The sequence below is a fragment of the Leptodactylus fuscus genome, chromosome 8 (genome assembly GCF_031893055.1).
Source record: "Leptodactylus fuscus isolate aLepFus1 chromosome 8, aLepFus1.hap2, whole genome shotgun sequence".
NCBI classification, from domain to species: Eukaryota; Metazoa; Chordata; class Amphibia; order Anura; family Leptodactylidae; genus Leptodactylus; species Leptodactylus fuscus.
The window spans coordinates 3,684,303-3,828,481 of record NC_134272.1 but is presented as its reverse complement, the minus strand read 5'-3'; the positions used below and the strand labels follow the sequence as shown (position 1 = coordinate 3,828,481).

Here is a 144,179-nt window from a genome sequence, read left to right as displayed (position 1 = left end):
TTCCAGACGGGAGGCAAGCGCTAATGTGAATTTACTCGTCCTATGGAACCGGCATTGATTGGCCGAATGCGATACAGTGTACAGCATTCGGCCAATCAACGCTGGTTCTGCAGCAGGCTCTACTTTGAGAGAGCTGACTTTTTCTCATAGGAATGCATTGACCAGCGTTGATTGGCCTAATCAACGCTGGTTCTGCCGGAGGTTTGTCTGTGAGGAGGCGGAGTCTAAGATTGGTCCCCAGCAGTCTCCATTGTGGTCCGATATTAGACTCCACCTCCTCACAGACAAGCCTCTGGCAGAACCAGCGTTGATTGGCCGAATGCTGTACACTGTATAGCATTCGGCCAATCAATGCTGATCAATGCATTCCTATGAGAAAAAGTCAGCTCCTGCATAACCGAAAGCTGCCAGCTCTCCCGACTAGCAAGGACGAGCCTGCTTCAGAACCAGCGCTGATTTGCCGAATGCTATACACTGTATACTACCTACACTGTATAGCATTCGGCCAATCAATGCTGGTTCTGAATCGAATCTTTACTGCGAATAGGAGTAGTATTCGAACAAGTACAAGTATATCGAATTCGTACTCGATGGAATACTACTCGCTCATCTCTAATTGTTACCTTTGCTTTATATTCTACATAATTTCCTGTAAATCCCTCCCTTAGATCCTCGACAGCAGTAAAGTGATAAAACCTTCCGCCATTTGTCAGCCCTTTAGAAAGTTGTGTGAGATAAAGTTCTCCCGTCTTTTCAGGTTTCAGCTTCCATTACATTCTTAGTATCAGCAAGTTCTCTCCTTCTGATTGTAACATCCTCCAATTCATCTTGTTTGCTGAAATAAAAATATTTCATTCGAGGAACAAAGAATTTCTATTTCAAAGCGGCTAAACATGGTTTATTTTACGGCTGCGGACGTGAGAACACAAAGATTTCTTACCGTTATACGGCCAAAAATGAGAAGGATCCCCCAAGGGGCAGAAAAATGCTAAAAACACAAGTTGATAGTTTGCCACATGCGTCTAAACAAAAGGAGACGACGGTCGTGGAGAAACGAGAGATTAAACGGATCTTGTCCTTTTATTTTTGTTGAAAGACTTCCAGAATTTTAATAACTTTCAAGTCTTCTTCAGGGAATTCAAGTAATTCAAAGCATTTGCTTTCTTATGGATCTGTGAGAGATAAATCTAAAATTCTTGAAGATTTTCAATGTCAGTGCAGAGGAAGGAAAACAGGAAAGTATCTGAGAGAGGGAAACTGTTTGCAGTTATAATGATCGTTATTGTTAACGAAAACGGTGATACAAAATTATAATAACAATCTAGATAAGGTTTGGAGGACGAACTAGGATTTTATATATATATATATATATATATATATATATATATATATATATATATATACAGTCCTATGAAAAATTTTGGGCACCCCTATTAATCTTAATCATTTTTAGTTCTAAATATTTTGGTGTTTGCAACAGCCATTTCAGTTTGATATATCTAATAACTGATGGACACAGTAATATTTCAGGATTGAAATGAGGTTTATTGTACTAACAGAAAATGCGCAATATGCATTAAACCAAAATTTGACCGGTGCAAAAATATGGGCACCTCAACAGAAAAGTGACATTAATATTTAGTACATCCTCCTTTTGCAAAGATAACAGCCTCTAGTCGCTTCCTGTAGCTTTTAATCAGTTCCTGGATCCTGGATAAAGGTATTTTGGACCATTTCTTTCTACAAAACAATTCAAGTTCAGTTAAGTTTGATGGTCGCCGAACATGGACAGCCCGCTCTCAAATGATCTGAAAACAAAGATTGTTCAACATAGTTGTTCAGGGGAAGGATACAAAACGTTGTCTCAGAGATTTAACCTGTCAGTTTCCACTGTGAGGAACATAGTAAGGAAATGGAAGACCACAGGGACAGTTCTTGTTAAGCCCAGAAGTGGCAGGCCAAGAAAAATATCAGAAAGGCAGAGAAGAAGAATGGTGAGAACAGTCAAGGACAATCCACAGACACCTCCAAAGAGCTGCAGCATCATCTTGCTGCAGATGGTGTCACTGTGCATCGGTAACAATACAGCGCACTTTGCACAAATAGAAGCTGTATGGGAGAGTGATGAGAAAGAAGCCGTTTCTGCACGTACGCCACAAATAGAGTTGCCTGAGGTATGAAAAAGCACATTTGGACAAGGCAGCTTCATTTTGGAAACAAAGATTGAGTTGTTTGGTTATAAAAAAAGGCGTTATGCATGGCGTCCAAAAAGAAACAGCATTCCAAGAAAAACACATGCTACCCACTGTAAAATTTGGTGGAGGTTCCATCATGCTTTGGGGCTGTGTGGCCAATGCCGGCATCGGGAATCTTGTTAAAGTTGAGGGTCGCATGGATTCCACTCAGTATCAGCAGATTCTTGAGAATAATGTTCAAGAATCAGTGACGAAGTTGAAGTTACGCCGGGGATGGATATTTCAGCAAGACAATGATCCAAAACACCAAAGCTCCAAATCCTCAGGCATTCATGCAGAGGAACAATTACAATGTTCTGGAATGGCCATCCCAGTCCCCAGACCTGAATATCATTGACCATCTGTGGGATGATTTGAAGCGGGCTGTCCATGCTCGGCGACCATCTAACTTAACTGAACTTGAATTGTTTGTCCAAAATACCTTTATCCAGGATCCAGGAACTGATTAAAAGCTACAGGAAGCGACTGGAGGCTGTTATCTTTGCAAAAGGAGGATGTACTAAATATTAATGTCACTTTTCTGTTGAGGTGCCCATACTTTTGCACCGGTCAAATTTTGGTTTAATGCATATTGCACATTTTCTGTTAGTACAATAAACCTCATTTCAATCCTGAAATATTACTGTGTCCATCAGTTATTAGATATATCAAACTGAAATGGCTGTTATAAACACCAAAATATTTAGAACTAAAAATGATTAAGATTAATAGGGGTGCCCAAACTTTTTCATAGGACTGTATATATATATATATATATATATATATATATATATATATATATATAGTACTGTGTAAAAGTTTTAGGCAGATGTGGAGAAATGTTGCAAAATAAGAATAAATCCCATCAATATTTGCCCTTTGCCTTCTTCTCAGTACTTGCAGACAGTTTTGGGCAGGGAGGTTGTTCCCGCCACCATCGTGGAGAACTAAGCCCAGATCTTCTTGCTCCAATCCGTCTCTCTCTTCATGTCCTCCCAGACAGACTGGATGTTGATGAGATCAGGGCTCTACAGGGGCCGGATCATCCCTTCCAGGACTCCTCCCCCAAAGAGCAAAGGTCACACCAAATAGTGATGGGATTTACATTTTTCTTTGTTACATTCACTTCATTGTGTTACTTGACGAAAATATACTGTTAACCCTTCTATTTCCAAAATCGTTCTTGCTGCAGCACTTTTCCATGACTGCCTAAAACTTTTTGTACAATCCTGTATAGAAATCGCTCTTTAAAATCTTATTTTTAGAAGGGTTTTATTTTGTGCCTGTTACATTGTACAAGTAATTGTAAACATAATACTTGGTACAATTTAATATTAATAAATTATATTCTATTACTTTTATCCTTACATTATATTATAACGCACACTTTCCTGGGAATCAGCCATTAATAAAGCAAAGACTTGGACCATGAGAATATCCAACCGCAGTCGCATGAGTGGGATGTTATCACAAAATAAAGGTACAAAATTTCAGGATATTAGAAACATTTCCACAATTTGTATCCAATTTAACCAGTTCACTTGAATGGGGCTGAGCTGCGGCATGGTCATGTGACCAATGAACGGGGCTGAGCTGCGGCATGGTTATGTGACCAATGAATGGGGCTGAGCAGCGGCATGGTCATGTCACCAATGAACGTGATGTCACTTCCTGAGAAGAAGAACGCAGCCTTGTTTTGTAACTGTATCAGTCCATAAGCAGTCGGCTCTTCCATTGTGATACAAGCCAATTACAAATGTTGATGTGACTATAAGCCGATGTTCGGAGCGGCCGATCACTTCTCGCTCTGTTTTTGGATGAGAACAAGTACAATAAAATAAGTAAACTTTAGTTCCGTCTTCCTCCGGGGTCGGGTCTTAATCTTCCCTTATTATCCTGTGATTTCTGGAATTGCCCTTTAATGTGACTTTGTCCCTTCCGTAACCCTCGGCCGAGTCTGAACAGAGTTTTACATTCTTGTGGCAATTGAAACTTTATTCTTGGCAAATTGATCCTCCCGAATTCTCCTTTTATTAGGCTACATGGTGTCATCCGAGCCTTGGACAAAGCTGCGCATACTTTCCATGAATCGGAGAGTCGTTCCCGAACAGATGGAGTCTTCTGCTTTGTCTGGAGTTTGATTGTGATCTCATTTTACATTTTTTTGCCAAAGTCCATCTGTCGAGGTATCCGGGGACGGCACTGAATGTCGTGTCATTTCAACTTTCTTTATAGAAAAGCAGATGTGTTTCATTTTAAAGCAGACTCCTCTTTAAAGGGGCGCTCCGGAAGTTTAAAGGGAAAGAGGCCGACCTTTTCTCAGATGAACCTGAAATGAAAAATGGAGAAATTCAGCAAATATTCTTAATGAAATATGTCCTGTACCGTTCCATACATGATTTCTAGGCTATGTGTTTCAATGGTAACAGACTACAAAGAAACCTTATGTAGTCTGCAAAGTGGTGGAGTCAGAGTTGGAGTCAGAGATGGAGTCAGAGTTGGAGACAGAGTTAGAGTCAGAGTTGGAGTCAGAGTTAGAGTCAGAGTTGGAGTCAGAGTTAGAGTCAGAGTTGGAGTCAGAGTTGGAGTCAGAGTTAGAGTTAGAGTCAGAGTTGGAGTCAGAGTTAGAGTCAGAGTTGGAGTCAGAGTTACAGTCAGAGTCAGAGTTGGAGTCAGAGTTAGAGTCAGAGTTGGAGTCAGAGTTAGAGTCAGAGTTAGAGTCAGAGTTGGAGTCAGAGTTAGAGTCAGAGTTAGAGTCAGAGTTGGAGTCAGAGTTGGAGTCAGAGTTAGAGTCAGAGTTGGAGTCAGAGTTAGAGTTAGAGTCAGAGTTGGAGTCAGAGTTAGAGTCAGAGTTGGAGTCAGAGTTACAGTCAGAGTCAGAGTTGGAGTCAGAGTTAGAGTCAGAGTTGGAGTCAGAGTTAGAGTCAGAGTTAGAGTCAGAGTTGGAGTCAAAGTTGGAGTCAGAGTTAGAGTTGGAGACAGAGTTAGAGTCAGAGTTGGAGTCAGAGTTGGAGTCAAAGTTGGAGTCAGAGTTAGAGTCAGAGTTGGAGTCAGAGTTAGAGTCAGAGTTGGAGTCAGAGTTAGAGATGGAGTCAGAGTTGGAGTCAGAGTTAGAGATGGAGTCAGAGTTGGAGTCAGAGTTGGAGTTGGAATCCATTTTGAGTCAGCTATAAATGATCAACTCTCACTCCAGCTTCAAAATAAAACAATGAACTGTTACAAAATTGTTAATATTTTATAATTCCTATAATTAATATAATATGGATTCAGTCTCTAGATTTTTAATAAATTAGAAAATATTTACTGTTTCTGTCGGACAGTTTTCATTGAAATCAGGTTGACCTGCCATGTAATGACCCACCATGTAATGAGCAGACATGTAATGAGCAGACATGTAATGAGCAGACATGTAATGAGCAGACATGTAATGACCCACCATGTAATGAGCAGACATGTAATGAGCAGACATGTAATGAGCAGACATGTAATGACCCACCATGTAATGAGCAGACATGTAATGAGCAGACATGTAATGAGCAGACATGTAATGACCCACCATGTAATGAGCAGACATGTAATGAGCAGACATGTAATGAGCAGACATGTAATGACCCACCATGTAATGAGCAGACATGTAATGAGCAGACATGTAATGAGCAGACATGTAATGAGCAGACATGTAATGACCCACCATGTAATGAGCAGACATGTAATGAGCAGACATGTAATGAGCAGACATGTAATGAGCAGACATGTAATGAGCAGACATGTAATGACCCACCATGTAATGAGCAGACATGTAATGAGCAGACATGTAATGAGCAGACATGTAATGAGCAGACATGTAATGACCCACCATGTAATGAGCAGACATGTAATGAGCAGACATGTAATGAGCAGACATGTAATGAGCAGACATGTAATGAGCAGACATGTAATGACCCACCATGTAATGAGCAGACATGTAATGAGCAGACATGTAATGAGCAGACATGTAATGAGCAGACATGTTGACTGTTTCCAAGCAGGAGATATTGTCTGTAGCATCTTTTCATCCTGGTTCTGCATGGGCGGTGCACCTATATTATACTGGGATTCCTGCAGTTTGTTTCCATGCACCGATCCCTTAGTCCTTGCTAATCTCCATTCATTGGAAGGAGTATGACAGCAGCATCAGACTACACTGGGTTACTTTGTAGTCTGTAACCATGGAGACAAATAGATTTGCATAGGACTTGTAGACCGGCACAAAGACTACTTGCAAAATTTCCTAGATTTTTCATATTAAAGCCTTTGGAATGCCACAAAATACGTTGCGATTCTATTTCGGTTCTAGGACTTTATTTACTTTCTCCGTCGTCATATTTACACCAATAAATTCTAATTGCGTTTGTCACATATTGCTTTATTATTCATTCATTTTAGGATTCTCGCTAATGTAACGGCAACAATTTCATTATAATATCAACTCAGTGCAGGGAAATAAAATGATATTAATTGAAATTCAGACGTGTGAGAAAAGCATTGGTTTTACTAAAAGCCGTCATCTTGTATTTTTAGAGCTCTAAACCCTCCTGTAACCGAACGTGTGAAGTTCTTCTTAATAATAACACATTTTCTTTTTGCTAAATTCTGCATTTTCCAGATACCTACAGAGCGCCGAATGTATTAAATCAGATTAGTCATTACAAACAGCGTGGGAGAAAAACACGCAACGGATTTTCTCGTTCTAATTGAAGCAGAAACTTGATGACAAATCAGCGCGAGCCAAAGTTTTTATCACAAACACAAAACAAATAAATTCTACAAATTCTTGGTTTAGATCACTTTATGGAGATCACACCCCAAATACTGTAATAATATGAATATATTTTGTGATCAGTTTATGTCCAGGGACCCTTCTAGCAAGTATCTGCTGTACAAGGCGGGAACCCCATTTGAATCTTGGGGACAAATTCTGAAATCTCGCTGTAACGGATCTGAGCTTGACGTAGACTCCTATAATGAATCGTTACGGTTAATCGCCACAAATATTACAATATTTAATTTTTCTTTATAGTCCATATCCAGGGAGAATAATCCGCTTAATGACGGTGAATGGCGAAGGAGTAAAATAGTGCGACATTCAGGTAAGCCAAAGACGAAGGTAAATGGAATAAACTATTAAGAGATTAGCTACTTGGGGTTTAGACTAATCCGTCTTTGTCAAATTGTCCCAATGTATCATTGCCTAATATTTCTTTCGTTCCCTATGTTTCCATGTGTCTCTTCGTAGTTCTGAAAATTCTACGAGGGATTTGAAGCCGTATGTAAAGAACATCTAAGATCTGGCAACGTTACAACGCCGGATTATTGTATTTTCTTGCCTTAACAACGGTCATTTCATCGACAACATGACTTCCATCCCTCAAAAATAAATGGTGAGAGTTCTCAGAATTGCCAGCACTTGTCAGACATGTAGATTACTCTCTAGAGACCACATAGGTGCCTCTCACAATGTATGGGGGTCTGGTATAGATTACTACAAATATAAATGATACATTCCCTAAAGTTATGTTTCTATCTTTCCAAAGTTGGTGAGAGCCGAAACATTTCATATGAACTTACTTGAAGGGATTGTCCATGGAGTTTAGTCTAATTTATGTGATGGAATCCGGGGTTCTTGTCGGGATCTAACTCCCAGGTCATGTGATTGGAAACAACATAGTCCAGTCCCCATAAAACAGGTCGGAGGGAGGCAGCGGAACCAGAACGTCCCGATCCATAATCACAAGTCTGACAGCACCAGGAAAATAATCCAATCCTCCATGCAACCCAATGGGGCCCAATTATTTGTAAGAGCCGAGGGCCTATAGTGCCCTTAACCCCACTGATCATATCCATGGTCTGTCCTACAGATACTATAATTATTCTTAAGGTCGAGAGCCTATAGTGCCCTTAATCTGCCACTGGCTGCTCTACCCAGATCTTCAGACATCCCCCTACTATCTGTCCCCTGTATTAGGTGCGCCCCTCTGATCCGTTGTGCCCTCAGTATTAGGTGCGCCCCTCTGATCCGTTCTGCCCTCTGTATTACGTGCGCCCCTCATTGTGCCTTCTCTATTAGGTGCGCCCCTCTGATCCGTTGTGCCATCTGTATTAGGTGTGCCCCTCTGATCCGTTGTACCCTCTATATTAGGTGTGCCCCTCTGATCTGTTGTGCCCTCTGTATTAGGTGCTCCCCTCTGGTACATTGTGGCCTCTGCACTATGTGCGCCCCTCATTGTGCCCTCTGTATTAGGTGCGCCCTTCTGATCCATTGTGCCTTCTCTATTAGGTGCGCCCCTCTGATCCGTTGTACCCTCTATATTAGGTGTGCCCCTCTGATCTGTTGTGCCCTCTGTATTAGGTGCTCCCCTCTGGTACATTGTGGCCTCTGCACTATGTGCGCCCCTCATTGTGCCCTCTGTATTAGGTGCGCCCCTCTGATCTGTTGTGGCCTCTGCACTAGGTGCACCCCTCATTGTGCCCTCTGTATTAGGTGCACCCCTCTGATTTGTTGTGCCCTATATATTAAGTGCGCCCCTCATTGTGCCCTCTGTATTAGGTGCGCCCCTCATTGTGCCCTATATATTAGGTGCGCCCCTCATTGTGCCCTATATATTAAGTGCGCCCCTCTGATCTGTTGTGGCCTCTGTATTAGGTGTGCCCCTCATTGTGCCCTCTGTATTAGGTGCACCCCTCTGATCTGTTGTGCCCTATATATTAAGTGCGCCCCTCATTGTGCCCTCTGTATTAGGTGCACCCCTCATTGTGCCCTCTGTATTAGGTGTACCCCTCATTGTGCCCTATATATGAGGTGCGCCCCTCATTGTGCCCTCTGTATTAGGTGCGCCCCTCATGGTGCCCTATATATTAGGTGCACCCCTCATTGTGCCCTCTGTATTAGGTGTACCCCTCATTGTGCCCTATATATGAGGTGCGCCCCTCATTGTGCCCTCTGTATTAGGTGCGCCCCTCATTGTGCCCTATATATTAGGTGCACCCCTCATTGTGCCCTCGAGCACTGAACACCTTTGTCTGCAATAAAAGAGTTTTGAAAGGTTTTTTCCTCTTGTTCAGGAACCTCCAATCGTTGACACTTTCCATGTAATGAACCTTCACCATCCTCTTCTGTCTTCCTAGAAGGAGGAGGTTTTTTCCTTGCGCTCCGCTCGGGGTCTTCGGGGTATTCCTTTGTATTTTTCTGTTACTTAACTCATCTTGTGTTTCCTTTGAGTGACTTGCAATGTATCCCGGGCGGTGCGATGTATCATTCATGTGCACACGATGCTCGTTCAGGCGGTCTCGGGAGTGCAGGCCGCTCTCTGCGGTGTTTAATAATCATTAACATCTCTGCCGTCAGAGCCAAGACGCTCGTCCCATCTGTATAGCAACTTTTGTTGTCTTGACATATCCCTGGCTTTAATATATATGCAAAAAGCAGCAGGCAGCAAGGCGCGCAAAACGCTGCAAAACAAACAGGCAGAAGGTGGTTATTTGTCACTACAAGGCTGTATCATACCCATCATCCTGGCTGATTTGACCCATTCCACCCAATTTAACTTGGATATCTGCGGCATTAACCATGCATTGGATTCGAGCAGCTCTGTGCATTTCCCTCACCGCGCGGCGGGTTGGGGTTTGACTATTTACATATGATGATGGAGAAGCCACATTAGGTCCCAGAGCTCTTGGTCTGCTCTGCCTGGTACAGTCAGCAAACCTTGAAGTGGAAGATAATACTTGCAGATCGACTTTTCTTGGAAAGTGAGATTCCACTACATGCAGCAATTCCCCAGGCCTTGTGTATAGAAGTCTCAGCTTATCTGAAGGAAGTTCCCGAGCGCTTCACTCTCAGACTCCAAGTTCTTCTGCTCGATAAAAGTCAAAGCCACTAACAAGACATAAGTTGCGCTCGGTGTTCCCGAATTGATCTATCTGTATTTCGATTCTGTTAATGTGAAGGCTCTCACTGGAGTGAGGGTAAGGTTTCCATTAAAGATTTACTATTTTGCATAAAGGGATTTCACTTATTCAATTAAAGTCAGCAAATGCTAAAAAAGCAGGAATGGTAATTGTGATCCGGGCCGCCAAGAGCTTAATGTCTGGTGAAGATAATCAGCATCTTATGGATTGCACCTTAGCCGGGCCTCAGAAGACACTGCAAGACCGAATCTCTCCTAAATCGTGTCTAGTGCAAACGCAACCTAGAAAGGCTTCATTACTACTGACTTGTCCTTGGGGAAGGGCAATGTATTTTATATGGAATTTGTGTTAATGGAGCTTGATATGAATATTCTCAGCCGAGGCCTCATGTATATATGTGCAGTCCCTGTATATAGGCACATATAGGTCTATACTACAGAGCCATAGACACTCCCAGCACTTCTGTATATCCTTCTGTACGGCCTTGTTGGATCCAGACCAAGGAGCAGTGGGACCTCGATGTGATGCCATATGGGGTCTCCATATGGCACCATATAATGGATTGTTCACCAGGAGAGCGCTGGCGGGCTGTGAGTTGGCATTCACTATTGAGCAATGGTTTTAGGCAGGTGGGAAAAAGTACAAAGTAAGAATGTTTCCAGAAATAGAAGGGTTAATAGTTTATATTATGGAATGAAGAAAAGAGAAATGTAAATCCCATCAATATTTGGTGTGACCTTTGCTCTTTGGGGGAGGAGTCCTGGAAGGGATGATCCGGCCCCTGCAGAGCCCTGATCTCATTATAATCCAGTCTGTCTGGGATGACAGGAAGAGACATATGGACTGGACAAGCAACATCCACAGAAGATCTGGGCTTAGCTCTCCAAGATGGCGGCGGGAACAACCTCCCTGCCCTGATCTGCCAAAAACTATTCATCCAAAATTGAAAAATCCAGCATCAAATTCCTTAAGATAAAACTTAGCCTTTATTGTGAAAAATTTCTTTGGAGATGATATGCCCGATAAAATGTTAACCAATGTTCATGATGGCAGAGTTGAACAAAAAACGTCTGAATTTTGGATGAATATGTTTTGTACCTCGGGCTGAGAGGCTGGATTCTCCGTGCATCTTCCAAACTTTAAGGCTTTCCACAGAAGTTATATGCTTCAACATCTATGGACGTTTATACCAGAAGACATGTGAGTGAGCTGACACACCTTTTGTTTGTTGTGTTACTGCCAAAAACTATCTGCAAGTACCGAGAAGAAGGCAAAGGGCAAAGGTCACACCAAATATTAATGGGATGAAGAATTTGCTTTTGTTTATTCACTTCATTTAATTGAAAAAATAAACTATTTAACCCTTCTATTTCTGAAAACTTTTTACTGTGCAGTAATTTTTTTATTTCTGCCTAGAACTTGTGCACAACATTGTAGCTTGTTCATCACAAGAGAGGGACGGAGTGTTGGAGATGGAGTGAGTGACCTCTGGAGACCTCGAGACGTATATAGAATTGCTCCTTTTTGTGACATTTGGCATTGTACCATGGGTGATGCTCCATAGTGTGATCCTACCTAGCTATGGCTGTACAGTGGGGTGCAGTGGGCAGTACCCTATAAGCAGGAGTAATAGCACCCGTCTGTGGCCATTTTTGGACCAGTGATGTTCCCTCTGAGAATATAGATCACAGATACCTTGGTCCTCCACCCTGATCATTGCCAACTGGTTTACCCTTAAAGCACCTTTGCTACCATACTTTGCTAGAGGACGGACATCAGACGGACATTGTTCTGCAGATCAGCACCAAAGGGCTATGCTGAAGACTTGACCAAAGGGAAACTACTTGAAGGAGACTTGGTGAAAGGCTCTTTATGGGCTACTGGCTGTGTTACTGGTAATACTGGTATATCTTCACCTGTTGCTCAGAAGAGATGGTTGTTTGTTGCGACAACGTTCCACCGTTGAGTTATGGGATCTCTTGAATGCGCCACAGTTACTCGAGGATTTGCCTGACTAGGGGGTATAAAGTTGACCCAGAGGTGAGGTCCTTAACTACAGAAATGATTGATCCCATCCTGATAAGTAATTGTGGCCGGGAGGATTCCAGCCGTTCCAGCAATGGTAGTACAAGTTCTATACCTCGTCTATAATCCATCGTCTAGATCGGGGTGGGCAATTAATTTTCCCATGGGGCCGCATAAGAAATTGAAACTATGCTAGAGGGCCGTGTGCTCCATGGCAAATTTAGATCCACCCACTTCTACGTTGACTCCGCCCATTCCCAAATCACCTTTCCATGTGCCCCACACAGTGTAATCCTTCTACAGTCACCCATACACTGTATGTCTCCACATTATAATGTTCCCTTCCAACTGCCCCACAGTATTAAGTCCCTCTCCTGGTGCCCCAGTTTAACCTGGGGGAAACTAGAGGGGACATGAAACTGGGGGCAACTAGAAGGGGACATTAAAATCGGTCAGCTGGAAGCAGACATTAAACCGTAGGGGTAGCTGGAGGGTGACATTAAACTAGGGGCAACTAGAGGCAGACAGGTCCCCCTCCAGCTACCTCCATGGTTTAATGCCCCCTCCAGATGTCCCCAGTTTAATGTTCCCCCAGTTTAAGCGCCCCCTTCATCTACCCCCAGTTTCATGTCCCCCCCTCCATTTCTCCCTGTTTCATATCCCCCTTCATCTGCCCCATTTCATGTCCCCCCTCCATCTGCCATCTCTGCCCCAGTATAACATTCCCCTTCCATCTGCCCCTGAGACACACACAGACACACACATACAGACAGACACATACAGACACACACACACTCTCCACTCTGCATCTCACATTCCCCTCCCCTCTCAGTACCTTAGGACACACACCACATGTCTCCATCTTCTAGCACTGTCCTGCTGGAACTAAGACACGCCTCCCTAGACACGCCTCCCTAGACACGCCTCCCTAGTCAAGCTGTGTGGGTCAGACTGAACCAGTCAGAGGGCCGGATATGGCCTGCGGGTTCGTGCTGTGCGCAGGTCTGCTCTAGATAATACGTAATTGAAGTTCTGCGCATCCTTCATTGAAATTTCCATAAGCAAAGCCTATTACATTTCCAATGTTGCTTGTTTGAGGACTGAGCCTGGTGTTGGTGCATTGTCTGCCGTCCCCTGGCGGTACATCTATGTTAATAATAGCAGCGGCCTTGGGGGTGGCTTTCCATCATCTGCAGTGGTTTGGCGATAGCGGCCTCTCTGGACACTCACATACAAATCCCATGGAATTATTCACCGTTACAAATGGGAGTCGTCGCCCTGGGATGGGCAGAAGTTAAATTTTGAAAGATCATTTTTCCCATCAAACACCTTTCCAATGAAAACCCATCTTGTGAGAAATGAATTGCTGTAGGTTCAGCTCCTTTATTTCCCTCCTTTCAGGAAGGTTTGTGAGACGCGCTTAGAAGGAGAAGGTTTTGCTTGAATAGAAGTATTTTCACATTCTAAGTAACCGGCTTTTGTGGAAATGCTAAGAATCGCGCGTCATGAATTTATGTATTTACAGTTTAAAGCCACTCGAAGGGAAACCATATTTCATGTCAATGGCTCAGGACACGGCGTTCTGTGATCAGGCAGGAGGCAATGGACGAAGAAGGAGCGAAAGAACATCAAGTATCTCCCGAGGAACGCAGAGCCCAGAATAGACCGACAAGGTGCCTATCTTTTATACACACCGATGGAGAAGAGACGATGAGTTCTGTCTGAACCCGATTCAACCCCAATTCTACAAAAGTTTCTAAATCTGAAACATTTTGGGTTTGCCACCGGAAATCACTAGAATATCCCGGAGGAGGTGCGGAAACAATAAAGACTAGAGATAGGCGAACCGACTTGTACTTGGGTGTGACCCAAATATTCCAAATGGTTTCAAATGGAGATTCGTCTCCGGTGAACTAAAACAGACACCAAATTAGACTCTGGGGTATAAAAAGAGGAGGCCCGGAAGAGGTGCGGAAACAATAAACATTAGAGGTAGGCGAACCGACTCATACTGATTTGGGTTTGACCTAGAGTTGATTGGAATAGTATTCGAAACATTGTTTCAAATACCTCGCTCCCATAGGAGTGAATGGGAGCAGCCGAACAGCAAGGGGTTAAGCGCCCGGGGTCATCACTGAGGTCTTTGATTGGGCCACCAGTGGTCACATGGGCATCGGAGTGTCGTGACATCACGCCTATGTCACTGCTGAGGCCCAATCACCGTCCTGAGTAGTGACTACGGTGCATGACGTCACCACGGAGGCCGTAGGGAGGCCAAAAAGAGGTAACGGAAGGTGAGTATGAATGTTTTTTATTTTTCCCCCTCCCTTTGGGCCTCCACCTATTCTAATATTTGGCACAAACCACAAATGCTATCATTATACCCTGGAGTCTCTATATAATAAGTGGCGACCCCGGGGACAAACCTTATACATATTTGCAAAACAAATCTCGCGAGTCCGCACCAAACGGAGCCCAGTCCTGGATTTAGGACATTCATAAAGCCGTCACACAGACTAATATATTGCAATCGTTATCGTTATATTATAGCATCCTCCACATCCGTCTACTCCATATATACAGCAATGAAAGGCAAACAATACAATCTAAATGAAGCCCAAAAAACTTTGTTCCCGTTGCGGTGGCAACAGCAATTATAATAGTCAAGGAATGTATTGTTCTGCAATAAAATTTATAGGAATGTTTAACGTCTCAAATCTGTACAATTAGTTTTATGTCTCAATCCTCCAAATTAGAAAGCGACAAAGTCTAGAAGATTATTTCCTCCCTATACAAATCAGCTCCTGACAAGCGCCATAAAGACGGATCTGTCTCATTCGCATGCAATCTCCATAACCTGGCGCGGCGGAGATACGGGGGGTTTTATATTCCACAATGTGCTTTGTACCCCTGGATTCGTGAGAGTCAAGGCCGTGTAATAGAAAAGGCCAAAGCCCAGGGGCTGCACATCCAAACTAATTACAAGAGCAACGAGATGGAAGCCAAGGACTCGCCAAGTACAAGACGATAAGAGGCGAATGCACCATAACAAGCACCCAATTAGCATAAACGGACATGTCAGAGCATACATGTAGCTTAAAGGTAATATAGAGCTCAATGTCAGCCCTTTACTTATCGTCTATCTAACCTTTCAGCACATTGCATAAATCAGCGGTACGGTATTGTGTACATGAGAGGCCTCGCTATCGGCGCAATAACAGCTGAAACCTTGTACGTATGAAAGAAATCCATATCAATACAATATAACTTCTATATCTCTATTTTGCTTATTATTATATGAGTTACATTTTGTAGCAGTTTTCCCCTGTATTCTTAGTTTGCAGTTCTCTCTGAGCTGGTGGGTGGAGACAAACCGCCATACATTGTATCCACTTAGTAGAATGTGCTCCATAACTGTCACCCACAGCCCCCGAACATATACAGAGACGTACGGACCCGTACTGATGGGACTAAACTTATTTGGCTGCGATACAAAGCTCCTATTTAGCTCCAGCATCAGGACAAGTCCGTCTTTCTTCTCGTATCTTCTGTACTTCCTGCTCACTCCGCCCCCTCTCCGTAGACTTCTATAGACAAGTTTATCCTGAGTCATGTCATCTGCAGCCCCATCTCAATAAAGATATAACAGGGATTTTCAGAGTGAAAGTCATTTTAGAAACGGGAGGTGGAGTCAGAGCCCGATAAGAGCAAAAAGGAGCCTTTCCTCTGATACAAGGTATTGCAACATTTCGCCTGTACTATGCATTTTTGCAAAATTTGTTGGAAACTTAATGACCCTGTAAAGACCTGACTATTAAGAGACAACTCCTTTCAGTTTGGAATTAGAGGATCGGTCAGATGATCGCTCCATTTCCAAATCGTGACACCCCTGGTAAGTCGGGGAAGCCACAAAAATGGCCACTCTGAGTAATACAGAAACAGCTCAAGTCCACCAAAGAGCCTCTTATCTTAGGTCATGGAGGGGGATCCTGCACAGAGGACACCCCTCTATGATATCTATGTGGTCTCAAAGGGGCGATGGATGGAGAATTCATCCAGAGACAAACCCTTCAATCTCGTTTTGAAAGATCTTTCCTGTGTTCTTACAAGACATATGGTCGCGTGCTTGAGGTCTTTGCTTTCGACAGATAATGGCTGAGTTGTTGGAGCCCCAAGAAGGGCAACAATGGATTAGTCCATCATCAAGAGACACTACTAGTAGGGGTTTCCATAATGGACCAGCCCTATAAAAAATAGCACAGGCGGTTGTATCTGCCCCACTGGATAACTATGGCCAAGGTACAAGGAAAGCTGTAAGATAGCAATGGCCGAGTCCTTGTAGATGGCAAGAAGGGCCTCGATGCGCTGGGGTAACCCATGGAAATTTCCTGGTTGGTTTAGATTAGGGATAAAACCTTTGACCTTCATCCAACCATTGATGTACCATAAGAGTTGATCTTTTGTATCCGCAATGACACGTACTATGTGGCGATATTCCACCTGCTGTATCCCATACGTCAATGGGAGAGTCAAAATAATGTAAAGTTAAATTAAAAGCATAGAAAGTATCCAACCAGTTGTATGTGACAATCCATAGAGCTGCGGAGTGTTCTGGAATATCCAGATTAATATTTAATGCCATGGTAATACGACATTCTATTATCGGGGACGGTTTCTGCGGCTGGTGGCGGGCGGTGGCTCCTACAGGAAGCAGCGTGCGGCCATATTATATAAGTCGTCCTTCCATTCACTGCATGTAACTTATTATGATTCACGACGCAATTTTTCACCCTTGTCACGGGGTCGATCATCCACGACAAAATCTTTAAATGAGTTCTTTGCCTTTAGCCACAAACTAGAGGTGTAAAATGGGCTAATATTTCCTGAATGTCGCCTACTTAGTTCCGTAATAGAAGTTATCCCTCACCGATTCCTCTGCCGACCAGTCTATAACTCTCCTCTAACGCAGATCTATTCACGTCTCAGCCCCATAATTCTAGCGCCGGCCCATGTAAAATAGGAGACTCCGAAACCGCTTCATCCTCCGCTCTCCGGCAATGGCAGAATTACAGCGAGGATGACGGAGTGGAACAGGCGTGATGTCTGCTCCAGATCTTATAGGGAAGTACATCGATGTCTCGGAGGATTTCTGCTCTCAGTATATAACGATTAACCATTTACGGATACAGCTTTGTCTAGACATTGAGGTCCCGGCGAATTTTTTGTTTTCCCATCTCTACATCTCAACAAGCGTAATGTTTTTAGATTTCTGTTGACTTGCCCATTTATGAGCTTATTGTGATGTATCTTTAGATTTTTAGACCATTTTAGGATAAAATCCCTTTAAGGGTAAAAATTGACACAAATGTAATTATTATTCATAGTAAATATTGTTACATTGTATCACAACTCCGCAGGCAGCGCTTTGTATCACAACTCATGAGCAGGCAGCGCTTTGTATCACAACTCCTGAGCAGGCAGCGCTTTGTCACAACTAGAGATGAGCGAACGGCGTTCAATCGAATTGGTATTCGATGGAATATCAGGCCATTCGAGATATTTGATTCCAATCGAATACCACGCGGGAAACGCACTAAAAATTTGTATCCCCTCCCACCTTCCCTGGTGCTTTTTTTGCACCAATTACTATGCAGGGGAGGTGTTACAGGAACTGCGACAACGGCAGCATCGAAAAAAATTCGGAAAAAGTAATTGGCTGCCGAAATCAGGTGACCTCCACTTTATACGAATGGTGGATTTCAGGTTCGGTTCATATGAGACTGTGACCTATGTGACTGTGAGACAGGGACAGATGTACAGGCAGGGTTAGCTAGGGGTTACCTTTATTTAGGGGGAATGTCACTCACACAGCTCTTTGGGGCTCTATCTGGTCAGGATCCCTGTCAGCTTGCGATATGCACAAGCTGACTTTTTCTCATAGGAATGCATTGACCAGCGTTGATTGACTGAATGCCATACAGTCTACAGCATTCGGCCAATCAACGCTGGTTCTGCTGGAGGAGGCGGAGTCTAAGGTCGGTCCACAGCAGTCTCCATTGTGGTCCGATGTCAGGTATAGCAAAGTTGACACAGCTCTGCTACACCTGAGATGCAGCAGAGCTGGCCGTGCACTAAGCTCTGCTACACCTGAGCGCTCAGCACTGCTACATCTCAGGTGTAGCAGAGCTCAGCGCGCGGCCAGCTCTGTTGCATCTCAGGTGTAGCAGAGCTCAGCACGTGGCCAGCTCTGTTGCATCTCAGGTGTAGCAGAGCTCAGCGCACGGCCAGCTCTGTTGCATCTCAGGTGTAGCAGAGCTCAGTGCACGCCCAACACTGCTGCATCTAAGGTGTAGCAGAGCTCAACGCACGGCCAGCTCTGCTGCATCTCAGGTGTAGCAGAGCTGTGTCAACTCTGCTATACCTGAGATCAGACCACAATGGAGACTGTTGTGGACCGATCTTAGACTCCGCCTCCTCATAGAAGAGCCTTCGGCAGAACCAGAGTTGATTGGCCGAATGCTGTACTCTCTATGGCATTCGGCCAATCAATGCTGGTCAATGCATTCCTATGGGAAAAAGTCAGCTCCCGCTCAACTCTTATTATTGTATTATTAGTGGCGTAATACAGTGACTTGGGCTTGTTAGATCCCCCAGACATGCTTCCCCTGCTGTCCCAGTTACATTGCAGAGGTGTTGGCATCATTTCATGGGGTGTCATAGTGGACTTGGTGACCCTCCTGAGTCGAATGGTGGGATCCCCTGAAACAAAGCTTTTTTTCCCCATAGACTATAATGGGGTTTGATATTCGTTCAAATAGTCGAATATTCAGATGCTATTCGAAATGAATATTGAATATTTCACTGTTCGCTCGACCTCTAATCACAACCCCTGAGCAGGCAGCGCTTTGTATCACAATGAGTAAGCGGCCACATATAGACACATACAGTGCAAACAACTCTGGGCAGAGTACCCCAAAATCTTAGGGTTTGGTCTTCTTGTGCCGATCATCTTGGTACACATCTGTAAATTTTTGGAGATTATTCTGTACCTACAGCTTCTACCCATCATTTAGGAGCATTTAGAAGACAGCGAAGGCGATGATAACATTAGTCGTACATTTGTGGCGACATAACCATCCGGGAATTACATATTGACACATTTGACAGTTTCAATGGGGAAAAGGCTCTAAATTTAGAACCTCCAGCAAGTTTTTGGCAAGAAAATGATTTGGGCTGCTGAGAAAAATTTAAGTGCATAATCGCTCCGACTGTTCCCATCTAGTTAGGCAAATGATTTACAAAAAATGTATAAAGTTATAAAGCCGAACATTAAATCACACAAAAAGTGCCTTAATGGTGAATGGATTGTATCATAAAGCGTCGCAGAAAATATTCGAGATGTTCTTTGCAGCCTTCAAGACGAGAGACAAAGTAGGTGGAACAGAAGCCAGGGTTACGTGAAGGGTAACGAATGAAGTAAAGTGTATGACATACAAAGCGCTGATAATGGATGGCGCAGAGGGATGATGGGAAGATGTGTGCGCTATTATCCCGACCTCGTGGGTGCTGAAGACATTATTCTGCTTTCTAAGAACTTGTAGAATAAAGTCGTAAAAGATTGGAGGTTCTTATGGGGGGTTGAAGGGAATTCGGAGTCGCCCATTTAGATCTATTAGCTAAATCAGAGATTGGCTACAAAGAAGGGCTCTGGCTCTGGAGGACCCAACGCGTCCCATAGTCAATCAGTGCGGTGTAATGCAGTGTTTGTCCTGGGGGGGCACTGCAGGAAAAGTGGATATTTGCTGTTACATTAATTGTATTTAATTAATAATGTATCTAATTAATTGTATTAATATACAATAAAAAAAAATAATAACAAATTGTGGTCTTAAAGCATTAAGAATAAAAGAACTGAGACTGATCTCACCATCCCCCAAATTCTTATTCCATCATTGCACAGGTCCCATGCAGGAAATGCCTGGAAATACTCCAGTACCCCATCATGAAAAAAGCTCCAACCAAGTCCATCTTGATAGAGATCCAGCTCCCAATATCAAATGGGGAAGAAAAATTGGCACAAATAGGGGGGCAAGCAAGCCCTCTTTTGCTTTTGGGGACCCCAAAACTTCAAACTAGTTTTTCGCTCATCAGAATCAGAATCAGAGACGATCCACTAACCCCTCATCCCTGGCCCCATGTCTTCTCTACCTGGCGGCTGGTTTGGGTGCACTGACCTTGGGCAGCGGCAGAGTCCGAGCCATTTTTATAGCCATGGTTATCAGCCCCCTGAGACTGCGCGGTGCACCCCCGGGGGGGCATGTACCCCCAGATCAGAACCTCTGCCCTAGATGAGTGCAGAGCTGTACGTCACCTGCAGGGGGCAGCACCGTCAGTACTATCATGTTAGGTGTCGTTGTCAGACCATAGAAGGCGAGACTTACGTGTCAGCAGAAGCTTTAGAGTAGCGGCATCTGACATTAGAGCATTTTGGCGGATCCTGACATCCGGCTGTCACAGACAAATATCTACAGATAATAGAGGCCAAGTCATCTGTCTGACATCGGCTCCTCCAGGAACGCTACGAACAAGGTGATTTATAGGAAGGTGAATATGAAATCTTAGATTTGCAAGAACAAAATGTTCTTTCCTTTTATTCTCCCTTTAGATTATAGTTTTAGTAGAAGATACATCATTTCCAAATCTAGTCCTCCCAATATTTCTATAAGGTATACGTCATCTAGTCTGTCCCTGCTTAAAGGGGGTCACCAGAATCAGCCTATCCATGGGGTCTATCTATCTGCGGGGCTGCACTTCCATCTTAAGCCCCCCTATCCTCAGCAGTTGATGCACAGAGAATGGAGCAGGAAGCGGAGAGCGCCATTCTCAGCATAGTGGCCGGAGCAGGTACTGCAGAGCCGCTCCTATTCACTTAAATGGGAGCTAAGTTGCAGTAAGTCAGTTCAGCCACTACCCAGATGACAGCGCTGTCATTTCCTGCTCCATTCCATGTGCAGAGAGCAGCTGATCGGTGGGGGTGCCGCTGGTTAGACTCCTGTCACATAATAATGACCAATCCTTATTTTTAGTCCAGAAAATGCTCCTGTCAAGTTGATGCATGAGATCCAGAATGTGGAATACAACCCGCTCTACATATACAGAATTCATGATCACTTCCATTAGAATGTCTTTCATTGTGATAAATGATACGACGTTTGTATATTCCTAGCAGATATGTGTCACAGTCCCATTAATATCCATGTGCAGTGTAAGGGATATAATAAGATGTCCCGTATATCATTACAACCTATACTCTGCTCTATGTATAGTCACGCCAGCGCTGACATGTGACAGACAATTATATGTTTCATGTTGCTTTAAATAATAATGAATGACAAGTCTGTGAAATGAGCAAATACATTGTAATATAAGGAATCAATGAGCGGAGCTAGAGACTGCCACCTGGTGCTAGAAGGCAGCACTGCAAGAGACCGGGACAGCTCGGGCGCTGTGCACACTCACAGCTGACAACAGTATGGGAAGGGGCTTACATTAGGCTTGCAGTCACTTCTAAGATTTGCATGATGGGGAAACACCCGAAAGAAATGTCCCACCCCAAGAACCCCCAGGAATAGCAATGGCGCTAGGAGCGAGTGTGAGCCTGCGACAGAAGAAGACATCAGGATTAGGAATAGCACCTGGAGCATGGGGGCAGGGCTGACACCTCTCCCACCAAAAAATACACGTCATGGCTTCACATGGGCCTGGGTACTAAGATAGCAGACATGGCCGCCATTATCAGGCTCCTGGGATTGGGGAGTATGGATTAATAGAAAGAGCCCCTAAGCACTGTTATAGGAACTAGCTAATGCTGATATATGACATACATACACATAGATATATATATACGGCATTGGCCATGGGTACTCATGGTAGTCACATTGGTCACCAGTAATGGGGGGCGGCACAGGGGTCGGTACGGGGTCCGCTTCTTTGTAATAGTTTTACTAATGACCTAGTAGAGGATTTACAGAGCAGAATCTCAATATTTGCAGGTGATACTAAACTCTGATAAGTAGTCACCATCGAGGAGGATAGGAGAATATTCCAAAAGGATTTGGAGACGCTGAAGCTTGGTCAGGGGAATGGGAAATGAATCACAATGTGGATAAATCTAAAGTTCTGAACTTGGGACATGGAAACAATTTTTACAATGATGTATTAAATAATAAAACTCTGGGTAAGAATTAAACTGGGCAAGACCTGGGGACATTGGTGGACAGTAAGGAGGACATTGGTGGACAGTAAGGAGGACATTGGTGGACAGTAAGGAGGCCATTGGTGGACAGTAAGGAGGACATTGGTGGACAGTAAGGAGGACATTGGTGGACAGTAAGGGGGACATTGGCGGACAGTAAGGAGGACATTGGTGGACAGTAATGAGGACATTGGTGGACAGTAAGGAGGCCATTGGTGGACAGTAATGAGGACATTGGTGGACAGTAAGGAGGACATTGGTGGACAGTAAGAAGGACATTGGTGGACAGTAAGGAGGACATTGGCGAACAGTAAGAAGGACATTGGTGGACAGTAAGGAGGACATTGGTGGACAGTAAGGAGGACATTAATGGACAGTAAGGGGGACATTGGTGGACAGTAAGGGGGACATTGGCGGACAGTAAGGAGGCCATTGGTGGACAGTAAGGAGGACATTGGTGGACAGTAAGGAGGACATTGGTGGACAGTAAGGAGGACATTAATGGACAGTAAGGGGGACATTGGCGGACAGTAAGGGGGACATTGGCGGACAGTAAGGAGGCCATTGGTGGACAGTAAGGAGGACATTGGTGGACAGTAAGGAGGCCATTGGTGGACAGTAAGGAGGACATTGGTGGACAGTAAGGAGGACAGTGGTGGACAGTAAGGAGGACATTGGTGGACAGTAAGGAGGACATTGGTGAACAGTAAGGAGGACATTGGTGGACAGTAAGGAGGACATTGGTGGACAGTAAGGAGGACATTGGTGGACAGTAATGGGGACATTGGTGGACAGTAAAGAAGACATTGGCGAACAGTAAGGAGGCCATTGGTGGACAGTAAGGGGGACATTGGTGGACAGTAAGGAGGACATTGGTGGACAGTAAGGAGGACATTGGTGGACAGTAAGGAGGACAGTGGTGGACAGTAAGGAGGACATTGGTGGACAGTAAGGAGGACATTGGTGAACAGTAAGGAGGACATTGGTGGACAGTAAGGAGGACATTGGTGGACAGTAAGGAGGACATTGGTGGACAGTAAGGAGGACATTGGTGGACAGTAATGGGGACATTGGTGGACAGTAAAGAAGACATTGGCGAACAGTAAGGAGGACATTGGTGGACAGTAAGGAGGACATTGGTGGACAGTAAGGAGGACAGTGGTGGACAGTAAGGGGGACATTGGGGACAGTAACTAGAAAAAATGTAGAAGGTTCACAGCTCACCCAGAATAAACAGAGTTGGCTAAACCTAAATGTGCACGAAAGATATACCCCCGGCTAGGGCAATAATGTAACAAAAAAACAAACAGTCTTCAGCACAAGAAGGTATTACTTTAAAACATAATATTTATTTCAAAAACTTTTTTTAAAAAATAGTACCAGATGTAGAAAAAATATGCATAGCACTTACATGGTAGATTCCATAAATAAACGCATGTTTTTGAGAAAAGTCAACCAGCCTACGCGTTTCAGGACATCCGTCCCTTACTCATGGCGATGTACTCAATGCCCAAACCCTCAGGGCAATATAAAGTTTAACACACAGGTGTCAATACTACAAGTGATTACCATTTAATTAAAAACAAACTAAAACCAAAACAAAACAAACAAAAACAAATATAAACAAATGCAAAATATCAAGAAAATATGAAAGGATGATCCTGCAAGGAAATATTGACCCAAGAGATATAGCAAAAAAAATAAAAAAAGAGAAAAAGGGAGAAAAACCACACACACAAAATTCGCACTCACAATATTAAATGGTCACCTATATGACATGTGAGTAACTAAAGAAAGAAATAAGCCAAATCGGAAAAAAGAAAAAGGAAAACAAGACATAATCCATGATCCGTTAAGTAAGTGACCATGGGCATGTAAATAAAATAACCCATGAATATGTATTTATAAGGGTAAACCCCAGAAAGGTACTCACCCCCGCATGTAGAAACAGAGAGACGCCTAAGACTGCCCCTCCTGACACTATAGAGTCGAAAAACACCACAAAGACAGAGAAAGGCGCAATTCAGATTCCTTCATAGTAGAGAAACAAAGAATTACCTAGACAACGGTCACATGATATATCACATGACCGGGACCCAACCTTTGTATCAGAAGGGAGTATGCCAATGAAACCGGTCACGTGACACACCACATGATCGGAATCTGACTATTACATCCAAGACAAGCATACCGGTAAGAAATAGATAAATAGAAACTTCTTAAATTGAAAATCTCAAAAAGAATATAATAACACTAAGAGCAAATCTCAAAAATAGATATAAAATAGATAACAATGTAGACAAACCAAAGTTTCATAAACACCACAATTGAATGATATATTAATAAAAGTAAATTAAATCAGATTTAAAGTTTAACCCCTTAGGTGTCCTTGTACCAAGCTCAAAGATCCAATAAGCCTCTCGTTTAAGCACTTTTCTACGCCAGTCACCACCTCGAGCTGGGCATTCAACACGTTCGATTGCACAAAAACGAAAAGAGGAAGTATTACCCTCATGATGAGTAATAAAGTGCTTGGAAGCCCCAGAGGTGCTACTGGTAGTGGTCTTGCTACAATCTGACAGATGTTCCGAGATTCGAACTTTTAAAGGTCGAATTGTACACCCTACATAAAACAAATGGCAGATATTACACCAAACCAAATAAATAACGTGATCAGTTTTGCAATTAAGAAAGTGCTTAATACGATGCTTCTTATGAGTGTGTATGTTCTCAAAGGAGGCGGATTTCTCAGCAAAACGACACACTTGGCACCTTGGTGCACCACACTTAAAGAAGCCCTGTACATCAAGCCAGGTCTTACTACCAACCACATTTGAGTCAGTATACATGCTTGGAGATAATGTACTGCCCAAGGATCTCCCACGACGCGAAATAAACCTACACCCCCTTTCCAAAATCCTAGTGGCTATATCATCCTGCCTCAAAATGGGAAGGTGTTTTTTTACTATCTTTACAACCTCATCGTAATCCCTACTGTAGCTGGTACAAAAGAAGATACTATCCACAAATTTACCATTCTCCACGCCCCTGATGTTGTCTGATAGGAGGAGGTCCCTGGGTTTTTTATCTACATTGGGGACAGTAAGGGGGACATTGGTGGACAGTAAGGAGGCCATTGGCGGACAGTAAGGAGGATAGTGGTGGACAGTAAGGAGGCCATTGGGGACAGTAAGGAGGACATTGGTGGACAGTAAGGGGGACATTGGTGGACAGTAAGGGGGACATTGGTGGACAGTAAGGAGGACATTGGTGGACAGTAAGGGGGACATTGGTGGACAGTAAAAGGGACGTTGAGGACAGTAAGAGGGACATTGGTGGACAGTAAGGGGGACATTGGCGGACAGTAAGGGGGACATTGGTGGACAGTAAGGGGGACATTGGGGACAGTAAGGGGGACATTGGTGGACAGTAAGGGGGACATTGGTGGACAGTAAGGGGGACATTGGTGGACAGTAAGGGGGACATTGGTGGACAGTAAGGGGGACATTGGGGACAGTAAGGGAGACATTGGTGGACAGTAAGGGGGACATTGGTGGACAGTAAGGGGACATTGGTGGACAGTAAGGGGGACATTGGTGGACAGTAAGGGGGACATTGGGGACAGTAAGGGAGACATTGGTGGACAGTAAGGGGGACATTGGTGGACAGTAAGGGGGACATTGGCGGACAGTAAGGGGGACATTGGTGGACAGTAAGGGGGACATTGGGGACAGTAAGGGGGACATTGGTGGACAGTAAGGGGGACATTGGTGGACAGTAAGGGGGACATTGGTGGACAGTAAGGGGGACATTGGTGGACAGTAAGGGGGACATTGGGGACAGTAAGGGAGACATTGGTGGACAGTAAGGGGGACATTGGTGGACAGTAAGGGGACATTGGTGGACAGTAAGGGGGACATTGGTGGACAGTAAGGGGGACATTGGGGACAGTAAGGGAGACATTGGTGGACAGTAAGGGGGACATTGGTGGACAGTAAGGGGGACATTGGTGGACAGTAAGGGGAACATTGGTGGACAGTAAGGGGGACATTGGTGGACAGTAAGGGGGACATTGGTGGACAGTAAGGGGGACATTGGTGGACAGTAAGGGGGACATTGGTGGACAGTAAGGGGGACATTGGTGGACAGTAAGGGGGACATTGGTGGACAGTAAGGGGGACATTACCTTTAGTAACAAGTGTCAGGCATCTGCTGTCAAGCCAAATAACTTCATTTGCTGCATGGACAGAGGAATAGATGGACTTATCTCTTTAGACTTGTCTATGTTACTGTTAAGGGGTTAAAAAATACGGACCCTCACTATTATATCCTAAGGGTCTGTTCAGATGGTGGAAAATGAACTGAGGTGGACGTCTGCCCCGGGGCCTGTGCGGGTGAGTGGGGAGTCCAGCACCGCACCGAGATGGAACAACATGCAGATTTTTTCATTGTCCTGATTTCATCTCTGTCTCTCTTTGAAAACAATGGGAGGTAAAATCAGGGCCAGATTGCATCATGTGAATATGACCTAAGGGTGCCATTACACAGCTGCCTTTTTATTCTTACCATGGACGTTTTTTTGAGCACATTTTGCATGTTTGATCAGTGTTAGTCATTTCTCTCATGTAGAAAAAAACATCACATGTGAAATAAAATGAGCGGTGTAATAACAGCCTGAGCGCGATGTGACGGCTCCATCATGGGGGATATAATGAGTCTATAATTATCCATCTCAGCCCTTTGTCTCTCCATCATTGATAGGATACAGCCAGATACAAGTCGGCAGCAGCAGCAGCAACGTATAAGGAGAGAGGGGAAGATTCTGTATTTGGCCTCTGCTGCAGAATATTGTCCAATGTTCCCTCTGCTGAGGCTCCAATAACCGAAGCCGCCAATCTCCATCCTCAGCGCAACATGTGCAGGATCGGTGATAACGTTACTGATACCGGGTCCGCTCCTGCACATGGGGCTGCCTAGGCCGGTGCCACAGGAGAAGGAATCACAGGGACCTCATCCCAGGCAGGGATCCAGGGGTACAATGCTATAACAGGGCACTGGTGCTACATAAGGAGGACGGCTTTATTTATTTTACACTTTTCCCTGCTACCAGTGGGTTTTGGGGTTAAAGTTACATCTCTGACCAGTCTAATGAAGTTTACTAAGTAAAAGAACCGAGCCCAATAACAGACATTACACCTCCATAGGAGTCATCTGAAATTTCCCCAATGTGGGACTATTAAAGGATTATCTTATCTAAATGGAGCACCCCCATTACAGTTCATTCCATAATGACAGTAACCTATCTATCTGCAGGGCTGGGGTGATATGCTGGTACTGGTGACAGTAACCTATCTATCTGCAGGGATGGGGGGATATGCTGGTTCGGGTGACAGTAACCTATCTATCTGCAGGGCTGGGGTGATATGCTGGTTCTGGTGACAGTAACCTATCTATCTGCAGGGCTGGGGTGATATGCTGGGTCTGGTGACAGTAACCTATCTATCTGCAGGGCTGGGGTGATATGCTGGGTCTGGTGACAGTAACCTATCTATCTGCAGGGCTGGGGTGATATGCTGGTTCTGGTGACAGTAACCTATCTATCTGCAGGGCTGGGGTGATATGCTGGGTCTGGTGACAGTAACCTATCTATCTGCAGGGCTGGGGTGATATGCTGGGTCTGGTGACAGTAACCTATCTATCTGCAGGACTGGGGTGATATGCTGGGTCTGGTGACAGTAACCTATCTATCTGCATGGCTGGGGTGATATGCTGGTTCTGGTGACAGTGACCTATCTATCTGCAGGGCTGGTGTGATATGCTGGTACTGGTGACAGTAACCTATCTATCTGCAGGACTGGGGTGATATACTGGGTCTGGTGACAGTAACCTATCTATCTGCAGGACTGGGATGATATGCTGGTTCTGGTGACAGTAACCTATCTATCTGCAGGGCTGGGGTGATATGCTGGGTCTGGTGACACTAACCTATCTATCTGCAGGGCTGGGGTGATATGCTGGGTCTGGTGACAGTAACCTATCTATCTGCAGGGCTGGGGTGATATGCTGGTTTTGGTGACAGTAACCTATCTATCTGCAGGGCTGGGGTGAGATTCTGGTTCTGGTGACAGTAACCTATCTATCTGCAGGGCTGCAGTGAGATGATGGTTCTGGTGACAGTAACCTATCTATCTGCAGGGCTGGGGTGATATGCTGGTTCTGGTGACAGTAACCTATCTATCTGCAGGGCTGGGGTGAGATGCTGGTTCTGGTGACAGTAACCTATCTATCTGCAGGGCTGGGGTGATATGCTGATTCTGGTGACAGTAACCTATCTATCTGCAGGGCTGTGGTGATATGCTGGATCTGGTGACAGTAACCTATCTATCTGCAGGGCTGGGGTGATATGCTGGTTCTGGTGACAGTGACCTATCTATCTGCAGGGCTGGGGTGATATGCTGGTTCTGGTGACAGTAACCTATCTATCTGCAGGACTGGGGTGATATGCTAGTTCTGGTGACAGTAACCTATCTATCTGCAGGGCTGGGGTGATATGCTGGTTCTGGTGACAGTAACCTATCTATCTGCAGGGCTGGGGTGATATGCTGGGTCTGGTGACACTAACCTATCTATCTGCAGGGCTGGGGTGATATGCTGGGTCTGGTGACAGTAACCTATCTATCTGCAGGGCTGGGGTGAGATTCTGGTTCTGGTGACAGTAACCTATCTATCTGCAGGGCTGCAGTAAGATGCTGGTTCTGGTGACAGTAACCTATCTATCTGCAGGGCTGGGGTGATATGCTGGTTCTGGTGACAGTAACCTATCTATCTGCAGGGCTGGGGTGAGATGCTGGTTCTGGTGACAGTAACCTATCTATCTGCAGGGCTGTGGTGATATGCTGGGTCTGGTGACAGTAACCTATCTATCTGCAGGGCTGGGGTGATATGCTGATTCTGGTGACAGTAACCTATCTATCTGCAGGGCTGTGGTGATATGCTGGATCTGGTGACAGTAACCTATCTATCTGCAGGGCTGGGGTGATATACTTTATCTGGTGACAGTAACCTATCTATCTGCAGGGCTGGGGTGATATGCTGATTCTGGTGACAGTAACCTATCTATCTGCAGGGCTGTGGTGATATGCTGGATCTGGTGACAGTAACCTATCTATCTGCAGGGCTGGGGTGATATACTTTATCTGGTGACAGTAACCTATCTATCTGCAGGGCTGGGGTGATATGCTGGTTCTGGTGACAGTAACCTATCTATCTGCAGGGCTGGGGTGATATGCTGGGTCTGGTGACAGTAACCTATCTATCTGCAGAGCTGGGGTGATATGCTGGGTCTGGTGACAGTAACCTATCTATCTGCAGGGCTGGGGTGATATGCTGGGTGTGGTGACAGTAACCTATCTATCTGCAGGGCTGGGGTGATATGCTGGCTCTGGTGACAGTAACCTATCTATCTGCAGGGCTGGGGTGATATGCTGGTTCTGGTGACAGTAACCTATCTATCTGCAGGGCTGGGGTGATATGCTGGGTCTGGTGACAGTAACCTATCTATCTGCAGGGCTGGGGTGATATGCTGGTTCTGGTGACAGTAACCTATCTATCTGCAGGGCTGGGGTGATATGCTGGTTCTGGTGACAGTAACCTATCTATCTGCAGGACTGGGGTGATATGCTGGGTCTGGTGACAGTAACCTATCTATATGCAGGGCTGGGGTGATATGCTGGCTCTGGTGACGGATTTGCATGACATTTCGATGACATATAATATATGACACATCCCATATCCCGGCTCATACTCCAGCACATGATATATCAGTCAGGACTCTCTGATGACTTTCACATCCCTCCGTTATCGGAAGTTCCCTTGACCTGATCTCCATATAAGCGAGCACATTTTGGTTTGGTGCACACAGCGCCTCCGATTACTCACTGCACCCAATATAGAACAATTTCTCCAAAAACCACATTCATAAACAAATAGATTTCGACATCTTCTCCACAACTGAGGGCTCCTGTAACTAGCACTTACTGCGGCTCCTTCCTTAGTGGTGACTTGGTGGGAGAATCAAAACCACACGGGGGAGCGAGCTCGGGAGGAATCAGCAGGAATTTTCAAAAATACAAAAACAAGAGAGACCTCAGTGATCCGGCCTGTGCCCTCCATGTGATACCACCAGATACAGCACAGGACTCACTATGTACTCCGATACTTCCATCTACAGGACCGAGTGACCACGTCCACATCATTTATTGGGAACTGGACGGAGGGCGCTGGGTCCGACCTTCTCGTCTACCAGTGAATTAAAACATAGAGTTTAAAAATCCAAAATTAACCTTAGAAGAAAAAAGCAAAAATAATAATAATAATAATAATAAAAATTGCAACAAAGTTTACTCTTAAAGGGGCAACGTGTAGAATACATTAGTATACATCCTGTGTTAAAGGAGCTGCGGAGACCCCGACATAATGGCGACTGATCTCCACAGACTAGGACCCATACCACGAAATAGCTGATCGGTGCAGGGGCCGGGTGTCGTCTCCCACCAATCTAGCACTGATGACATATCTCATGGATTATACTTGGGTCTCTGACAACCCCTTTCAGGGATTTTTTAGGACTGTTATATAGATGACCTATCCTTAGTGAAAGTCAACAATATCAGACATTGGGGGTCGGACACCTGACACCACACACTGCTCAAAGCAGCTGAGCTCAGGTTCATGGGCCTGTGACATCACCTTTATCAGTCACAGCTCAGTCCTAACTCACTGATGATTGGGACTGAGCTGCAATACCAAGCACAGCCATAACACAATGTATGGCGCTGTTCTTGTTAAGCAGTGAATAGACCCAGCCCTCCTACGAAACAAACAGCAGAACAGACGGGGGGGGGTTGATATTGAGAAGGTTCCCAGTCCCTTTGTCTATTAGTCAGGGTGGGGGATGGTTACTACGGGAGAGACCCTATTGCTTTTCACTAGAATATGCCATTATTTTGGAATCTTTGGGGGTCTGGGCTATGGGACCTCCTCCAAGTCTGCAATTGCAAGGAACGCAGTGCTAATTCTGCATTTAAGAACCTGCAGAGAGTCCCAGAGGAGTCACCTGAAGCTCCTGCTAAATGTATAAATGGGCCCCCCTATAGTTGCACCCCTATACTTAACTAGGGCCCCGCAGCAGTACCCTGCACCGCATGACCAATGCTTAGAAGGGGATGCAGTGCTATATACCGGCGGTGCGGGCCCTTCACCCTCAGGACCAGTAGTGATTGCAGGGGTCGGACCCCCATTATATAACATATACCCGGGTGGGGGTCTCTTTAAACTGTAGTTCCTCCATTTTTTAGATGCAGATACCTGGCCCTCTGTTCTCTTCCCATAGTGTCAACCCCCCAGACTTATTACAGTGACCTGCACGAGCATCCAGTGTTCCCCGGGCCGCTCCTCCTAATAGCGTTGTGTTGTTGGTAAATTGAAAACTCATTTCCATTGTCATTTATTCCGCGCACGCTTTAATCTCTTATTTGAAAAATAAAACTACTGAACGGTGACCAAATGTGGCATTTAATGTGTGTTTAGGGAGCGACTCCGCACACAAACAGACTTATGCAAGCTTTCTTTTCCCAATGACATTTTTCATTAGATTTTTTTGTTATCCAATACAGCAGCAAATGAATTTACCAGCGGCTCGGCAGACACCGATCGGCGCCACTAAAATCTGCAGAGTTTGGGCAATTCTTACGCCCAACTTATATTTATAGCTCTGAAAATGTCCAGACGGTTGTCAGTGAAGGAGCGGATCCCATATGGGGTAGGCTATTATCAGCGGATCACCAGCCATCTTTCTGGCTGAGCTGCAATACCACACACAGCCTATGGACAAAAGGGGCACTGTTTCCTGGACGACCATATTAATGTAGGAGAGGGCTCAGCTCAGTGACTGCTGACCAAGGAAATCAAGGGACAGTGATACATGGCACCAAAGGACCAGGGACATACATGCTCAGTGGATAAGTTAAGGTTAGGGCAGGCAGAGTTTGTTAGCCATGGTATACAGGCAAGAGATCGGAACAGGTGGCTTAGGCTCAATATGATTTTCAGGCAGAGGTCAGGGCAGGTTCAGAGTCAGGTAAACAGGCAGAGGTCAAGGAGAGTAAATCAGTAAAAACACCTTCACAGGTAATAACAGGCTAGGAACTTTATTGCTCAGGCACCGTCCTGTGAAAAATGGTGTCGTAAATAGTCCGAGGGTGTAGAGGAGTGGCAGGGAACGGAAAGCAGAGGGTCAGTGCACGCAGCTTACCAGCAGGGACTGCGGCACAGAGTCCATGACCTGTGAGAGAAGCCACGGGCGGTGAGAAGAGACCCGGACGGTCAGGACCTGTGACCAGGTGGTGCATAGGTTCATTTATTGTCTTTGGCAAGTGCCATTGACTTCTGCATCGATGGGGTAAAAAAAAGGGGGCGTTCCAGTCCTTGGTGTGGTTTCAGCAGCGCTTCATGGGACTACAGCGGCATGGAGATTGGTGGGACTACAATCTACCAACTAATATTTGCAAACAGTCCCTAAATCATGTGCACAAAACTTTGCACCTTAGATTAACCCTGGGCGCCCTGATATTCCCTGGACTACAGGTATGAATCCCCGCTATTACCTCGGCCATCAGACATTAGGTTTCAAAGATCACAACTGTGTTGCAGGGCAGACTTTTATTTTCACGTGGCAGCCCCCTTTATTCCAGGTCATTACTGCATTTCGCTGAGAGCGCTGAACCTCCCATCTGTTATATTTACGCCCCGCACCTTGTCGTCTGGACGGCTGTAAAACAATAATTGCCGTTGTTTGGTGCTTTGTCCGACGCCTGCAGAGTTATAGCGTCAGGGGATGGGGACAATAACGTCTAGAAATGACATTTTGTACAAGGAGTCTCCTGGATGAGCCGCTGCAGTGTTTGTGAGATTGTTACACCGTTAATAATGAAGTTCTTCTCTTATCATTGTAACCTGCAGGATTGTTCAGTATTGGGAATGGACCTGCCATTACCCGGGACTAGAGAGGTGAATTGGCTATCACTGGAGGTCATGGGAGATTTGCTGATAAAGTCTCTTCGCCCTCCGGCCCTTCGTCTCTTTGGATTCAGAGCTGCGCTCCAGCATATTACCAGGCCCGTAGTGTCTTGTGTTTTATGTCACAACAATAGTTTTCATCACGTTGTATGAACCAGCCATAGGGTGTAGGGGCGGGCGTAGCTAAAAAATGCAGGGCGTGAGGGATCACAACAATTGGCTTAGTCAGGGATGGTGTGTAACCCCTTGTGCCCCTCTTATGATCCTGCCCCGGGGCTAATAAATACTCTGCATTGATCAGAATATATTGAGACCAGACCAGGTCTTGCCGCAGGTGAGGACTATCCGGTCAGTCCCAAGTTTCTGGCCATCCTTGGACCTTTTCTGCACAGTCGATGCCAATGTCGGAGCAGGCGTCTCGTCCTTCCCTTCTCATCAGTTGCAGGATCATTTTGCAGCATATTCGATGGTTGGGATGTTGAGCGCTGCGACGTCTCATTCCAGAAGGGAGACTCCTAAATTGTTATTGCAAATATGAAATCTTAAATGGAAATGTTAAGCAGATGCTTAATGCTCTGGCAGGAGAACTCATTGGCTTGACTCATCATTTATCGGGCAAGGAAATGGGTAATTGGCTACAAAGTATGAAACCGTTACATATTGCCCAAATAATCTCTCCTCGGATCTGTAATGAAGCACTGAATATAATGGGATAGGTTTAGCTCCGCAGACATATGGTTTATGGTAAGATGGCCGAGCGCTGGTCTCCTGCGCCTGCCCACCTGTTTGTAATTTAGGAGACATCTTAAAGCGTGATGGCGTTATGTCATAAAAATGAAATGTAGCGGCAGAACACATGGTAAAGGAATTAAATGTGTGCATGTCGCCGTGGGATAGCGCGGCAGCGAGATCAGGAGACAACAAGCATTCATTATGTATCGCTGCTAGATGGCACAGAATACGGCTCATCTGCTCCCACAATGGTGGCTCTGGATTGGGGACTGAGCGGTATTGGGTGCAGGATCAGCTGCTGAAATGCAAAATCTCTGCTAATGTATTATTAAAGAACATTTGTGATAAAAAAAAAGTCTCCCAGATAACTGGTGTGGAAAAGCTATCACACCTGGAGCTTTGCACCTACCCCAAATATAGCAGCACATGGGCACCAGGGCTCGTCTACTAAGGAGCCTAACTGGACTCACCTGTGGGATCCTCCTCTTTAACTATGCGGCTGCCGGAAGACCCTTATATATATGTCCGCTATAACTTACACCCCTGACGTTTCCGTCTGTCTGTGTATTGTTCAGTTGTTTTATTGATGATCTGTTTATTCGCTTTCTTAATATATTTATATATGTATCTAGACATGTATGTATATAAGTATCTAATCATGTATGTATCTAATTATAGTATGTATATATATGTATCTGATCATGTATGTATCTAATCATAGTATGTATATATGACTGCAGACGGCTGATTAGGGGGAATCTCCTTCATCTGTAGGTGAGTGTTTGGTTTTTCTGATTTTTATCACCTTGTTCTGTTATAGACTTGATCATCCATCTACCTACTTAACATCTGTCTGGATGTGCAGCGCCCTCACCATGTGTGATGGGACTTGAGGCACATGTCTCATCATATAACTCTGTCTTCACCACTCTCTGTATTTGAGAAACCCCTTATGCACAAATGACACTGCTAAAGTCTGAGCAGAACTAGTGTTGGCTATTTACCTTCCATAGCTGTTGGTTATTCTTCTTCCATCGCTGTTGGCTATTCACCTTCCATAGTTCTTGGTTCTTTATCTTCCATGGTTCTTCATCTTCCATAGCTCTTGGTTCTTCACTTTCCATAACTGTTGGTTATTCTTCTTCCATCGCTGTTGGTTATTCACCTTCCATAGATGTTGGTTATTCACCTTCCATAGATGTTGGTTATTCACCTTCCATAGATGTTGGTTATTCTCCTTCCATAGCTGTTGGTTATTCTTCTTCCATAGCTGTTGGTTATTCTTCTTCCATAGCTATTAGTTATTCACCTTCCATAGCTCTTGGTTCCTCACCTTCCATAGCTGTTGGTTATTCTTCCATAGCTCTTGGTTCCTCACCTTCCATAGCTCTTGGTTACTCATCTTCCATAGCTGTTGGTTCCTCACCTTCCATAGCTCTTGGTTATTCTTCTTCCATAGCTCTTGGTTCCTCACCTCCAATAACTCTTGGTTCCTCACCTTCCATAGCTCTTGGTTCCTCACCTTCCATAGCTCTTGGTTACTTATCTTCCATAACTGTTGGTTATTCACCTTCCATAGCTGTTGGTTATTCTTCTTCCATAGCTCTTGGTTATTCACCTTCCATAGCTCTTGGTTATTCTCCTTCCATAGCTCTTGATTCCTCACCTTCCATAGTTTTTGGTTATTCTTCTTCCATAGCTCTTGGTTATTCTTCTTCCATAGCTCTTGGTTCCTCTCCTTCCATAGCTCTTAGTTCCTCGCCTTCCATAGCTCTTGGTTATTCTTTTTCCATAGCTCTTGGTTCCTCACCTTCCATAGCTCTTGGTTCCTCACCTTCCATAGCTCTTGGTTCCTCACCTTCCATAGTTTTTGGTTATTCTTCTTCCATAGCTCTTGATTATTCACCTTCCATAGCTCTTGGTTATTCTTCTGCCATAGCTCTTGGTTCCTCTCCTTCCATAGCTCTTGGTTCCTCACCCTCCATAGTTGTTGGTTATTCTTCTTCCATAACTCTTGGTTATTCTTCCATAGGTCTTGGTTATTCTTCTGCCATAGCTAATGATATTTTTCACGGTTTTGCAATAATTTCTAATAAATAGAAGGAATTTACAAGACTTTCATGGACATTGCCCGGCCCTGCCATTTCTTGTACATGTTGTAATACCAGTTTTCCCAGTTTCCATGTGATTTCGGCATTGCCAAGATTTTGAAGAATAGTTTTATATAAGGAAATGCAAAGACTAATAGGTGGGGGAGGGGCTGGGCTTTCCGGCAGCAAATTTTACGCTTATCACGAAATGAAACGTCTCTTCATGTGAAATGAGTTGTCTCCTTATGTAATCCATTGGTGTTCCCCCTCCCCCATCCCGGTCCTGTTTAGTTAATTTCCTGCTATGTATCTCCCACTTCACACACAGACAGCCATAATTAAATGTTCCATTGTTTCCCTTCAGTTATCGAGCTTCCAAATTCATGAAAGGAGAAAGCTTATGAAATTACCGGCAGCCAAACGCGTCTGTTTTCTCCTTTTTTTCAGGCTCCTGACAAGAAGTAATAAAAGGCAGAACACATGTAAAACGTTTGATGGGAATATTAATAAGCCACGGATTCATAAGACGTCAATGAGAATGTGATCGGAGCGGCTGGAGAACAAAAAAAAGTCAGTAATGGCGGCCACGTGTTACAATCATCCGTATGGACCCACTGGACCCAACCTGTGGCTCAACCTACAGATGTCCGGGAAAGTAGTGTGGTCATGACTGTGCTGTAAAGCAGATCACTAAATGCTGTTAACAGAGCAAGCAAGATGGCCACCCCCATAACCTTGTACAGGAAATGGAATTAAAAAAAATTTACAATTGGGAAATTAAAACAGATTTAGAAAGTGAGAGGTTTCGATAAATTGGTGATAACTTCCTTGTACGTTGGCGCGGCGTCGCAGCCTCCGTCTCCTCAGAACGTCCCAATGACAAAAATGACCAAGGCGAGAGAAGATCCTGAGATTGTTGTCGTAGACTCGCCAGGATCATTGATTTGCTTATTTGATATTTTGGTTTTTCAGCCTTTTTTCCTCATTTCTCAGTTTTTTCCTCGGTGTAAAATGGAGATATTTTTTTGGCGCTAAACAAATCCTACCTTCAACTAATGTGATTTACACCTAACCCGCACTGTGATAATTATCAGGCCCCAAGGAAACAGTGTAACAAGCACTTTGCAGTAATTGTCTTGATTGTCACCACATCAAGCCTTTTGTGTTTACGCGCTGCGGCGGGGCGGCCATCGCAACGCTCAATATTTTCATTTCATGAACGTCAAGGTTTTATTTATTATGAGAGGAAAATTATAGCTACGGTACCAGCGACTCCGGAGCGGTACAACACTGAAACATTTAGGCACGTGGGATATGGAAATGTCATAGACGGCTGCAAGAAAAATTTCCAAAATCACCGGGCAGCCGATCGACGCAATACTTTGTTCTTACCCCGACGGTAGATTCTCGCACTAAAGGCTTCAACTCAAGGTTGTACAAGGGCGTCTGATCCATCGAGGGGAGACTATATGGACTCTGGAGGGAGGGAGCTCAGCCGGGGTTGGTACAAGCCCTTTGTTATAGGGATTTGTGCTTGACCCCCCTCTGTAGAGAAGCCCCAATACTTAGTTAAAAAAAATAAGAGGGCAATTATTTAACCTGAAGGAGGAAACAAGTATCGGGCTCTTCTGTCTTGGGGGGCAAAAGCTGACATTTGTTCTTTGCAATGTGGCAAAGATGGGGGTGCACATATAAAATTGAGGTGTCTTATGGTTCCTTGTCCTACTGAACTGGTCAGCAGGGTACATAGAAATACATAGAACTGAAACATTTACCAAAGGGGTGGGGGATGGTCACTTCAAATGGCTGTATCATAAGAAAGCTGAGTTTGAAGACATCACTAGTAAAAGTACAAGGGTACAGATAGAGTCTCCTCACAATGCTTAGTTAGATCATTACTAGTGGGAACTTTACAGCCTGTTTTCTAAATAAAAAAAAAGTTTGATAGGCTAATAAAGCATATTACAAAACTATTCACCACTCCCAACCTCTCTCAGCTCCCCCTCCCTGACACAATAACAGAAATTAAAAAACAAAAAAAAACAAAACATAAAATAGGATTTACACTTTAACTCTTCCTGAACCTTTAGGGTTCACTGAGCATTCCTATTGTTTCAATGCAGAAAAGGTGAAAAGTCACTACCAGACACCTCCGGGCTTATCTCTTACATTGCAATAGGATCGGGTATGTGGTCATCAAACATGTCCAATCCTTGTTTTCTATGAGCCTGACACCGCCCTCCTGTCATTACAGAGATGAAATAGCACATCAGGTACCAAAACGAACTTGTGCTTGTTACTCAGGAATGGTGGGGGAGAGGGAAAATTCAGTGGAAGGTGGTGGTGGGGGGTTATTAACAGATACTAAGAACTAGAAATGGTAGAGGTGGTGAAAGCTACTCTTTAGTGTTGATTTGAATAGTATTCAAAACATAGTTTGATTGCATAGGAATGAATGGGAGCGGGCGAACAGCAAGGGGTTAAGCGCCGGCCGCTCCCATTCATTCCTATGGAGCGAGGTATTCAAAACTGCAGTTTGGAATACTGTTCGCTCATCTCTAATCCTCTTTAAGGGCTTGTCCACGTTCATCATAAAAACATTCCAGAAATTTTTTGACTTTTTTTGCCGAGTTCTCTTGGACTGATTAGATAGACAAGTAACGTGAGAAGAATTAGCCCGCTTAGGTCCGTGTGCCGTTTCGTGCGGCGTTGCGTGGCTCTGCTACACTTCGGCAATGCAGAGATTTGAAGTGAAATCATTGTAGAATATAATGATAATGAGTTTCTCGGCAGTCATTATGTCTCTGTCAAACTGTAATAAAAATGGGGTATTTGTCTCCTTCCCAATTCTCATGGAGAGCGCGCGGATCTGCCAGTCCTCATTACGTCTTGATGGAAACAAAACCCATTAACACAGGTGCTGAAGATCCTTAACAAGAGAGACAAGAAGGAACAAATCCTGGTCAATTACAATAAAAGCTCCGCACCGCACCCGACTGATACAATGTAATTATCTTCTCTCCACATCGCATCTTGTCTTGTCGTAATCTTTTCATCTCTCGGTCCGGCGTTGCGTCACTTTTATTTTGCGGCTACGTCTTTCGGTAGATGCATCAGGTAAACCATTATCTCCACTATGGGATGTCGGGAGGTTTATTGCTCGGTTATTAGATCTTTGATGTATTTTCTTATGTTCTTAAGAAGATTTATTAAGAGCCGACACGGACTTGTGGAGAATCTTCACCCCGATGCTCGAGGAGTTGTGAAGTGGATGCGCACCGAGCACGTGCGGCAAACATGGCTGCCATGGTGGGATGTCGAGTTATTAGGGTATATACTGAAATATGGACCAGTTCGCCTTCATCCGTCCTGGGGCTCATGTACATGACAATGATGTATCTCAACCTTCTGAGGCAGCTCATGTATTGTAACCTCTCTGTATACCACCATATGGTGACATCATAAAGCAATATATCCCTCCTCCTCCTCCACAACAGGGCATTGTCATAGCACTTGGATCCATAATACAGATGAGTGTGGGGCCAGTTGTACTTCTTGGGTATCTTCTGTATCTTTGCAGTCATAGATATGTATATAGGAATCTTTGTCATGGACAGTAGAGTGATCTAAGCACAGATCTTTGGGGGATGTTGTTTCCTCCAATCCATCTGTCTCTCTCTTATTCAGGTGTAGATGAGATTTCATGCTGTGAGAGGGGAGAGGGAGCAGCATCAAGACAGATCCAAACGTACATCAGATCAAGAAGATCCACCAAGCAAACAACCATGGGGGGGGGGGAGACAAAATGAATTTAAGGAAGTCGGTAAAAGAGAAGTAAAAAAGACAAAAGATAAAGAGGGAGGAGAGAACATTTTTGGCTGCTCTACAAATAATACACATCTAAAGTTGTCTAAGGAATTTGGAATTTTTGTTTTGTTTTGTTAGTTACACTTCCTCCCAGTATCTAAATCAGTAGCCCCCCTCCCAGCGTTGGTTCGCGCCCACATTGTTCCCAGACAGACGACCCCTTCTACTCCTTTGCAACACTGTAGATCTTGTGCTGGGTCCTGCACAGGTTCTTGCCACCCAGTGATAAGACCCACCAGGTCTGGCATGCCACCCCCTCCCCCTATAGTGATCGTTAGTATAGGGTTAAACCTTTTCTGTATTTTTATTACCGCTAGATACTAATTGTAACAAATGATTAAAGGGCTATCCAAATAGCAGAATACATCAATGCTAAACACTTCCTAGGATAGATCATATTGATATTCAGCACAGTTTATCTGATTTATTTTCAGGTCATTAACCTTGGCTGTGACGTCTCATTTAGAAGCTCACTACCCCTCCCTGTGAGCAGTTGAGCCAGCAAAAAACACATCACAGCAGCACATGACCTGGTCAGGTATGCAGAGGAGAGCCATGCTGTAGATCCTGAAGAAGTCAGACATAAGACAGACCCTATAACAAGGCGTAGCACGCGAGAGAGTGGGAGGAGTATACAGAGTGAGAGCCGGCAGATGCATCATGGGAAATGTAGTCTGTCCACAGATTCACTACAAGGAACAGCAAGTAAAATAAGGGGGCAGGGAGGATTTGGCGCGGCTGTGGGTGCATTTGCAGATCATTTTTGGAACCTGAATAAATCCCTTTAACTATGATGGACAAATATTCTCGGCACAACTTTGAAGCCTCCGCCCCGTCCGTCAGTAATTCTGTCAAAATACAAAACCCTCAATACCTGGCAATTAGGCCGAGCGCTAAATCTACCCTTTGAAATGAAATCATCTCGGATCCGCGCGGCCGCGAAGTTTCTTTCTTTTCTTCCCTTTTTTGCACCTGTAGATTAAATCTTCATATTTGATGTCACCTATTGAGATTAAGATTACATTTCGTCTTCCTTATCACTTGACAGCTATTGTAAAACATTTGCTTTGAAAGGAAGCTTAACGGCGGCTCGCTAACCGTATCTATTACCGCGTTCAGAGCCGGTGAATGGGCCGCCGCCGCTTTATACAAAAGACCATTTTCTCAGAACTGGAGAGATCTTAAAGAACGGAGGAGAACTTCTTGTCTTTCTCCATTGAAAAGTGGATTTTTTTTTTTTTCTTCGACGGATCTTTGTCCAAATAACATATTCACCAATGTAATTGTTTGAAACCTTTTTCTATTTCCAAGCTGCGCGATTTTCACCTTCAAAAAGAGATTTGCATCAAAAGGTGAAAGCAATTTTAGACCTCCAGAAGGAATCTACCTGGACTGGCGGCTTCTCATTTTTATCGCGCCTTGGCAGTCTCTTTGCTCCGCGGTATTGAGATAACACTTTAATTTTCTATGAGCGCTAACCCCATAGAATAGAGCATTGTTTTCATGTGATAGCCGCCTCGCGCGGTGCCCAAAGGAGTCTCCGCACGTCTGCAGACAAATGGGATTTCTAACAAAGTGACTCGCAAATCAAACAAAAAATTCCAATTTGTCCCAAGAATCATCGGAAAGGGATTTACTGAAGCTTTACCCTAATGTGGACGTCTGACATCGACGCGTGGCACTACAGTGGTATCTTATAGATTTATATCGAGATAGAGCCTGTTCATGTATGTTACTGCATCCCATATGATCCTTAAAGGGAATGTCCATCTGAACAGACATTATTATTAGATACAAAAATCTAGAAGTGAATTAAGATATCGATGCATTGAATATGAAACAACCTGTTGGAAGTAACAGAGGAGGATAGGAGTAGTCGTTACTGGAAAGAGGAGTTGTCACAGTGGCTAGAAAACTCAACCCAATCCTCCATCACTCCTCCTGGGCTGGTGCTGAGCTGGGGTGGCCTGCTGTGCACCAGGTGGGGATAGTCCTCTCCCAGAAACAAGTCATCATGGTCTATCGCTATGCCTTCAGTGATTTATACCTACCATTTATGGCCAAACTCCAATCCATGCATTGTCTGACTACAGTTTCCGCCTTGGTCCTGGGACCAGTTGTCTCCAGTCCACCCACTTGCTAACAGAACTATTCAGGGATAGTGACTACCATATTCCTTGGATTGTATCAGGGCTAATATCCATTGACATTAAGGAGACGTCTCATACTGTGTGGCTATACTGCGAGGACGCCACTATACAGGTGCTATGTGGTGCCTGGTCATAGTAATGATGAGTAAACCGGTTCATGACAAGACGGATTCATTGCAAATTTTCCAAAATATTTCAGGTTCAGCTGGACCTAAATTTCTTGGGTTTATCACCAGAGAACTGTTCTTATGTTCTGGGTATAGAATATAATTATCAGAGGGACATACAGAACATACAGATATCGACTCGGCCTCATCTCTGATCTTCTTTGTCATTGTTGGGTCTTCAGCTCTTGTGGACTCTTGGATGAAGACCAGACATCTTAGACTGGACGCCCTGGAAAGGTTTCTGTGTTTTTTATATTCTTCACTTTCCCTAAGACTCGGCTAATTATTCTCAGGGGTCTGAAGAGAACACAAAATATAATAATTCCAGTTTCCCAATGTTCCCAAAATGTATCAGCCATCACTAGTCCCCTACACTGGACAGAAACGTCCCCACTACGACCCTTATCCATAAGACCCGGGCTCGTCTGTTGCACCATCCATTGTGATAGCGTCACATTGTGGCCGATGGGAGAATCCTCCGGGACTCTGGTGGGCCAGTCTAGGGTTGGGCCGAGACCCCCAGAACACCTTGGCAATACCCGTGTCCCACAATCCATAGATAAGATGGCCGCCTAATAGTTCCAGCACTTGTGGAGTCTCTGGCGGAGTTTGATAACATTTACAAAGTGACATTCAGAAGCTTCTTGAAGTCTATCCTGGATTTTCCATTAGCTGGAAGGAAGAGATTTAAAAGGCCCTTTAGAGGAGCATGAAAAACAATTTAAGTTGAGGGACTTTTAGGCGTTGATGCATACAATAATGTACTTAAAATGCTGGTGTTTTACCTGATATTGAAATATCCGAGGGAAAGTGTTAAGGGCCATGTCATGTGTTAGGAGAGCGGTTCTTAGTCACTGACTCAAGGAGAATATCGAGGCTCGGAAATAATTGCTATCCAAATCCAACAGATACAGTCACCCAGCCGTCCCGCACAGGCTTTTTATAGGAAAGGCAATTACACGTGTGCCCGGCATCTGTGATGAGGGGAAAATGACAAATTAGGAAAGGAAATGGCTCCGAATGAGATGGCAGCGACTTACAACTCACTCAGGGGGACCAGGAGCGCTGGGGACATATTAAGGCTTATTTAATTACATGGCGGAGAGGAGAAGACACCGAACACAACTACTGGGGCGACCACTAGAATGGGGCGTCCTAAGGGGAGGCAAGACCCTCAGTACGACCTCTGTATAAGGTCAAGAGTTTGACCTCTCTTACTGTAAGGAATCCTTTCCTAGTTGCTGATGGAGCTTATTGGAAGGATAGGAGATAACTTGCAGATCAGCGGGGGTCCGACCACTAAGACCCTCCATGATCAGGAGAATTATTCTGAATGGAGCAGTGATCAGGTATAGGGCTGAGCTATCTCAGTGGTGACCAGCCATTGCTCCAATACAGTTCCCCAATATTCTGATTTGTGGGGGTCTCAGTACTCAGACCCTACTGAGCTGATGAATAGGGATACATTGTTTCATGGAAAATCCCTTTACTTACAAGTAACATGCAGCAAAGATGAGACTATAAAGCCACCTACAGGACCTAGATTTTCAGGGTCATCTTCAGAGGTCAAAATCAGCCACCAGAGTTATTTTGTTGCAATTTAAAAATGTGTCTGCTCTTACTGTAAGGAATCCTTTCCTATTGATGATGGAACTTATTTAATGACAGTATATCCAGCATAGATGTGACTATTAAGATACCTACATGATCTATTCCAGGGGTCGGGAACCTTCGGCTCTCCAGCTGCTGTGAAACTACAACTCCCAGCATGCTCCATTCACTTCCATGGGAGTTCCAAGAACAGCAGAGCCAGTATGCATGCTGGGAGTTGTAGTTTTGCAACAGCTGGAGAGCCGTACGTTCCCTACCCCTGATCTAGTCTGTAAAGCAGAGGAGTGAAGCCCCTTTGGACAATCAGTTTGGGCCCCTGGTCCAATCCTGGTGACACTTCAGACACGTGACTGATCTTACTGTAAGGAATCCTTTCCTGTTCGATGATGAAACTTCATTACATCTATAAAGAACGGGTTCTCCCTTATTTTTGTATTGTATATGACGTGCACCAATTTTTGGTTTTGCTCTTGACATGTATGATAATAAGATCCCTGACGCCATATTTCCAGCATTATAAGTGACGCTACCCATGGAGCACAAATATCAGCAAGAAGGTGACAAGTAATGGAGAGTCTGACATCTGACAACACGCAGGCGTCCTTGGTCTGTAATCCTGGACACAGATCTGTCTGCGCAGGAGTCGGAGACACAAAGATGGATTTTATTTTGCATTTTGCATTATTATGAATGAGTTTGTAAAGCCGTTACATTCTTATTTTGCATATTTAGATTTACAATATATTTATATGGTTTTATGTATTTGGGTAATATTCAGATTGCAGCCCCAGTACTAGAACTATATGAGCGCGATGTAAAGGGCAAGCACATTCTGTGGATTTTATTCTAATATATTTCCTATAATTGAGGATTCAATGTATCAGATCTTTAGAGGAGATGCTATGGAGCATCCTTAGTAAATTTCTTACAGGTTCACTTACTTTCCGGTGCCCGGTGATCTATATTGATACAGTCAATCCTATAAAATATACATTGTAACCAGACCGGAGACAAGGCCGGAGAGATCACACAGCCCCAGTATTGTAAGATATCAATCTGTAAAGGTCAGCAAGGTTCTATAGTTGTCAGAAGTAAACTCAACAAGAACAGCAAACAAGTCTATTGATTTATAAAGACGCTGAATACGGGAAAATCCACCTGGTGAGATTGTCTGGGGGCTAAGGGGGAGCGCCGAGACCTCTTCAAAAAAGAAAGGGAAAATCACATATTACATTGTATGAGTGACAGTGGCGCCCCCTGGTGTTCCTTGGAATCTGCTCAGGACGTCCACCTAATAGGTCAGTCATGGTCGAGTTTGGAGTATTAAGGAAGTTCCTTCCGTTGTGCAGGACAAGACGTTACTTCTTAGCAGGGAACTTTCTGTTCTGATTTCATATTGCCATTATTTGGGGGCAGAGCCTTGTACTGAGATGTGTAGGATAACGTATACGTGCTATAGGTGACCATGGCGAACAGCGACAGGTTACACTAATGTGATATGAACAAGGCTCTATGTGTGGGAAGTTAATCAGTAACATTGTAGCCGACCCAAACATTACCCATAAATATGTCCGGCGTATGGTTAGGGTCTGTATAGTTGTACCGCGGGGCCCCTATCCCATATCACATGTATGTGTAAGAAGCGTCTGACTGCAGGGTGAGGCCACGTGTAGTCTGTTACCCTGGTGACATAGAGGTCTATAGAGCAGACAAGATGCAAAACGGAAAAAAAAAATAAAGATAATTCACAAAGTCGCTTCAATTCTCAATTTAAATGCATCAAAGCAATACAAATAATGGCTGTAAGGTTTTTCATGTTTTTGTGCATGTAGAATATAGGTGTAATATATGAATCATTGGGGATATTAAAGGATTTACATCATGTTAGAGGATTTGTGATTTTTCTGTAAACAGCGCCTCTCCAGTCCAGCTGGTGGTACCTGGTATTGCAGCTCAACCTCATTCACAATATAGTCACAGTCCTTGGTATAGAATAAAAGCCTCTAAATTCTAATCTCGCGCTTCCCCTTTAATTGATAATGGTGCATTATAGTTCATCAGCTTGTAGAGATGGCGGAGTGGCTCCCGCTGGAGGACGACTATAAGGCCCCCCCCCCCCCCCGCCATGACACATGAATATCGTGGGGTCCTGGGGCTCCGACCCCATCAATCACTTATGGATGACATACACTGTGTGATCAAAAGTATCCGGACAGCCGGCTGACTTACAAGTTGGTGGCGCCTCCATGGGTAATGCTGGATACAATACAGTGTTGGCCCACCCTTAGCCTTGATGACGGCTTCCACTCTCGCAGGCAGACGTTCAATCAGGCGCTGGAAGGTTTCTTGGGGAATGGCGGCCCATTCTTCACGGAGTGCTGCACTGAGGAGAGGTATCCATGTAGGTCGGTGAGGCCTGGCACCAAGTCGGCGTTCCAAAACATCCCAAAGGTGTTGTATAGGATACAAGTCAGGACTGTGTGCAGGCCAGTCCATTCCAGAGATGTTATTGTGGTGTAACCACTCCGCCGCAGGCCGCGCAGTATGTACAGGTGCTCCATCGTGTTGTAAGGTGCAATCGCCATCCCCGAATTGCTCTTCAACAGTGGGAAGCAAGAAGGTGTTTAATACATCAATGTCGGCCTGTGCTGTGATAGTGCCACGCAAAACAACAAGGGGTGCAAGCCCCCTCCATGAAAAACACCACCACACCATAACACCACCGCCATCTGTGGCACTACACACGCTGGCAGAGGACGTTCACCGGGCATTCGCCATACTCACACCCTGCCATCGGATCGCCACATTGTGTACCGTGATTCGTCACTCCACACAACGTTTCTCCACTGTTCAATCATCCAATGTTTTCGCTCCTTACACCAAGCGAGGCGTCGTTTGGCATTGACCTGTGTGATGTGTGGCGCCCAATCACCTGACCACGTTCCAAGTCCGTGAGTTCCACGGAGCGCCCCATTCTGCTCTCTCACGATGTTGCTGATATGGAGGACCTGGCAGTAGGGGGCAGCACAATGCACCTAATATGTATGTATTTGGGGGTGTCTGGATACTTTGGATCACATGGTGTATCTTAGGGAAGGTCATTGATAACTGAATAGATAAGAGTTCACAGGGCACAAGAATATCCCGCAGTATCGCAGTATACGTATTCCTACAATCAGAGTCAATACCCAACGTGTCCCTATAAAGCGACATACGGGCCCCGACATAAACTTCCAGTGCAGCCATAAAACAAGATGTGAACAGCGCCTTAGTGATACCCGAATCCTCTCCAGGAACTGGTTAATGGACAGACGTCTTCCCAGGAGGCGGCTATACCCCGGAGACGTCTTCTATTGTGAATGACAAGGTGTCTTCAAGGCTGGATTGTGAATTAATAATCTTACTGAGCGAGCACCTGAAGTCTAAAAAGAATTCCGTCCAAGGAAATTACTTCAAGGTTTAAGAAAACCTCTATGGGGAGAAAATCATAAAGTTCCCAAATTACATTTCACTTATATACACAGCCGAGATGCGGCGATAATACAAGGTTTCTTCTTCTCAGCTTCTTTTCCTTTCTTTAACCGTTACCTGAAATAATAGAAGTCATTCTTGTGGGAATTAGAAGGAAGTCTAAAGCTTCCGCCATTGTGGGAGATTCTTTCCTTCTTCTTCTGCTGTAAATCTCTGGTGTAGACAGAGGCAGATGATGAAATGGCATCTTCCTGAATCCACCACTAGATGGAGCCGACTCCATATGACACTGTATACAGTAAGCTCTTTAGCTCCCCCTAGTGGTGGGTTATAACTATACAGCCTCAGATATTTTATTGTACAGTAAAGCAAGTGGCCCCATAATAAAGCGTGCTCTTACCATTGAGATACCACTGAGCACAAGAACAGGACAAGAACAGGGGATACCGTGCAGCGCCACCTGTACGGAGCAGAGGTCACTCAGGCATGTTGGAACTACAGAACTGCAGGAGATACAGGGACCCTATAGAAATGAAAGCAATGCACTTGTACATGGTATAGAAATGAATGCAATGCACTTGTACATGGTATAGAAATGAATGCAATGCACTTGTACATGGTATAGAAATGAATGCAATGCACTTGTACATGGTATAGAAATGAATGCAATGCACTTGTACATGGAAACTTTGGGCACCTCAGTTCTCGAGATTGGTGGTGATCCCAGCGGTAGAATCACAAGTAACCGGCAACACATTCATGGAGAATCCCCTTTAAATCCAGAAAGGTCTGATGTTTCGATCATTCTATGACCTTGTACTTATTCCTTATCTCCTTGTTTACTAACAATACAATATATCACCTGCAGAATGGACAGGGCGACATGGGTAAGACATTGGCATCCCCCTGGTCCCTGGAGATCACCTGCAGCTTCAACCAACGTATTGCATGTTCAGCGTGGCCAACGTCACTGCGATCTGACTGCTGTAGTCACTAGTTCAGGCGCACGCGCACACACAACACGTCATTGCATCTGCCTGGGTATACTACATGTCAAGTGGCCAGTAGGGGCCAACCAGGCCAGGAGGGGTAAGTTTAGTAGAACCTGGACTGAATGTCCCTTCCTGACCCTGCCTCAAAACCAGCTCCAAATTCTGCCTCTCCGTCATGTCAATCCTGCAATGAACATCCAGAAATCATTGCAGACTGACAAACCGGGCACCAGGCGCACATCTAGAGGTCTGGTCTACTATGGCATTGACTTCTAGGTTGGGTGTCCCTTTAAATGCAGCGGTTTCTAAAGAGACAGAACTTTTCTAAGCTGATAAAACCTTTTTTATCCATTTTACAGAACCGGAGTAAATAATATAAGACAGTGGCGTCAGTGCCTCGCCCTATAGACTATGCGGAGACCTGAGGGAGGATTCAGCGCCCTGATCAGACAGCGCACACTATAGAGCGCCGCGTCCTTGTGCAATAGACTCTTTATCAAATATTCAGGAGGTTATATCTCGGGGCATTACCAGCGCAGTAGTCGCGATCCCATCCATTGTAAGACAGGCTAACCAAATGCATCACAAATCCGCAAACCTGCTCGCACCAATCCCCGCGGACCGGCCACACGTTTATACCATCACCGCACATATAGAGCGGCTGCTCCCGGCACTTGCATCCTTCCCTGGAATCAGTCGGCCGCCATGTCCTCATGTAGTAGGTTATAAAATATTGATGGCCACATCTGGCGGGCAGAGAGTCAGTTTAAAGAAGAGTGCGGGGTGCGGACAATAAAGAACCTGCAAATCTAATATCTTCAGAGAATAAGGTACAATTGGCAGCAATGGGATCGCTCAGGTCCGGGGTGATCCGATTATCCGTCATGAACACATCTATGAAAGTCATCCCAGCTCACATCATGGGAAAGCTCACAAGGACATCTGCGATTCGGGATTCTAGGATGCTGGAGGAAGAGGATTGTTAGGGTATGTTGTAGGGTTACTGGCTCCTCTGTCCTGTATATAGTGTGGACAGCCGAGGGGACCCCGGGGCCCCAGTATCTTAGATCACCAGGGTCTCCTGACTAGGTTCGGACCAAGAAGTCTAGCCAACGTATGGATCGGATCATCTTGTCCACATTGTCCCGTGTGCAAGGGGCCCTAAATATTTATTACTCCTTTTTCCATGCAAATTCATCTTGTAAAAGGTTTGTGTTCCAGGTTTGTAGGGCAGATTAGTACAGGCGATCGATATCAGACTGGTGGGAGACCGACACCCCAAACCCCACGACCCAGCTGTTTCGAGAGACCACGGTGTTCGGATGAGGGCTGCAGTCTCTTTACATTGTACATTGTGTAGGGGCTACGTCTGGTGTTGCAGCTCGGGCCCCATTTAGTTAAATTCGGACCAAACTGCAGACAGGTCATGTGACGAAAAAGTGACATCAGCGGCCTATGAGTAAAAAGCAGCTTTTATACAAGAGATGCTGCAGGCAGCTGATCTGTGGCGGTCCCAGGGTCAGACTCCATGGATCCAGAATAAAGCCTACCAGTACATTCCCTGCACCAGTTCAGCTCTATTACTAGCACACAGCCTGAAGCCATGAAGGCAGCTGGAGAGGCCAAAACTCTCACCCCCATGAAGCTACCCCGACCCTGACACATCATCGGCTCCTCTACTCGGGCTGCAGGCCTTGGCCAAAAGTGGGATTGGTCATGTGATTGAGAATGGGAGTGTTAGCAGAGGGGACAGGAAAGAGTTAATAGGCGTAATAAATAGGGGCGTAATAAAGCTTACCCAGTGCAGGGAATACACCCATCACCCCCGACACCCCCTCTAAGACAAGTTTTCACATGACCTGCAGCAAGTTTACAGGTGAACAGCGCGTTGCAATATATTATACCAGCAGTGTCAGAGAAACGGTTTTCAGGGCGCAGTAAGTCCGCTCCGTTTGGGTTTTCTGCTGCTTTAACCCTTTGCATTGCAGAGAAGTCACCAAAGTGGTTCCGGCAAGTCGCCCCGTCCCTTTATTACTAGAAGTCAAAGAATGGACAACTGGACTTCGACCATTCCCCTTGTGTAAAAGGTGTCACTACAAACCCCACGGTCAGCACTGACTGGATAAGGGGACACCTCAATATGGACACCCCCAGGTGCCGATTCCATGAACGACAATTCTGGGAAGAAAAGAGGAACAAAGTTATGATCAAAGATGTGAGGAAATCATCATTACGTATTATGTTAAGTTTCTGGTTTGTGGCAAGTGATCTATAATAATCCTGAAGTCTTCCAGTTCTCACAGTTGCCACCAGAGCAATCACAAGCGGCTCGCACCTCCTAATGCAGGGTTACAAAACTACAACTCCCAGCATGCACACTGGCTCTGCTCTTCTTGGAATCCCCATGGAAGTGAATGGAGAATGATGGGAGTTGTAGTTTCACATCAGCTGGAGAGCCCAAGGTTCCCTATCCCTGTCCTAACGGTTCAGCTTTGCTGTGTAGACTGAGGCAGAGTCAGCAGAGAGCGAGAGATTGAATGACAATGTTACTGCAAAGCTGTGAGTGCGGATAAGGCCAGATAGCAAACCTATATACACAGATACCGGCCCGATCCCTGGAGAAGGAAACTGCAAGACAATGTTCACGTGGTGGAGACAGAACAGGAATCCGAGACTCCAATCCCTCTTCACCTTCCTCTTGCAGATTAGACCCCGATGGAGGAGATTAGTCGGCCCTGAGGCTGCGCGGCGCTAGTTGTGCAGCTGAATCTGCGGCAAGATCGAGCAGGACACTTACCTTCTCAGCTTCCAGCTTTGAGGGGACAAATTAAGGACAGTATTTAGGGCTCGATGCACCCCCAAATCAGCACCAAATTCCACTGTACCTACATAACCCAATAACGTCAGATAATACAGAAGGACAAAAAAGCGCACAAAGTTTTTCAAAATATTTTAATTTTGAAAACGGATGTACAAAGACTCGTAAGAAGGAATTGTCTTAACACTGGGCATTTAGAAAACAGCAAGACAGAAGCCTAACCAATCCTTAAAAAAATACAAACCCGCCGCCCCCCCCTTCATCAGCGCCGACAATTCCCCAAACTGCAAAGGAAAAAGCAACAGCAAAGGATTGGTCAGGTGGGGGCGTGCGCCGCGCGGGCTCCCGCCTCACTACATTCACATAACAAATGGCTTGGTGAGCGCGATGCAGACTCCTTACTCGCCGAGCGCGGCTTTGTACAAGAACTTTATGTAACAAGGGAAAAAAAAAAAAAATCTATACATGATCCATGACTTTGTACAGCCCAGTCTTATTAAAGGAACCATTGGCGTGAACATTGCCCCGGCATATGAAAGTAACCATGGCGGCATTGTATCCTCGCCGCTAATAAAAAATATAAAATATTACAACTCCCGAAGAATTTTTTTTTTCTTCCTTTTCTTGGTTCGTATAAAGCAAAAGAGCACAATAAGCGGGGGGAGGGGAGTAGTCCTCATTGTGCGTCCGTGCGGGGCCCCATTGTGTTCGGCCTCCTCTATAGCGGCTCTTTTATAAGCTCTGAAATGTGTTTGAACTTGAAGGAGATCAATATTCTCTTTGTAGAAAGCCGAGCGCTTAATGACATGAGAAAGAAGTCTTCTGTAAACATGATTAGCTTCCTCCGAGAGCCGCAGATAAATGCCCAGCACATGGGCCGCACCCCGTGGCATCGGCCCACAGCGCCGGTCAGTCCAGGACATGGCACAACCCAAAAAAGTTGTACAAAAAGTAACAAAAGAACCTCAAATTCACAGCTTTACAACCCCTTTGTTACCTGAGGGTTGATCCACTTGGTAGTGCAGGGGTTAATTGAAGCACATGGCGCCCAGTTAGAGCCAGGGGTGCCAGGCAGGGTCCATACGGCACAAGTTATCCAGACTGTTGGCGGCCGCTACCAGTGTGTTGACTTTGCTCTCCCCTCCGTCGAACTGGGCCAGATTGTGCAGCCGGGTCACGATGGCGGTGACGGCTTTCTGGACCAGTGATACCAGCTGTTGGCTGTCCATGTTCTCGGGCTGCCCGGCCGGCGATAGCGGGGAAGACGTGTCCTCTTGTGTCTTCTTGTGCCAGGCAATTATTTCATCACGCAGAACCGTTTTCAGGATGCCGTCAACCTGAGCAAGAGGGGGGGAAATTAGATAATTACATTCAGGTGAGCCGAGGGAGGAGAGGATTTGGCGAACCCAAGGCGAGCTCTGTTAACCCTTTCCTGACGGATTTTTACAGCCCCATTTCTTAAAGCAGTTTGCAATGATGTAAAACAAAAAGCAGTAAAACTCCCCTTGCAGCCCCTGCTGAGGCTTTGCTGCGCCCCCAGTCTCTTATCGCCAGTATTTGCTCTCCCCGCCACACTTGTGACTGCAACAACCAAAGTCCACAAGGGAACCAGGGTGGAGGAGTGGTAAGGGGTGCAAATTGTTCTCTGAAGCAGAAGTAGTGCACCCCAGGTTTGCTGCGCACGCGCCCAAGGCACTGAATTTGTGGAATCGAGGTGCACTCCTCCGACTTCATTGAACAAATGCGCAGGTGCTGGGAGTACAGAACAGGTGCAAGTTTTTTTTTGTTATGCATGCAATTACAGGGTTAGGGGCAGGCTATTTGGGAACTGTGGGTGGTTTAATGTCCAAAATACCCCCGACAGGTTCCCTTTAAATCTAGTGGATCTCCCTCGATCGGTCGGCAGTGACTAATCCACCTGGACACGACCTTCACGGGTCATTGACACATTTCCATGATGACACAATCCAAACCACAATGCATTTGATTTGTGTGACTGTATCATTAGCAATGGATGTCAAGGAGGGGACGGGATCCAATTACCTCCTAAGGAACGAAAAAAATGGGCTTGGCGAGCCTTTAGCAAGATCCGGATGAGAGTCACATGCAATATGAATGAAAACTCCACTTAGCAGAAAAACAGGCAGCGAGCCTTGCAACAGTGTGAACTGGCCTAGAGCAACTCCCAGCATGCAATATTAATAGGAGTATTGGGGTTTACTTCTAGGAGACATGGCGCGCTACTTAATCTACTGTGCACAGACTTCTGCATCTTATGTTCTACCCTCTGTAATAAAATATATGAGCCAGCGCTTCTGAATGAGCAAACCGGCTTCAATGGCTTTGGCAGGAAACGATAGCAGCTGCTGTGACTGGACGGCCCCGAAAATGTTCAGAGAGAGGAATTTGGGTGGAAATGAGATAATGTGCAAGGAAATGATTATGGCTGCCTCCTCTGGATACCTTCCACCCTGCGCAGGGGACCTCGTATTAACAAGACTGACCCTACAATTTACTGCTTACCCAGGGAATGGGCCGGGATTGCGATATATGCAGAATGCTAAAGGGGATTCCAGGATAAATAATGGATGACCGATCCTTAGAAATGGTGATCAAGTTAAGACTGCCTGGGGTCTGGCCTCTGGGCCCCCGGCTGATCAGCGCTGCACAGGGCCGTGCTTGGTATCGCAGATCAGCCCATTTGCTTGAATAGGACTGAGCCGCTCGCACACCATGTGACTCATGAATGTGACATCACACAACGTGTGCAGCAGACGGGAATGATGTTACAGCTACAAACAGCTGATCCGCAGGGGTCCAGGGTGTCGGACGGATCTTTATCTGTTGTCCCACCCAAAGAATGGATCAATGATGGAAAGCCCATCAAGCAGCTTAAAAGAAATCAGACCCCATTTTTTTTATCCATAGGGGGCAGCGTTATGTTAGGTTAGAAATTCAAGTGTCCAAATGTACAAAACAGGAGCAAGGAAGGAACGCGAGTGCGACATTTACCTTGAAGTTTGGTTGGGCGAAGCAACGAGCGACGGCAATCATGGAAGCCGTCAGCGGACCGGACACGCCAATGGTGGTCAGAAATTCTGAGATATTTGGAGTGAGTCGGAAGGGGACGGGGCGATTGGCATCCAAGTCTCCGGTGGCATCGTTGATATCGAACCGAAAATAGGCAACATTCAGCTTTCCGGTGTCCTAAACGTGAAGGAGAAGAAGGGATTAGGTAACATATAAAGAAGACCTCTAACCTCTACCAATGTGTCCGTCGGGGTGTTTGCCCCCTACCAACTATCCTAAACCCACTTAGGTCTATAGGTAAATTAGAGCTGCGGCTCTTGGGTGTCGCGGCAGAATCGGCAGCAGATTTTAGGATGATTCCATGTATTCTCTGCACTAAGCCGCTGTATACTCCTGCGATACACGGCAAACATCGGCCTAATCCAAAGCACACAGCAAACAAGCGCTGCAGAGGTCCACGAGCAGCTGGCGCTGAAAGGGTGAGGCCGGCGTACAATTAAAGGAGGATTTGTAGCGGCGTGTTCCGCTCCAGCGCCCTGATGAACGGTGCGATGTTTGCAGCGCCTTCTAATACTCCACGCACCTGGGCAATCTGCAGCATCTCCGGATTCAGCCTGTTCAGATGAAAGACAAATTCTGCAAAGCCGATCAGAGCCAGCTGGATGGTGAACATCTTCCGGAAGGTCCAGTAATCGGTGGCGTTGGGGAAGGTGTGAAGCGCCCATTCCTTCAGCATGCTGCGCGGCACCATGTTACTCTGCACTTCCTTCAAGATGTCTCGTAAGACCTACAACAAATCAAGGGAAGATTCTTATTATACCATGAAAAGGCCTTGGAAGTCATCTAGAAGCTTCAGGAGCTGACGGGCGGCTTTATAGTCGCGGCCTCGAGACGGGAAAGGTGAGGAAGGGAGAGAAGAAGAGGAAGAACATTATTAGCAATATCACCCCGTGCAGAATATTGTGCAGGTGCAGGAGACCAATAGCAGGGACCAAGCACTGACTCCGACTACTCTGACAACTCCAACTCTGACAAGCAGGATCCTCCGATTCATGAAGAAAGTCAGTGATGGATTCCGAGGACAGTAAATAAGTAACAGATTGTATCTCATTATTAGACAATATTGCTACACTTAGAATTTTTTTTCCCGACTCTGACGCCACAGTCCTGAGTAAAACACCAAAGAGCTATAGCATTAAATGTAAGAGATGAGAAATCAGGCGGGGCCCGACAGGAATCATGGTGCACAATTGTGGCCCCCCATATGGCACCTAACCTGAGGGGATCGGCTGTCTACACTGGGTAATAAAGCTCCATAAGTAAAGACTAACCAAGTGAGATTGCCATATCGGTTTCCATACACAGCAGTAGCTGTGGCCATAGACATCAGCTGAAGGTTGGCCAATTGTGGCAGGACCAGCCAACCATCTCCCAACCACAAGGGTCGGCCAAAACAAGGGTCAGGCCTGTTTGATTGTAGCAAGCCCGTTCCTTATATTTGGCTCCTTATAGGGGTCTGACATTGGCTTCCTCCCCCGACCCCATTAAGATCCCAAGTACGCTCAACTGAGGAGCCAAACACGCATGTAATAGGGGAGGTGGAGGAACAGCTGTCGGCCAGTCCTAAGCCCGAGCTCGGAGGAGTCTCCAGGTGATCTCTCTTCATCTAGAAGAAGGCTTATGTGATTTGCTTCCATTCAAGTAGAAGGAAAAGCACTGACACATGAGCCCTTGTAAGCAGCTGACTGGCGTTAACACAAAGTCTGGAGTCGGGTTCCCCTTTAATGCTAGATTTGGATATGGAATCGAATGGACAGAATCTGAGTCAATAAAACCCAGGGAATCCAAGGCAGTCTATACTTGGGGCAGTAGATAGAAAGCTTCAATACCCAACAGAAGCCTCTTATTCTTGCAATCCGTCTCCCCTGCCCGGGACCTTCTCACCTCCATGGACCTCCATAGACTATACCGTGCACAGTCTGATAGATCTTTGGAGTCGGCAGCAGCCGCCTCGCACATTATTTATAGAGGGTTCAGTAAACTGCAGGGGAATTATTAGCAGTAAAAAGTAGGTTAGAGCTGAGAAATAGAGACTGAGCGTGGTGCAGGGCGCGCGGAGCCGGCAGGACAACCTCCGCCACATAATTACAGAATAAAATCTTATGCACTGGAAGCCATTTTTTCCTTTTTTTTATGATACAATCCATTTGCTTCAATTAGAGAAATTGCTTTCTTTATTGGATATTAACACTTCTGTCATATTAAGCCACGAGGTCTCATAACTCATTGGAGGCCGAGCGTTCATCTGCTGTGTCTGCTGCAGAATGCTAATCCTAACCCCGGAGTGAGGGCGCCCGGCCGGGGAAGTGACAGACACCCTGGTGACACCCGCTGCAACCAAAAGAGTGGGGTGATAGAGAAGTGACCTGAGTGCACACATGGTATATACCGGCTCCAGGAGCGAGACACAACTACAAGCACACACCTGTAACCACTCCTGGAACAAGGCGCGTATATCCTTAAGAACCAAAAAGGGAAAAAGAAAAATGGGTTGTTCATCTTCGCACTAAGCAAACCTTTCAGATTCAATAAATGCAGCAATTTGGGGTCTTTTTTGCAGGATAGGTTCCTCCCACCTAGGCGGGTGCAGTAGGGGGCGACCATCTTACTACATTGTCCCGCTGGTAATCCTGTATGATCGCCCTGATCTTCTACCTAAAGCCCTCGATGTACTAATATAGGTGGGAGAAGGGGTTAATGCTAAGCTGGACCGGGCCGGTTCTGACCTGGCTCTCGTGTTCAGCCCCGGATCACTCTGCTCGCTTTCTCCCTCCTCTCCCAATTTTACTTGTGCAATGAGGACCCACTATATATAATATACGCTGCAGGAAGGAAGGAGGGGCCGATTCACATCACATGACCTGGGGTCAGAACCAGCCTGAAGCCCCATCAATGTATGGTCGGTGCGGATCAGACTCAGTGGAATAATGGCTGCTCCACGAGCAATGTTTATTAATCAATCACAGCGCCATACATACAGCTGTGGCTGTGTCTGGTACTGCAACCTTATTTCCAAGCAAGGGAACAGTGAGTGGCCTGATTGTGAGTCTATCATAGTATAGGCCATCAATAAATTCAGGAATACTGGCGGAAACTAACACAGCCATGCGACCAGTCATCGGCTTCACTGTCATGCAACAGGATCGGATTTTTTTGTGACTGTTGCATTAAATGCATCTCTATGGGGTTGCAACGAGCCGTCACGGAGCTGCAAATTTTTGCAGTGGGATTTCACTGTGCAGGATGTGTTCCCTGACATTTTTCTATGGCTATCCTATAACATTATGTACATACAGAACCGTATATGTTAGAAGTCTATACAATCACATGACTCTTGCATACAGTGCAGGACTACGCCATGTATATATATATACTTGGATTCCTGGAGAGATGACCATTGCACTAGTCCCGTCCAGCTGCTGGGATGACGGATCTTATTATCATCTTACGTGGCGCTCATTCCCAGTGTCATAGCTGCACGGCGGCGAATACCGCGGGGTGATGAAGGCGACACAGGGTACAGAGCGGCTCTACAGTGCGGCTTCCAATTTCATTAATCACAGATCCCGTACCTGATGACTGGCCTGAGTCCCTCGCGCTTGAACCGTGGCCAATCTGTCATAGTAACGTGAAATAGGGTTGTCATGCTCGATGCCTTTCTTGGCACAACGCTGCTTATAGATCTCCACCAAGGAGAGAGAAGAGGGATTGTCTTCGACCAGACGCATCTGCGGTGAGACGGCCACGACACGGGGGACTGGAAATTATTGTAAGGAGAGAGAGAGAAGAAGAAATTGATTAATGTAACATAATAGTAATGGAGGCGCGGAGGAGGCGCGTGCAAATACCTCGGCAGGAGCAAGACACTAGCCAAGCACATGACCTGACCCCGGACCAACCACAAGGAAGAATGGACAATGGAACCTTATATGTGGGCACAAGACACCTCGAAGCATAGAGAGCGGGGTAACAAATGACATTGGGCACCGTCACCCATAAAGGCGCCCCTGACACGTCTGCTCAGTAAATACTTCTATTACTTCATAAACAAACACAATTCTGGAGCAATTCTTAAAACTGACTAGATGTCGGCCCTCTGTCACTCCTCCTGGAAATACGTCGTTAGGAGGGTCCGACATTGTCAACACGGATTGGAGCAGAAATCGCAACCTAGGCTGCCGTGGAACTACAACTCCCTGCATGCTCCATGGGCTGGCTGGCTCATTGCAGGGCAAGGTTGCATGCTGGGAGTTGTAGTCCCACAACAGCTAGGAGGCTGAAGGTCGCCTGACTGTGGATTAGACAGGACCAGTCTGTAAAACCAACAAACATTTCCTGGAGGAATAACAGAGGAACATGACATGGCAGCGATAAGGAAGGAATAGTATGACAATGTCACTGGAAATACAGAAGAGCTGACACGTCCGATTACTTATGGCGGACTCGTTCTGTCCCACGGCCCTCGCAGGAATGGCAGACGCTACATTGTGCTGAGCCGGCATTACATCACATCGCGCCGCTCGCCACGGCCGAATAATTATGGAAATCAGTGAAAAGGGGGGAAAAAAATGCGTCTCTGAACAGCAAAACACTCACAGGACGGCAGATTTCCTGGACATTTTATATGAAGATGCTGTTTAGGTGAATCTGATAATGAACGTACGGCCCCCGGGGTACAACGTGCAAGGGAGGGGGAGGGGAAGCCAGGCTCACACAGGGCACTGAGCACCACTATTATAATACCGTACCAGGAAATTCTGCAGCTACAAGGTGTACTGTGTCCTGTACACCACCCACAGCCATGATATACATCAGCACAACGTCTGCGACATAGGCCAAGTGATGTCAAGTTCATCGGACAAGTGAAAGCGACTGAGCTGCAATACCAGGCACAACCACTATGCAATATATGGCGCTGTGCTGGGTATTCTGACCACAATGCTGGACCAAACTCTGTAGTCTCAGCTGGAAGTCAGACATAGCGCTGGTCTGCAACAAATGATCTATCCACAGTACAGTGTGACAGTAGACAAGGGGGCGGTTACATGTATAGTGTGATGGTAGACAAGGGGGCGGTTACATTTACAATACAGTGTGACAGTAGACAAGTGTTACATTTACAGTATAGACAAGGGGGTGGTTGCAGCTACAGTATATAGTGTTACAGTATAGACAAGAAGGCGGTTACATCTACAGTATATAGTGTTACAGTATAGACAAGTGGGCGGTTACATTTACAGTATAGACAAGGGGGCGGTTACATTTACAGTAGACAAGGGGGCGGTTCTATCCTCAGTTTGCTATGACTTCACCTCCTCCTTTGCGGCCTTGGCACAGACGGCTGAGCAGGTACAGACTGTCATCCGGAGATTACCATCAACATTATGGGATTAGAGGAGACGTCCGACCGTCTCACATAAATCATAATAAATATTTACCTGCGCAGGATTACCGACAGGACAAAACAACAAGATCTGCAGCCGAGTCTCCGCGTGAAAACTTAGAGGGACCCGACCTGCTCATACTCTGTACACGTCACCCTAGGTATATAGGATTAATATACTGACTACACGCCATTACTTATCTGATCTGTCCTATATGGAAGCGCTTTAGCAGAGTTAGTTTATGGACTATTCTCCCGCTGCCAGACTAGCATGAAGGGCCGCAGTTGCTGGGCTTTGTAGTACCACCAGTGCACCGCAGATATACAACCAGCAATCTGCCATATTAATCTCATCCCTAACACAGTCTGCCATGTAACGTGTCCCTGGCGGGCGCTCTACTCCGTCATGTCTCCAGTCCTGCTCAGGTACGCTGGTCCGCGGCGGCGTGCAGACACAGGAGTTAAGTAAGGCCTGTAATCCAGGGGGTCTGTAAGAGATGGGGGGAGAAGTGCGATCTGATAATTACTGGCTCATTAGCACAATGCGGGTCACGTGACGTCTCTTCATCAGTAGACGGATCTCGCATTCCCTTTCCCGTTAATTCGAGTAGGGGGTTGGGAATAACCATCTCGGCAGACGGCTCCGGCGTATAATGGAAGACATAACCCCACATGAGCAAAAACATCAATAATTTATCAACCAGAAATGCAGATCTAGCTGGAAGAGGTCGCTCCCTGCAACGGCCGCAACGTACTGCATAAACATGTAGGGAGGCCATCGCTGACAGTGGTAGGGTGTGCCACCAGTCTAATGGGTGTTACCAGCTGGGGGCGCCCCTGTGCAATCCGTGCTGACAGAGTAGGGGACACACCCCTTTGACAATGGAAGGATGACGTATCATTGGCAGATCCTACATACATTGTCAGGGGACACAGCACAATGCAGAGGATTCTATAGGGAAAGGAGCTGCACAACGGCCAGATCATGGGCAATACCAGTAATTACTAAAACAGACAAGTCGCCAATAAAACAGTGAAGGAAACGCACTTCAGGTAAGACCCCTGAGAAGGATCGACTTACCGGTAAAGAAGAGATGTCGCTTTGTGGTCTCCTTTCTCTTTTCTAGACACGGGTTGAGGAGTCGCAGCAGCTGGAGGACGCGCTCTTCTCTCCGCGACTCGGTCAGGCAGGCGTCGTTCATGACCAGATACGGATAAATCTTCCCATTGTGGCCTCGGATGTAGAGTCTTCTGGCAGCCGTGTTGTGCTTCTGGACAATCTCTACCCTGGGCATAAACCTACAAAAAACACCCACAAGGAGTTCCCATTAATGACACGGCCCGCGGGGTCTCGGGGCACCTTCTTGGCGCCAACTCGTGAGACTGGGTCATTTCTACTGATAGGGACGTCTCGCTCCACACGACATAAACAGGACAATAAATGGGACGTCTCATCTAAATGCGCCAAAAAGGAAATGAGACCTCCTTCCCCGGAGTGCGGAGCTGGCTCTTTAAGGGTTAAAACGAGCGCCTGGGGATGAAACAGCAGGGATGTCGGGTTTCGTTTTCTTGGATTCTGAGTCCAATCAGTAAAATGAGGAGAAGCTCTTGTTCTCGGTGAAGGGGAAGGTGCTCGGGAGATGGAGGCGCTGCCAAGTAGTAAATGTATGCGGGGAGGTAATCAGCGCGATGGCGAGATGAAGCCGCAGCTGAAACCTTCCAGCTTACATCTATTTCTTGGCCTCACATAAAAACTATCTTCAAGGCTGAGGTTTCTTATTTTACTATAGGAGTCTCTTATCTGGATCAGTCAGCACCACGGCCTGTCCGCATCTATGGCCCCATTATCTCAGGGATATGTAAGGGGGCCAAGAGACCGGGGACAAACTCAGGACAAGTCCTATCCCTGTCCGGTTTTTTGGCTGGGGCTCGCCAATGAGTCTATGGGGGTGCAGGAGATGGATGGGGATCACCCTTGTACCTCCCAGTGCAAAAACAGGGTCCATAAATGGAGCTGTGAACCGTCTACAGTCCCCAAAAGGAAGGAACCAAACACCAACCTAGTAAAGGAGACGTCACATTGGGTTTTGCCCTCACCGGATTTCTGACTGATGTATATATGGCGGCCATCTATATCTGAAGGTACAGAATTGATATAACACATGACCAGAGTGCGGCCATATTAATACAAGTCTCGGGGTCAGGTCCGATTCTGCGTATACATGTTTAACCCTTTCCCTTTGTGCCTTGTCAATACGATTCATTCTCTCCAAGATCCCTTTAAAGCATCGCTGTGACCCAGCCTGCCGGTATCTGTCAAGGACGTCACTTGGGAAGCCATTAGTCGGCCGCTTTCAATTTTTCTTTGTATTCTAGCATTTTACTACCAAGGAAGGACAATGCCCCAGAACTGTCATAGCAACGAGAGAAATGAGAAGACATTTCCAGAACAATCAGGTAGCAAGGTAACGCTAAGAGTGGCACCCAAAATGGCAATGTTAATAAACAATTCATCACGCTCTGACAGCTGGAAGGTCACAAAGTTGCGAGCAGAACTCGCTTCAAAGACATGATCAGGCCGGCGATCGGCATTGCGACGGCGCTCCTGTCATGTCTGCACGGTACCTGGCGATCTTGATGTAATAGTGCGTTGGCTTCGGCATCAGGAATTCTCCGGGAATCTCCACTTCCGCCGTCTGGGCAGAGAAATTGCTCAGGAAGCGACATTTCTCCTCGATGAGGAAGAACTTGGGCAGCTGCTTGGTCTTGGCCTCCAGGATCTTGATCCACTTCTTCAGTTTGGAGATGAGGTTGTGCAGTTTCATGGAGCCCGGGACGCTGAAGTCAAAGTCTGAAGAAGAGAAAGGAGAAAATAAGTGAGGACGAACCTGGATGAGAAAGACGTCGTCTACGAGCAACCCAAAGAGACTGCAGACGAAACACGGGAGACAAGACGCAGACATGAGCTTAGACAATATGGCAACCTCACTGCTGGTATAGACAAAGGTTCCTTGAAGATTTCACAGTTTGTGGAATTTGCATGGTTATTGCTGGCACAGCGCGGAGCTATGCAGTCCATATGGGGACCCTTAGGCCGGAGTACCCCTTTAAGTGCACGTTTTTACAGTCCCCGAACCACACGCTGCACTGAACCAATGCATTTAAAGGGCGTAATTCCCATTTCTAATGATGCAATCACAATGTAAAAAAAAAAAAACGGCGCATATCTACAGCGCAGCAACATCAGAGCGGGTTTTATTAGGAAGGCTTCCGAACACAGCTGCACAGCGCTCATTAAACCCGACCAGCGACGGACTGAATGACGTTAGACTATTAAGAAGAAGAAAAAACATCTGCTGCGATCTATCCTCCGGAGGACTGCGAGTCCCTGGTGCATGAGATGTGCCCATTCCTCGCCAGGCAGAAGCTTTCCTCAGCTCCCAACGGTCCGGAGATATTTTACAATATCTGGATATAAATAGATCGGGGTGCTTAATCTAGCTCGGCTTTCTCTGCATTTCCGGAAGCGACGTAGACGCATTAAACAGAAGGAAGGCAACATCTCAGAGCATTAACCGCAATTGAATTTCAGATGGTGTGCGAACAATGGCCGGGACTGGCGGATAACACACGGCTGCCTTTTAGCCTGCTGGCCTTCATCCATTAAATTTAATCACATGGTTCACGTCTTCCATTATCTCCTGTCATGCAACTGTTGTGCCACACAGCCTGCATCATGAAAGACTTAATGGGCTCCAGATATGTAGGTCATATTTAATGCTGGAAGCCACTTTGAAGTGAATCCCATCAGCCAATTTCCATATCACGGCCCTATACGACGCCCGAGAAGGCGACGGCCTGCAAGTCATAGAAGAGCGGAGGTGCTTACATGGGGTGGGTGTACTCCAAGATGGACGGTGGGGTGTAAAGGGTTGTCACTGTCTATGATGGCCGGGACCCCACCAATCATTAGATCAGGGGTCCAAAGGGATTTCAGTGGGGTGGGGGTCATGCTGCTTTAGGTGTATGGGACAAAATTCCAGGCTCACCCATTTCCATCAGCTCCACTGAACGGAGCAGCAGGGCACGGGCATGACCACCGCGCCACTCGGAACAGGGGCTCTGCCTAGGTGATCAGTGGGGTCAACCCGGGAACCATAGGAATCAACTTCATAAAAGGAGGACGTAGCGCTCACCAGCACAATGGCCTCTTCTCTGTGCCAATGATGTGACATTCATTGGTCACCCAGTACAGCAGCAGCTCAGTCCCATTCAAGTCAATGGAGCTGAGCGGCAATACCAAACACAAGCCCTGTGATATGTACAGTCCTGTGATATGTACAGCATTGTGACCCCTTCAGTCACATATTGGTGATCTATCCTAAGGACATCCCTGGATACAGCAGAGATCCACCAGCAACTCGTGGACTACTAACTATCAGGTAGGGAAGGAAGCCGAATATAAAGAACAATCTCACATTACCTGTTGTAAATTGGCTTTTCAGCTTCTGGAAGACGGGGTCCTGCGCTGTGGCCTGAGCTCTTCGTGCCAGGGACTCGGAGGCCGCGCTGGAGAACATGGTAGAGACGTTGGAGACATTCTCCAGCCCCACACCAAAGGTGCTGACCAGCTTCTTGACAAAGTTCAGAGTATGAGGGGTGATTTTGGCATCGGAAACAGCTCCACTTTTCTCAAAGGCCACCGAGTAACATTTTGCCAGTCCTTGCTGCAACTGTCTGAGGACCTGGAAAGAGAAAAAAATCATCAGAATTTGCCTGTCGGTGACCTAGAACAGCAAGTGTATGGACACCAAGCAGCCCCCTAGTGATCATATGGGCACCCTTAAACTCGAAATAGATGAATTTGGGGCTCAGCACTTACCTCTTCGTGCCAGTTCTCTCTGAACCAAACCATTTGGTCTACGATGCCTTCCAAGGAGGACAGAAGGGTGGGATGTAACTCTCTCTGCATGTGCATAATTCGGCTGCACCGCCACATGGGCGCCGTGGCCCTGATGGGTCCTGGGTCAGAGGCAGAATGGGACTGGGTACCGACTGAGCTGGGCTGGTGCTGGCCAGAGTCTGTGTGGGTGACAAAGATAATCATATATAGTCCCAAATTCTATGAAACTTATCTAGGCCGCCATAGACACTGGATTAACCCCCTGATGTCTGCAGGACAGGGCGACCACCTAATGATTATTTCATGTTCAGCCATCGCTGTTAACATTAAGCACACGTACATGCTCGGCCATACCAGGTGTGCATGTGTACGGTGCAGGGTCCGGAGGCTGACTACCTTATTACATGTGTACGGTGCAGGGTCCGGAGGCTGACTACCTTACTTACATGTGTACGGTGCAGGGTCCGGAGGCTGACTACCTTACTTACATGTGTACGGTGCAGGGTCCGGAGGCTGACTACCTTACTTACATGTGTACGGTGCAGGGTCCAGAGGCTGACTACCTTACTTACATGTGTACGATGCAGGGTCCGGAGGCTGACTACCTTACTTACATGTGTACGGTGCAGGGTCCGGAGGCTGACTACCTTACTTACATGTGTACGGTGCAGGGTCCGGAGGCTGACTACCTTACTTACATGTGTACGGTGCAGGGTCCGGAGGCTGACTACCTTACTTACATGTGTACGGTGCAGGGTCCGGAGGCTGACTACCTTACTTACATGTGTACGGTGCAGGGTCCGGAGGCTGACTACCTTACTTACATGTGTACGGTGCAGGGTCTGGAGGCTGACTACCTTACTTTCATGTGTACGGTGCAGGGTCCGGAGGCTGACTACCTTACTTACATGTGTACGGTGCAGGGTCCGGAGGCTGACTACCTTACTTACATGTGTAAGGTGCAGGGTCCGGAGGCTGACTACCTTATTACATGTGTAAGGTGCAGGGTCCGGAGGCTGACTACCTTATTACATGTGTACGGTGCAGGGTCTGGAGGCTGACTACCTTACTTACATGTGTACGGTGCAGGGTCCGGAGGCTGACTACCTTACTTACATGTGTACGGTGCAGGGTCCGGAGGCTGCCTACCTTATTACATGTGTACGGTGCAGGGTCTGGAGGCTGACTACCTTACTTACATGTGTACGGTGCAGGGTCCGGAGGCTGACTACCTTACTTACATGTGTACGGTGCAGGGTCCAGAGGCTGACTACCTTATTATATGTGTATGGTGCAGGGTCCGGAGGCTGACTACCTTATTACATGTGTACGGTGCAGGGTCCGGAGGCTGACTACCTTACTTACATGTGTACGGTGCAGGGTCCGGAGGCTGACTACCTTACTTACATGTGTACGGTGCAGGGTCCAGAGGCTGACTACCTTATTACATGTGTACGGTGCAGGGTCCAGAGGCTGACTACCTTATTACATGTGTATGGTGCAGGGTCCGGAGGCTGACTACCTTACTTACATGTGTACGGTGCAGGGTCCAGAGGCTGACTACCTTACTTACATGTGTACGGTGCAGGGTCCGGAGGCTGACTACCTTATTACATGTGTACGGTGCAGGGTCCGGAGGCTGACTACCTTACTTACAATGTGTATGGTGCAGGGTCCGGAGGCTGACTACCTTATTACATGTGTATGGTGCAGGGTCCGGAGGCTGACTACCTTACTTACATGTGTACGGTGCAGGGTCTGGAGGCTGACTACCTTACTTACATGTGTACGGTGCAGGGTCCAGAGGCTGACTACCTTACTTACATGTGTACGGTGCAGGGTCCAGAGGCTGACTACCTTACTTACATGTGTACGGTGCAGGGTCTGGAGGCTGACTACCTTATTACATGTGTATGGTGCAGGGTCCGGAGGCTGACTACCTTACTTACATGTGTACGGTGCAGGGTCCGGAGGCTGACTACCTTACTTACATGTGTACGGTGCAGGGTCCGGAGGCTGACTACCTTATTACATGTGTACGGTGCAGGGTCCGGAGGCTGACTACCTTACTTACATGTGTACGGTGCAGGGTCCAGAGGCTGACTACCTTACTTACATGTGTACGGTGCAGGGTCCGGAGGCTGACTACCTTACTTACATGTGTACGGTGCAGGGTCCAGAGGCTGACTACCTTATTACATGTGTACGGTGCAGGGTCCAGAGGCTGCCTACCTTATTACATGTGTAAGGTGCAGGGTCCGGAGGCTGACTACCTTACTTACATGTGTACGGTGCAGGGTCCAGAGGCTGACTACCTTACTTACATGTGTACGGTGCAGGGTCCGGAGGCTGACTACCTTATTACATGTGTATGGTGCAGGGTCCGGAGGCTGACTACCTCACTTACAATGATCATTTAATATTGCACCTTGAGTAATGCAATATATGATCAGCGCCTTTAACAGAAAGTTCCTGTTTTTGGCAGCAGATTATTCAGCGCATCCTCACTGTTCTAAGAAAAACTAAAGCGATTTTACAGGGCGACAACATTATTGCAACCTGAAATTTTTAGACGTGCCTATAATGCTCCAAGAATAAGCACTGAAACAATAAGTGGCTGTTGTAAGTCACCAAGTTATCTGCGGGGACAGATTAAACTGCATCGCTATGAAAAACTCGACTCCGCTGCCTCAGGAACGTCTGGAATTGGGGAAGGCGGTGGCGAAGAAAAGATGGATGCCATTGAAGCAGCCTCAGAGGAGGTCCGAAGCCTGCACTGCTGTATAATTCAATAGCTATACGGGAGAGAGGGATGTCTGGCCTCATAACAAGACAGATTTATGGCACATGGAGAGGTCTCTCGGTAGTGCAGAGATCATACGTTACCTCGCTTTCCCAAAAAACACACTGCAAAACTAAAAACTTAGGAACTCGAAAAATGAGAACAATTCATGTAGTCTGTAGATAAAATTCTGTCTTCCTGCAGCTACCACTAGAGGGCGCTCCCTGCAATTCATTACAATAGGCACAAAGCTCCTCAGCTCCCTCTAGTGGCGGCTGCAGGGGGCAGAATTTTAAGTTATAATTCTATGTCTGTGGAGGGGATTTGGAACTGTGTGTCAGAAAAGCTGCTCGAAAACAGAAATAATTTTGCACAGCAAGTTGAACCTATAAACGATAGGATTTGGAGATTTACTTTAACAAGTTTTTTTTTTTAATACTAGGGTAGTGGGGTGAAGGATGATTGTATTTCGGGAACTTCAGAAATGCGCGAAGGGCAGGATCTGTTCCGTCATCTGCACTCAGGGGTACAAGGACAATCACGAAACGCATAAGGGAATATGGAATCCATTTGTGAGGTGAGGACCAAAGCGCGGACGCCTCAAATAGAACCTGTCCATAGGATTCATGAGAAAAACCTTTAGCGAGAAGCCAAACACATTTTGCCGTCTTTACGCTGCGTCAGCGCACAAATAGGAGGCGTGAAATGACTTCCCATCCCAATGTCAGATGTGTGTAAAATCCGGAGATTCGCGTCTCCGAGGCCTCGCACTCACCGCTTTTGTAACGCTCCCTCTGCTCGATCTTCAGTGTCAGGTACAGAGTCCGGATGGGAAAATACACGGCCTGAGGATAAACTCTGCCGACCTGGGAAAGACGGAAAGAAGTTCACAGGTGATGGTCAATGGCGGCAAAGAGTAAAGAGACAACATGGAGACCATGGGATATCAGCTGTGGACTGGAGCCATCTTGTTTTCTTGTGTCGGGCCTAGGCTGGGTTCACAGTCCTGTCATTATTGCTATACACACACACACATATATATATATATATATATATATATATATATATATATATATATATATATATATATATATATATATATATACACACACACACACACACACTATATTCTACTGTATACAACACCTCCCGTCCACGTAAATGGGGCCCACGGAGATTATCACATGACCTAACATTAGGTGGATTCCGCCCCATGTGACTTACAGATCGCTCTGGTTAATGGCGGCACTGGTCACATGTTGTACAGACCGGTCCACGGTGGCGGAAGGAACAGAGTAAAGGTAGCCGGTGACAGCATGGCCACGGCCGCGGCACGCTAAGGTGACTATTACCCGATTTGTTATTTTACATCGTTGCGAGCCGTTTTTAAGATATTTCATGGGGTCGGACAACTCTTTTGACAGTGAAATCGATGGCCGCTCTGCAGATGATCAATATCAGACATGCTGCTGCGTCTTTGCCAAAGCCGGGACAAAAAAAAAAAAAAAAGCAACAGGCGAGGCTTTGAGAATCGCCACGTCAGCGCTTTCTCGTAACACCTCACGCTAAGGGTCAATTAAAGAGCGTCCCTTCGATCATCTTTCTGCATAAAATGAAGAGGCAGCAGAATGTGATCGTCGCGGCGAGATGTCGGCGAGGTATACGGTACGAGATAGATGGAGGAGAAAGAAAAGCAGCAGGCGCGATGACACCAGCAGCGGCGAGTCTATAAAACCAGGCCGCAAATCCCAGCGCAGCCAATGGCAGGGCCCATTACAGGGTAATCTTACCAGGACGGATCAGTAATGGAGGGCTCCAGCCGTCGCACATTACCTGCTCCATTACATTTGGGCACAAAGCACTCGAAAGCATCTTCTCCGCAGCCCCCCGGCAGCGCAGGGGTTAAAGCCCCCCCCCCTCCCCCAGCATACTGATGAAGGTGAGCGATCGGGTGCGGGAGCGTTTTGTCATACGCGCTGTTCTCCTAACAAGGCTTCATAAAATATGCAGAAATGGTGTCACTGGTGAGGCAGGACGCGGGAACGTAATTTATAACGAGGACAGGGTTGCCATGGTAACCGGTCATATAATGGAAAGGGCAGGATTCGCACTCGCCGCAACGTTACCGGATTCACTGCGGGGAGAGGAACAGACCAACGCCACCAAAATGGGAGATTGGAAAACGGGGGAGTTATATTGTATGGAAGTGTAACGGGTGCAATGTGCTGCAGGGTTATTCTATTAAAGGGGGCCTCCGCAAACGGCATTTATCATTGGCCTAATGATGGCTATAACAAGGGTCTCCGGGTCCCTGAATGGGAAAAGGGTCAAGCATGCGTCTTGTTGGGAGTCCATAAGTCCAGATGTGGCCGCCACTGCATGGGGTCCCATAGTGGGCGGAGGGGGGTCCAAGGGCCCATGGTCATGTGCTCATTTCTACACCGAAAATAAGTGTCCTGCCCGATCTTGGTGCAGATTCTGCAGCTGACCCTGCACACCGAGACCTCTGCTGACCAGCCCCCACACCCTGAGACCTCTGCTGACCAAATCCAGTCACCCTGAGACCTCTGCTGACCAGCCTCGTCCCCCCGAGACCTCTGCTGACCAGCCTCGTCACCCTGAGACCTCTGCTGACCAGCCCCGTCACCGAGACCTCCGCTGACCAGCCCCATCACCCCGAGACCTCCGCTGACCAGCCCCATCACCCCGAGACCTCCGCTGACCAGCCCCATCACCCAGAGACCTCCGCTGACCAGCCCCGTCACCCCAAGACCTCCGCTGACCAGCCCCGTCACCCAGAGACCTCCGCTGACCAGCCCCGTCACCCAGAGACCTCCGCTGACCAGCCCCGTCACCCAGAGACCTCCGCTGACCAGCCCCGTCACCCCAAGACTAATCAGCGATATACTGTGTGTGTATAATATCTCCATATATAAATCTATTTGCTATGCGATGTCTTGGTAATGTCTATTTATACGGCTCCACATAAGGCCCCTTCAGTGCGGCATTCGCTTGCCCTATGATCAGACAGACCCGCATATACATTAACTCAATTGGTTTAATAGAATTTGAGGAATGATTTCCCCGTCTCCTGTAACCCGCACAATGCACAGAACAATTACTGCGAAACACGAGGCAATTTCTGTTCATTTCCATTCGCCTCTATAAAATAATTAGCCAGCACTTACATCCAATAATAAGGTATAAGCTACAACTTAACTAGATTTACAGCACACGCCACAGGAAGGCTACACTTTAGTTAAGATATATATATATATATATGTGTGTGTGTGTGTGTGTGTGTGTATATATATATATATATATATATATATATATATATATACACACACACACACACACACACACACACACACACACTCCCCCTCCTCCCCGAACCGTCTGCATTACACAGGAGCCCCGCAAAGCCGGGGGCGCAATAGGAATCCTGCTGGCTATAGAGCAAACGGACGATACGAGCTGCAAACAAGGCGCCCGAGTCTGACAACTGCACCGGGTAATGGAGAAACTGCAGGGGTATCATTTCAGTTCAGATCTGGTTTTGAGACATTATAACAAATTTTCCAAACTGGAGCAAGTTCATCATTAACTGCACAACATTGCATTGTGTGGGTATTTCCAGTACTGGTCTCAATTCCCCCAACGCCGAGTGCATGAGGTGACCCTGATCTACTGCACACAGGGAAATACAGACTGTATAATCTGGACCTTATATTTCCCAAACTGACCCCGGCCCAGAGCCCATAGTGATCTGCGATGCTAGGGGTATCTGCTCGCCCCCAGGTTCACTGCTCTGAACTGTATACAGGGTGCTGGACTGTAGAGTCCCCCGCCCGGGTCTGAGTCGGGGTATACGGCTGATCTATGGACCGATGTGCAGGAGACCTAATGGGATCGGCGGGATCTCTAGGAATAGCGCAGTACTGACACTATACCGGGGTCTTCTGCCCTTACCATAACCAATATGGCAGCCAAAGGGAAGGTTAGGACATTCAGATGAAGTCAAGACACTCCAGAAACATAACAAGGAGAACTTACTTGGCTAATGAGGTTGAGAAGAAGTTTTCCTTCGGAGCCCACTAAGCAGGTGAGAAGCTGCGGGATCCAGGCCAGCCACTGGATAGGGGGAACCCCAATACAATATTTATCCACGGCATCTGCCAGAGTGTTCTTCTCATCATCAAAGCTCAGGAGCCACAAAACCTAGAACCGCAGAGGAAGATCTGGACGTCAAAGTGAGGAAAGAAAGTAGGAAAAGCTCTAGACTCAGCGCAAGCTTCATGAGAACTCTTAAGAGAGCATTCACCCACAAAACATCTCCTCGTACATGAATACAAGAAACTGCAACATATTATTAAAGAAAAATGCTTCCTTCTCCATTGTAACAGAGAGGGGAGGGGGAGGAGGCGACTGCTGGAAAACAGACATATACTGCCAAGCTCTGCTACACTTCAGAAATCCACAATACACTTGGCTGTACTATATATATATATATATATATATATATATATATATATATATATATATATATATATATATATATATATCTGTATATCTAGTAGGATAATGCTCAGCCGCTATGCAGAATATGGCAATAGATCAATTACCAGCCAGCAGAAGCCTCCTCCTCCTCCCTCCCCTCTCCATAGACTTCTGGGTGTGATGCTGCATACAGAGATAAGAGTCTGAATGAAGGGAAGGAGGAAGAAAACCGCCTAAGAAGTGAAGGAGGAAACATTCTTTGATCCGATATTCGCTTGTACAATTCATCCTATAAACCCAACCCCACAGACGGATTCTGGCGACCTCAAACTTACCTTGGCCAAATACTTCCTTGACTTGCTTTCGTTCTGGTGACGGCAGGCGTGGAGGTAGCAGGTAATGGCAGACACCCCCAAATGCAGCTGCCGCTCCTTGACAAAGATGGTTTCCAGGTAGTCGCCCCACATGGCCCAGGCCTTGACGAGCACATCGTGCATCTGCACCGCCGCCGAGAAGGCTTTGTTTGCATCCTCCGACCTTCAGGGAAAAAACAAAAAAAGATAAAACGATCTTTTCTGGTCAAAGAGAAATCATCATTATAAAAACGTGACGGATCTTGGTATCTGTGATCCCGCACCCGCGCGTCGGAGGCCTACCGGCTCATTTAAAGATCATTACAATGCTGCATTACTAATTGGCTCCCGGCTACACATAGGACTGCAAAGGCTTAGAAACGGTTTAATGTTCGCTCTGGATTGTCGGCGTTTACATCTGATTAATTGGACCATTACGAGCTCGTTTATGAATCCTGAATAATTATTTCCCCAAATATGGATTTGCATATTTGTTCACTATATGAAGAATTGTTATGAGCTGAATGGCGGTAAACAAATGCATTGGGGAGACGTGAAAAATCTAGAATTCATATTGGTAGAATGGGCCCCAAATCTCAGGGCTCGCTCCAAGAACTATACGGGAAGATGGAAATCCTAATGCGTGCTGAAGTCTATAGGATCAGAAGATACAGGTGTCCTTTAGAGGATCCCGCATCCTTGTCAGCGCGCCTGTGCTAACGTGCGGAGTGACCTGATTCATTGGCAGCCCTGCAGGCTCCCAGCACAATGGCTCCCGCTGATAGACTCTGCTTCACCTCCTCATGCACTTCCCAGCAGTCAATTCAGCAAGGGGGGGGGGAGGGGGTGCAACAGCTTAAAGAACCCCCAAGCTCAGCTTCAGCGACCGCTCTCAAAACACACGGGGTTAACTCTTTATGGGCAACATTGTATAACAGTTACAGGGTAACATCACAAAAATGAGATAAAATGTAACAATTTGTTTAAATACAAATAAAATGTGATACAATAAATTCTAATCAAATCAAATCAAACAAGCTGTATTGGCACGGGCGAATAGATATTTGGCATTGCCAAAGCAAGTAAAGTGGGGGGAGAAGGGAGAATGGTGGGCATGGGGGGGTAGGTGATTTGGGGTATAATAGTCTTTGTACGATTTACTGGTATATAACAGGATGATATATAGCCAAAGAGCACGGAGCACCCTATAATAGGTTTTTAAATTTTCACTCTGACCACTAAGCCCGTCAAACTTGCACTTCCCAGCAGAATACTCTCCGTCCTATCTACAAATACAGAACTAAGGCCAGCCCTGTAAAACTTTATTGATAATGTGATGGCTGAACAGTCAGTGTAGTTTGATAGACGTTACGATCGGCCTGTAGACATCTAATGATAATTATACCTGACAGCGAGTCCATTAATAAGCTAATTAGCCCTAATATAGCAGAACTGATTGTGCCCCCGGCCTTAGAGGGGGAAGATGGAGGAAAATACACCGCGGCGTCTCCTGCAGCCCGGCCCGCGGCGCGGCCACCATCGCTATTACTGAGGGAGCGGCTGATAAATGAGTCACTTTATCAACACTTTCTCTCTCTAAGCAGATTTGTCACGAGCCCTTCCTTTTCTCTCTCCGCGCCTGAGCGATCTATCACGCTGACACCTCTGATGACTTTCTTCATACTCGCGCTATCACCTTGTTCACATACTAGGAGGCAGAGAAAGATGTGTGTCCATGGCTGACCTTTATAGAGGACTGGCGCAGGGAGAGGGGCCCTGAGATCTGCCGCATGGGGGCAAATACTGCTAAATGATACACCCTGCTGTGAGGCAGATGACGTGGGTGACCAGAAAAACAGTGTAATGGAGAAAATATCTTAAAGGGAATGTCTCCAGAGGGATCAACTTTGTTCTGCGCATGCGCCACTCCCAACAGGGCAGTAGTGGTAGCTGGATGACCAATGAAAATGGCGACCCAGGTGATCTATCAGGATTGGCGCACTAGCAGAACTAAAGAGATTGCTTTGCCTAAAACAGGGCACAAATATTGCGCATGCACTGGTTATACAATATACTGCAAGGCTGAGCGGCCTGTATATAATAAACCGTATGTGGAGACCATCACATCAAAAAGAAGATTGTCTTAGTGCTGATCACGACGCTTGCAAGGTCCAGACATTCACAGCCGGCGCTTGAGCAAAAATAAGAAAACAGAAGGCTGCATATGGTCGTCTCAGTAGTGCAGCCTCAGGCCTTAGGACACTAAGCAATATCATTCCAGTTACAACCTGTCCCAGGCCATGAGGATGATGAAGAGGAGTCTTTAACCCCACAGAACTGGCTGGCCGTTGTTAATAGGACATACGTACTTGTTAATCTGAGCCAGGAACATCCCTTTAAGAGCGTAGAACTCGGCCGTCATCTCCTTGGTGAAGTATTTCAAGTTGGTGGATTCAATCACCTCCAAACCCTAAAGGAAGGAAGAAAAGAATCAATGAACTATTCCAGAAAGCAACGAAAATCCAGCTCGCCAAAGGCCCTGAGCGAATCGTGGAACCGTGTGACCGCGGCTTCTGAGCCACAGACATGGAGAATCTGAGGGATAAGAGTGTGAAGGACCCTGAACATGTGTAATACTGCGCTGGACCAGAGGGGGCAGGACTTACTGATATCTGGAGGGGGGGGGGGGATTAGAGCAGAACCTGAAGCCGCGCCGCCTGGAAATATTAGGACAGGGCCCTACAGAGGATGCGGCGGTGGATGGCTCCGTGTACAAGGGTACGGCAGGTCCTCCAATTAACACTTCAGGCTCTTGTAATTGGGTTTTTGCCGAGTGTTCCCCACTGGTTCCTTCCGCCCCATCACCTGACCCAGGCCCGGGATTGTCTTGCTCTGGAACCGCTAAACTCTCGAGCTGTTTCTCCACTTCGCCTAATCTCATAATGGCAGGATATCAGCCAAGCACCGCGGGGCGAGACGCTTTTATCTTTCAGGGATCATCGGGCGACTTCAAGATCATTTTATCTCTTAAATACTTTACAGGTGTATAATAGAAAATAAAGTGTCTGCACCGGCGTCTCGTGCACCGACGTCACATCCACTGTGCAAATATCATTGTGTCAGGGCGAAACGCCGAGACTGGATCAACAACCCTACAGAAGAACAACCACCGGCTGCCCGAGGACCGGTCCGGCCGTCCAGGAGGTTACAGGGGCCACAAATACTTTACTATGGTTATCCAAGAAACCACTGGCGGCCATTTTGGATTTCATAGAGGACGGTCTGTGGTCACTGGGTCATCCACCCGCACGTAGTTACTGTATGTTGGGGTATTCCTATCTGCCAGGATATACCATCACAATACAGTATCATCAGTGGAGCAATGAAGGGTCTGCAAGGCTGGATCAGTCATGGCCGCCCACAGGGACTTGGAATAGAAGTTATTTCTAGATTTCTGCTTAGATTTAGATTCCATGTACGCCATTTCTAAAGAGACCCCGGCCTGCTCATGTCTGTGTCTGTGGATCCCCAGGACTCACCTGCATGCATTCATTCTTCCCCATGACTCCGGCCAGCTGCAGGTAACACTTGACCTGTTGTCGGATCTTCTGGAAACAGTCCACGATGGGCACGGTGGGGATGGTGTGGATGCGGCTGAGGATATCCAGGGCCACGTTGACCAGTCCTTGCTTCCTGGCGATCTTGCCATACTGGATGATTGCAGACGCTGATGCATGGACGCCCAGCATGGCATTGTTGGAGCTCGGGTCGTGCTGGGTGCTGTTGTCATAGGCGTTCACTATAGCTATGCAAGAGACAAGTCATGAATATTTGGACTGTTCGGTATTATCAGGGCTTCACATATACTAAAGCAATGACAGGAGGGGGAAGAACAAGAACCAAGCCACATGCCGGGGGGTCCGCTGCAGACTGTACCTACCCTGGTAATGGTGCTGCCGCCACATGAAGATGCTGCTCCAGTGAGACAGGTCATCGGACACAATGGGCAGCCTGTTCCTCCAGGTCTTCACCACGGTTTTCATATCATGGAGGCTGTTGTTCCTTCCTAAATTGGTCGGCTGAAGCCCTGCATTAATCTGAGCGGCCTCTTGAAGTTCGATGATCTGCTGCGCAGCCTGAAACACCGAGGTAAGAGGAGTCTTAGAGTACAAGGAAAGATTGGACAGAGACTCCAGGGGTCACATGCACTGCAAAGTTCAGATCCAAATATCTGGGGTGGGTCACCCAAAAATCTCTTCTAAACTTTTAATGCAGAGCACCGTTCCCGGAGGTTCTGGAATAAAATGCTGATGATATATCTATCCTTAGGACAGGTCATTGCTATTAGATTGGTACAAGTCTGACGCCCAGGACCCCCACAGATCAGCTGATTTAAGTGCTGCTCATTGGTCCCTTGACCTGTTTGCAACTCAGTCCCATTCAAGTGAACGGGGCTCAGCTGCAACAGCAAGCACGGGTGCTATGCAACGTATGGCACTGTGGTTGGTAAGTAGTGATGGTGCAAATAGTGCACAAGCAAAGGGCTGCTCTGAATAAGACGTCGCTGCTCATGGGGGTCCCGAATCATTTGATATAGATGACCTAACCTAAGAATAGGTCATCAATTCTGTAGACGAGGAGAAACCATTAAGGAAGAGGAGCCAAGGATCCTAAGCTGCAATACCAGATGCAGCCTATGGATAAGAGTGGCGCTGTTTCTACAAAAAACAAACACACACACAATACAGTAAAACTGTAACAACTGTTCTCATCCAATTGGTTCCTCCTTTTTAATTGAAATTTTAGAGTGAAAAACTGAAAGATTCCTTGAAGAAGAGGCGGATCTGGGGCGACACTTCTCGCACATCCCATTAAATAAAGCTCAAGGAGCGTCCGAGACACGAGACGGAGATAAGGTTGTATTTGCTGCTAATCAACTAAATAAGATAAATGCCCGAGGACTCGGCTCACATTTACAAAGTCAAATCTCCTGAAACAAAATAAATGAAGCCCAGTAATATTTTTCCCAATTATCGCGGTATCAGCGCGCACAATACCGTCACCTCCCTCCTTCCACCATTCATCATGTAAATTTAATTTTCTCGCAGGTATTTAATCACACGCTATCTGATATTAAAAAAAAAAAAAGTAATTACCGAGGCTGAAAACTCCGCCATCACTTTGTACTTTTGTCATTCAATGTCTTTAGTCCTTATGGTGAGATGTGAGTGAAGAGACTTGTGTGTATACATGGAGGACAGGCCGTATATACACACGGAGGACAGGCTGTATATACACACGGAGGACAGGCTGTATATACACACGGAGGACAGGCTGTATATACACACGGAGGACAGGCTGTATATACACGGGGGGCAGGCTGTATATACATGGAGGACAGGCCGTATATACACACGGAGGACAGGCCGTATATACACACGGAGGACAGGCTGTATATACACACGGAGGACAGGCTGTATATACACACGGAGGACAGGCTGTATATACACACGGAGGACAGGCTGTATATACACGGAGGACAGGCCGTATATACACGGAGGACAGGCTGTATATACACGGAGGACAGGCCGTATATACACGGGGGGCAGGCTGTATATACACGGAGGACAAGCTGTATATACACGGAGGACAGGCTGTATATACACGGAGGACAGGCTGTATACACACACGGAGGACAGGCTGTATATACACACGGAGGACAGGCTGTATATACACACGGAGGACAGGCTGTATATACACGGAGGACAGGCCGTATATACACGGAGGACAGGCTGTATATATACACGGAGGACAGGCTGTATATATACACGGAGGACAGGCTGTATATACACACAGAGGACAGGCTGTATATACACACGGAGGACAGGCTGTATATACACGGAGGATAGGGTGTATATACACGGAGGACAGGCTGTATATACACGGAGGACAGGCTGTATACACACACGGAGGACAGGCTGTATATACACGGGGGGCAGGCTGTATATACAGGGAGGACAGGCCGTATATACACTGAGGACAGGCCGTATATACACGGGGGGCAGGCTGTATATACACGGAGGACAGGCCGTATATACACGGAGGACAGGCCGTATATACACGGAGGACAGGCCGTATATACACGGAGGACAGGGTGTATATACATGGAGGACAGGCCGTATATACATGGAGGACAGGCCGTATATACACGGGGGGCAGGCTGTATATACAGGGAGGACAGGCCGTATATACACGGAGGACAGGGTGTATATACATGGAGGACAGGCTGTATATACACGGAGGACAGGCCGTATATACATGGAGGACAGGCTGTATATACACGGAGGACAGGCCGTATATACATGGAGGACAGGCCGTATATACACGGGGGGCAGGCTGTATATACATGGAGGACAGGCCGTATATACACGGAGGACAGGCCGTATATACACGGAGGACAGGCCGTATATACACGGGGGGCAGGCTGTATATACATGGAGGACAGGCCGTATATACACGGAGGACAGGCCGTATATACACGGGGGGCAGGCTGTATATACAGGGAGGACAGGCCGTATATACACGGAGGACAGGCCGTATATACACGGGGGGCAGGCTGTATATACATGGAGGACAGGCCGTATATACACGGGGGGCAGGCTGTATATACACGGAGGACAGGCCGTATATACACGGGGGGCAGGCTGTATATACATGGAGGACAGGCCGTATATACACGGAGGACAGGCCGTATATACACGGGGGGCAGGCTGTATATACACGGAGGACAGGCCGTATATACACGGGGGGCAGGCTGTATATACATGGAGGACAGGCCGTATATACACGGGGGGCAGGCTGTATATACAGGGAGGACAGGCCGTATATACACTGAGGACAGGCCGTATATACACGGAGGACAGGCCGTATATACACGGGGGGCAGGCTGTATATACATGGAGGACAGGCCGTATATACACGGGGGGCAGGCTGTATATACAGGGAGGACAGGCCGTATATACACTGAGGACAGGCCGTATATACACGGAGGACAGGCCGTATATACACGGGGGGCAGGCTGTATATACAGGGAGGACAGGCCGTATATACACTGAGGACAGGCCGTATATACAGGCTAGGTGGACAATCAACACTTAAAGGGGAAGGACAAGTTATATACTTTGTATATACTGTACTTTTTTAGGGGGGAATCAAACACTTAAAGGTTTTTCCATAAATGGATCCCTGGAGATCTCAGCAGGAAGATTTTGTGATCAGATCACCGTTACCATTACAACCTGTTATGCTTCGTTCACACGAGCACCAGCTGTCCGTTGTTCTGCTCCGTTGTACAAGTGGTGGTTAGATATGGAGCCCGATGGACCACATTGACTATAATGGGGTCTGTTTTCCCTGATGTAAATGTGAACACAGCCTTACCGAATAAACCTTATAGACAATCCCGGCAGCGGCTCCTTACCTGTAACAGGGGGGTGTGGACATGAGACACCACGTAAGGAAGTCTCCGCCATTCTCGGATGGCCAAACTGCTCGCCATCTCCACCAGTCGCTCGATGAAGTTCAGCTGCTGCTCTTCTGGGTGACAGATGGCCAAGTAGCCGCGGTACATGTTCACCTTCCAGGCCATCTCCTTCGGACAACTCAACTCCACCTGAAAGAGTCAAAGCAGTGAAATATTAGAGGCGACAACCTAAAGTCAGATCAGCTAAAGACTTCCATTCGTATCATCCATCTGTGCTCGAAAGGAAGAAGGAGAAGAAGGTCCTGCTGCAAACAACCCCAATGTAACTCCAGCAAATGGTGCGTGACAAAGGCACAGTGCCACCCATTTCCTAGTGGCTGAGCTTGGTACTGCGGGTCTTCACAGGTTTGCTCAATTCAAGGCTACAAAACCAGGCGCAGCCACTACTAACAGTACAGAGCCATGTTGGGTATACCATGAGGGGGAAGGGGGTGCAGTACCTACATTTGGCTGATCAGTGACGGGGGTGCTGCAGCCGGATCCCACTGACCTGATACAAACAGCCAATACTAAGGATATACCATCAATATAAGGGTTCATTGGTCCAGGGCCTGTCAGTAATGGCTATAGCTACACCCATGGTTAGTGGTCATGTGCGTATACGGCTACATCACCACCACACCCGAGAAAATAGAGAACGGCGAGGAGTGGAGGCGCAACGGCAATGGAGGAATAAATGGATAAGTAATACGTCTTTATCACATTCACCCCCATGGGCAAAATGTTGTCCAGCTTGGAAAACTCCTTAAAATTTCATCTGTACTAACCCGTATGCTGTGAGCTCCCCCTAGTGGAGACTGCAGGCGGACATTATATTCTACCACTAGGAGCAAGCAAGTCTGCAGAGACAGCAGGAGGAGCAAAAACTGCCTCTAAAGTCTCCGCTACGACTAACAAACTTCTAATCCCTTCCTATGCGCTGGTGACATGATTTAACCTCTCCCAAGGAATCTCTGCCTACGACCAGACCTAATAAAATATTAACAACTCTTTCCATCTCTCAAGGTTTACTCGGAATCAGGTAAACACGCCGAAGCGCGCTTCTTTAATGCAATCTATTTCAGGAAGCCATGACATTGCTAAAGATCAAATGAAAGGGAAGCGGAGACGGCGCGGAGCGCGGGGTTACAGGGAACGAAGGCTCTAAATGTCTGGGCTGCTTGTTAGGCTAGAGCCGTGGTTAGTGGCGAAAAGCAAATTAAAAAACAAAAAAACAACACCCTGCCCGCCACCGTCCTCCGAGAATGACGTCCTCTAACAACGAGGCACAAAACAAGCAAAGTCAAACAAAAGGGACGTATGGAGAAAGAAACAGTATGAAGATCCTCTGTTATTCCTCCTGGAAATGCTTTGGGTTGGGACAATGATCAAGTTAATGAGACATGTGCCTATACATGTACCAACCACCCTACAGACAAGTGGGTTGTCAATCTGCAAATACATTGCCAGGATGAATAACAGAGGATCAAAATGATGCAAAAAAAAAAAAAAGTTGCAGCATTTATTCAGGGGAATTCAAGTCTCTACTAAAATGCGACATGTTGGGAGTCACCAGCTGCTCTTTGACCTCTTCCCTTTGCACTTGCTGAGCAGAAGGGAAGACAATAAGGGGGCATTTTCCAGAAATATCAGATAGGCTGTCATTCGATATACCGGCGGCACTCCGCGCTCGGAGGAGAACAGCGCAGTCAGTGTTTATAGGGGGGAGGTAGCCCTGAATTTTACCTGCTGGGAAAGCGATATACCAGCAGGCCGGGAAACCCAACAATGCCGCGATAGAAGCCGAGCAACGTCAGGGCGGCCATGGACAATGGCCCCACAGAGCGCTGGCCAAGCAGCCGTGTTTTACAGGCAGGGACGCGGCAGCAGAATGGCGATGCACGGCTTTAGCATTTCCCTTAGTAAATTAGTACATGCCTCATTACGGAGAATCTCGGCCTATCCAGGGCTGCGCCTGCAGTCACCGGTGCCTGTCACCTCCACTTAACTTTCAAGGCATCACAACCCAGTCCTGTCAGACATGATCAATTCTCCCGGTTTCATCTTGGGGATTAAATACTGACTATACAATGTACCGACCCTTAACTGAATGAAAAATGCGCTCTGTAAGAACATCACTTAAAGGGAGAACTCAAATGACTATACCAACCTTCCCGGCCACCTTAAATGTGTTAGGGAATTTATAGAAATCCCCTAATAAATAGACGGTACTTGAAAGGCGCCCTTTACCAGCGGGAGAGATTCTAGTAATAGCAGAAAGCAGTCGGAGAAATTCTGATTTTCTCGCCCCTGCTCTAGTCAATAGAAAAGAAATGCAGCGATTCCTCTTGTAATATCCAGTTAACCTTTCCCATCCCGTCTCCTATTTCATTCACACTCCTTATACTGCTAAATAGGTCCAAGAAGATCAGTCCTGTCCTCCTAGACCTCCATCACCTTCCATAGATAAGATCTGACTTGCTGTAAGGCATCTGGCTGCAGCAGGAGCTTCCCCCCCCACACACACACCATTGCTCAGAGAGAAGCTCCGCCCCTTCAGATTATCAGTCCTTCCAGATAGCAGCAGTGACTATGAGGAAGATCACACAAGCCGGGGATGCAGGTATCTGCCAGGTAGGGGGACAATATACTTGTCTATACTGGATATGTATCACTGTAAAGGGGCCAGTACAGAGTCTGCGGCTTCACATCATGGATGCACAGCATGGACCACACAGACATATGGAAGGAACAGCTGACAACTTAAGACCAACAGAAGTGCTCAAATTCTTTAGAAATCTAATGATTGATTCCTAAAACAGTAAATATGGACCAGAGTAATCATCTCATTATTCCAGATTAATAACTGTATAACAATTATATATATTTTTTTTTCTTTTAAATTGGTTTTGACTCTGACTCCACATGCAAAGATGTCTATCAGACGGACCAGGCTCACGGTGGGACGTGCACCAATATTGGGGGGCTGCTTTTGCAATCACTATGTACACTGCAACGTAGTGTTAGGGCGACATGCAAACTTGCATGAGCAATGATGTCCGGACTGAAAACCTGAATACGAAGACGAGAAATCTGAGCCAGACTTTGCGGTTTCTCCACCAGCTTCCACCCCAATATAAACGGTGAGGTCGGATAGATCAGGGGGTCAGGCATTAAATCACTGGCGGAGTCAGAACCTGCTCATTGAGCCTTCATACAAAGCAATTTGGTCAATTAATAGAAACTATGACCCCCTGGCCACCACGATATAAGATAACTGAGGCTCAGCGCTTTGCAAGCCGGGGACCTTGCCGACCATGTCATTTGTTTAAGACAGCTGTCACCCTGCCCACCAGCGGCTGCTCTCCATCACTCCCGGCCGGGGTGAAGCGTTCATTTATCAGGACCAACCATTGTGTGTAGTGCGGATCCTACTGAGCGCAGATCTCACCAAGGACGAGCTGAAGGTGAACTGAATGACAGGTCCGGTCTAGGCATCAGAATTCATTAGGACCCTCCGGGTAATAATGAGACGAGGCGTAAAATGGGCAGAGAAGGTCTTATAATAAACAGGCAGAAGATGGAGAATACCCGATTATATATAATAGGTGTCTGTACGAGAATTGAGGGCTGAAATTCGTGCAAGTGATAAAAGACCCTCTAAACAGGCAACAGTGATCTGAGCACCCACAATGCACCGTGCTCTTATAGGATGAGATATCTAGCGTTAGATAGGACGTGATATACATGGAATTCTAAAAACATTTGATAAGTTACTTCGAAAGATCAGATTTTGTTTGGACTACAAAGCAGTCGCCTCAAATCTGCAGCAAGTGACAGAATGATCGGGCCCCGACTGGAAACGGTTAATAATTTCTCTCTAAAGTAACACGACTGTATTAAAAAACACACAAAAACATTTATTTGCAATATGCCTTACGTGCCAGAAACCGCAGCTGTGTTCTAAATCAAACACATTCCCTGAAGAGCGCTTTATTGCCTCAGTGAAATGAGCTGTAATGCTGACTTTGTGCAAACATGGGAAGGAAGAATGAGGGAGCGGATTATCAAAAATCAGGAGTGAAAGGAGAGGATTCAGACCTGCACCAGGGCTTCTTTCATGGCCGTCCAATTAGAGACCCTCCAGGAACACTCAAGGACAAGGTATGGATTGATGTGGCCCTTTGACTGGCCGTAGTCCGTCAAGGCCTCCCACTGATTCAGTTCTTTAGAACATCTAGAGAAGAGACAAAGTAACACAATGGTAATGGGGGAACGAGCGAGGACACCGGCACACGACGCGCTTGTATTACCACCTCGGTCATTCAACACAAACTCGGCTATCTGACAATTAGAGGGCCGCCTGGTTAAATCGAGGCTCCAAGGAAAAGTTTTATGGACAAAAAAAATCATATGGAAAAAAAAAAATACAGTACAGGCTCTGCGGTTTGAAAAATTAAATATTTCATTAAAAATTGGGTGAACTTTCCTATTAAAGTGCTTGAGACATCAAGAAGAAAACTGAAGATACCTATAGGGGGATCTGTCTCTGAGCAGCAGATGGAAAGTCTCTGTCCTTCCTAAATATATTATCCTGGCTTCTTTCACTGAGGACCCAGCAGAAGCTGTACTGTACTCTCCTAGGTATGAAGGACTAGCAGAGCCTTTTTAATAGGGCGTGCACAGACCGATACATTGGGAAACTTTTGTGCTTTAACATTCAGTTCTTAGAATTAAAAAACAGCCACAGACTGATACAAAGTAACAATCATACCTCCTGCTAAGAAGTGGATAGATTCTAAAATATAAGGCAGCCATACATGATAATCTCCCCATACAGAGCTCAGTGAGTAATTCGGGAGAGGGATTACATTATTGGCACACACCTCGGAGACAGATTAAACCCCCCCCCCCCTTGAGGACAATAGGATTGGACACACTAAACTCCAACATGCCCAGTCCATGTTGAGTCAGCACACCGCCATGCCATGCCGGCTGTATTGCCTTCTGTAGTTCTACACACTGAGGATTTCCCCAAGGTTTGCTTTTATAGAGAGATATTTTGTAGCCTCTTCGGTCATAAGAAAACGCATCAAGTCAAAAAGTACAAAACTTTACAAAAGCGATAGAAAGAACAAGGCGTGACCCGCACTTACCGAATCCAATGATCCTCCCACAACTGATATTCGGGAAAGACAGCTGGAGATGCGTTGCTCCTTTCATGTTCCTTTTTGGCCTTTTCCATTGCTTTTTCATATGTTTCTTGAGCCTAAAAGAACAAAAGCCCAGAAGAATCAATAGCTTTTCATCTACAGGATCTGTACGTGCACATTCTGCGCCCGGAGACAGATCAATACCTTCACACATCTACCGACACGTGAAGAACAGAACTGGATCAGAAAAGTTTTAGAAACTAGTTCAACGTTTGTCTGAGGATCCTTTTGTGTTATTGAAAGGGACTTGGTGTCTGCAGACAGATAAAGGTAAATGTACGGTACAATCCCACTATACTACCAAGTGTAAGGGGAACCCAAGGAGGCCGCAAATGTTACCCCAATGACTTGTATAATCTAGTGATATTGTACTGTTCCATAGACAACGGTTTACATGTATTTCCATAAGGCCCCTTTAAGGGCTGCACTCGGTATGAACGCGACCGGATTAATATTCAGGCCGGGTACAGGGGCGCGTGACGCGCTTCTGACACAGAGGTGTTCGATATCTCTCACAAGAGACGTACAACAAGTTCCTTTCCTTACAGATAAGAGAACGGGGTGTCCTGAGGACGAGGAGATTTGTATCAGGCCGTCTGCGGACAGTGTGAAATAATGTACCTGCTCAAAAAAGCCGTGCTGCTCGTACGCGATGGCCGTGGCCGTCTCTGGGAACTTGCAACGCTTCTGCCACAACCCGGCCCACATGTCTTCTTCTTGGAGGAGGCAATATATTTCTGCAAGGGAATCTAATATCTCCTGAAAGAGACGAGAACGTTAAGACATTGTAGGGAAACAGCGGCGAGGACTCCAGTGAAATAAAGCAGATCCCATGGTAGATTAGAAAGCGCTGGTGACCTCTCTTATACATCAGTATCAAGCCAGAAGTGCAATACCTAGAAGTCACCAGTTTGGGAGGGGGGCGCACTTTGAATTGCTACAAGCCGGTCGCGCCTCCTGCTGCGCAGACACTGGTCCATTGGGCTACCTTGGTGCTGGTTATTATGTTGCACAGACACAGGGACAAGTTGTGACATTTAGTTAAAGCAATTGCCCATTGAAAAGCTTAAGGAGGACAGAAAGTCAGTAGATAAAGCAGAGGACTCCTTGACATTCCTCAGATCCGGCTCCTCAGCTGCTTTTTAGGACAGAGCTGTGATCTGCGACTTCAGCTTAGCGATAGTGCCTATCAGAGTCTACGGTAGTCTGAGACACGCCTACTGTCTTATCATTGGTCAAGGCTGCTGCCGCCTCCTCCTCCTGCAGCTCTGCCTCCTCTGATTGGCTGCAGTGTGTGAACCCAAATCTGTTCTAGGCCTACAAGTATCACCGTATATGGACAATCCTCTGACAAGGGGAATAATAAGAGTCATTTATGGATTTCCAGTAGGAATAATAGAGGAATGGCATTAAGTCCTAGGAAATATCAGTATTGACTAAACTAGAAATGTTAAGAGAGGTGACACATTTTGCTAATCAATCCTCTTAAAGGGAACCTGCTCGGCTTATATGGGACACTAAAGCATTGACAGGTCCTTAGGGATGGGTGGCTCCTTACCTAGCATGGCGTCTGAGGAGTCTCATCGGACTCTTCTCTGGTGCCCCGGCACCTGCACAGATCAGTGAAGCTAGAGAAGTAACCTATGGACTTTACTGGAAATATATTTCAGGTCTGCACTGTGCAGGCGCGGTGACTACAGGAGCTGGGCCTAGTAAGACTGTCTCAGTACGTGAGGTTTGGTGGGCACGGGCCACTCGCCCCTCCTAGCTGGCCGCTGTCTGCTGCACTATATGCCAGTGTTTACTGCACACCATTATCAGCTTTTAATGACTTGCTTTTGTGGGTTTTGATTTCTGCACGATAAGCCAGCAGATTTTCATGGCCCCCTCCTGTATTAACGCTGGAACCTAGCGGCTCCTTATTAATTGTCCTTAAGAGCGGTTTCTCGTCTGACTTTATTATTTGTACGTCTTTGTCCACAGGAAAAGAGGCGAAAAATAACTGAGCGAAGGGAAAATCGAATCAAGTTGTAATGGCAGGGGATACGTGATCATAGCGCATCTGGCACCAAAAACAAAGAACATGGAACATTATCAGCTCAGTAAAAGATTATTACTTTGCTCTTGTCTGCCGGCCAGAATCTATATAAATATCGTCTCCAAAAGTGCTGAGGCAGAGGGAATGACACTCACTTGCTGGGGCGGGGTGATGCTTTCTTGTTCGTAAAATTCTGTCGTCTGCTTGGGCTTGATCTGCAGGCTGAGACCTTTCTCGAACGCCTGGTGCTCCAGCATGAGCGTGGAGCGGAACCACAAATTGTGCGTCTTTCCCAGGTACTTGAGTACACAAGGCCTGATGGGGATTGGAGGGACGCATTGAGACATGGCCTCCACAAAGCAGTTCAAGGCGCTCGGCTGACAATCTCTCTGCACCTGGTGGCTCCCGCTGCACAGGAATGGGCTGATTTCCCCTGCCAGCGCCTGGGAACACAAAGAAATAGCAATGATTGCAAGCTCCAATGAACTGGGATCTCCAGAGCACCTGTATCAGTACATAACTCATGTGAATGATATGAGCGAGGCCTTGTGAATGATAAATAGCTATACCTGCAGCAACGCCACGCATCTATCATCAAAATGGATCTTACCCATCGTCATAAGCAATAGACAGAAACTTCCTGGCTGCAGGAGTAAAAGCACTTACAGCAAAATAAACAATGCTGTTATAATCTGCACGCAGTCCTAGAACTTCATCTATCACATCCTGGGCAGACATGGTCGAGGAATACGCTATATATGGGAGAGTTGGCTGCCAGTACTGGGGAAAACTGCACAGGCATCTTCTCTTAGATAATAACCGAGGCCGGGATCACAGGACAGAAAGTAAAAAGGAATACAAGGCGCTCTGTAGCCTTAGATCCCACTCCACTTTCGGGCCCTGAGTTTCTAACACTGTGATGTGATTGAGCTGGATGCTTCAAGTCTCCGCACCCTGAAAAAAGGAGCATCCGACACTCCTTCTATTGCAAACTATGGGAGGCAGATTCTGAGATTGCACACCTCTAGGACTGTACGATCAGTTGTGTCCAACATTTTAGATTCTGAGAATGCAGAGGCCGCATTGTTGGTTTCTAAGTTTTTACTGCACAGCTCGTGGCTCGTCCTGACCTAACCAGCGTCCATTGCAGAAAGTCGCATTGACTTGAATAGGGTTATGCTGCAGTTGTATGCACAGCGGGTGGCCGGGTGCTCATGTGCAAGGAATAGGGTGAAGACGACCCAGCAATACAACAGCGACCCGCACCCTTTACTCTCAGAATTGATGGAGGTCCCAGAGGCCAAACCCCACTGATCACACAATATTGCATACCCTCCTAATATTATATATGCAAGATGGAAAATGTATTTAAGTATAGACCATACGACCTACAAGCTCTACCATCAGTGTGTATATAAGTCCGCCTTGTGACTTTGCCATGTCTGCACTTTCGATAAACCTTATTCCAAAGGATACCTAGAAAATACACTGAAAGGTGAACCCAGGCTAATTTATGTCACTTCATCCAGAGGTTCAGGTGCACACGGATTTTAGCACCTTTTTTCTATACTTTAGAACAGGATACACAATTTGTTTCCATTACCCACTCCTGCCTCCTAGTGGTGGGAGACATACCCCACTCTTATGTCGGTAACTTACATGCTGTTGACGGTCAGAAAGGATTTTCCACAATCTTGGGAAAAGCTGAATCCAAATCTTCTCTGCCAGAGGGGTTGCAATATGGCACAGCTGAACAAAGGCCATTAGGAGGGCTCCCGTCTGCAGGGGACATAGATGGGGAACAGTCAGAGGCATGATATGGTTCCTAATAGGTGCACAGCATCAGCATGCCAGCCCATAAAGTGCACAATGACGAGTAGGACTCACCTTTACTTCACGCAGAGAGTCCAGAAACTTGTCGTGTCTATTGGTTAACATATGGAGCTGGTTACCAATGTCCTTTTCTGACTGCTCTTTAGTTTTGGGGTTGGTGCTCTGATCCCCTGGTGCAAGCTCAATATCAATTTCAACATCCTGATATAAAACAAATGGTTACAATAATCTTTATAAAATTACCAAAATAAATAATTGCTACTAGGTGGCGCTAGTAGTGCACTTCAGTTAGTGCACCTATAACCTATAGGAAGCAACACGCGACCAATGAGAAATCAGAAACCCAGATCCTGGCCCTGTACAACCCGTGGTGGGAAGACCTTTGGTTCGGCATGCCGATTGGCCTTAGATACAAAAAAATGGGATTAACATTCCGGCTTATTTTTGTAGCCGATTTTGATTTGGAATCCACCTTAAAAATAAAAAAAAAATAAAAAAAAATCAGCTCCAAATTCCTCTGTGTGACCCTGGGCTAAGCCTCCAACCACATACAAAGGCCCCATTCAGACAGTGAAAAGGTGGATGCCTTTAAGCACCTTTAATAAAGTCATATCCTGGATTCTTCAAGCAGATGAATCTAGAACCCTGAAATGTATCTGTGCAGAGCGTATATAAGGTCAGCATAGAGGTCAGTCCGTGCAGCACCGTGTAAAGGCTCATTGCACAGGGCTCGACCCTTCACGACGTTCCCTGCGACGCACACGGGGTTTAGTCTCCACTCTCTGTCATTTCTTGTATCCCGAGTTAGCGGAGATTCTGACAGATCTGCTTTCACACGTGGAACAATGGCAGAACTGTTCTAAAAAACCTCTCTGAGATGCCAAAGGAACAAAAGTTTTAGCAGAGCTTGCAAAACCGACCCCGTCCCGGGAGAAACCTGAAGCACATCTGAACTGTATACAGTCACATCCAATGGCTGCCGCGCCTCACAAGCCGAGGACGCAGCGCTGACAACCCAACCGCGCAGACTATTAAATGCACCGAAGAAGAAGATTTGAATTCCTTTTTATTTTTCAGAAAAATAATCTTTATTCTTTACCTCTTCCTTGGATTCGCTGTTTTCTCTCTCCCTTGGCTCCTGCTTGACGTGGGTTACCATAGCGAACGCTGCCCGATCGTGACTGTCGGCTAGATTGATGACATTAGTGATAGATGGGAGCATGGCGCCCTGGCAGCTTGTGCCAATTGTAGTGTTCTTCTCGCAGACGGCCAGCAGGAGCTGCACGGATCAAAGTCAGGGGGGTCACAGGGTTAATAGGACGAGGGTCACGTACAAAACAGGGAGAAGGTGAAAGGGGGCAGAGAAGATAGAAAACATCAAGAGAGTGTGCTAAATGTTATCTAATGTCTCCTCCTATACCCTGGGGGGACGCGGAGTGTACACAGCAGAACAGTAAGAGTTATAGGCTGGACTTCAGGGACCTGCGTCTTTCTTCAACCTTAATAAAGGGATCCCTCAGGGGGTCTATGTACTCACTTCCTCCATTGGGTTTTGTATGGGGTGAACCAGGGGGGGTCCCTAGATGGTTTCCACCCCTTCAGGGCGCTCATTCCCTCCATGGTTTTCTATGGGATGAGTTTGGGGGTTCGGTGATGGGTTCAACCCTGATCACATGATTGGAACCAGCACTCGGTCCAGGAGTCACGCTGAATCCTCTCCCATGTTCACCTATTCCCTGTATTATGGGATCCGGCTTTACTATTATAATGTATTTGGTATCCCCCATCCAACATAAGGAGGTGGCCTAGAGACTCGAGAGCAAGTTGCTGCTTCCGACATGACCTGGTCATAACCAGCCCGGAACCCCTGACATACAAATCCTCGGAACAAGTCTAATCTGCAGAGTCCCGTGCACGCCATCTTACCTCTATACACTGTTTGATCCAGAAGTGGTTGCCCATTGCTTCCCAGTTCTGAGAACACGTGACATAGAGCAGTCGATCATACACGCGACGCTTCATGGACGTGTCAAAGGCCTCAAAGAATTTGGCCCTAATGTGGGGCTGAGAGCAGCGAAGTCCAGATAGGAAAGCGGGTTCCAGCTTGGCGGTCAGTTCACTCCCCGAGAGGTTCTCATCTCTGAAATAGGAAACACAGAAGTTATACCTGAGACGACTATATTTAAAATCTAATCTAATCCTGTATCTAATCTAATCCTGTATCTAAAAATGCAGAAGCAGGTTCACATTCCATGATAGATTACATGTGTAGCATTCGGTCAGGGTCCACTCATGTACCATAGACAAGGAATAAATCTGCTACTCTAGTCTATAGTCCACTGATCACACATGTAAGACAATGGAGAAGTCTATGGAGACACAAGTACCTGTACACGTAGTTAACAAGCTCCAGAAACTGTGCGTTTAACTCCAGGTCATCTGGAAAGCGTTTCTCTATGTAGGTCATCATCTTCACCAGCAAAATGGATTTTTCCCGAAGTGTGGGAGTCTGCAGGATGAGCAAAGGTACAGCGTATAATGAACATGGGATTATATATTATATCTCACACAGAATATGAGTATAACCCCCCCGGCCTGAGCATGATGGGGGCAGAGCGCTGTTGTCTGCACCACCTTAAGCAGTATTAGTCTGGAGTCAACTCCTTGAGGTCTATGCGGGAGTATCTAGACCTGCTCTGTGCAGGGAAGGAGAGGAGATACGCTGTGACATCATCTATATTCAGTAGTGATGGGTGTTATGCGGTCTATAGAGGTATTGTTTTGTATTCTAACCAGTCCACTTTTAGGCTTAGAGGCCAGAGTGAAAATTGCAAGATGTGTTTAAATAAATGCACTGAGATGCGACTACCCCTTATAACGATTTGCCCGTTTTCTGACTGTAGCCTATCCTAGTTTGCCGAGCAGCGGAATACAGAGTGGTGACCCTATTGCTGCACCCGCATAGTAATATACCCCCTCCCCCCCATTAGATAAAACCCGGGCCCTAGCTCTAGGACTACGACCTGCCGATACCAAGTGCAGCATAAGGCAGGATTTCTGCACAGATCTGTGCACAGCGCCCTCTACAGTCATCTCGGCCCCATAACACTTCCTGATGTCAGAGACAGTAGTCGCGGGGAGAAGCTGAAGAGCTCAGAGAGAGCCCAAGGCAGTCACCAGTTACTAAGGCAACCAAACCCTCTCAAGATTAGGAAGCTGAAGATCCTTGCCGCGAAATTACCTGCTCGTTGGTGGATTGTAGAGAAGTGCGACCGCGGCTGACAGAAGTTACAGGGAGCCGATAGGAGGATGCTCGGCTTTTATTGCATTGTCTGTGGCTGTCAGGGCATGCTGGGAGTTGTAGTGTTACAAGAGACCAGTGCACTTGCTTTAGGAGCTCACCTGATTTGCAGCCATGGGGGTGTTATTTTTCAGCCACTCCTCCACTATTTTTACCACGGCCCGGAGGATCTTGGCGTCGGCAGATTTTTCAATCAGCGAGGTGAGGATGTTCTGAATAAAGTTCTTCCTCATTTCCATACTCATGACTGCCAGGCGCGTTTTCACCAGGTCCAAACTAAGCATCACCAGCTCACTGGTGCCCGCTGGAGAGCAAAGAAAGAGGAGTGAGAATAAAGAATGTCAGACACCGCGCCCCGGGAGCTGGCACACCGTAACGCCATCCATCACCTACAGGACAGGCTGGCATCAAACCAGGCCGGAGGGAAACCCTCCAAAAAGCAAAGCCTTAGCACATGGCGGCTCCTGTGTCATTTCCTGCAGATTAAATACCTGCATTGGCTTCAGCTGTCCCGGCGGCCGCCTGGGGGTTCAGGTGCTCCCGCACCATCTTCTGGAGGGAGCGCATGAAGACGGATATGAGCCTGTCTATATAGCTGGGGTTGTTGCTGCAGGCCGACTTCAGGATCATCAGGGTCCCTGACCAAAGCAAACACAACTTATTAGCTGCAATTTCCTACGGTTCTGGGCGTTTTATGTAGTAAATGCTATTTCTAGCCAAAATCCTAATCCCCTGTATATTAAAAATACACCGGGCTCCAATGTAGGTTTTATTCTATCACCATTAACCCTTGCAGCATCGTGTGGTGCGGGCGCTTCTACTACCAAGAATATTCTGTAACAGGGGATATTAGAACAAATAGTGAGATAACACATTCACCTCTGCTACATCTGCTCTATGCTGGTTAACTTCAATGACCTAAAGGGGTCGTCAATAATAATAGAAAACGGGCTCTCCTGCCCACACTGCGCATCACTAACCCATAAAGTGCACATTGTAGCCCACTCCTCTTAAAGGGGTATTAGGGTAACAAAAAAATGATCCCTATGGATGAAGGAAACATGTTGACTGATTGGGGTCTGACCTATGAGATCCCCACTGATCACAAGAACTGGGATACTTTGCACCCTGGTTTGAATGGAATGGCCTATTGGGCGGCACGTGCACCGATCAATGGGAAAGCAGAAGGTAGCCAAGGACTATGTCGTGGCCATCTATGGCAGCCCAACCTGCTTCTCTATTCAGCTACCCAGTTCTCATTATTTGTGGGGGGTCCAAGCAGTCAGCCCGCACTGATCAGTAGGTTACCCCATATCCATTGGGTAGGGGGTAACACAGAAACATAGCAGATGAGGTTGTATGAAGACCAACCAGATCCATCAAGTGCTAATCCAAAAACATGAGGCCAATGCCCCCATATCAGGGGAAAAAATCCCAACTCCAAATCTAGCAATCAGTATAACACCCGGGATCAGCCTAAACCCTGGAATATTTTCCCCTTGAGGTTCTTCTCCACCTTGTCCTGTGGCCAGAATCCCCCTTTATACAAGGATTTACCAGCATTATAGCAGAGCGGTGTGGGCGCTGGGTACATGGCCCCCTCGCTTCTACATAGACTCCCAATATCATCAATCCATTAATAGCCGCTAAAGCGACAAGCCAGATGAAGGCACAAACAGCGGCAGGTGTCTGCCGGCCATAAGTGGATTACACCGTCATTGCCGCCGCCACCGCCGAGCATATTCCTGCGCTTCTGACCTTGAAGCTCTTTGTAAGCAACTGATTAAATTAAACTCCAGTCTTTCTAAGTGTTTTGCACAATGCACAATGACACCTGACAAGCAGGCAATTCTTTAAGTAAAATTACCCCTGTCTACGGAGATCACAAGGGAGGGCACTGAGGGACGGCTAGCATTTACATTTTGCGGTATTATACTGGCAGTCAGATAGAAAGGCATTGTTCTCAAACCCCTGCTCAAGTAACCCCCGGGGGACGCCAAAGTGACGGGATCCCATACAGAAGACCAGTGTATAGCGCATTTTGCTTTTTATATACACACTAAAGTCCTCGACTACTTGTGTCCCTCGAAATCGTGTAAATGTGTGTTTATGTATTATTCATCGGGGGACGGCGAGAACTTCTCCTACTAATGACTGCGAAAGCCATCAGTCTTACAAATGTCTACAGGACGCCAGAAGAATATTTACAGCACTCGATTCTGGGATTTAAGCTACATCAAGCTGTGACATAATTGACCGGAGTCTGTGGGTGCATCTTCAGAGACGCAGCACCGCGCGCAGGATTCAAAGGCGGTGGCGGGGAGTCCGGCGCTTAATCCTGCACTTACCGAAGAGCTGAGACGGGTTCGCGTTTGTAGCTTTCTCGTAATTAGTAAGACCTTCATAAATGACTTTGCCCACGGCGGCGTACAGGCACTCCAGCTCCTCGTACTTGGAAGCGACACTGGAGGTACCTAGGACACAATTCACACAGGTTTATAGTATGACGGCAGAGCAGGTTCTTCTATTGTGCTATGGATGACACCGTGCAGGTTATAAGGGCTGCAGAGATTATACGGACACACAAGCTCATCTGTTTTACCTTGCCCAATCTACGATCCGCAACTTGGTACCAACAGCTTATGATGCCAATACCAAAACAAGGAAAAACAAAAAAGAACACCGCGCGGCACCTTGCGCATTATCCTTGTGATGATTCTCACAAAAAAGTGCATCAATAGTAATCACCTTGATTTGCTGTGATAATGATCACAGCATACAAGCAAATCTTTCAGCAAATCTTTCAGCAAAATGATAGCAAGCAGATCTTATAACCGTGTATCCACGTATAGAACAATGCAATAAAGACCAATCCAAGGGAAAAACCTTCTATAGAAGTTACCAATGGACAAATAGATCCGCGCTTACCAGCTGTATTCTTGTTATATTCATTTATTAATAGCCTTTCACACAACGCGTTTCGAAACAATACAAGTTTCTTCTTCAGGTGAACAAAGGACAATGTCCTTTGTTCACCTGAAGAAGAAACTTGTATTGTTTCGAAACGCGTTGTGTGAAAGGCTATTAATAAATGAATATAACAAGAATACAGCTGGTAAGCGCGGATCTATTTGTCCATTGGTAACTTCTATAGAAGGTTTTTCCCTTGGATTGGTCTTTATTGCATAATACCAAAACAAGGTCACTTTTGATGGCCCCCCCATATCCCCTGTTGAGCTGGTGTATCTCCAGTCCAGTGGGGGATACATTGGATTCATGACAAAGCCTCTTCTTATCAAAACTGTACAATACTGACAGCACGGTGGCTCAGTGGTGCAGTGCTGGAGTCCTGGGTTCTAATCCTACCAAGGACAACATCTGCAAGGCATTTGTATATTTCCTCCCAGACTCCAAAGACGTATTGATAGAGGAAAAACAAAAAACTACAATACACCTACTGGACTTTCATGCCCCCCACCGGGCCAGTTCTATTATAGGAATGAGCCCCCTCCCCCCCAGGATACCACCGACCACGCCAGTCACCGATATATCAGCTCCGATGATGGCTTCCACTAGTAATGTCATCTCGGTACTATTACCCCCGGGATAGTATTAACCCCCCTCCCCCCACCGGTAAAGCTTCATTAGGAAATATCCTAGAGCCACAATAGCAAAATGCTGTTTTATCAAGGAGACGTAATTAAGGACAATGTATACTTAGAAAGATGGGACCCAGCGATAACCTACAGCGAGGCCTCGTCCCCAAGGGGCCGCACCGTCACGCTCAATCTCACTCACGTCTGAGGTGAAAGGGGTTAACAACTCGCAACCATATATACTTTATTAAAAAGATAGAAGGAGCCGAGATGATCCCGCTAATGTCGCCCCGTGAGCGCGGTCAATGAAATCACTGCCTATAAGAGGATTATACGCAGAGAAATACTAGCACAATGTGAGCTGGAAAACAAAAGAGGACGATGAACAGGGCGCTTGTCCTCTACCCCAAATATCTGCTGCAATTTAGGGAGGACAATGAGGGACTGTCTGAGTATTAAACCATCACCAAGTATTAGCCGGGCTCGTAAAGGATGGTTGGCAGGGCCACAGATCGGGGAGTATAAACTTGCAGGCTGTGACCCGACACAATGAAGCTCATTGTCATAGCAAGTACCTGCATCAAGCTCTGGCCTACCTGGATAAGGAGGATTGGGGGACTTAAAGGGGTTGTCCCATGAAAAGCATCCTATCTATACTGCTAGTTTATGTGGATTTAAGACTTTTCCTAAATGCATTGCTTTATCAAAACTGCTTTGTTTGGCCGCTATCTTAACTTATTCACTTCATTGTTGACACTGCGTTTCTATGGCCACTGGGCATATCTGCTCATTTCCCAAGTGATGTAGCTGCCTGCTCTTAGGGGTGGCGGGAGGGGCTGACAAGCAACGGAGCTCCTCAGATAGCGGAAGGGGGAGGTGAGAGCTCCGGGATTACTGTGCTGTTTATCTTCAGCTTTTCCACTTATCAGCCAGTTTAATTGAATTTTGCTGATAAGGGCTGAGATAAGGAGTCTGTTACCGCTGTATGTAATGCAAGCTGACTCAAATCCAGCTCTGCTACATCAGTTTCCACATCAGCTTCATACTGTGGTAATGCATTTACAACCAATCCCTCATTACTGACTGCAAACATAGCATATAGCAGAGCAAGTGAAACCCCGCCCACCAATGTGCCGAGAAATCCAGGAAGTGAAGAGAGCACAGAGCCTGCAGGCTGCAGAACAAGAGTTATGGGAATACCCCTTTAACCCGGACAACCCTTTTATGGCCTATTCCTCAAGACAGGCCAGAAATATATGACGATAGGGGGCTGACACACCCGGCACCTGGACTGATCAGTGCAGAAGCTGTGTACAGCTGATCAGTAAGGCCACAGTAATACAGAGTTTGCATTGAGTACCTCCGACCCTAATAACATCCTATCCTATAACTTACTGGGTTCCGTTGGGAAAATGCTCATGAGCCGGGAAAGCAGAGTATGGACGGCTCGTAGGACTTTGGTGTTTCCACAGGTCATGCAGGCAGAGATTCCCCTCTGCAGAGGTTTGAAGCTGCTGAGAATGGCCGGGTTCTGGAGCACAGTCAGGAGGAAACTCAGAACCTCCAGACCCGTGCAGATGTTGGCAAAATTGGCTTGGGCAGGCTGTTCCTACAAAGGGGGAAACAAGAGAAGATTAAGACGGACAGTCGTAGTATAAGGTAATCTTATATACAGTGCAAGAGAATGGAAAGAACTAAAGCAATCAATAGGATTAGGACTATTATGGGCAGGAAAGAAGGCGACACGTGAGGTTAAGTGGTGGGGGTCTTACCGGGGTCTATAGGAGTCGCACTTGTCAGTATGTCACGTTCTAAGTGATAAATGTTGGCGGAGTCACATTATGGACATGTCTGCATAGACGGAGATGTCAAAACATCCTCTTTAAATAGGAATGTGCTCCTTCCCCGGTGAGACCCTGGGATGGCCCGCTGAGATAAAAGCTCATCGCCTGTTTTCCAGGCCTCAGGAGCCGAAGTGTGGCTATTAATGTATCCGAGCTTAATTAATCGCCATCACATGAACGGCGACGCGGCCGCTCAGGACTTACAGAGACGCCATTTGTAAGTAGGTTTGCTGCAATTATGACATACAATGATTTCCCCTACAAGTGACAAGACGACATGAACTCCTATTAGCAGATTGTTCGCTGAGCACAGAACAGATCCCTATTAATAAATTGCATTTGCCGGCTAAATCAGTCTCAGGATTTAGGCGGCTAATTATGGCGAGCTTGTTATAGATGAGCGTCAATGGCGGAGCAGGTAAAATACTCGGGAATAGGAGGATGGCACGGCAGACGGGGAGAGAAAAGGACTTTTATTTACTATAAAGCAAGCGACTCCGCAGGAAGCAAATTCTGCCAAAAAACACTCGGCCTCCTTGGGGATTTGTCCCTTTAAGTTTTGGGTAAGTTATTATTTCTGGTAGTGAGCTGTGCGGATGTGAACTAGATCACCAGAGAGACCAGCAGGGACCCAGCAAACCCCAGAACAGCCAAATTCCAGGATCAAGGTTTACCCTAGACGTCCCAATGATGCGGAGACCCCTATCAATAGCTGGAATGAAGGTGCAGATGGGCCCAGCTGAGGAATCGGCTCCTATAAGTAACCAGATTTATTTGGTTCTCCTCAGCCGTGTAAGGACATTAGGACATTCTGCAAGTTGGATCAGATCTCATGATGTGGCAGAGATCCCCTTTAAGCCCTTGTATTCATTCCTGTACCCGTGTAAACACAGGTCGCACTGAACACTCACCACGGTCATCAGCAGCTTATCGAACCATTGCAGCTTCAGCTCCGATTTGGGCCACATGTCGGCACGCAAGGCGGTCTTCAGGAGGTTGACGCAGCGCCGAGATAGCAGCTCTCCTGGAGATCCGGCCGTGTTCGAGTTGTCATTCACCTGCACAATAGGGATCACAGACTGTTAGTGACACGGACAGGAGACTACGAGATCATACAGAACGGTCCAGACAGAAGTTTTATTAGTGTAAAGTAGTTCGGATGCGTCACAGTCCAGACAGAAGAAAGAATAAATGTGGAAGCCACAAAGTGGAGGAGCTAGTCTGGAAATAAGATCCACAACATGTATTCATATGGTATTATATCGCAAGCACTGAAAGTACATCCATTGTGTAAGGTTAGGACATATCACAAAGGTGTGCTGTATCATCATCAATTCTGTGCAGTGGCCCCTTCACCATTTTTCCAAGCACACCTCCCCCCAGCCATAACTACACGTCCCCCGACCCCACCAGATTGCACAGGAAATTGCAGCCAGCCCCAATTACAAGAATGGAGCCATACTGTGGTGGAGGGCTGCTGTGAATGCCCTTTGTATCCAGGGTCAGGATGCCAAAGCTTGGACCCCACCATAGTGATAGCATGTCCAAGTGATACCTTAGGACAGGGGAATGCTCCTTGGGGCTGTTTTGCAGCATTTCTGACCTCCTGCAGCCCCTTCATTGGTCTTGTGAGTGTCCTAACAGAATTATATCATATATAATAAGATGCCAGTCACATGTGACACAGTCTATAGGATATATCAGGTAGGGCAACCCAAAATCTCAGTTGAAACTGGAGACTACACCACGTATAAAGTGTATGCCAGTACAGCTGGATCAACCCCGGATTCAGCCATAATGACTGTATTAGTGACTGAGCACATTCTTAGATGCTTTACATGAGGGATGACTGCATAGGACATATCCCTGACCATAAGGGGCGACTGCATAGGACATATCCCTGACCATAAGGGGTGACTATAGGACATATCCCTGCCCATAAGGGGCAACTACATAGGACATATCCCTGACCATAAGGGGTGACTGCATAGGACATATCCCTGACCATAAGGGGTGACTGCATAGGACATATCCCTGACCATAAGGGGTGACTGCATAGGACATATCCCTGACCATAAGGGGTGACTGCATAGGACATATCCCTGACCGATAAGGGGTGACTGCATAGGACATATCCCTGACCATAAGGGGTGACTGCATAGGACATATCCCTGACCATAAGGGGTGACTGCATAGGACATATCCCTGACCATAAGGGGTGACTACATAGGACATATCCCTGCCCATAAGGGGCGACTACATAGGACATATCCCTGACCATAAGGGGTGACTACATAGGACATATCCCTGCCCATAAGGGGTGACTACATAGGACATATCCCTGACCATAAGGGGCAACTACATAGGACATATCCCTGCCCATAAGGGGCGACTACATAGGACATATCCCTGACCGATAAGGGGTGACTACATAGGACATATCCCTGACCGATAAGGGGTGACTGCATAGGACATATCCCTGACCATAAGGGGCGACTACATAGGACATATCCCTGACCGATAAGGGGTGACTACATAGGACATATCCCTGACCATAAGGGGCGACTACATAGGACATATCCCTGACCGATAAGGGGTGACTGCATAGGACATATCCCTGACCATAAGGGGTGACTACATAGGACATATCCCTGAGCATAAGGGGCAACTACATAGGACATATCCCTGACCATAAGGAGTGACTGCATAGGACATATCCCTGACCATAAGGAGTGACTGCATAGGACATATCCCTGACCATAAGGGGTGACTGCATAGGACATATCCCTGACCATAAGGGGTGACTGCATAGGACATATCCCTGACCATAAGGGGTGACTGCATAGGACATATCCCTGACCATAAGGAGTGACTGCATAGGACATATCCCTGACCATAAGGAGTGACTGCATAGGACATATCCCTGACCATAAGGGGCAACTACATAGGACATATCCCTGACCATAAGGGGTGACTGCATAGGACATATCCCTGACCATAAGGGACAACTACATAGGACATATCCCTGACCATAAGGGGTGACTATTGGACATATCTCTGACTGTAAGCGGTGACTACACAGGACATATCACTGACTGTAAGCGGTGACTACATAGGACTGATTCCTGGCTGTAAATGTAAGAAGATGGCAGTCCTATGAGACAAGGGCACTGCCATCAGGGAGCATGACACATTTCTGTGGTATACACGGACGGGCTGGTGTAATGTTTGTACCTGGCAAGCGATCCTTATGAGGAAATTCACCACCGTATCCGTGTGCTGCTTTTCAATGGGCTTGGTAATAACAGTGTCTGCCCCTGGGAGTGACTGGCTGCGACCGAAAACCTGCAACGAAAAATAAAAAAAGATCAAATCCCGTCTTTTGTGAACATGAAACCGGAGCCAACGATATTTCAGGTGAATCCAACCAGAGAGGAAGCACCAATACAGGAAAGTAATAAAAGCTGGCGGTAAACAAGCTTACCGTGCTAATTCCCCCTGTGGCGGTTCTGAAGCGCTTGACTTCCTGGCTGGCATCGACCGTCAGACTCCTCTTCACTCCACCTGCGCTGGAGCTGCCGCCGTCGCTGCTGCCATTGGCATCCATGTCAGAATCGGGCTGAGGGAAGCGGCAAAGCCAGATTAAATCATTAGATCTTACCATCCCAAAAAACGCACACCCCCGGATCCTAAGATGGCGGCACGGTCTCACCTGGTCTTTTATTCTCTGCAGTTCCCACTTGATGACGACCTCCGCGAGGTCCACGGCCAATTTTCTCTGCTCGATAGTGACACTGGGAGTGAAGCCCAGACGCTGCATGGCGCTGACCATGTGCTGCACCAGGTTATGCCGCACCGGATAGTAAACCTGGAAACACACGATATTAGCGGGCACCATCGCCAAGCTAGTGATCACAATCTAATATTGTAAGGAAGGCAAAACCCCATAAGATTTCCTAAGAATTTCTTGAAAGTATTGTCTATAATAATGACTGCCATCCTGCGGCCCTTCTGCATCCAGATGCTGGGAGTTGTCGTCTTACAAAAGTTATAAAGCCCCATCTTGGAGGCCACTAGTCTAAATGCACAACTGCCACCCCGGGAGAACTTGGCTTTCCCAGCGTATCTGAAATCCATTGATCCATTTAGAAACTGAAGACAATTTAAGCTCAACCAACTGGAAGCGACTAATATCTGGGGGTCCTAGCACTGGGACCCAACCAATCATAAGAAGATGGCTCCTTAGACTCAGTGGAAAGGTCACTGCTCCATTCAGTCTATGAGCCAAGCACTGGAGTCTGCAATCTCCATTCACACAGGTCATGGGACCCCAGTTAGGGTCTGAGTAGTTGGACCCCCAGCAATCCTGTGGGTAGGTGATAAGTTGCTATTTTGGGACAGTCTTAATATGGCACAAACCTTAAAGTGCTGCACTATTAAATGCAGGATATGGACGAGTTGTGGCACGGTGTGACCTTCCTCTACAATTATTTTCCGTGTCCAATGTGTCAGCATCTGGTGGCCATCTTCCATCCGTGCAGGCACAGCAGGTGTAAGGATAGCCATGGCTTGGCGCACAATGGCTCGAGCTTCCATCGCATGAGCTTTTAGCAAACTGTGAAAGACCTGGGAAACAAGAAAAAAAATTTATTTAGAAGACATTTAATAAGAGTCTGCACTGAGGCTTAGAATATAGAACAGAAAAGGAGGAGGGAAAAAGCTCAAAAGCTGCGTCACCTGTAAAACAATCTTCTTGTGAATGGCAAATTTGGATATAATATGAGCCAGGAGCAGGTGACCGCTGTACTTGCAGGCAGGGTCCACACAGGCTTTAGAAAGCAGGCACGGCCAGGCAAACGTCATGAGACGTCTCAGTTTGCTGTTGCGGTTTTTGTTGTTATCATGGATGTGATGCGGAGCGTGCTCAACCAGAAGGGTCGCAAACTGCAAAAGGTAAATCCTGAGCGAGTCCAACATGTCCGTCTGTTTCTCAGGGTCTAACACCTGTAAAGAGACAAAGCAAATAGAGGTCACAGACCCGTAGATGGTGTTTGACAAGGACCCCCTTAAAGCAAATAAGCAGCCCCTACCTTGGTAATAAAGACGCTGGTGATGCTTTCTTGATTGTCCCCTTCAGGGTTTGGGGGTCCTAAGAGCTGCTCCCCTTCATTCTTTTCAAAGCTGTACAAAAATGCTGGATTCAGAATATGTTGCAAAACCTAAAGAAAAGAATCGGATATAGATTAAGAAAATTACAAGATAACAGGGTTACAAAGCCAATAAGACAAACACCCAAACAACAGGCTGCAAGACAGAAGTCTCCAGGAATGGAAGATCAGCAGAGAGAGTTAAAGGCAAGATGGCCGTGCACGTTAGGGCAATATCGGGGGACTCTGCCCACTATGTGACAAGTATGAGGGTTTATACTATAGGTAGTAAGACAGGAAGGGTCGGTGCGTCTGCACTCCGTGTAACAATCACCTTGGCCTTCAGCTCATCTCCAAAGTTAGAATCGCTAAATTCCACAAATCTGAAGAAGAGCGCCCTCTTCTGGGCAATACTGTAGGTCTTCGGAATCTCTTCCTCCATGTATTCCTTGAGGAAAGTCATGTTACACAGAAAGCGGCCGGTAAAGGCGCGAAGCAGCTGGAAGAGTAATTCAATGTCCCCAAAATTGCGCCTAAAAAAATAAAGAAGAAATAAGATCAGAGCCTTGACGATGGTTTGTGACGCCCCCTCGACCACACGCCTGTAACACGCACTTGCAGTAGTTGAGGAGACAGAAGGCCAGGAGCTTGGGCTCTTTCCAGTTGGTTGCCACCATATTGTCCTTCCGATGACGTTCCTGGAAAGTATCGCTGACCCAGACGCGTCTTAAGTGGCTGACCAGGGAATGTTGGTTGGCCAGCCAGTTCTCATCGTTCTTCACTATAATGCTGATGATCTGGAAAAGACGACATTGAGATGGGAGGTGAAGACATTGGCTACTACAGCAGAAGTAATGAGAACATATGGAAAGATCCAGGAATCGGTGAGATACATGGACATAACTGTGGAGCCGACCTACAACATGGAGAATTACCTTTATAGCCTGGAACTGCAGATCAAGCCGCATGGTGGAGGTGCTAGTGCTGGGGGACCCCGGCCGCACCGTGCTCTGTGTCACTCCGGGCAGCAGCAGGGTGATGAAACGGTTCGGGTTAGCAGCCAGGACGTCTCTTAGAGGTTTGGCGTCCTTGTGTTTTAAAAAGCTCTGGAAATAAAAATATATATACACATGATGATATACAGAGATTACAGAGAGTGAACCTGGCACTGGCTGTAAACCACAAGTGTTTCGGATACGGACAACCTCCCCGTCTGGACCCCGCACCTATCAGCTGCTCTATATCAGTGAATGGCAGCAGAGTTGCGGTTTCAACCCAATACACGGTATACCGTTCCGGCACCGGATCTGCTGATGTCCTGCTGCAGGGTCTATGCGCCAGACCTCACCAATACGGATTCCCAATTGTGTGGATAGGTCATCAGCATCCAATACACTCGGCGTCTTGGACAACCCTAAACAGGGGATTGGCTATACACAATACAAGGCGCAATAAATCTTACCATGAACATTCGACTCCATTGAGGATCGTTCAGCGTGGCTTCCATCATGAACAGCTCCACGGTCTGAGATGGGTGACGGGTTAAAAATTTTATCAAAGGCTCCCTGAAAGGACTTCCAGCCTACGGATAAGCAGATGGGTGTTATAATAACCGATGTCATATATACATTCACTGGCAAACCTTAAAAGAAAAACAAAAGTGCATGGCCGTCGCCATCTTGTGTCCCCTGCTCTCTATTGTGTCCACACGCGGCCTAGCAATGCAGAGTCGGGGTCAGATCTAAAGACCGCCCTACTTCATCAGCACCTTCAGCAGTTTAGGGCTTCTTAAGACATTTCCCAATACAAGAAGTTCCAGCGCAGTACAAGCGCAGACGTTACCTCGATGAGCATGGCTCGCTCGGTTTTCATCACCACCTCCAGTAATGGCTTCACCAAGGTCTGAGGAGCCGCCGGAATCAGGTGAAAGAGATTAATAATTGCAGAACAAATCTTCATTTCCTATAAGAAAAGAACGGGACATAAAGTCACCAGGGTAATCGTCAGGGACCTGGAGAGACCGGCGGCCGCTCTGCTCATGCAAACCCCTCGGCTCTGGATGTTCTATTCTTTTCACAAAATCTCGCGGCTGATGCTGGGATAAGGGGATATAGATTTTCTACTGCCCAAAATTGGATTTTGCTAAACAGTCCTGGCGCTGAGGGAGCTGGATATTATCCGAAAACATGGCAAAATTGCATGAACGGTGACCGAGATAATAAAGGGGGGGGGGAGGGGCACACAAGCTAAAAACCCTGGCGTGGAATCTCCCAGATGAATTAGGGCGAGGGTTAAGCGTACTTGCCACCCGACACAATCTACAAGTCGCCCCTTAACATGGGGACTACAATTCCCAGCATGCACGCTCGCTTGGTTGTTCCTCGACCTCCCATAAAGGTTACACAAGAGCTGGTGTCCTGGACGTTGCTGACCCTGTCCTAGCCTATAGACGTGCGCATAACTTGCCCCTTTAATTAAGGGGATTGATCATCATAAAGTAATGGCGTACGCTAGTAATATCCCATCACTTTGTGAGACAGAAGTAAGCCTGTACCGGGGTCGTCCAGGGAGCAATAATTTACTGACCCGGTCTGGGGATCATGGATGATGGACTGAGGGGTTCTGGCCATTACTATAGTAATGCTAGCCCTCCTATATCTGAGATTGGGGAGTGGAGAGCAGAGGGACCCGGGGGTGAGATCGGGGGTGCAGAGGACCCCGGGGTGGGCTGAACGCCGCTGCCTCAGAAGCAGCTCTGCTCCTATCCAAATAGAGGACCAGGCTCCATCCACTGTATATAGCTGGGGCCGCGGTGCTAACTATTCCCTGACAAGGAGCCTCTGCCCAAACACCATCGGTACAGGTATCATGGCATAGGTGGAATAAGGTCACTGACAGCCAGCAGAGATCTTGATATAACTACACATAAGTTTGCAGGAATTGAGGTTACACCGAGTAGAGGATCGGTCATCTGGCGTCCTACCATACAGATAAGCCATGCAGCGGTTACTGTCCAGAGCACGGCGCCACAGACAGACATAGAGACAACGGCACACGACACTGGAAGGTACAAAAGCACAAAACCTCTTACACCAGATAATCTGCGGCTCCTCACATCTATCCTCAGGCACCCGGCAGACCACCCCATGGGGCGGAGGGGTCACAGGCATGGGCGCCGGGGTGCCAGGACAGGTCTGAGGATTACTTTTTATTTTGGTTTTTGGCAAAGAAAATATACAAGAGACCAGGACAACAACAACTTCTCGACAACTCCAACTCTCACCTCTACCCCTTCCACGGCAGGCTGGACCGAAAAAAAGAGGAAAGTGAGAATCTGAGGAGCGGGAGGACCAAGAGGAGCTTTTGTACTTTTCTGTACATGGAGTTTAATGAACTTTTGTGCCACCACTTTTAGGATAGAGGATATAGGTATAGGATAGAGGAGAGAAGCTGAGCTGTGTGATATATAGGATAGAGGAGAGAAGCTGAGCTGTGTGATATATAGGGGTATAGGATAGAGGAGAGAAGCTGAGCTGTGTGATATATAGGGGTATAGGATAGAGAAGAGAAGCTGAGCTGTGTGATATATAGGGGTATAGGATAGAGGAGAGAAGCTGAGCTGTGTGATATATAGGGGTATAGGATAGAGGAGAGAAGCTGAGCTGTGTGATATATAAGGGTATATGATAGAGGAGAGAAGCCGAGCTGTGTGATATATAGGGGTATATGATAGAGGAGAGAAGCTGAGCTGTGTGATATATAGGGGTATAGGATAGAGGAGAGAAGCTGAGCTGTGTGATATATAGGGGTATAGGATAGAGGAGAGAAGCTGAGCTGTGTAATATATAGGGGTATAGGATAGAGGAGAGAAGCTGAGCTGTGTGATATATAGGGGTATAGGATAGAGGAGAGAAGCTGAGCTGTGTGATATATAAGGTTATATGATAGAGGAGAGAAGCTGAGCTGTGTGATATATAGGGGTATAGGATAGAGGAGAGAAGCTGAGCTCTGTGATATAGGACCAGTCACCTCTCTGTGAGCTACAGAATATTCATCGCTTACAGAGCACAGTGCCCTACGCTGTGGAGTGGCTGTACTTGGTATTGCAGCTCAGACCCATTAACTTGAATAGGACTGAGCTCCACACTGGTTGTGTGAATGAGGAACATGATCTTTATATGTCTAGACAATGAAGGACGAGATCATCACATCCACCGACCGGGACGATCAGCACCTTAATCTAATAGAAAATGCCCAGATATAGGCCCAGAATAATCCAGCATCAAGTAGCCTCACGCCAATCATAGAAAGCTGGGTAGCACCGGGATCCTCTGGTAATCTACTGAATCCCCCCCGCTAATCTACTGGATCCCCCAGCCCCTCAGCTGTGAAGGGAAACTTGTTCTGTAGACTCCACCTGGGATAAGTGGCGCTAAGTGCCCGGAACAGCCACCACTTATCCCACACGGGCCGGGTCCTGTCCTTCCCTGGGAGACATTCGCTTATACTTGGGAGACTCCTGAACCTACAGCAGACTCCAGATGAAAGTAACCTAACGAGTATATACATTACTACTCCATGTACATGTACATGAGTGCATGGAGGACAGTGACAAATATACCACAATAAACAGGATATCATGACAGACCCCCATAAACCCTAAGCCTAGAGGACTAAGACCCCCATCACGTCAAGGAGCAAGACAGACAGCACAGAATACAAGAGACCAGAGACAGTCCATACAGGGACACAGGAGAGCCATCTCTACGGGCACCGCCATTCATCCCTCTGATCCCCGCGCCGCAGACTGAACGTCCAGTGTCACAAAAATCAATGAGACATTTATTGCAATTCCCCCTGGGCAGAGACTGCGCGCCCGTCTAGGGGGCATCTACCAGGTCTAATTGGATCACCAATAAGTTGTGTCATATTAATGCAGACAATGGTGAAGAAGGAACAAAAACCTGCACAAGACGTTGCGTGTGAACTGGACTTACATTGCCTTCGCTTCTCTGTCCTCCTTTGTGGGTGATGACTACAACTTCCATCCACTTGCGCAAGTGTTGCTATAGGGACAATAGACAATTCAATAGATTATAGGAACAGTCGAGGATCTGTATTGTTACATGAGAACTCTTCAAGGAGTCTTGAATTTTCTTTTATTAGATGTTATCCTCAAGCAGTGACCCCCAGACCGAATAACATGGACAGATTACTTATGTCATACAATAGACAGGGACGTCAGACATCCAGGGGCGTGTAATCTCATAATGGCCCCATAGGGGGAGCTGTAGCAGCGGGATTCTATCAGTGCAGGTGTTGTAGGTGCTTAAATGAGGGTCCAAAGATGGCGACCAGAACAAAAACCAACAAATATTCTCTTTGTTACTTATTTGCCATGTTTAGGCCCCATACACACGATTGCGTTTGCGCCTAATGTGGGGCCGAGGCTGCAGTCGGATGACACCCGGAGTGACCCACAAGTGACGTTCAAATGGATTCCATGATGCATCAATGGGGTGGTCTGATCTTTGCTAATGACATGTAACAAGGTCGGACCTGCCCTATAATCATCTGCATCATCAAAACGAAAAAGACCGGCAGCCCCATACACGTGAATGCACTCAGATGTCAATTGTGGGTCACTCCGAGCATCATCAACTCAGCCCCAGCTTGGCCGTGTGAATGGGACCTTATTCAGATGATGTGGATCCTTGGATCTCTGCTGCAGAGTTACAGCCTGCCCGACTTTGGATAGGCACATGGATTAAAGACGTTCTCCACTGAGAATGTGTGAATGTGCCCTATACCATGGTGAATGTGCCCTATACCCTGGTGAATGTGCCCTATACCACGGTGACTGTGTCCTATACCATAGTGAATGTGCCCTATACCACGGTGAATGTGCCCTATACCACGGTGAATGTGCCCTATACCACGGTGAATGTGCCCTATACCACGGTGAATGTGCCCTATACCACGGTGAATGTGCCCTATACCACGGTGAATGTGCCCTATACCACGGTGAATGTGCCCTATACCACGGTGAATGTGCCCTATACCACGGTGAATGTGCCCTATACCACGGTGAATGTACCCTATACCACGGTGAATGTGCCCTATACCACAGTGAATATGCCCTATACCATAGTGAATGTGCCCTATACCATAGTGAATGTGCCCTATACCATAGTGAATGTGCCCTATACCATGGTGAATGTGCCCTATACCATGGTGAGTGTGCCCTATACCACGGTGAATATGCCCTATACCACAGTGAATGTGCCCTATACCATAGTGAATGTGCCCTATACCATAGTGAATGTGCCCTATACCATAGTGAATGTGCCCTATACCATAGTGAATGTGCCCTATACCATAGTGAATGTGCCCTATACCATAGTGAATGTGCCCTATACCATAGTGAATGTGCCCTATACCATAGTGAATATGCCCTATACCATAGTGAATGTGCCCTATACCATAGTGAATATGCCCTATACCATAGTGAATGTGCCCTATACCATAGTGAGTGTGCCCTATACCATAGTGAATGTGCCCTATACCATAGTGAATATGCCCTATACCACAGTGAATGTGCCCTATACCATAGTGAGTGTGCCCTATACCATAGTGAATATGCCCTATACCATAGTGAATATGCCCTATACCATAGTGAATGTGCCCTATACCATAGTGAATATGCCCTATACCATAGTGAATGTGCCCTATACCATAGTGAATATGCCCTATACCATAGTGAATGTGCCCTATACCATAGTGAATGTGCCCTATACCATAGTGAATATGCCCTATACCACAGTGAATGTGCCCTATACCATAGTGAATGTGCCCTATACCATAGTGAATATGCCCTATACCACAGTGAATGTGCCCTATACCATAGTGAGTGTGCCCTATACCATAGTGAATATGCCCTATACCATAGTGAATATGCCCTATACCATAGTGAATGTGCCCTATACCATAGTGAATATGCCCTATACCATAGTGAATATGCCCTATACCATAGTGAATGTGCCCTATACCATAGTGAATATGCCCTATACCATAGTGAATGTGCCCTATACCATAGTGAATGTGCCCTATACCATAGTGAATGTGCCCTATACCATAGTGAATGTGCCCTATACCATAGTGAATGTGCCCTATACCATAGTGAATGTGCCCTATACGGCTCTTACCATCATCTGATCACAGAACTTATCATTGAAGGAGTTGGGGAAGAGCCGGGTCACAGACGTCAGACGATTGACGACATTGAGGGTCAGGCTGCGATAGTCTCCGAGCATCATCAGAAGAGGCCGCATGTGCGTATGGATCTGGTCCACTTCTATAGTAGCTCCTTCCAAAAACTAGACAGAAACATACAAATCATCAGGGGGTCTGGGGTATATATTGTAAGGGGGTCATTAGGCAACATTGGCCATTTAGTCAGGTAACTCTTTGGGCCTAGACTATAGTCGGGTTATTTGGCTCATAACAAGACGGTTTTTCCTGGTATAACCCATTTATTGCAGCGGGTGCCCCCTATAGCTAGAGCTGTACGTCCCCCCACACACGGCCTTCTATATATCAGATTATTAGACACGGCCATGATATTCCTATATGGCAGATTACTGCGATGCATTGCCATGCAGCTTCTTCACTTCCACATTTTGATGACCTCGGCCCGGCTGGATTATTTCTTCCCTGGGATCTCCATGACAACCTGACAGCTCTCCGGGCTATTGTTGGAGAGACGCCATTAATCCTCGGCACATGTCATATCTCCGGTCTATCCCTGTAGTCAGCTTGGTGCAGCATAATAAGCATGCACGGCTCTTAAGCATGTATTGTAAGGCCGTAGATGAAAGCAGACACATCAGCCATGGCCTCACCTTCCTCATACAAGCCTCTCCGGCCTCTTGGAGCTCGTGGTTTGTGGAGTTGAGGGCCTTGAACAGGGCGGCGATGATTTTCTCTCTCGACTGTGGCAAATAGTTGCAGGCGGCCAAGGCATCTGTTCAGATAGAATATGGATATAAAAAGATATATTGCATGGAAAACATTATTGTAAAGGGGACGTCCGACCATCCACTCCAGTCTGCAGCACTGAGATGGTCAGCCATCATATTGGTCTCTATGCCCCTTCCAAATTAACCTATCAGTAGTTCTATGGGGTGGGGGTTAAACCAAAGCACCCAGGGGATACCCATAGCAAACAGGGCAAACATACAAGCTGTATACCCATGGGGCTCTTAGAGGATGGGAACCCCGAACCCCGCGCTGCACTAACAGCACTCGCCATATACAACACACAGAGGAGATACTCATAGTAATACATTAATGGTGAAGTCCAGAATTTTCTAGGAAGACGCAACGAAATAAATGAGACTTACTTAAAGCAGCAATCCTCAGCGGCACGAGAGAAGAAAGGCTTTTATAGCAGGGCAGCTTCATGAGCGTCGCGTCTTCTGCTTCACACAAGTTCAGGAGCTAAAACAAAAAAGAACGAAGAAAGGAAAGTAATATCGAGGGAAAAACTACAAAGCAAAGCTGTATGCACAGAATAAACCGCCTGAAAACCAAAGAATCTCTGCGGGAAAGTTCTGCAAATCTCAGCTCCTAAGATCTGCGACTGCTGACAGTGAATGGAAGATGAGACCACGATCACCCAGGCCTGGCCACAAGTGGCATGGGGAAGCAAAGACTCCAAAAATGGAGAGAAAGAAAAGACAAAAAGCAGCAGAAGTCAATAGATCGGATCTTTACCTCGGAGTAAAAGACTTTGTGTTCTACGACATTGAGGTCCATGGTGAACAGCCGGGGCTGCAGCGTGGTGCAGAAGGTGTTTCCCTCCATAAGGCCGATCTGGGCGTTCGCTGGTTGGTGACGCAGCAGATGCTTCTTAGGAGGAACCATGTCTTGTAATACCTATAAGGGATGTAAAAGGAAATCCAACCATGTCTCATCTTATCCCAGTCATAGAAAAGTCCGAACACATTGGCTATACCAGAAAATCCACAAGACAAGGAGATAAGTGTCTGAAAGTCCCCCTAAGGCCTCCTTGAGAATGGAGCATCAGTGTGACCAGCACTCCATTCACTTCTATGCGGCTACCCAGACTGTAATCTCCAACGTTGTGCCATAGAAGTGAAGGGAGCGATAACCACACAAGTGCACTGGCCTTCCATCCACAAGGAGGCTTACTGGGACATACTGGTGTCGGAGCCCCCAGTGATGGGACACTTATCCCCAATCCCTTTAGGGAAAAACATTCTGCTCACTCCAACAGCCACAAAACTGAAAGACATATTATAAGAGCAGCAGGTCACCTCTTTATGGGGCTCCATGATCATGGTGACACCTTTGCCAGTGACTTGGGCCAGGACTTGCAGCGAGTGCATGGCTTGCTTCCTCACAGTCGGGTTGGGTGATGTCACTTCGCGCACGAGGTCATGGGTCACCAGGTGGAAGGACTTTTCTTGGGCGCTCACTATCTCTTCTGCCTTCTCCTCATCCTTTAGTGGGGTCGCACATCTGATCAAAAGTTGCTCCAGAGTTGTCTTTGCCATAGCAACTGCTCCATTAGAAACCTAAGAAATAGCACAGCGACATTGTAAGAAACCACAGGATAGACAAGTGTCAAGGTATAGAACTAAAGGATTCGGAACCGCACAGAAGTTTGTGAGCACAGAGATGGAAACCTGCAAGAAACACGCCCTGGGTGTACAAATGAGACCCCTCCAACTACACTGCAATGCAACCTTTGGCTCTCCAGTCATTTCAGAAACACAGCTTGCAACTGGCCGTGCTACACAGTGTAAGGGGATGCTGGGAGTTGTAGTTTTGCAAGCACCAGAGCTCCACCGGTTGGAGATTTATTTCATATGACTGTCAAGGACAAACGGCACAAGCCAAAATCTGCAGATATTAAATACCTCTCCGGTCAAGTCCATCATGACGAAAAGAAGGGCTTTCAGAAAGGTCTGCTGATTCTGCAGCACCCAGATCAGAGGAAGGCGCTCCATGAGGAACTTAATGGAAACCACTCCGCCAAGCTTTGCGTACCAGGCTTGTTCATAGCAGCATGCACACAAACGTTCCACAATGTAAGAGAACAATGGAAGCTGGCATGCCTGGAAGAGAAAAATATAGAGTGAACTCAATTCCCATATAATGTGCCAACTAGAAAGGATCGGTGATCTCATAGGACAAGGAGAAATAGAACAGTGCTGTTACCCTTTCTTTGGATCCGAGGATAATACTGGCGACATCGAATATCACGGCCAGCGCCACCTCTCCGATCTTACACAGCTCCTTCTCCTCGTAGGCCATGCAGATGGCTATGGCATCGATCAGCACAAGAGGATCCATGCCCTTAGATCCATTCTCTTCGCTGTGGAACATGGCCGTGCTGGGCTGGCTGCCAACCTGGTAGCATTGTAATAGGAACGGGCCTGGATGTAAAAGAAAAAAAAAGCACAATCACTTTAAAAGTTCTAGAAAAATCGCTTGCTGTTTAAAAACATCAGATGAGAGGGGCAGGATGGACGTACCGCACTGCTGGGCCACAGCTACCATGGTGTAATGGCGGATCAGGCTAGCAACGAACGGCAGGGCGCTGGGTCTCAGGTCCTTGATGACGGCGGACATGAAGGCTCCAGTTAGGGCCTGCTCAAAGGTCTTGCGGGCCGGGGTGTCCTGGGCCTTGTAGCGATGTGAGATGATGACACTGGGGATGGATTTTTCTGTAAAGCTGTGGGGGGTAAAAAACAAAGGAGAAAAACAAGCATTAGCGACGGCGCTGGAAGCCATAAATTCTGTTTATCACCCGGCACCCCGGCCCATACATCTTCCACACTGGAACAGGCCTGATGCGACTCATCTATCGCGTTTTCCTTTTGTCACCTATTAGGCTAAAACATGACAGATGGCTCAATCTGACAGCAAGCATTTAAAGGCAGCGGTGCAGCGAGGGAAATCCAGTGAGTCGGAGTGCGGGGGGAGGCTATTAGCACCTGGCCTTTGCAGGGGGAGGGCTGATATTGATTTGGTAATGGCGGGGTGTGATTAGCACAAATGTTTTAGCAGCTAAACGGCTCGCCCTCGTGTCTGCCTGACCTTTCGGTAAGTACAGGATTTACACAATGAACCCGGTAATTATCCTGCTGGGAGGCCGCAATGAACTTCTTGACACTGGACTACACAAGCATTGCCATAAATGCAGACAAAAAGCGCGGCACATGGCGCTATGTTATTAAAGGGGCGGTCTTATCAAAACACAGCCCTAAGGGCAATCAGCTGATCATCCAGGGGAAATGCAGCATTAGACCCCGACATGCAACAGAGCGTGCATCCATGCAGCAGAATTCACTTGGAGTGACATCCAAATACCATCTGAGCGTATTCCATTGTGTTTTCCAATCCGATTTGCCTGCTGATACATTATTATAGAGCAGGTCCTATCCCAGTGGGACAGAATGATTTGGAAGCCCCCATGGACATGAATGCATATTTTAGGATGGGACCTGAGTGCATTCCATTGCAAACGCATCATCATATGCACGGGGTCTTACAGCGGCCATCCAATAAATTAGGGTCCACATTTAATAACAGTTTACATTTGTGGCATGACAGAGTTAAAAAACACATGGACTGCAATTTTTTTTCCTGGAAAGTGGCATGACAAGGTTCCAAGGCAGTGTACGGTGGGGTAAATGATGCCTGAACTCTATGCCAGCCATGAGCTGCAGGTATAGGACCCCGCAGAGGGTGCACCCGATTTATGTGGTGCATCCTCTGCCAATGCAGGAGAAATGAAGACTTGTGCTGCAGAGCCTATAAAACCAGAGCTTTGGCATCGCCTTGGACTGCTCATTCACTTTTGGAAAAAACTAAAGAACAAACTCACATTAAAAAAGTATCTACTTATCCGAGCTCCAGGGACTATTCAGCGGCCACAGCGACACCTCCCTTAAGGGCGGCCTTAAAGCGATTGTGATGTTACTTAGAGAGGATTTATTGGCGTGATTAATTAACCAACATTTACTTTAGTGTGGCGACAGATGGAGATTGTGCTTCTTCTCCAGTCCCCAGGTGGAGGCGTCACTGCGGCGTCCTCTACCATGTACCTGTCACTACACATCATGATCCTTCTCCTGACTAGCAAATTGCATTACAATGTGATGGTCTCCCCTCTGGCAGTAAAGACATTACCGACAGACATCCCCCCCCAGCACAGCAGAGAGGGAACGTACACAAAATAAGAGGGAGAGCCAGGCAATGCATTGAATATGCTTAATCTGGAATATCCAGGGCTAGGCAGCCTCCGGCACTTCAGCTGTGGTGGGACTACAACTCCCAGCATGCATAGCAGCTCTGCTGTTCTTGGAGCTTCCATGAAAGTGATTGGAGCATGCTGGGAGTTGCAGTTTGGAGCGTCACCCCTGTCCTAGACTTGCCAACTACAAAGTGCCCATCAGTCACCCAACCATTAAAGAGGTTGTCTGAGGATAAGAAGGATCTTAAGGAAACTTAATGACATTAGACAGTCTTCACAGCCCATTGACATTCAATCGAATAAGGTTCTGCTGCAATACCATAACATGACCAGCTGACTAGAGTGGCGCTATAGAAACACATCAGACCTGTATTACAATTCCCGTGTTGCTCTCTTGCATGATTTCACCTTGAGCATTAAGTGACGCAACCACATGCAAGACGGTGAAGATGCCAGAGCCATGGTATATAGCACAGTGGGGTATACGGCACCTATTAAAGAGGATCGGACCAATACAGGATACTGGCTGGGTGGCCTCTGTAACTGAACCGCACTTATACTTTCCCAAGCCCAATTCTTAGCATGCCCCCTGTCTCAATCAGACCCAAGTACAGGGCAGGATTGGAGGCCGTAACACAGACCATACAATATGGATGTATCGTGACTCTATGGCCTTGCTGCAAATAAACCTGAAAGTCAATTATCAAAGGACAAAGACAAGCCCTGGTCTCTTACTTGGGATGCGCCAGAAGCTGGTATAGGGCATGTTTATTATCATCCAGGCTCATCATGGCCACCAGGAAACACTTGATCACTTCCCAGGCCTGTCTGCGATAGTACGGCTCAGTGTTTGCGCTCTTTAAACAATCCAACGCCGTCTCGATGGCCTGAAAAGACAAACAGTGATTAAACCTCTTCCAAAATATACAGAGAGCCGCTGGCGTCTCCTAGGAAATCTGCTGCATTGCAAGAACGTCTAAAACTTCCTACAGAGATAACGACCCCATGTTACAAGTCAAGGACTTGTAGATAGTATTCAGCTCTGTTCACGCCATGATTGAGCCTTCCGTCAGCCTTTGTGTGATGCTAAGTGTAATTATATATCAGCCCAACGGATGCCAAAAGGACACGACTGGAAGCCCTCGGGTAGGCGGACATGCTGCGAGCTTACCTGGCCGCTACAAGAACCAACCCAGATGTGAACAGAGACTCAAATGCCCAAAGTAGATCAGGAGAGGGAACGGTGTCGTCTTAAAGGGGTATTTCGGTCAGAGCAAGTTACCCCCTATACATATACATGGGAGGGTAGTGGCTGGCTACGAGAGAGGACTAAAACCTGGGCGAGAAGGGGCAACGAGTCTCCATCCCATAAATGTGTCATGTATCCCTATGGCTGTATAACAGGGAGCCGGAGATTTGGAAGTGTTTTACATCTACATTTTGTATTCACATTCTGCGCGGACACTCGCAAATCGTCGAACGCTATAAAGAATAAATCCAATCCCCCAACCAAAGCGGTCAGAGAAATAAAGCCGTACTTAAGGCGCCTGGAATACGCCGTTCAGACGCTCACCTGATGTTACACGAATTTCATACCCGATTAAACCTTAATTAAGAGGAAATTGCGAATGACCTTTAAAGATCACAAGTCAAAATATCAGCGTGCGCCTCCAGGGTAGTCACGCGCAGACACAAACAACCTTCTGCATTATTAAAAAAAATAAACTTTCCATTTCCACACAAATTAACATTTGGTTTTCTTTGTCAGCGGCCGCCGCACAAAAGCAGCTCCGAGATCACAAGGACAACGCACGCTTTACTTGTCTGGAGATGATCGCTAACATTTAAAGGGACACTCCGTATGGCTTATCCATAGTTCCCATAAATGCAAACACTGCCCCCTGTCTGCAGACAGTATATGACCCCGGGTGGCCGCAGGGTTGTGCAGCAGTAAATCTATTACCTTTTCCATTGGTAGTTGAAGCGATGCCTTGCAGTCTGCAAACTCCACTGTAATGCTCGGCCCCTGGATTTCCGTCACAATATACTGAAGCTTTTGTGACTCTTTCAGCATTTTCCGATTACTACCACCAAACTTTCCAAGGACTCTGTAAGCCACATGGCTGATGCTTTCTGCCGGGTTACGCAGGGTCCTCCACAAAGCCTAGAATGCAGATTATTGGTTAGGACACAAAACGTTGCATATCACTGCAACAAACGGCCCCCAGCAACCTGGCACTGAGGAAGAATTGCTTAAAGGGGATGTCCCATTAAAGACACTTATCCCATATCCTGACAGAAGGTCGGGGGTCTGGCTATTGGGGCAATGAATGAAGTGATGGCCAGGCAAGAGCACTGGCTCTATAGTCACATGGAGGATATTCAGTCCCATGTCATCCCCCCCTTCACCCGTGAGGGTGCACAAGTTCCCAGGCAACTGAATGTACCAGCTATGCCATCGGTAGGATTATCAGACAAGCTTGTAACATACCCAAACACAAAAAAATCTGCAAAACTTTACAGACGCCATGTTTGAGAAGAGCGACGGCTATTTAAAGCGACACATTTCCCATTAGAAAAAGTATCTGGAGAAGTTTACTTTTCACAAGTCTTGTCTCTAAATATTTTACATGGCGATTTATGTTGATCGGAAAACAAGTGCCCAGAAATGCCACCAAAGTCGCCCAGGAGACGAGTCTGAAATGTCGCCGCACTTGGGGATACAGAGAAAGGCTCGGCTATGAATGACAAGGCTGAGGTGGACTTCTGCTGCCCCCTAGTGTTCTAGAAGATTACCTGCATGAGCTCGGCACGGACAGGCTGGATGTGATCGTAGAGGAAGTCGGGCTGCAGATTGTCCACGCACAGCTCCAGGGTTCGCAGGCCTTGGCTTACTAAGGTCTGGGAGCCATTTAGTGCAGACACCAGAGGATCCATCAGCATGGGGAGATACGGCAGCAATGAGCTTAGGCGAACAGGGACGGTGAGACACAGCTCCACAAACAGATCCTTCATGTGTTGTTTGTGCAAGCCGCTCTGTAACATGTTCAATCCTGCAAAGAGACAAAAAACGGTCACCTGCGTTCATAAGTGTGAACAACAACCCCATGCGGTTAGGGACTGACCTTGCAGTAGATTCGGTAACAAAGGCAGAAACTCCTGGTACAGAAGATCATGGCTGCCTCCCCCAATGGACCTAAATAAAGCCCGCAGCAGCAAGAAGTAATTGTAGGGTTCCTTGGCGGTCTGGGCGAGCTCCATCGAGCTGTTCACAATTTTGTGCAAATGGGGCTGCAGAAGAGAAACATCAGAAAACCGTTACTAAAGACTGATCGACTCAATCATACAACCCTATCTATGGCCTGTGTGTTACCCGTCATTAGGAATAGATAATGGATAGGGGAGCCCCAATGATATTGAGATATAAGGGGGTGCGGATCCAATCCAAGCACCTTGCACAGGAAAATATCCCTGGATTGGTGCGGGTCCCAGAGGTCAGATCACTTATTTTAGTATCGGTACCCTTTTAACCTTGACAAACCCTACTCATCCATGCATTGATTTATTTGCAACTTCCTCCTCCCGCCGCGTCTCTGTCCTCTACATGAAGATCAGCTACTACCCAAGTAAACACAATCACTATTCCGAACAGGCCTGATGGCAGTAACAGGATTCTTAATTAAAAGGCCGGTCTGCGCGGAGATTCATCTCTTCACCTTAAGCATTTGTTCATTATCTGCAGCAAACAGGGAAACGGAGCCAAACACCAGCTTGAACAGCTTGAGGTACAAGTTGGACAGCTCCACGTTGGAGCCCATCTCCGGAAGCCTTTCCAGCAAATACTCCACCAGGATGGTAGCGAAGAGAGCCGACGTGGTGGGGTTCGCCAAGAAGGAATTGGCAACGATCTGAGAAAACAAGACATTCATTCAAATTCAACATTCCTGAACAAAGACGAGTTTCCCTGGTGTCCCGCGATTACCGCGGCTACAGCCCTCGTAAAAAGCGAGAGAGCAAAGATAATGCTTTCCAGGGAGCAGGTCTGAACCGGAATCAAAGCCGATTAGTGTCACGCGTCGTGATCTGCTCTCTGGAAAGAAAGATCAAAAATATCAACAAAAAAAATTCTATAGCACAGAAAGAGCAAAGCCATGGACGAGCTTCTATTGTCCCATGTGTTACATTTCCCCTGTAGTAGGCGCTATAGGTCATATAAGGGAAGCGGCCAGTACATTTATGGTGCACGTACCAATCGCAGTCATAGACTCCTATTACTTACTTGTAGCATAAAATATGGAGCAAATCTACGCTGCTTGCCATAGGGGTCGATTTGCTTTTGTAGCGCATAGCCATATACACGGCCAAAGGCGCGCCAAATATATTAAGAGGTCAGTTTCTCTTAAATTTGGGGATTCCTCCTCCTGTGCACTAGTGGATGGAACGCCAAGTCTCAGATTCTTCCCATAATATTTTTGTAATGGGGAGACGATCCATATTTTACACTGCAAGAATATTTTGTAGAACCTGATGGTCGGATTAGACTTCCTAGCAATGGAGATACATAGAGACGTGATATAGACACGCACGTATTATATATAACACCAATAGGAGTCAGGTTATTCACACACCTGGAGTGCATAGTTTTTGGAGATCCTCTCCACCATATAAGGAACCGTAGTCTGAAAGATCTCCTTAAAGGTTAAAGGATTCATCATGGTGAAGACGCCGGCAAAATGCTCCAAGACCTCCTTCTCCTCCTTCATCCGCACGGTCTGACAGTTGGCTACACGTATGTAAGTCTGACCGTTTCCTGCGATCTGGACCTGGGGAAGAAATATAGTCATGAAGTGCGGGATATCCACGGGTCAGAGCTAAAGAGATCCGACATCTCAACTACAAATGGTCCAACTGTGGGTAAGGAGATAACTTTACAAGAAATACACCACATACAGTATAATAGAATCACAAGTCACAACACAAGCAGCAGCAATAAAACACAGTATAAGGGTGCATTCACACGGAGTAAAATGGAGTGTAATTTGGAGCGTTTACGGAGCGTTTACATAAACGCTCCGTAAACGCTCCAAATTACACTCCATTTTACTCCGTGTGAATGCACCCTAATACAAGAGTCACAACACAAACGGCAGACACACACCACACAGTATAATAGAAGTCACGACTTCTGGAGCACGTAGTGTGAGCGGGGCCTTATACGTACCTGGTAAATGTCCAACGCTTGCATAGCGTACTTCACCAGCTTGATATAAATCTGGGTCTCCTTTGGTTGCAGTTGTTTATTAGGGACAAACTGAGCTTCTGTGAATAAAGAGAAGAAAAGGTGAAAAAACTGAAGCTGAAGGTCTTGGCCGTATAATACAGGACTGTAAATCCAATTACCGCCGGGCGCTTTGCACGACGTGATCCCCCAGGTAATGGTCTTCACTCCGCACACCAGCGTCTTGACCAGGCTGCGGCAGTCGGTCACTTGGAAGGTCTGCTTGTCTTCCTTGTCTTTCTCTCCTTGCTTATCAAACACTAGAGGGACCTGGGTGAGGGGAGTGGAAGGGGCAGCGGGTAAAGCGTTGGCAGGGGCGGCTGCGGGGACACTGGCTAGAATGGCATCGCTTGCACAGAGCTCAGACTGGGGCTTGCACTTCTTGAAAATAGCAGATAGCTGGTAGCGGGCAATGGTGTGGAACTTCAGAACAAACACCTACAGGGAGAAAAGGGTTAAAACGATAAAAGCTCTGAGAATATAAAATATAACCTAAGGGTTAAAAAGTAGATTAAAGGAATGCAGAAGAAGAGGAGCTTGTCCAAAAATAGTAGATATACACCCTTGGCTGGCGGTCCCTGATTCCCTACAGTCACGTCATCCCTACTGATAACATGGTATGTTGCAAATGGTGACACTTAAAGGTACACGTCCAGTCCGGAGCTTAAAATGATGCCCAAGTCAGTGACTACATAGGATGAGGACCTGCTATTTATTGTGTTCAGAGACCCATTAGGGTAAACCTGTGACTACAGAGCAGTCACAATGTCTATAGAGAAGGTGAGGTAGTCTGAGACACACCCCTCACTCCTCATTGGTTCAGGCTATAGCTTTGCCCCTCCCCCTGCAGCTCTGTCTCCTTACGTCAAGGATCTGACAAGCTTTACACTTTGTTCCAACTCCTTTTGCAGGGACGCTGCCATCATAAAGTGATGTGATATTCCTAGGATAGGCCACAAGGTATTACTGGGGGGTCTGAGCGCTGGGCTCCCCAATGATCCTGACGGCGCCATAACACTAGCGTAGCACTGAGCACTCTTCCACCGGTTTTACGTGAATGGAGACGGCAACAGCGACAGTCCAGGAATACTTGACCCCGACAGATCCCATACTAATGACTTGTACTGTGGATACGCCATCAGTATGAAAACCCCTTTAAGTACACGATACAGTAGGGCTTATATTTTAGTGTTGAAGGTGTGTTCTTTCCAAAAAAAAAAGGAAATTCCCCTTTAAATGCGGCCATTATCTGATCTTTGCAGCATCGTGTGCTTTCTTAGCATGTCCGCATAGATGGGAATGAACATCTCCGAACCCAGCGCTCCTTACCTCCAGCATTCTCATGAGGATGTCTCGCCCGTTGCCATTTTCCTGCTCACTTTTGGAGCGGATACAGTCCACCAGGTTGAGCAGAAGTTTACAGGACATGGTCTGGATGCTGCTGGGGATTGACTCGTCATCAATATTTTTGGCAAAGAGCTGAACTGCAAGCGACAGGTCATTCAATGGGAGATGCTGCCGGACGTGATGTACGAGGTCCGCTAGTGTGCTGTACGCCAGGGGGCTGCAGATTAAAGGAAAAGTCAATGCTAGCACCTTAATTAATACACTTCTACAGGATCATGAGATGGCTGGTGACATATGCCAGTGTATAGGGAATTGTGCTACAAGGGACAAAGCAAATGATTTGGTTGGGCAATACCCAATACCTGCCCATTCTCCAAGAGGGGTTGTGTTTCTATATACCAAAGGCATCCTGGGGTGCAATAGGTGGCCGGACGTCACCCTGCTTTCCCTGCTGATGCTCTGACTGTCACATGACCAATTTCTCCCTACTCTATGACCACATCCACAGTAATGGGTGTGATCCGTGCTAGGGCTGATTTTGCAGCAGAATGCCTCTCGAGTGCATTTTGTTTTGCATTTATCTCTATGGGGGGGGGGGGGTCCGATCTGTTCCGACCCTCGAATGCAAAACCCTGATGTGTGCATGAAGTCTAAGCAAAAGCAACTAGAGCAGAGTAATAGGGTAGAGCAGCAGAAGACTAGTAGAGAGCATTCGCCGCACTCTGCAAAATCTAACATTCAGTTCCGGGGACCCTCCTCTATATTAATAAGGTTTATCCAGTGCAGTCAATGCTCTTCCCACATAACCCCTTTAAACCCGATATTTGGGGAAACCTCCCAGATACACATAACAGCCCCTGCTGAAAATAACTACAAGTCTCTTAGATGGAAATTGCGCCTAAAGCCGGGGATGCCCTCTGCCCGAGCATCTACGATGACAAGGCATTAATCATTTCTTGGTGCTATTATAGATCTGTAAATCATATATTAAAGTAATGGTGTCGGTGCCGTACCGGAGCGTCTCGCGGGCCGTGTACCCAGAGCCGATGAGGACGGCTTCATCAAACAACTTGTCCATGCAGGGGATGAACTCTGGAAGGAAAAAATAGAAATATTGTTATCTGTGACAAGGACTGGAGCTGGCAGGACTCCGGCAGGACTGAGGAGAGCAGTAATGGATCAGGCACTTACGGCTTCTCAAGTCGGTGCTGAGAATATGCTTGGCGGCTATGAGCAGTTCTTTGCGTAGATGGGCGGTCTCCGGCGGGCAGTTGGTTAGGAGCTGCAGCATTCCTTTCACCATTTGTTGGGAATGCTTTGCTACCGTGTCCTATAGAACAAAGGAAGGTTCGATATAAAGTTTAAAGGACATATCGGGAACATAGACAGTAACAAAGGTCTTGTGGCCATGCAACCGACCTGATAGATGCGAATGATATAAGCCAAGAAGGACAAGGTCTTGATCTGGGCTGCGATGAAGTCGGCATAAAGTTCTTTGTTGTACAACTTGTGCTGCCTGAAACAGACAAGGCTCACAATTACATCTGCGGCATCATTGGAAATCTATACTGCAAACCTCGGCCATGCCAGAATATAAAGGGAAGAGTATCTGGCTCATCCTTTGGAGATGTCAGGCACTAACCACTATAGCACCAAGCCTGACACCAATGGCAGGGACGCCCCGGAGTCAGACGATATTGGTGCCAGGAGTTGGAGCCCAATGTGATATTAATGGCCTATCCGGAAGATTGCCCTAAAAACAGCCCCATGTACCTGGCATTGACAGACACCTGAGTAACAATTGTGTTCATGATCAACGGGACAAATTCGGACACCATGTTGTGAATGTTCAATTTGTAGAGCTGGAGAAAAATCAAAGCAGGTTTCAATGCAGGGCAAATAGTGGCAGCAAATAAACTGAACCCCAGAAATCATACAGGCACCTCTATATACCAGTGATCTATATACCACTATATACCAATGATCTACATACCTGTGATCTATATACTATATACAGTACGTCTATATACCAGTGATCTATATACTACATACCACTATATACCAGTGATCTATATACCTGTGATCTATATAATATATACAGTACATCTATATACCAGTGATCTATATACCACTATATACCAGTGATCTACATACCGGTGATCTATATACTATATACAGTACGTCTATATACCAGTGATCTATATACCACTATATACCAGTGATCTATATACCTGTGATCTATATACTATAAACAGTACGTCTATATACCAGTGATCTCTCTAGATCTGTTTACACCATTAAAACATCCACAAAATAAAAGTGCCCTAGTCCTTGGAGAAACTTACCTGGTACATGAGAACAACTATTATTGGCAGCTCGGCCAGCACCTTTAGGGAGAGGGAACCCTTTGGGATGATGGTATGCTGCAAGAAGAAAACATACAGCCATGAGATACACGACTGCGGAGTGACCTGTATACACGACAGCACAGCCAGTATTAAAGGGGTATTCTAGGACTGATGACGTATCCTTGGAGTAAGACGTTGCAGTGTTCAGCTGAGTGTTGAGGCTCCTTCCCTACTTACTAAGCACAGCGCCACCTTTGTATAGTGGTTGTGCTTGGTATCACAGCTCACTCCCATTCCCTTCCCATAAACAGGTCATGTGACTAATGAATAAGAGCTGCTGATCTGCAGGGCTCAAGGGTGATGGACCTTCCCCGATCTTCAAGCATCTTTATTGTCCCGCTGATCTACAAAGCAGCCGGAACAGACCAACGTTCACACTATTTATTCCCCGCTGGACATTCTCTTGTCGATGACGGCATATCCTGAAGGAGGGAACATGGAGGACTGTCCTACTTACTGTCCTAGTCTCACTGTCGTCTCTCTCTGGATTGACTTTGACCACGATGGTGGAAATCATGCCGACCAGCTCCGGAGCAGGGACTGTGTTTTCTGGGATGACCGGAGGATTTTCAAAGTAGCGATTCTAAAAAGAAAACGGGATGTAAATGAGATAATGGAAGAAGATCAGGACTGAATAAATGACAATATAGCTAGAGTTACAGGCCTTATGTCTTATGGAAGAAGATCAGGACCCAAATCTGCCCAATAACAGGTAATGGAGCAGGCCAGGAAGGTTTGGGTTACTTCCCGCACGCTCTACACACAGGCACGCCGGGGTGCAGGTACTTATTGCAGTAAAAAAGCAGGTCAATGAAGTCAAGTGCCGGATACAACACATGACAATGGGGCAGTCTTCTGGGACGATGGGTCACCTCCCCTTCCCCGGGCAGCGACCTCATGTCTATTGGGCACATGGTCATGCAGCAATCAGATCTTATCAGTTTTCCTCTCATTGCCCGATGTGATGTACATTCACATACATACAAATACACACAATCACTATACACACAGTATACACACATATACACGCACACAATCACTCTATACACACACAGGTATCACATCTCGGGGGCTCAAGTCTGAGAATTTCATCATTGTTGTCATCAGATCTTATCAGTTTTCCTCTCAGCGCCCGATGCGATGACACAAACACACAATGTATATCACATCCTATGGGCTCAAGACGGATACTCTCATCATCTTGCAATCCTATAGAACTACGTATAAACTATCCCACTTTGCTTTGTTCGCTCCCAGATTATTTACCGCCCATGGGTGAGCAGTGACACCCGCTAGCAACAACAGAATGTGCAATGGAGGCTCCGAAGCTGAGAATTTATATATAAAAAACCCCAACTTACCACAACTTTAGGAAGCTCTTTATAAATCTGTCTCACAAAGTCAAGAAAATGATGAATCTGCAGCAAAAGACAACAAAATAAATCAGCCATTTATACATGATGGCGGCCATAACGGGGAAGATTTAATACGAGCCCAGATGGGCTCCGGCCTCTGTACGAATCAGGGGCAAACCCCGAAAGCCTAATGGAGATCTATGGCGAGTTATAATAAATATGGCGGGCAGAGTCGCCTTCACCACACCCCTTCCTGCCCAGATTCGGACAGTGGGGCACATAACAGGGGTTGTGGTGCACGTTCAGCACAAGTTAGGGCCATCTGCCCCATAATATTATAAAACTGCCATAGAAGGATTGAAGATTATTATTTCCCCCATAAAGTCAGTTGCCTTTGTAGGTCTCCAGTATTGGGAAAGTTCAATCTACAACAAGCCTGGAGAAGCCGAAAGCAATGAAGACCCCCCCCCGATGGACGAACCTCCTGAGTGATCGGCGGTCGGAACTGCTTGTGGAGCTCAATGATGATTCTTAAGCAGATCAGGACATTCTCCTCGTTCTCCGTCTGTAAGAGAACAAGATAAGATAAGATAATACTTAATATCACAGAGGCTGGCGACAGATCTCATGTGAAGCGCGGCGCGGCACTCTACCTCCAGGAAGCGGAACATGACAGAAAGGATGTTTTTGGTGTGGGGCCGCAGGTGTTCATTGGTGGGGATCCGATGGATGATTTCCAGAACTAGTTTCCGCAATTGCTGTAAAATTAGAAAGAAAATTAGAAATTATTCCAAAATATCAAAATCAGAAAACGGTCTTTAGTATTACCTGAATCTATCCAGGAGCGGCAGCGACATAGATATAATTCAGACCAGCGCTTAGTAATGTCAGCAATATACGACAAAACGATGTGCAAAAGTTTTAGTCAGGAGTTGCAGAACTTCTGCAAAGTAAGAGAGCTTTCAGAATTAGAAGGGTTAATAGATTATATATGAAGACAAGAAAGAAGAAAAGAGAAATGTAAATGCCATCAATATTTGGTGTGACCTTCACCCTTTGGAGGAGGGGTCCTGGAGGAGATGATCCGGCCCCCACAGATATCGCCCTGATCTCATCACCATCCAGTCTGTCTGGGATGACATGAAGAGACAGACGGACTGGAGCCGGCAACATCCACAGAAAATCTAGGCTTAGTTCTCCAAGATGGCGGCGGGAACAACGTTCCTGCCCAGATCTGCCAAAAACTGTTTGCAAGTAACGAGAAGAACTGATGGGGGGCAAAGGTCACACCAAATATTGATGGGATTTACATTTCTTTTTTCTTCATTTACTTAATTTTGTTAAATGACAAAAACAAACCATTAACCCTTCTAGCTCTGAAAGCATTCCTACTAAAAGCTTTTTATCCACAACTACCTGAAACTTTTGCACAACACTGTATTGTACCTGCTTAGAGTTACGCATGCGCCACTTACACCCCCGACCGCTAGGAGCAGAAAACGGCAGCCGAGACGTTCTAATTTTACAAAACATCCAACAGCAACTGCAATCAGATCTTATCAGTATTACTCTCAGTGCCCGATGTGACGTACATTCACATATACACGCACAAACACAATCACTATATACAGAAACATATACACACTTATACATGCACACACACAATCACTATACACATACACACACACGCACATACACACAATCACTCACTCTATATATACACATATACACACGCACATACATACAATCACTCTATCACATCTCCGGGGCTCAAGTCTGATAATTTCATCATTTGTCATCATCAGATCTTATCAGTTTTCCTCTCAGCGCCCGATGCGATGACACAAACACACAATGTACATCACATCCTATGGGCTCAAGACTGATCCTCTCATCACTTTGCAATCCTATGCCCATGGGCGAGCAGTGACGCCCGTCTAGCAACAATGGCCCCAGTAATACAAATACCTGGGCTGGTTTCTCCTGAAGGAATTGAACTTCTCCATCTTGAAGGAAAGTCAGAAATCTTGGGATGATATGCTCCAGGAAGGTGGAATATTGGGCGGAAGTGGTGACATTCTAAAAGTAGAACAATAGAGACGTCAGCCCTGCAGATAATCGCATTTATAACCTACAGATATCAGCGCCGTCGGCAATGCCTACCTCGAAGTTCTCGCTGACTTCCTGCATCATCTTTAACTTTGTTTCATCAGCTGAAATATTTGGGGGAAAAAAAAAACAATTAATTCTAAGTGGCCTGTAATACTGCAATACCCCTGCACAAATAGCGCCGCCTGGAGGCGAAGGCTGAAACACTTGGGATTTTCCACCTTCACCTCTTTGCAAATAGCCTTGCCAAATCCAGAAATCTGTTGTACATTTCACCCCCGCCATATATGAGGCGCACCCTCCGGCAGTTCTAGGCCATGAAGACTGGCAGGAGTGACGCCAGTCTTCATAAATATGTTTTCTGACATTTTCGGACAACATTGCCCTGACTGCAGGAGTTGCGACCCAAAAGCGCATCATCGCCGAGCATCACCAATGCCATAAACCACCTGGATGGACCACATAAGGGGCCCATCCCCTAAACAGTCCCATCACAAGGTATCGTCACCAGGGACACCTACGTGTATTGACATCTGTAAGAGCAGCCACAAACTGCAGGTATTTCTTCATCAGCGTAGTCTGGTCCACCACGGTGGGCCCCGATGGAGGTACAAACGCCATTTTTGTTCTTTATCTTCTCTTTAGTAATACGGTGAGAAGAAGACTGGAGTCATCCGACCTACGGAGGGAGGACAAAGAGGCAACGAGAGGTCAGTAAGTATCTAATACAGCGGTTTCAAGTCATTTCATGTCATGGCGACCCTCCCCAACGCCCAGTGATGACGTGGAGCTGTAAGGCCGAACCCCCTGACATGGACAGGTACCAATATCTCTGCAATGGAGTAAGATACAAAACGGTGGGTGCCGAATTCAGCACAGACCGCTTAGTACTGGTACATGACATGGCCAGGGATAGAGGTCCTCTGTAAAGGCACCATTTGGGGGTATATAAGGCAGATTACTGATATTTTTGGGAAGGGGCGAGCGGTTTCTCTTTATATACCATTCAATAGTTTATTTCAAGTTCCACCAAAGTTGAGCTGTAATACCACAGACATCCTATGGACAGGGGCGGCAGCCATGTTATCAGAACCCATAGACTGAGGCCTGACGTTGTAGAAAAGCCAGGATTTATCCATAGACTAGGCCATAAATGTCTGATCATGGCGGGGACGGAAGCCAAAATCCACAAGGATCAGCCGTCCCCATAGTATACAGTGTATAGAGATGGCGCCACACGCTGTACAGTGGTCGGGCGGCGTTACTACAGCTGAGTTCACCGCGGCTGTGATGAAGTAACATCGCCCGACTACGTATATGGAATTTACTTAAAATTCACTTTTTACGCCAACAAAGTGGCGCAAAGTTATTGATAAATATCACATGATAATATAAATCAGCAACAGGTCTCAGACCTAGAATTTTTTTCTTCAATTGTTCTAAAAAGAAAAAAAACATCTATGAAAATAAGACGACGTCTAATATAGGGCGCAAACTGCACAAGGACGCGTCTACAAGCGATGCTATACGAATAGAGAGCGCGGTTTGGGCCTTATAGTCAGAGCTAGGCCACAGCAGTCACCCATAGCAACCAATCAGAGCAAAGCTTTCATCTTCTAACCTGCCCAAGAAGAATGAGAGCTGGAATGTAATTGGCTGTTAGAGGTCACATGACCAGGCTTTAGCCTGCACCAGTGGACTGGTTTAGTGATCCTACGGTTACCATGATCGCGAGAACGACCAACGAGAAAATCATTAATGGGTTACGGTCTAAGAAGTGCGACGGTCAGCAACGCTCAGGATCAGCCAATGACTGCAAATGGGCCTGGTACAGAAATAAAAAACCGCCACCACATGTAATAGACTAGAGATATACATGTATATACGCCGCCACGTGTAATAGGCTAGAGATATATATGTATATACGCCGCCACGTGTAATAGGCTAGAGATATATATGTATATAAGCCGCCACGTGTAATAGGCTAGAGATATACATGTATATACGCCGCCACGTGTAATAGGCTAGAGATATACATGTATATACGCCGCCACGTGTAATAGGCTAGAGATATACATGTATATACGCCGCCACGTGTAATAGGCTAGAGATATACATGTATATACGCCGCCACGTGTAATAGGCTAGAGATATATATGTATATACGCCGCCACGTGTAATAGGCTAGAGATATATATGTATATACGCCGCCACGTGTAATAGGCTAGAGATATATATGTATATACGCCGCCACATGTAATAGGCTAGAGATATATATGTATATACGCCGCCACATGTAATAGGCTAGAGATATATATGTATATACGCCGCCACATGTAATAGGCTAGAGATATACATGTATATACGCCGCCACATGTAATAGGCTAGAGATATATATGTATATACGCCACCACATGTAATAGGCTAGAGATATATATGTATATACGCCACCACATGTAATAGGCTAGAGATATACATGTATATACGCCGCCACATGTAATAGGCTAGAGATATACATGTATATACGCCGCCAAATGTAATAGGCTAGAGATATATATGTATATACGCCGCCACATGTAATAGGCTAGAGATAGATATGTATATACGCCGCCACATGTAATAGGCTAGAGATATATATGTATATACGCCGCCACATGTAATAGGCTAGAGATATATATGTATATACGCCGCCACATGTAATAGGCTAGAGATAGATATGTATATACGCCGCCACATGTAATAGGCTAGAGATATATATGTATATACGCCGCCACATGTAATAGGCTAGAGATAGATATGTATATAAGCCGCCACATGTAATAGGCTAGAGATATATATGTATATACGCCGCCACATGTAATAGGCTAGAGATATATATGTATATAAGCCGCCACATGTAATAGGCTAGAGATATATATGTATATAAGCCGCCACATGTAATAGGCTAGAGATATATATGTATATAAGCCGCCACATGTAATAGACTAGAGATATATATGTATATACGCCGCCACATGTAATAGGCTAGAGATATATATGTATATAAGCCGCCACATGTAATAGGCTAGAGATATATATGTATATACGCCGCCACATGTAATAGGCTAGAGATATATATGTATATACGCCGCCACATGTAATAGGCTAGAGATATATATGTATATACGCCGCCACATGTAATAGGCTAGAGATATATATGTATATACGCCGCCACATGTAATAGGCTAGAGATATATATGTATATACGCCACCACATGTAATAGGCTAGAGATATACATGTATATACGCCGCCACATGTAATAGGCTAGAGATATACATGTATATACGCCACCACATGTAATAGGCTAGAGATATATATGTATATACGCCACCACATGTAATAGGCTAGAGATATACATGTATATACGCCGCCACATGTAATAGGCTAGAGATATATATGTATATACGCCACCACATGTAATAGGCTAGAGATATATATGTATATACGCCGCCACATGTAATAGGCTAGAGATAGATATGTATATACGCCGCCACATGTAATAGGCTAGAGATATATATGTATATACGCCGCCACATGTAATAGGCTAGAGATATATATGTATATACGCCGCCACATGTAATAGGCTAGAGATAGATATGTATATACGCCGCCACATGTAATAGGCTAGAGATATATATGTATATACGCCGCCACATGTAATAGGCTAGAGATATATATGTATATACGCCGCCACATGTAATAGGCTAGAGATATATATGTATATAAGCCGCCACATGTAATAGGCTAGAGATATATATGTATATACGCCGCCACATGTAATAGGCTAGAGATATATATGTATATAAGCCGCCACATGTAATAGGCTAGAGATATATATGTATATACGCCGCCACATGTAATAGGCTAGAGATATATATGTATATAAGCCGCCACATGTAATAGGCTAGAGATATATATGTATATAAGCCGCCACATGTAATAGACTAGAGATATATATGTATATACGCCGCCACATGTAATAGGCTAGAGATATATATGTATATAAGCCGCCACATGTAATAGGCTAGAGATATATATGTATATAAGCCGCCACATGTAATAGGCTAGAGATATATATGTATATAAGCCGCCACATGTAATAAGCTAGAGATATATATGTATATACGCCGCCACATGTAATAGGCTAGAGATATATATGTATATACGCCGCCACATGTAATAGGCTAGAGATATATATGTATATACGCCGCCACATGTAATAGACTAGATATATATATGTATATACGCCGCCACATGTAATAGACTAGATATATATATGTATATAAGCCGCCACATGTAATAGGCTAGAGATATATATGTATATACGCCGCCACATGTAATTGGCTAGAGATATATATGTATACAAGCAGTACCAGGGCTTTTTTTCAAGGTTTACACTACGTTTGGGACGTCCGTTGTTCTGATCCACAAGAGGACTATAACAACGGATAAGCAGACCACTAAAAATGATGGACACATATAGAGTCCAATGAACGCCGCTATAATTGGGCCGGTCGGGGGTCCGCGGTTCTTAAACTGAAATCACAGGCAAAAAAAGTTGTGCGTGTGGGATTTTTTTCATCTGCAGATTTCACACGGACGCGGCAACAGGTTCCTGATGGAGATTCTGAAAGACGACGCGGACAAAGCCGGAATTAGAGGAGCTTCACGGCTTCTATCTGACGGCAGGATCAGTCATTTATAGGGGCAGGCTGTGGAAAAATAGGGGAATCGGAGTCGGGGGCTTTGTCTACCGATCATGGCTGCAAATCTCATCCACACTCATCTATGATGATGACTCTGCAGGTTTGGGGGATCTGCCCCACATTAGGACGTTTCTCTACGGTCTTGTAATAAAAGTAATAGGAGCGCTGCAGCAGCCCCGTCCACTGTATAGCGCTGGATCTGGGGGAACTGCAGCAATGATCCCATTACATGGACAGGAGCGTCGGGCAGGCAATCAATCCATTGGCACCTTCTGACACCCAGAGGCTCAGGTAACAGCTGATCTGTGCACAGTCAAGGTGTCAGACCCCAATAGATCATATACTGATGACCGATCAGTATGGGGGGGGGGATAGGAAAACCCTAATAATTTGTGTCATTATAAGTCACTGACTGCTAAGCCTGGGAAAGTAAAGTGACAACCAAAAATCAGCTGAATCAATGGATTGGGAGCGCTGATAGGTGAATAACCAGAATTCAGTGACAAGGCGGGACATATAAATAATAGGTAACGTAGCAGAGAATTCATCCAGATTTAGGTGATAATCGCCCCATCCCACTCACTGCCCTCTCTGCATTCAGCACAGATACACACTCAGCCATAGGCGAATATAGGGAGAAGAGCAATAGCCATCAGCTGTAACATCTGCGCTGAGTGTGTATGGCTGTCTTATAAAAAAAAGCAAAAAAAACTTGATCGTCTTCAGTAGTTGATCCCTTTTTAATGGCTAACTCATAATGATGACAAATTACTGACGTTTCGGAACCTCTAGGGTCCTTTATCAAAGTAAATTTAAAACATTTCTGAAGGATGTATAATATATATATATATATATATATATATATATATATATATATATATACAGAGAAGGCAAATAAGGTGTTAGAATTCCAGGAGGAAGGGGGGGGGGGTTGTTAGTAATTGGTAGAGACAATGTAAACACTTACAGGTCCTTATCAGTTCACACGTTTCTGTAAAGAGACATGAAACTCTGTGACACATTCAATCCACACTCTAGTGTCTGAAGCAGCGTCATGAATTTGCACTCATGAATGCGTCGTTCTCTATTTGATCTGAAATCTGGCTGTCCAGAGCTCCAGGGGCTGAGCAGAATAATCAATTATTTTGCAGCAGAAGATTCCGGTTTTGCCACGTGACAGGTTAGGTCATCAGTATGTAACCTGCCAGGGTTCAACCCCCAGACCCCCACACAGATCAGCTGCTGCAGGAGCCTCCTGGTGCCAGAAGCTGCTAATGGATGGAGAGTGCGAGCAGAATTGCTCCAATTTGAGCAGCAGCCCCATCCATTACATAGGGGCGATTCCCGGGACCCGCATTATATCACTGCGGACTGATCAACAGCATGAAATCTTTGGGGCCGGAACACCCCATTAATTCTTTATGTACAAATCTATGTAAAAGCTCAATGGCATTTCTAAAGGCTCAGAACCAGAACAAGTCTCTCCCTGGATGACCTCACTATTCACTAAGCCATAGTATGCCGAGCGCCATGATAATAGTAATAATAATAATGATACTACATTTTATTTATATCGCGCCAACATATTCCACAGCACTGTCCGCAGCCATGATGTCCCACCAGACAGTTGTGTATGGGCTATAAACAGTTTACAGACCTCATTCAACTCCAAGGATTACAGACAAGAAATGAAGGGGCTGCAACCGGACCCTTACGTCTAACATGTCAAGGATCCCTGTAGGCGGTATTATCAATGTCCAACATCCTTGGAATACAAACGAGACCAATCCATTACTACATATCATCAATACCCAGAATGCAACCTGGAAATACCGTAAAATGACGAAGCATTTCAGCTTTGCACAATATAACCATAACACGAGCGGCAGTATACGGCAACCTGAATGAATTATTCAGTCCGTCTGCTCTGTCGGCCATGTTCTCCAGACTGAACCCTCAGCGGGGACCCAGAATCCGAGCATCATGGTCATCTACTACTGTCCCATAGTGCAATGTGATTCTAGCACAAGACAGCGATCCTATGGGGAGGCCGGGACTGCAGGAATCATGGATGACTAGAAGGTGCGTATACACCTGGTAAGGAACCTGCTCAGTAACACTTAGGATTTGCATAGGGACATTTCGTTTGTTCTGCTTTCACTCACTTGTCTGCGATTTAGTTCCCTGCATTAGTGACAGATCTTGAGATAATTTTCTGCTCACTATTATACACTTTAGATCTTTCGGTTCTGTCCCAGCATTAGTTCTACTATATATACGATATATTACTTATGATTTTGCCTCTCTGCTGCATTATCTCCTTCTGACTTCTGGTTTCCTCGCACGTGTCTATACATTGTATTGTTTCCCATGTCTAGGGTGTTGTGTGTAATATTACTGTATAGGATTCTCAATTAAAAGAATTCTATTTTTATATCATTTTGGGTACTCCTGCCTTTTTGGCATTGTTCAAACAACTGATATAGTCAGACAAAATCATCCTGCATGGCCGATCTCAGCAGACTAAAGGTGAACATTTGTGGCACCTACGTGGCTGTTTGTCATCAGCTATTTTGTACTATAAAAATCCAATGCTTCTGGCCGCCTTACACACAGCAGGTACAGGTATTGCACTCAATCAACTTTATATTACTTACAGACCTTTTGGGTTAATGTGCTGCATTGTATAGAGTGAAACCTCTGCAAAAGAGGAGAACAGATTTCCTATGACAGGTCCCACCATATACTATGTCCAGTGCGCACCTTCTCTGATAAGACCAGCGCTCTACTGGACAACTATTCCAAAGACATTTCATTGTATCTCGGCGTAGTTGTCTCTATAGCAGTCACACAGACTTGCAAGCCCGGTCCAAATGGGACAATAGAGGAAATGTCAACAAATCTGTCACAAATGAACACAGTTCAGTGACTGCCTAATCGCCATCCAATGGAACCAAACAAGGTGCAGGCAAGACCAGCATTGCATGGAATACAAGAAACTGTGTATTAGGATTCATTGACCTGACTGTATGAGAATGACGACAGGGGCAAACCAAAAATCCTCACAACAGATGAAGACTGAGATTAAAACCTGGACTATAAACTGCTGCAGACAAGAAGAAAATCAACTCGATGTGCTCAGTATTTTATTGGATGAAATGTATGAACCACTGTCATGTAAATATCTGCCCTGTACGGTTAGGTGACATCTCTGTCGTGCAATAATCCAACTATTATGAAACTACAAATCCCAGCAGGTCCTGGCAGAACAAACCCTTGTGGCCACAAATCAATGAAGCTTTGCAGAAATAATCCTGTTTTATGATTATACAGAGAAACCCACAAGTGCATCAGGAATGGGACAGATTTACCTCTAAAGTGACGGACACGTGCAGCCCCCGCCAGTGTCACAGATATCTGTAGTCAGATCTGACATATTGGGCCCATCCTGAGGACTGTATAGAATAGGATTTGTATACAATGTATAGAATGAGGATTTGTCTCTGTGAGACTTCTGTAGTTTGTGATCACAGAACCTGCTTCTTGCTCCCATTAAAGGCCCCAACATGACGCTATTATTGGACCTGACATCCCCTTTAACATGTTTTTCTACCACATAGTAACATCCATCTCCATACAGTAATGATCTGACCATCGGCTTACACAGACATCACAGATAAAAGCATCAGTTCTTCCATACACACCATATAACATCTGTCACATCTGCTGCAGCCACATAATAACAATACAATGTGATGAGAGGACCAAGCCAGACAAATGGTCTAGAGCAGAGATCTACAACAAGCAGCTGTGGGACTACAAGGCTCAGCATGCCCTGACCATCTCCAGTCTGAGCAGTGCCACCCAGTACAGGCAGCCATAGCTCGGCCAGCAGATCGGGGAGGATTGTGCCCGCACCGCTTGTAATGACTGGAGGGGCCATCCCGGGCCTCCCCCCTCAGGACATATCACACACAGTATGAGGATGAGCCCACACACCCCCCGACATCACATCTTACCCTGGCGATCGCCTCCTCGCTATCTGCCCAGCATTCTCCCAGCACCAGCCACAGTCACTCGCTACATCCGCCGTCTCCCGCGCAAGGATTGCATCCCATCCCAGCAGCCCTTGCGCCAGTGCTGCGGCCTACTAACACATCGCCACCAAAACCTTCCAATACAACCGCTTCTAATTACAGAATAATTCAGACTGTGCATTCATATCATCGCCACCCCCGTTATCCGCAAAAGGGGCCGCTACAGCAGAACATTCTAGAATGAAAGGAACTATATTACGGAGCGGAGGAATATCTAGTACAAGACCATCGATTTAGAAGGTCTTCTGACGTCATTGGTCTGCGACTTCAGCGTCATATGTACGTTCTTCAATCTCATTCGTTCTCGCGGAGCTTTAGGTTTGGAATCGCTGACAAGGTTTGGTTGCGGGGTGCGCTGCCTGTTTAGGCTGTGTTCAGACTGGGTAATTCTAAAGGTAGATGCGTTAATTGGATGAGCGTGCTAAAGCGTTTCACATAAAAACCATTTCCATAACGCACAATCACAGCCTGTCTTTTCAGATGCAGGTCTGAATACACCTTTATAGCCAGAATGAAGGATTTCAGTAATAATAATCATAAAAATCACTGGAAAAAAAATCGGCTTATAAATACAATACAATTAAGGGGGTGTTCACACTTGCAGCCCTGTGCGCCTTGTGTCAGTCTGCCTGGTTCTGTCCTCACCGCGGGGAAACTGGACAGGGGGCGGCTTATGGGGGTTGGTATTAAAACCTCTTCTTCTCCTACCTTTAGATGTCTTCTCCACGCCCCCATTCGGGATATAATCCGGTTTTCGTTGGTATGCACATGAGTTCTCTCGCAGCACTGGGGGTGGGGCGCAGCGCTCAAACAGCACTGGGGGCGGGCCCAATACTGCCAGAGAACTCTCCAGCGTCGCCTCCATCTTCTTCAGTAACGGGTCTTCTTCCAGCGCAGGCGGTAAAACTTCTAGGCCTCAGGCAGAGGCGGCTGTGCATGCCCGCCGGCCACAAGAAAATGGCCGCTTACACAGTATTGTAAGCGGCCATTTTCTTGTGGCTTGTGGGCATGCACAGTTGGCTTTGCCCGAGGCCTAGAAGTTTGAAGCCGCTGCCGGAAGAAGACGTGAAGAAAACCCATTCCTGAAGAAGATGGAGGCGGCGCTGGAGAGTTCTCTGGCAGCATTGGGCCCGCCCCCAGTGCTGTTTGAGCGCTGCGCCCCGCCCCCAGTGCTACGAGAGAACTCATTTGCATACCGACGAAAACCAGATTATATACCGAACGGCGGCGCGGAGAAGACATCTAAAGGTAGGAGAAGAATAGACTTTCTTAAGGCTATTCCTACGTGGTAGGCAGAAAAAATTGACTTTTAATGATCGGATCCCTTTAAGACTAAGGGCGGGTTCACAAAATCCAATGTCCATGCCGGGATCTTATAACCCATTGTGGTCTGGGCAGACAGTAGTCGCACTCCTGCTGGGCTGAGCCCAATCCTTTTGGCTGAAGACAATGGACACCGGAGTGTCTGGTGCCAAAGTGGCTAAGCATTTCAATAGAGCCAATACAATGGATAATGAATAGACAATTCAAGAGGATGCAAACCCCAGGAATCTCCAAACAATGGTGGGAAAAACAGCTAAGTATGAACAGATAACATTCAATTAATCCCCCTCACACACCTGGTGGCAGGGGGTCAAGAGTATGCACATATGTATATACTGTAATACACACATGGGAGGACCCTGCACAGGAAGGGGCTTTGCAGGAGGTCACTGCTATCTGGGAGGTCGCGCCCTGGCCAGCCATAGTCCCCCACCGCTAAGAGAGGAGCTTGTACCAACACTTGTCTGGTGTGAGTTCTTCAATGCTAGCACTTAGGCTTTGAATTTGGCCAGCCATAGTCCCCCACAGTACAGGATAATACACACAGTGATGTCACAGTACAGGATAATACACACAGTGATGTCACAGTACAGGATAATACACACAGTGATGTCACAGTAGAGGATAATATACACAGTGATGTCACAGTACAGGGATAATACACACAGTGATGTCACAGTACAGGATAATACACACAGTGATGTCACAGTACAGGATAATATACACAGTGATGTCACAGTACAGGATAATATACACAGTGATGTCACAGTACAGGGATAATACACACAGTGATGTCACAGTACAGGATAATACACACAGTGATGTCACAGTACAGAGATAATACACACAGTGATGTCACAGTACAGAGATAATACACACAGTGATGTCACAGTACATAGATAATACACACAGTGATGTCACAGTACAGAGATAATACACACAGTGATGTCACAGTACGAGATAATACACACAGTGATGTCACAGTACAGGATAATACACACAGTGATGTCACAGTACAGGATAATACACACAGTGATGTCACAGTACAGGGATAATACACACAGTGATGTCACAGTACAGAGATAATACACACAGTGACGTCACAGTACAGAGATAATACACACAGTGATGTCACAGTACAGGATAATACACACAGTGATGTCACAGTACAGGGATAATACACACAGTGATGTCACAGTACAGGATAATACACACAGTGATGTCACAGTACAGGATAATACACACAGTGATGTCACAGTACAGGGATAATACACACAGTGATGTCACAGTACAGAGATAATACACACAGTGATGTCACAGTACAGGGATAATACACACAGTGACGTCACAGTACAGAGATAATACACACAGTGATGTCACAGTACAGAGATAATACACACAGTGATGTCACAGTACAGGGATAGTATACACAGTGATGTCACAGTACAGAGATAATACACACAGTGATGTCACAGTACAGGATAATACACACAGTGATGTCACAGTACAGAGATAATACACACAGTGATGTCACAGTACAGGATAATACACACAGTGATGTCACAGTACAGAGATAATACACACAGTGATGTCACAGTACAGAGATAATACACACAGTGATGTCACAGTACAGAGATAATACACACAGTGATGTCACAGTACAGGGATAATACACACAGTGATGTCACAGTACAGGATAATACACACAGTGATGTCACAGTACAGAGATAATACACACAGTGATGTCACAGTACAGAGATAATACACACAGTGATGTCACAGTACAGGATAATACAGTGATGTCACAGTACAGGGATAATACACACAGTGATGTCACAGTACAGGATAATACACACAGTGATGTCACAGTACAGGATAATACACACAGTGATGTCACAGTACAGGGATAATACACACAGTGATGTCACAGTACAGGATAATACACACAGTGATGTCACAGTACAGGGATAATACACACAGTGATGTCACAGTACATAGATAATACACACAGTGATGTCACAGTACAGGATAATACACACAGTGATGTCACAGTACAGGATAATACACACAGTGATGTCACAGTACAGAGATAATACAGTGATGTCACAGTACAGGATAATACACACAGTGATGTCACAGTACATAGATAATACACACAGTGATGTCACAGTACAGAGATAATACACACAGTGATGTCACAGTACAGGATAATACACACAGTGATGTCACAGTACAGGATAATACACACAGTGATGTCACAGTACAGGGATAATACACACAGTGATGTCACAGTACAGAGATAATACACACAGTGATGTCACAGTACAGAGATAATACACACAGTGACGTCACAGTACAGAGATAATACACACAGTGATGTCACAGTACAGAGATAATACACACAGTGATGTCACAGTACAGGGATAGTATACACAGTGATGTCACAGTACAGGATAATACACACAGTGATGTCACAGTACAGGATAATACACACAGTGATGTCACAGTACAGAGATAATACACACAGTGATGTCACAGTACAGGATAATACACACAGTGATGTCACAGTACAGAGATAATACACACAGTGATGTCACAGTACAGAGATAATACACACAGTGATGTCACAGTACAGAGATAATACACACAGTGATGTCACAGTACAGGGATAATACACACAGTGATGTCACAGTACAGGATAATACACACAGTGATGTCACAGTACAGGGATAATACACACAGTGATGTCACAGTACAGGGATAATACACACAGTGATGTCACAGTACAGAGATAATACACACAGTGATGTCACAGTACAGGATAATACACACAGTGATGTCACAGTACAGGATAATACACACAGTGATGTCACAGTACAGGATAATACACACAGTGATGTCACAGTACAGGGATAATACACACAGTGATGTCACAGTACAGAGATAATACACACAGTGATGTCACAGTACAGAGATAATACACACAGTGATGTCACAGTACAGGATAATACAGTGATGTCACAGTACAGGGATAATACACACAGTGATGTCACAGTACAGGATAATACACACAGTGATGTCACAGTACAGGATAATACACACAGTGATGTCACAGTACAGGGATAATACACACAGTGATGTCACAGTACAGGATAATACACACAGTGATGTCACAGTACAGAGATAATACACACAGTGATGTCACAGTACAGGATAATACACACAGTGATGTCACAGTACAGGGATAATACACACAGTGATGTCACAGTACAGGATAATACACACAGTGATGTCACAGTACAGGATAATACACACAGTGATGTCACAGTACAGGGATAATACACACAGTGATGTCACAGTACAGAGATAATACACACAGTGATGTCACAGTACAGGATAATACACACAGTGATGTCACAGTACAGAGATAATACACACAGTGATGTCACAGTACAGGATAATACACACAGTGATGTCACAGTACAGGATAATACACACAGTGATGTCACAGTACAGAGATAATACACACAGTGATGTCACAGTACAGAGATAATACACACAATGATGTCACAGTACAGAGATAATACACACAGTGATGTCACAGTACAGGATAATACACACAGTGATGTCACAGTACAGGATAATACACACAGTGATGTCACAGTACAGGATAATACACACAGTGATGTCACAGTACAGGATAATACACACAGTGATGTCACAGTACAGGGATAATACACACAGTGATGTCACAGTACAGAGATAATACACACAGTGATGTCACAGTACAGGATAATACACACAGTGATGTCACAGTACAGGATAATACACACAGTGATGTCACAGTAGAGGATAACCTGTCCTAAGTATCGGTCGTTATTATTACACTCCCAGAATCCCCCCGGCCTCACCCTCAGTCGTATCCCCATCATACACAATAGAGGGGGTGACATAAGGATGGAGGGGTTCCCTGTGTTTGCTCTCCTTACACATCACCGATTGTGGGTCTTGTTTGGTTGTACTTTGTGTAATTTGATTGTTACTTTGTATCTTTTATATTTGCTGCTACTTAATATCTAAAATTAAGAATGAAAAATCTCCTTTCTTACTGAGAGTCCTGCAGTTCTTGTAGGTCTGGCTGAGTCCCTGCACTCCCCTCTGCTACCACTGGAGGGCGGCACAGTCCTGGTATACAGGAGGGGATGGTGCTGACATATTCTGGGACTGCACAAAGCTGCTCCAGATCTCGCCTGCGCCTTACAGAGAGGTGTGATGGCCTCCTCCAGCTTCGCCCCGGTGATCCTCTGCCTGGTCTATCTGACAGCCGCTGTGAGCGCCACATCTGGACGTAAGTATTAATATGATGAGGACACATTACTACATGTCAGGTCTGTGGGGCCGTCACCTCCAGGCTATGCACCTATGGATTGTAAGATGGATATCTCATACAAATGCAATAGCTGAAGATAAAATAATACAAGATTTGGTAATGCAGACAACCTGCTTCACTAGGCCAGAGGGGCTGTGGGGCATTTATTTGGGATATTCCAGCTGGTACATTGTGGCCCATGTGCTGTGACCTATGGACAAGGAGTTCTCATTGATCCAGTGCAGTGTCAGATCTTATAGAGATTTGTGGGGCTTTATTGTACTATATATTCATTATTATTAGGATATATGACCTAGTAGGGGATTATTGACTGGAAGCCCCACAGCGGTGACCACCCCAAAACACATAGACAATGGAGAAGTCACCCCGGAGGATCCGGCGGGATCAGCTATTAAATGGTCGGTGTGATCTGGGGTTCTATGGTCATGCTTTAATATGAGAGGGAAAGGTGTCGCCCCCTATAAATGCCCCCGATGGCAAGGGCTGCATTTAAAATGGCGTCTGTCCAGATGGCACATCCCCTTTTATCCCCATGTACCCTGCCCATGGGGACAGTAGGTGCAGGTATAGGGGGTTCATATGGCAGTGGGGTGCAGCAGGGTAAGGCTAAGTTCATAAGCAGAATTTGGAGTGCTCTTCTGCCTCCAATTCCTCTCCAAATTCTGGCCCTGTGGACCCCGTGGCACGGAATCCACAGCATGATCGAGCAGGGCGCTGGAAACAATGGCAGGGACATCATGGCAGGGATTTGGAGCTGATGTTGAAGGGTAGAGACCAGTCCACCTCAAAATCAGCTTCCTGTTACCTGGTGTGAAATTTGAGTCACTGGAGGTTTTCCTAAAAGAGAAGGGTTCAGATTAGAGATGAAGATTGTGTTGGGGTGTCAGGTTGTAGGGTACAGGGATGAATGGGAGAAATCTGGAAGATGTTTGTCAGAGGATTAGGTGGAGCAGGGTCCTGTGAGGATATGTGCAGGGTGGAGGTCACAGAAGATTAGGGCAGGAGAGCTATGGAGGGGACAGTTTATAGGACTTTGTTAATATTTGCAATTGAATCTGGAACCAGGTAACCAGTGAAGGAGAAGCGTCGTATGGAGAGAAGCAGAACACCCGGATAGTGGAGCCGATGGTGGATGGAGAGGTGCAGGAGCATCAGATGGGAGGCCATAGATAAGGATGTTGCAGTAGTCTCGGTGGGAGATGATAAGGGCTCGCATCAGCAGTTTTAGTGGTTCAGGATTGAGAAAATATTGGGGCAGATTTATGAAGACTTAGAATTACTCTATTACTCTGCAACTAAATGTCCTTCTGTTCTTTGACCTGACTCCTCGTTGTCTTCTAGATGAATCCTACTTGCTGATGGTTTCTTCAGACGGCCCCATAACATCCGGTGCGGAGGCAACCATGAATGCCAGCTTACTGATAGCAAATGGCAGCACGAGCCTCATCGCGGACCCAGGCCTGTATCATTTTCATTGGATCTACAGCCCTCTCCTGCTCACCCACCGCTCACAGAAAGAATCCAGCTCTGCTATTACTGTGCGGTGCGAATCTCCAGGGTCCTACCCTATATCAGTCCGGGTGACAGTGAGACATTGCCCTACATGTGAGCCCATTGCAAGGAACACTACAGAGCTCCGGGTTACAAGTAGGCAACGGTCCGATGCATCCACATTATATAGATTATTTCAGTAGCTGAGTATATATATGGTGTATGCAGACAGGGGTATAAACGGGTGTAGACAGGGGTGTAGACGGGTATAGACAGGGGTATAAATGGGTATAGACAAAGGTGTAGACAGGGGTGTAGACGGGTGTATCGGGCAGATTCTGGATCCTGTAATTTGGCAGAATTGAATTCCTCATCACAATACAGAATGCCGCAGCTGCCGTGTGCATGG

General features: G+C 46.3%; 2 protein-coding genes across 3 annotated transcripts in view; one reads left to right on the top strand and one right to left on the bottom strand.

Annotated features, from left to right (window-relative positions):
* Positions 1 to 51,552: 51,552 nt before the first annotated feature.
* On the bottom strand, positions 51,553 to 136,567 carry TRRAP (transformation/transcription domain associated protein). Of its 2 annotated transcripts, XM_075284746.1 has the most exons (72): positions 136,489 to 136,567; positions 128,245 to 128,402; positions 127,778 to 127,827; positions 127,583 to 127,693; positions 126,268 to 126,372; positions 126,096 to 126,179; positions 125,621 to 125,677; positions 124,717 to 124,842; positions 124,197 to 124,274; positions 123,625 to 123,713; positions 123,271 to 123,367; positions 123,043 to 123,181; positions 122,865 to 122,943; positions 121,834 to 122,068; positions 120,627 to 120,942; positions 120,448 to 120,545; positions 119,855 to 120,049; positions 118,943 to 119,134; positions 118,352 to 118,517; positions 118,023 to 118,279; positions 117,190 to 117,390; positions 115,962 to 116,113; positions 113,503 to 113,702; positions 113,186 to 113,403; positions 112,885 to 113,082; positions 112,279 to 112,539; positions 111,716 to 111,877; positions 111,343 to 111,439; positions 110,842 to 110,963; positions 110,146 to 110,316; positions 107,938 to 108,006; positions 106,224 to 106,244; positions 104,783 to 104,902; positions 104,403 to 104,522; positions 103,876 to 104,046; positions 103,556 to 103,737; positions 103,275 to 103,473; positions 102,884 to 103,012; positions 102,531 to 102,797; positions 102,213 to 102,419; positions 101,506 to 101,661; positions 101,278 to 101,412; positions 101,028 to 101,138; positions 98,705 to 98,851; positions 97,345 to 97,558; positions 94,702 to 94,827; positions 92,845 to 92,991; positions 92,455 to 92,657; positions 91,440 to 91,561; positions 90,979 to 91,192; positions 90,152 to 90,331; positions 89,107 to 89,253; positions 88,879 to 88,998; positions 87,375 to 87,662; positions 85,803 to 85,940; positions 85,125 to 85,237; positions 84,070 to 84,205; positions 79,927 to 80,118; positions 76,387 to 76,582; positions 75,986 to 76,251; positions 74,816 to 74,916; positions 72,429 to 72,630; positions 71,650 to 71,814; positions 68,369 to 68,459; positions 64,791 to 64,990; positions 64,392 to 64,653; positions 62,534 to 62,759; positions 60,990 to 61,207; positions 58,098 to 58,282; positions 55,049 to 55,252; positions 54,448 to 54,642; positions 51,553 to 52,772 (listed from the first exon to the last, which is right to left on the bottom strand). In XM_075284746.1, the coding sequence occupies exons 2-72, from the start codon at positions 128,342 to 128,344 to the stop codon at positions 52,488 to 52,490; spliced, it is 11,526 nt and encodes a 3,841-aa protein (XP_075140847.1). In that variant the 5' UTR covers positions 128,345 to 128,402; positions 136,489 to 136,567; the 3' UTR covers positions 51,553 to 52,487. The 2 variants fall into 2 exon arrangements, with proteins under 2 accessions (XP_075140847.1, XP_075140848.1); XM_075284747.1 differs by lacking the exon at positions 106,224 to 106,244.
* Positions 136,568 to 142,110: 5,543 nt separating this feature from the next.
* Positions 142,111 to 144,179, top strand: part of TMEM130 (transmembrane protein 130) — a 13,698-nt gene continuing 11,629 nt past the window's right edge. The window contains exons 1-2 of the mRNA XM_075285013.1: positions 142,111 to 142,237; positions 143,621 to 143,926. Coding sequence (XP_075141114.1) covers positions 142,162 to 142,237; positions 143,621 to 143,926 — 382 coding nt within the window. The 5' untranslated portion in view covers positions 142,111 to 142,161. The remainder of the gene's footprint in view (positions 142,238 to 143,620; positions 143,927 to 144,179) is intronic.

Coding starts and splice junctions, on each gene's coding strand:
- TRRAP (XM_075284746.1), bottom strand. CDS start 128,344: ATGGCGTTTGTACCTCCATCGGGGCCCACCGTGGTGGACCAGACTACG. Junction 112,540..112,884: donor TGATGGACTTGACCGGAGAG/GTATTTAATATC, acceptor GCTATTTCTTAG/GTTTCTAATGGAGCAGTTGC. Junction 85,238..85,802: donor AGCACGGCTTTTTTGAGCAG/GTACATTATTTC, acceptor TTGTTCTTTTAG/GCTCAAGAAACATATGAAAA.